This window comes from Ammospiza caudacuta, chromosome 3 (genome assembly GCF_027887145.1).
Source record: "Ammospiza caudacuta isolate bAmmCau1 chromosome 3, bAmmCau1.pri, whole genome shotgun sequence".
Classification (NCBI taxonomy): Eukaryota; Metazoa; Chordata; class Aves; order Passeriformes; family Passerellidae; genus Ammospiza; species Ammospiza caudacuta.
Window position 1 is genome coordinate 53,500,664 of NC_080595.1, and position 144,179 is coordinate 53,644,842.

Sequence of the window (144,179 nt, forward strand, 5' to 3'; positions counted from 1 at the left end):
GAACTGCTTTTCTGACAATGGCAGAGACTTGGGCTTCAACTGTGGTCATATTTTCTTATACAAAAGTGGCCCTTGGGAGCACCTCCAATGGAAGGAAACCTTCGTGCTGGGTACCAAATTTGTGGGCATTACTACAGCTGTGCCTCAGCATTTGCAGCTGCTGCTTTAACGCCATGGATTGAATCCCCTCTTACACACCTCAGAGAGGGGACAGCCTTTCAAACAGGCTGAGTCCCTGATTTTCCTTTTCCCACTGGTAGCTTAGACCCACCAGTGAAGCATCAAGCAATTAAGGATCACTCTAGGATACCTTGCTTCTGGCAACAAATGCTCTAAGCCACTGGTCTTTCTTTAGTCTTTCAGTTCAACTTTGGGTGACTTCCATCATATTCCTATGAAATCTTGTTGGCTCCTCCTGTGCTGTTGCTCTTCATTTTTTGAGGCTTTTTTTCTCTTTTCTTTCTCCAGCTCATCTGTTTTGATGGTTGTGTTGTTCTTGGTGAAAAACAGTCCCTCAAACACATGGCTAAGTATAACATAAAAATAAAAATGGTCGTACTCAGAGCAAATGTCCATTCAGCATCATGTTCAGTGTTCTTCACAAGCAGAGTGTTGGGGCTGTACTTTCTGGTACATCTCCAGCTCCAGGAAAGTCAGCACTGGCCATGCAGGAATGCAAGGGAGTGCACCAAGTGGTAAACAGGGGGACTGAGCCAAAGCTGGAGATCATAAGTTACACAGAGAAAGGAGTACACTTTAGCCAACTTATTACTTACTCATCATCTTAGCAACAATTTAAACAAATGAGTATGCTTGTTAAAAATTAAGCGATCCTTAAAGTTTTTCTCTGTGCAGATTCTTTTTGACTCAAGCTCACCAGACCAAATAATGAGGAAGAGAAGAAAGAGCAGGAGGAGGATGAGGAGGAGGAGGATGATGAATGAGAAGGAGAGGTACAGAGGAGCCCTTACAGCTCAGCTGCCTTTCTCATGGTGGGTTGCTGGAACTTGGGTGTCGCAGGGCGTGAAGTCAGGTTAGTGAAACCCTCTGACTTGAGTGGTGCTGGTGGGAATGTGGGGAGGAGCACAGAGGTGATTTCCTGTTCAAGTCATAGCAGCACTCGAGAGCTAACCACAAAGCACGCTCTGCTCTCCCACAAGAGGAGCCCACCACTCCCACCACAGCCTGCTCAGAGGGGGCACAGGGGAGAAAGACAGGGACAGAAAGGCAAACATAAGGCTGCATGAAAACCAGGTGGTGGGGCAGATGAAAAAACTTGAGGGAAGAGGTGGGGAAATATGGGAAAAGGATGAGACTGGGGCACATGGGGTTTGTTTTTCAAGAAATGGGCAGGCTGCCACTGGAAACAGGTGAGCCTGAGGTAATTTCGTCACAGTGTGAGTGGAAATACAGCCAGAAGAACTGCAGATACAGAAGTGGGACTGAAGCTGTGGCTTGCCCTGACAGGCTCTCCTCCTCCATGGGAAGCCTTGCCGTTATTTATCCAAACCCTGCCCTAACTTACCAAAACACTTCTAAAGAGAATATTGGCCAAAGGACATTTCAGACTCAGTCCAGAAACACCCAGCCTCAGAAAGGAGGAGAAATTCTTTGCAGTCCACTGAAGGTTTGTTAGGAGAGAGGTGGAGAGGACCATGGCAGCTGACACCCATTCCTTTTTGCTACCATGTATGAAATACAATAAACTGAACCTTCTTTCCACTGTGTTGAAAGTTTGCAAATACAAGAGCAGAGCTCCCACCACCTTCCCCATGCCCTGCTGCAAACACCTTTGCTTGATGCACTCTAGCAGGCGAAAGTTATTGCAGGTATGTTTTCTATTAATTCTGTGTGACCAATACTAGCCTAAAACAAGCAAACAAGGTGAGTAAAATTCAAGGTGGGTTTTTATTAAATTAGCCACAGCCTTTTCAAGGCTTTCAGAGTTGTAATCTGAGATGCTGACTGAGGTGTTTTGTGCTTGATGGTTTGATTTGGTTCCAGTGTGGTTCTTTTTGTTTTGTTTTTAATTTAAAATGGAAAGAGGTTTTGTTAAGTTTGGCATACAAAACCATTTCTTGTCAAAAAGAACTACACTAATTTTAAAAACCCTGTGGTGGCACAATGCCATGATGTGGTAGCTGTTTTTTGAAACACATGCTTTGAAATTATTTGAAATACTGAAAATTGCCTGTTTAGTGTTTAGTGTTGAGGTTTTTCTTTTCTACCTTGAACATGTTTAGCACTACCAAATTATTACTGCTTAGATCAATCACATTGAACAGCCAAGAAAATGCAAGCTTAGTTAGAATACCTCTGAAATCTTATATTTGTTTTTGAAAGTATCCAAGAGTTAAGCTTTCTATTTGAAATATTGTAAAAATTATGCTCTGTGACAGTTATCAGCCAAATTGCCATACACAACATTTTGGTACACTCCTAATCCATCTTTACATAAAATATCTATCTTTTACATATAAACTGAACCAAAATGATTTTTGGCTTTCATCATTCAGCACTGACTAACTGCTACTAGGTAACAACAATCCAATTACAACTAACAATATTATATTTATTGCCTAATAGATGTTGCTCCTTGCTCTGTGACCTACTGATGGCTTTTCTAGAAAAGAGATTTTGCTTTTCTTGGGAGTCAAAAAAATTTTAATTAGTGAAATCCACAATTCTGAATCCACATTTTGCCTTGGACAGGAGATTGAATGCAAGATTGATGGGGGGTGAGCACTTGCCTTCCTTTATGAGGGAAAGGCAATCCTAAGAAGATGAAAGTTGAACACCTTCTGCGCCTGAGATCTGAGAGGAAGGACCAACAATCCCTGAAAGCTTGTAATGCCTCACCTCCCTCAGGGAATGCCTCTGGGAAGGAACTGTTTGCAGAGAACTCCTGGGGCACCTCTCCATTGGTGAAAGACTGAACAGAAATGTGGTGCCTCCAAGCAATATCCCAAGTTACTGGCACACCAAGTACAAAGAAAAGGGCTGTATGTTATTTTAAATTCTATCTAGGAATAGTCCTGAGCTCCAAAATTCAGGCTCTTACAAAGTTAAGCTTCTTAAAATATGGGAGCTCTTGTTGGTCTCATAAAAGATCGCTTTTCTCTCCCTTACTTGCAGATAATCAGTAAAACTTCTCAGGGAGAACTCAATCAGAAGAAATCTTTACAAGCCAAAACTACAAAACCAAACATAAACAGGAACTACACACACACACAAATGACTTATCCTAACCACTTGTTTCTCTTGGAATTAAGACTATAAAGGTCACTAGACAACAAGAGCCACGGAAAGGAATGGTTCTCAGCTACAGTGGTGAAACTGAGTGTTTGCACAGGGAACTGCAATACACATCTAATTTTGGGCTTTAATCACAAATCCCAACAGTGTTGGAAGTGCCTCTGAGGAATGAACTACCTCCTTTAACCATTTCCATCCATAATTATCAGGCAATAAGAGTTTGAGGAATCACACACAAAGCCAAGAACTAGGGCTAGGTCTCAGTGTTGTCTAGAATAGCCTGGCATGAGATTGGAAGCTGGAGATGAGAAGGTAAGGATGAGCCTTTAAGCTATATCAACTCCTTCATGTACTGCACTTCTTCTTAAGCCAATATTCATTTTTATTTATTTCTATGTTACATTTACTCCTCTTTCCTTCATAGTAGCAGAGAGCAAGGAAATATTGTGCAAAAACACCAAGCTCAACCCCTCCATCTACTTCCACTTTTATTACTGAAGGCTTATGCTCTCTCTGGTAAGCACACAAATTACCACCAACACACATGTATTTCAATCCTGCAAAGTATATAGACATGTACTGGGTTATACAAAATACTATGTGCACAAAATTTTCAAGCCAAGAGTTCAAAAAATCATTAAAAAAATTTTACAATTTTCCCCCCACTGCTTTTCCTATATCTAGCCTTTTATTCTGTATTTCCCAGAACAAGTTCAAAAGAGATGTTTTGTACATTCCAGTACAGTTCTAGTAACTGTGAAAGAAAACACATAGAAATTTGCTTAAAGGGAGGCCTGAAGCTGCTTTTTAAACTACTATTTATTAGTAAAAATATGACAAAGTGGAATATGAAGATGATTGGAAATTAAATCAGGTGTGTCAATGCAGAACAAGCAACTTACATTGCTATTAGAAAACATTAAAAAGGGGAAACATTCAAGGTTGTATCATATGAAATGTAGTTGATATAGCCACATATCAGCTCCAGGGGGATGTAAGGCTGGATGTATGCTAGCAAGGACTGCTACCCAGCATAAGCAGGTCTGTTACATTAAAATGTACTGAGAAAACCTTGTCTGCATTATATACATTTCAGGTTTTTGCATTTTAACATTGGACCAGCTGTACTTGCACTCGACACATTGATGAAGCACATCTTCAATGGCAGCTTCATCCACAAGAAATCGAATTCCAAGACAGTAACAGAAATTATTGAGATTTGCTTCAAAATCACATACCTTACCTGAATGAAAATAGTAAAATATGCCTTAAATAAATCAAAATGCTTCTAGTTTTGCAGTACAGCATTAAGGTTCATTTCCCTTTCCTCAGGATAAGGATACACTGTAGTAGCAAGTGCATTCTTTCTTCTGTATGGATCTACAAGAGAGAGACAGGACTCTACGGGCCAAGGATTTCAAGGTTTCTCTAACTGCAGAAGAATGTGGTTAGGGAAACCTCCCATAAAAGCAAGCAGAAGGATTTAAGATGAAGCTTGGTAAGTTAATAGACTAGTATTCTACCACTTAGAAAATTCAGGCTGTTCCTTCATATCCTTATCAGTTCCTCACAAAAATTGCTAAAGACTTCCCTGTGGTAAAGAGGAACATGCTTGAACATGCTTGAACATTCTTGATCCCACTGATTTAAAAAAATTTCCATTTTATTTCACATTTTCTGCGCTTTTTTATTTGTTCTACAGTACAGATTTTTAAATGGTTGAGTGAAACCAATTAATAGAAAACCCCAATTGCAATGACAAGTGAAATCTTTATCCTTGCTCAGATAGTCTGTTAGGTACAGTTCATAGACAGCAGGGCCTGAAAACAGTTAGAGACTGCTGGAACAGTAGGTGTAATCCACAAAGGGTAAAATCGTACCCACTAACACCTCACAGTGAAAACAAAAGTTGTTTTGCAAAGGTCAAGCTATAATTTAGTGTTTAAATGCTGCTGCTGAGGAGTTCAGAAAGTTACTTGACAAGAGATCCCAAGGAGACAGGCACAGGACAGATCCCATAAGATGTAAGAATCTGAGTCTGCAAAGTCCTGCTGTAAAACTGCTTTTCGTGGCACTTGTGTCCTGGTTTCTTCTGTTAGAACAAAGAATCCAAAGGGGACTCCTCTACCCTATCACTTCACTTCAGAGAAAGCACACAAGCACTGCTGTGACAGTTCTATGCTTCATATAATTTCTTACATTATTAGCAAAATACTGCCAACATTTACTGACATTCATGGTCTCACACTGAAAAATGTGTGAGATGAAAATGGAAGCTCAAAGCCTTCAGTGACAGGCGCAGCTCTCCCTTCCCTGCTAGTATTGCTGACTGTCAACAAATCCCTGAAATCACGTCCACGTAAAACCTCAGGAATGTGCAAAGAGATTCCCTTCTGCCTTGAGCAACCACTAGACAAAGGCAGCATAACCCCCTGGACATTTTTCTAAACTTTCTTTGGAATCAAAACCAGTAGCAAACACATTTTAAAGGTTTTTTAAATGGTAACTGAATGCCAGTTGTACAGATTTTCCACAACACTCTGCACTGATGACCATCAGACTTAAATAAGATGAAAATTATGTGGTCAGTTACTTAAAAAGAAGCTGGCATTGATCCCTCTGAAAGCAAATAAAAATCACTGATGCATAGTGGAGTAGTTTATCAAAAGAGTTAGCTGGGACACAGTAGTCGTGCTTGAAGGCATTCAGGTTGTGGAGAACTCTCCTCACTACCTTCCAGCTCTCACAGGATCAGAAAGTTTTGCTGTAGAGTTAAACGGGAGCAGACTCTGCATTTATGCATTGAGTTTTGGAGGCAACACTCGCAGCAGAGAACAAAAGCATTAAAGCAGAGTAGGTTTCTTAGAAGATCAGCTAATGCTTCCAATGCCTCACTCCATTTTTTAACTGGAGATACACAAAAAAAGAGAAATAACACGTGATTTTAACAGCAGCAGGTGACTCCCCCTGCACACACGATCCAGGCTACAGTTTATGAGCTCATTCCCGCTGGGTAACATCCTTGACCATGCCGAGACAGTTCGCTCTTTGAGCTGCTCCCACAGCCCCCTCCAGCTGCCACCTTTTTTGCTCCCTCTGTCTCTCGTGCTTTGATGCCCCCATATGATAGAGTCAGCAGGTGAGAGATGGGACTGGGAGCCACTCAGGACTGTAACCCACCAGCTGAGTATCTCTGCCAAAACCCCATCCTGACTTTTGTGTTAATCTGGCTCTTGACTGCTCAGTTAGACTCCTGAGGGTGGTGCCTGTCAAACAGAAAAGAACCTACAAACACCAAAGGTATTTGGGGAATTACCCAAACGCGTATAATAAGAACTATCTCAAGAGCACGCTATCAACTTAAGAGCTGACAGCAAAATCAGTGCAGAGCTTCCTAAAACCTAATTCCAGCGAAAAGGAAAAGATGAAGCGACATTACAGAAATAGCCAGCTCTCCTCCTCCAGCCAAACCACGAGCACCGAAGGCCCAGCTGTCTGGGGCGGAGGGGAGCTGCGGGAGCAGAGTCCCGGCTCTCAGCCAGGCAGGGATGCTGTCCCGGGCACCCACCTGTCCCGGCTCCCGCTCCCAGCCGGGCAGGGATGGTGTCCCGGGCACCCACCTGTCCCTGCTCCCGCTCCCGGCCGGGCAGGGATGCTGTCCCCGGCACCCACCTGTCCCTGCTCCCGCTCCCGGCCGGGCAGGGATGCTGTCCCCGGCACCCACCTGTCCCGGCTCCCGCTCCCGGCCGGGCAGGGATGCTGTTCCCGGGCACCCACCTGTGCGCGCCGCGGGGCTCGGACGCAGCAGCAGCGGCAGCAGCGACAGCGCCAGCAGCCCGGCGCCCATCGGGGCCGCATCTCCCGGTCCGGGTGCCCCTTCGCGCCGCGCAGGGGCCGGCAGGACCGGGCAGGTGGGAGGAGGGAGGAGGAGCCGGGCGGTGCCGCTCCCGCGGGGCCCTGCGGACGGGACGGGACGGGACGGGACGGGCGGGGAGGAGCTGCGGGACGCGGGGAGCGCCCGATGCCGCCCCGACACCGCCTCCAAGCTGCGGGGTGGTTTCTCCTGCATCCCTCAGCGCTTTCACTGATGAATAACTCTCCCTCGAAACCACCGTGAGACATGAGTGGGATGCTCTTGCACACCTCATTTTTTTCTTTTTTTTTTTTTTTTCTTAGAGGAAAATGAAGGCTAACGTGGTATATCTCTGAGTGTTCAAAGATACGATTTTCCCCACTACTTCGCATTTAATTGTGTATTTGAAGATGGAAAGAGGCTATGGAGTCTCCATGCTTGGAGACGCTCAAAATCCACCTGACAGAGCTGAGCATCCTGTTCCACCTGGCCCCGGTTGGAGTAGGGGGGCTGCAGAGGCACATTCCCACCTCAGCATCTCTGGACTCGTGAGAAATAACATGTTTTTGCTGCTAACAGAGCTCTCGCTGAGGGTGGAGCTGCTCAGTGCAGCCCTCACTGAGAGCAGGAGGTGAGGGGACCTGAAAGTGTGCCCACACTGAATACTTGGGGAGGCGCTGGCAGCTGAAGGTGCTGAGACATCAGCCCTTCTTCCCTTAGACGGATCCCTGCCAGCTCCTTTCCTGCCAAATGACCTGATTTGCTGTCCTCCCACTTGTTACGTTCCCTTCACGTTTACCTTCTCCATCTTGGCAAACTTTTGCCAGTTTTTGTTCTCTTAATCCTTTCATCACTAGCCATTTCCCTCAGGCCTTTCTGTATAAAAGGAGTATTATGCAAACAAGAGCCGGGTGTCAACAAAACTGCTACAGATCAATCCACTGAAGTGATGGGTTGACTGGTAAAACAAGAGGCTGTCTTTGGAAATTATTGTCTTGCTTGTTTATCTAATTCTAATTTGCAGAAGATGAGGAACTGTACATGGTGCATATATATAGTAATATATATTGTAAGTATATATATCCATATAGACATTTACACTATAGTGAAGCTCCTGATGGACCTCTCTCCCCAGTAGCTGTTTCTGTCTGTTCTACTTTTTTTTTTTTTTTTGTCTAAAATAAACGATATACATAAGAAATTAATGATAGAAGAATCTCATTTTAGCAGGACAGGATCTCTCTCACTTATGTTACAGCAAATTTGCATATAGCCCTTAACTTCTGCAGATTTGCTCCAGCTTGATTGTACGCAAGAGTGGCTAGGAGTAGAATTTAACTGTTCTACAAGGTGACTAAAAGATTGACTAGGGTGAAGAATTTATTGTTTATTATAAAAAAATAGTTTAATAAGTTAATTCAGATATACAATGGAAAAATTCAGAAGAACATTTAGGATTATGTATCATAAATGTTTTAAAAAAAAATCCAATCCTTGACATTTTGATTTATTCCCCTTTTTACCTGCGTGTTGAAATGGTGTTTGGATAAGCTTCTGCCTTTGTCAAATGAGTGTGAAAAAGAGATGATAATCTTTCCTGATAAGATTCTATGTTACAGGTGTTCAGGAGCAGTTTACCTCTCCAAGGAACCTTGCTGGTAGGCTTGAGGGGTTTTTCTCACCTGACATCCTTAGTCTCAGAAGCCCAGCAGGAGGGAGGAAATTCTGGGTTTGCTAGGGTGAGGAGTGTTAACCAGTGTAAGACCAGCTTGATTGCATCAATCTGGGACTGCAAGTGCCCTTTTTGATTTTCTTTCTCTCTCCCTGATCACAGAAGCTGCAGCTTGAATCAAGTCATAGCTGTGCTTTTCAACAATCTCCCTCTCATTCTCAGTACCATTCAAATTTCTGAGAAGTATGTTTATTTTGCAGAACAGTGTACACACAGCTTTTGGCTCCTACACTACCTGTAATCCCAGACTCCTTTCTCAGTCTCAGTTGCTGTTGGTAATTTCATTGGAAATTTGCCTGAGTGGGGCTGGCAGTGTCTGGTCTTGCGTTTCTGCCAATTGATGGTGATATGTTGGCTGTGCTTGGGTGGTGACTGAGCTGGGTGCGTTGGCAGGTGAAGAGTGAGGTAGATGGACTGCACAGATATTTCTACAGACCGTATTTCTTTTCTGCAAGCAATAAGAAAAGCCCTGTTTGAACAAAATAGAGTTGCAGTCAAGATCATCACATCCTAGATGCATCCCACTGGATCTGGGCCTGCTATCAGTGAAGACAAGAACTTTTCTGAGACTTTTCCTCCTGACAGCAAATAGAGAGATGGTCTCAGAAAATTGAGGGCCCATGCTTTACTCTGTAAATAGTTTAGCTCAAGAGTGTAAATGAAAGAATCATTTCAATGCATACAGCATCAGACATTGCCAAATGTATTCAATAAGAACAACATAAGAACTAGAAGGACCTGAAAGCTTCAGACATGTGCCCACAATCCAATCTAGCCTTGCACAACTGATCTTTCTATGGAAATTTTTAAATTTTTGCAATTTAAGATGCAGGTAGGCTGCTTTGAACAATTTTTCTATTATATGTGGAAAAGATAAATGCTCTTGCTCAGTGTTGTTATTATATAGCAAGAGTTCTATTATCAAGACATTGCAAGGCTTCCATATTGCTAGAGTTTCATACCTGCTTAATATTTCTTATAGGATCTCCTCCAGGCACTGACTCTTCCTTATCCTTGCAGGAACCAACTGATTCCAGTTCCTCCTCAGCCAACCAATCCATTCTTCTATAACACTCTTCTTATTAGTTGCAGCTGTGGCCTGTTAAAATCAGGCCTGCTCCTAATCCTTAATAATTGGCTCAGCTTCAACTCTTTAGGGGGGGAAGGTTACATTTTATACCACCTTCATTTACTTATATTCTATCCCCCTACAGCTCAGAAAATGTTTCAGAAAGTTTTTGCCTTTGCATTCTTTCAACAGAACAGTAGCAGTGTACTATTCTTCAGAGGAACTTAAAGTGCTTGAAAGCACTAAAAGGTGCTATCAGACTTATGTTTTGAAATCCAGATGTAGAACTGAGAAAGGTGCAGTTTGTGTGTTTTGTGCTCACTGCAGGAACAAATCTGTGTCTTGTGTAACCTGACCAACCACTTTGCAAGTCGTAAGAGGGATTTTTAGGTATAACCAATTGGTTTAGGGTTAGATTGGGGTGCTTTTTTTCTGATACGGTACAGTTTTGTGTCTCTCATATTTGTAACATGCTTTTGCCTACTCATCAGTTCTCTGTTGTTGAATCTGTATTCTGCCAGCCAGGTTAAAACTCAGGTGCAGGCCACTAGGTTTTTCCACTAGGTGCAATCAAGAGGCACTGGTCTTGCTGTTCAGCTCAGCAGAGGATTGATGGCAAGGTGTCTCTTTTGCTAATCCTGATACTTGTTGTTTTGCCAGCTAGTGCCTCTGACACTGTTCACATTGATGAGAAGACTGCCTGGCTGCTGGCTTTGCTGCCCTCTGTGCTGTTATTTAAAAACTTCTAGGGAAGTCTCCAAAGGAAAATAAAGCAGAGCTCATTTATTTGTGATACTTCCTTTCTGATTATGAAATTCACTCACATTTTGAAGATAAATGTATACTTAGGCAACAATAAGTTAAATAACATTTTCCCTTTTCTGATGTATGAATTTATCAGAGTTCTCTTTCAAAGAGAAAACTGAGAGTGAATTGATATTGTTCTGAGTGTTATGGAAGAGAGTTTTGAGTGATGATTCATGTTCCTCCTGACAGAGTTTATAGTTTATTCCTCATGCTGCAGTAGTTTCAGTGTAACAACAGTTACTCATCTTCCCCCATTAAGTACCTCTTGTGAAAGTGATTCTTCATACTCATTTACTAAAATATTTGTCATTTACCCTAAAAGATTTATATAAAAGTTCACAATTTTCAAGGTATGCAAAACAGTACAGTTATTTTCAGTCATAGGCTGAAAGAAAGGGATCAGACATTTATATTTCTTTAAGACCTTGGATAAAGAGTTTAATAGATCTCATTTAAACAAATTTCTTTTTCAGAACTTTGGAAAAATAAACAGCCCAGAAAGTCCTGCTTTTGCTCACAGTGAACTGAAGCACCTTAAAAATTGCTTCTTTTCTCTTTGTAATTTGATTGACTAAACAAAATAAGTAGTCTTCACTCAAAAGTAAAACAATCAACATCAATAAAAAAACCCCATTCTTATACACAGCTGTGATTAGGAACATACCCACACAGCTGTACAGGGAACTACCTAAACTTCAAGCACAAATGAATGAGAGTAGTACATATTCTAAACTCGGATTCAGTTGGATCTTTTGCAAATGCTTTGCCTTTTATCTCTTACAAAGTGCTTCTGATAAATGCAAACATGACCAAGGATAAAGTTCTCATATACAAAGAGCCAACATGTGTAGAGACACTTTGCGTATAGGTTACCTGCAGTGACAAAGTTGAATGTGGACATATACATGCTTCTGTGTTCCTGTTCCCTTCCAAAGAAGCCAGAATAAGGGAGTCTATTCAAGAGACTCCCTCCAGTGTCCCTGGAGCTCTAGGCTTTGTGGCATTTGGAACCCTAACCCAAAGTGGAGCAGTAAAAGCAGATGTTTGCTGAGGCTGAGGTTCCTAGCACATGGATTTTGCTACACATACACTTTTCCTTGATCTTTTTGACAGTGACATCACAAAATAAAGGTCTCCTCAGAAAAGAAAACCCATATTCTTCTGAATACTCCATGTTTCCTTCCTTTGACAGTCCCTCTAAAATTGAAGTGCACATTATAAGGCTTACACTCCAGGAAATCAATGTAAGCCTTCCAGTGATCACACTCGATAACACCTTCAACAGAACTTTTCCTTGTCTCTAATTCAAGGAGTAGTTATGATTTTCCATCATATTACATGTAGGAGGATGTGGCACGTGTTCTTGATCTGACTCAGTCTACTGATACTACCAGAATCAGTAAAGTTAAATCATTGCAAACATGGAAGTCATTCTTCCACCCTCCTAAGTCACAGGGGCAGAACTATTCTGAGTGGTGTATTCACAAATCCTGATTTGAATAGAGCCCAGAAGAGCTGACCAAACCACTGAGTGCAGCAAAGACCACCCTTGACTTGTAAAACCAAATCCAAAGTGAGTTCACTGAGATGGAAAAGAACTAACTGTGACTGAGAAGTAATAGTCATAATAATCAACACCTTGACTGAGCTTGACCCAGGACACTCACTGAAGCAGAAAGTGCTTGGGAAATGTTTGAGCTCAACAGCCTGCAAGAGGAAGTTTGCCTCTGAGTTAAGGACAGACTAAGTGTAACTCCCAAGAGGTCTCTCATGAACCTTCAGAAAGTCATGACGGTGATGATATGCTAAAAAACGTGCCTGTCCTGCTTATCAGAAACATTAATAACCTTAAGGTACAGCCTTGCAGGACAGAAATTAGTCTAGCAAACACCTGGAACAGGGTGGAAACCTATTCCTGTCTGGGTTCTAAGGGTCCAACCTGTCCTTCATACTATGGCACCTAGAAACCACAGACAGGTGTCTCAGCTGCCTCCCCTGCTGCTATATGCATCTTTCCTGACCTGAGAAGTAGGGGAATGACACAATCTCATCTGGGTTTAGATCAGACATCTGAATTTGTGGGCTTACTCTACGTTCGCAAACGATTTTTGAACACCTGCTGGTTTTTAATGCTTGATGTTTGTGGTGCTACCACATCTGCATGGCTAACATGCCTGAGCTTCAAAAGGTCTGATTTTCAGTCATCTGTTCACGACTTTGCATTTCGAAAACAGCACCTGTTTTAGGTGTCTTCCTAAAACAGAGGACTGCAATTCAGTTTGGAAGATCTTTCTGTGATTAATGCTGCAGACAGCAAGAAAGTCAGGCATAATTATTAACTTAAGTGCCCAACATCAGTCATGTCTTTGAAATCAGATAAGCCTGGATCCAGGTAACTCATATTGTCAGGACTCTTTCTCACACGGGCAGTAAGGCTGGGGCAGCCACAGACAGGGCAGGGTTCCCTGCAGGCAGGTGGATGCAATGGCCATAACACAGGTAGGTGTGACATGTCCCAAATTGTACTCATGGTGTGCTTGCTGTGGGGATCACCCTTCAGACTGTGGCCCAACAGAGTCTGCTGAGCCCAGGCAGTACTGCCACCTAGAAATTAGATGTGCAAAATATGGTCATACTCAAAAAACTGTGAATAAAGAAGTCAAGCATTCAAAAGTTTTGCTGTTGCAGTGCTCTGTTACCTCCCCTTGGGAACAGAGTGAAAGTGTCCTTTTCGAAGTGCTGCTACCATCCTGTTATGATAATGTAACAAAGACAAGGAGAAACATTGCAAATGGTTAATAAATCATAAGAGGCAGCTGAAACAGTTACTCAAATGGATGGAGAAGGCTTTTTCCATATAAATAATGAATGGCTTCTCCTGTGAAAATGGCAGATATGGCATGTATGTAAGGGGGAGAGATGTCACTCCAGCAGTGTTTTGTTAAGGAAGGAGAGATCCCTAAAAGCAGGATTTTGTCCTAACAGTAGAAAAAAGTGCTTCCAAGTGGAGCAGGGGCATGCACAGGTGATATGGCATGGCGCTTCCAACATCTTGGGAATGGTGCTGTGCAGGGCAGGGAGTTGGGACTCAATGAGCCTGGTGGGTCCCTTCCAACTCAGCTTATTCCCTGATTCTGTGAATAGTTGTTACTGTGATGCACACAAGCCCCTTGAAGCCCATGGAAGTGGATGGCGATTCTAAAGCTCACGGAAGCAGGAGCACGGTGTGTGAATGTGTGAGTAGGGTGAAGCTTACACAGCAAAAATTTAATGAGGCTACCAACTAGAAATTATCTATAGGAATCACCGCCCTGTCTTTCAGAGGCTGGAGGATAAGTTTGCAATAACAGCAACAACCTAAACAGAAATTTTGCTTCCATTATAGTTGTACAGAAAATAAGCAAATCCCAAATCCCATCACTTCTGAATGAATTTTCTGTTACTTTCATCTTTCCTGCTTAACTCCAGTATCAGACTATTAAGCCTTGAAATCAAGTTTTTACAAGTATTTTGTTGCTAGACAAAATGGAATGAAGAAACAAATAGCCTATAAAGAAGCCATAATGGTATAATTTTGAAAGCATTAGCTATAACTCATACTGTTAACTTCTGAAAGAAGAAAGCATTGATGCTATTTGTTTTGTATGCAATGGTAAAGAAATCAATATGACCACATAAATGCTTGATAGCATTAATACTTGAGCCACTATAAATTCTATTAAATCTATTTCCTAAAATGTCAACAATTCATCTCTGTAGAAAAATACAAAACACATTGGAGCATCTTAGCCTTAGGAAAATAAGTACTAAGTTTATATTTGCTGCAAGAATCTCAAAGAATTTAAGGATAATTTTTATTTGTGTTTTCTTACTATACTAGTTCTAATTTAGAAAACCCTAATGAAAGAATACCTTTCTTTTTGACTTAGAGCAGTGTTATTTAGAAAAGTTGACTCAAGGCATCAACTTATATTTAAAATTAGGTACTAAAAAAGAGAAAATATACAGTCAAAGCTGAAGTTTCAGGTCTGAGTAAGATTAGTCTAAAAATTAATGTCCAGTTAGCGAATTGATGAGGATGTGCAAGCCCTTTGCAGGTCTCAGCAGTGGCCTGCCAAATAGATGGTAGTATTCATCTCTCTGAAAAAGCAAGAATAACTTAAATATAGAGAATAGATATGTGTTCTAAGTTGGCCTCTCTTCTTTGCTGTTATGATGTGAAGAACTATCCATTAATTTGTTTTTCTTTTTTGCTTTTCCACATAGAAGATGCTTTCATTTTTGACTAATAAGTTTCCTTCTCTTAAGAGTTTAAATGTCAATTTGAGAGTTATTCTTGATTTCTGCTGGATTTGCTGAAAGCCAGTGTATGTGTTGATTTCACATCTGCCTTCCTATGTGCCTTTGTCTCTATGACAAAGTGTTGTTTTCCTGTTATGCACTCTATGACCACAGGTTATTTCTAAGCTTCTCCAGCTGTTTACTACTGATAGAGAGTTCATTCACCTGGCTCTTTCTGGGTGCAAGTGTTGCAATAAACCAGCCCACAAAGATGTGTTGAAACTCCTTCTGATGATCCCACATGATGCCATTTTATCAATTACTTTCATCTCATAAAATATTTATTCAAATGGTAGTGGATATGTAGTTAAAAATCATTATAAGAACACAGCAGAACTCCATCATTTATTTTTCCTTTAGAAGGCTCATGTCATGATGCTTCATACTTTTTTCTGGGATGGAACAATATTCTCAGTCAGAAGGAGTGTTAGAGTAAAGGTTAGAGATTCTTACTTTGCTTAGACAGGTAAATGTTCCCAGGATGGATTTCCAATATGAAAGATTTTTTTCCTCTATCAATGCTCTTGCTCCTTTCCCTCTTTTTCCAAAATGTCCAAATGAATTTAAAAATTTACTAAAATAGCAACTGGATGTCATAATTTCCTTTCAATATTTACTGCACATTATAGTGCAACATTGCAACTTTTGTGGATGGCCTATGAACCCAGGCTTGAAGTCAAGGCAGATCAAGATAGTGCATCCCTACCAATAAGGTCCTTGGGGGACTCACTTTGAAATTAAACTAAAGTCATTTTCAATATGGAAACATTTTATTGTATGTGTGCATCTGCGCATGAAGTTTACATTGGGCTCTGAGCAGCATATAAAGGTTTGTGAGAGAAATTAGGCTAAGTAAAGCACTCATCATTAATCAGAGTACTAAACAAGCATGAGCACTAGAGAATGACCACAGCTGCAACCTCATTTATCTTGCTGTCAGAAGGCAACTCTCCTACAGAGAGAAGCTCAGAAGTGGTGGCTTAGATTCTTTTGTGTCTCTCAGCTTGCAGAGAATATATATGTTCATATATCCTAAATGCACATCTACATTACATACATAAATGTCTTTATATTCAAAAATATACCATATATAAGCACATTTTTCTACTGCTATATGTACACTGATGTTTGTGTTCTCAGTAGTCCTAAGCTCTGCTTTGGAGCTTAAAAGTGAGAGATACACCAGTTTATTTAAATATTTATAATTGATTTTTATATAGTCTGGGTTTCTGACTTAATAACAGAAATCTTTTCTACAGTCTCACTGCTGAGTTACCTTCTGTGATAACCTTCATCAGTTCACCCCTCATGGAGATGTGATGTGTAAGTAGCTGATACGGAAAATCAGAGTATCTTAGCTTCCATTTCAGAGTGAACATGTGATGCTGGAAGCTGATATAATATATTTTCTCATTTTCTTTGGGAAAAAAACCCAGAAAAGTGAATTACAAGTTACTGAAAGTCTCCAAGTTATTTTTATGGTGGCTGTTTGTCAAAGGATGTTCTGAAGACAAACTAACAGACAGCTTGTCATATACTAAGTTTATAGGGCAACTGGGTGTCTGTCTTCCTTAGTCTGACCTTTTGCATAACAGCAATAAATCAGTAGCCTTCCATGTCTCTTGTATTTTCCCAAGCTCTCAGGAAAAGGATGATTGAATGGGAAGAATTAGTGCTGCTGCATAGGATTTAGCATAATGGATAGATCATTAACCTTTTAAGTCTGGTATCCTGGCTTCCAAACTGGCCTACCATGGCTGCTTCAAGGAAGCAAAAATGTCCATACAATAGTAGGGGTGGTTTGTGCAGGCAAGGGGGAAGATTTCTGCAACCAGAGTCATGAGAATGGGTTGCTGTGAGGCCGGGTGGCACTGCAGCCACAGTGGGACAGTGCTGAGTGTTACACAGACCTCAGGAACATACACAGGGACAGTCACATGTATGGCTGTCTCCACACAGCACAGCCAGAGCTAGGCACCCACTGTGACAGGGTTATACTGTCCTGTGGTGTCATCTAGGCCTGTATCTGAGGTAGCTGAGATGCATATAACAATGTGTCTGCTATAGGGAATAGAAACTCTGTGTGGGCTGCAAGTAGTCAGGTGGTTTGCTTTTTGGGGCATTTTCATTGCTACCTTGCTAAGAGCATCCAAATTAGCTAGTTTCAAGTCAGCCAAGAAGTGGACACCTAACCACTGATGCAGGAGCTGCACTCATTTGATGGCAGTTTTTAGTTTATGTGAAAGAGCGTGTGCGATTTGCTGCTCCTCAGCCAAGGACTTTCAGGAGAAAAATACATCACCACCTAAAAGGACAGAGATACCCATACACAGCACTCTGATAGCTGATAATATCAGATACTCCAGTACCATTTCCTTGAGTATCCAGGACACCTGCAAGAACAGGTATAGGAAAACCTATGTGTTACAGGGAGACCTGAAATCTCTTTTGCAGTGGCACATGAAGACCAGGCATGATACCCTCACTACCTAAAATGTACCTGCTTCCCTGATTTAAGCAACTACATCCTGTCCTGGATGTATGATTACAATGGAGTCCTATTAAAGTTGGAATTCAATGTTGATAATAAATAAAGTTTCTCATCTCATGTTGGATATTTGGTCTGAAAGATCCTGCTCAAATTTACAGTTTCAATTCCATTTGATTCGAAGTTACTTCAGCATGTGCTGCATGACTTGAAAATGTATGTCAGAGGACTCATCTTGACAGGGCTTTCCATGAGAGAAAAGAGCTAGATGTAGAGAAAGCTAGATGGGTGACACATAATCAGATTAACCTCAAAAGTACCAGCTAAGCATGTTCTTAATTTCTGGTAATTTTGATGAGCCCACACTGAAAATGTGTATCCATAATGCACAATCAAAATTATAAAATCTATTTTAAAAAAAGATTTTATGCTCCAGGATCTTTAATTCATGCCTTAACAAGACTCCACACTGGTCATTATAATGCTTTGTGTGTTGTCTTGCCATCTGCCTACAGAGAGAAGTCACAGTCCTATTACATTATACTGCTGGTACCGTGCTAAATAGGTAAATATCTGAGAAGTTTTCAGCTTGGTTGATGCTGTGATATTTTCTAAAATAATGTCAAAGGTAGCAAGTGTGCCAGTCTGAGCTGACTTACGCCTCACATTAACAATGACATGGAAATCTAATTGTGATATTTTGTACTTGCTCATCTCTTACAGTGTGTTATTGACAAATGGCAGTAGCACAAGAGGTCAGGGCAACAATCTGACTTTAAAGAACAGAGAAAAGCCATAAACTTTACTATGACCGTTACCATGACTGATTCCAGTCATAGTAACACCTCCTTCCAGCAAATCACATGGGAAAGTGGGGAATTTACAGGTGGACCAAAGCTGGACTCTGACTGCTGAGGCTGCCTGCTGACTGAGATGATCGAGTATGTAGCCACTTGCTTGGCTGCCTGCATTGTGTGTACGTTCATGAAACTCTGTACAAAACCTCTGAGCATATATTAGGTAAAGATTTCTCTTTTAAGAATTGGTATTCATGTTTAACCCTGACCACCAGGTGTTTTACTGTTATTGCCTTTATATGGTCCCCTGGGCTTTGCTGTCATTCCCGAGAGGGTATGCTGCCACTTGCCCACTGCCTGACTAATCTCACCTCAGGAAACCTTCTATTTCTGTACTCTTCTCAAGTCATGTCTGTACTGGTCTGGTTTTCTTGCTGTGCAAAAGTTTTTATTAGTTTTAACAGAGTAAAAGCAAATTGTTTAAGTAGCAGCAAGCATCACAAACATCTGTGTTTCTACCAGTTATCTTCTGCCACTGGCATATGTACTCACATACACTTGTAATAGGCTTCACCCTTGGGAAATCAGATTTTCAGCTTCTAGATTTGTTTTGTGCTCTGCTCATTTCAGCAGATCAGGTGAGGAGTGGGGAGCTAAGCTCGTCCTGTAAACACAAGTGAAAAAAAAAATCAGAGTGTAGAGCTAGCTGTATGGTGTTGCAGTTCGTTTGAGGGCTCCTGGGGAGTCCCTGGGGGCCCCTAAGCTGTGTGTTCACTGTGGCAGCAGCAGGCAAGGAGACTCCACACGGCTTCTGAGGGTGCTCATTAGACGAGGGTTTATTGGGGTCCCACCCCCAGGAGCAGCATGGTTCCTGAGGGAAAAGGGGGAAAGGGGAGTGTCCTGGGTTGACTATATGATGCTTTTATCCCCAATTCGTCTCATTCTGTTTATGTTGAATATTAAGTTTTGTACCTTTAAGAGTGTTCCAGAGAGTGAAGGGGGGGGAGAAGAAGCAGCAGTTTGTTTTCAGACACTGCACTCACTCCTCCACATTCCTGCTCCTGGACTGTGTTGGCTGCGGATGGACAGACAGCAGGACAGAGCTCTTCTTTTGCTTTTTAGTTAGTTTTAGCTAGCTGAGGCAAAGAAGTTCCCTGGACTGTTTTTTTTTTTCCTTTTTCTTTGGACCTCTTGAAACTGCTCTGGACTGAACACCAGGGGAGCACCGGCAGCTCACACTTGGGCCCACCAGGCCGGGCCTGGGCCGCGGCATTTCCAGCACCAGAGGGATTGATCAGAGACTGAGTGAGCTGAGCTTCAACCCAGGGTTTTCTCAGTTTGTCATCTCTTTTATAGTGGCAAGGGGTCTCATTGTTTGATATTGTTTTTGTTTTATTGTTTAATAAACAGTTTTTTTCCACCTTTCTCCAAGGAGGTATTTTTTCCTCCCAGACCAGATGGGGGGAGGGGCCGATTGGATCTGCTTTTCCCACCAGAGCTCCTGTGGGGGATTCTTCCCCAAATTTGCTCTAAACCTGGACAGGGAGAGAGGGAGAGCTAGGGAGAAAAGGGCCAAGAGAGGCTGTGGTCTCCCTCACACAGCCTAACAGGGAGGTTCAAAGTGGGTGCGGAATAAACCTTGGGCCAATGGGATTACAGATCCATGGTACTGCAGGGGAGGATCACAGGCTTGGAATAAACCGTACCTTCTCAAGGGGTGAGACAGAGCGTATCATTTCAATAAAATGTAACTCCACAAAGGCTGACCACTCGTGGTTCCACCGTGCCATCAGATCACCACCTGGAGAGGACTTCTGCAGAGTGACTTGGTGCACCTTCTTTCTAGGCCATGATAAATGTCTGAAACATGAAACAACTTTGCTGGACCATGCAGACCACAGTCATTGAAACAGCAAGGCAGTTAGAAGAGTTCATCCTTCCAAGGCAAGAACAAACACATTCCTGCGGGGAACATGTAATTCAAAAACTGTTGACTTCAGTGGGAGTTAATCTTCTAAATATCCCTACTTTCAGAGTGTCTTAAATACTTTCATGTACTTATGCTTGTAGTATCCATGTGAAACAGGGAAGGGCACTAATCCAGTCTGTAAAGGTATTCAGAGATGTACAAGCAATCCTCTTTGAACTAAATGATTGCTAGGATTACACAGAAAGCTTGTGGGCAATTCAGGGAACTGGATTTTGTTTTCTGTGATTTCAGGACCTCAAATACTAGACTGCTGTGATACTGCCTATCACACAAAAATAATTGTCAAAGTAATACATTGGTGCCAAATTTGAACATAAGTCTTCCTTTGCAAGAAAGATAATGGCACAGTTTATATCACAGTCAACAAGTTCAGTGGTTAAAGATCAGCTGAGGCTTTAAGTGCCAAGTTATTTTAAGTAGTTGGTTATCCTAACCAACTACTCACTGGTTAGGATGAGTTGGAGCTCTCTGGCACTAAGACTAATTCTTGGGACTCCATAGATGGAAAGGCTTTATAATTCCATGCTTGAGGAGCTTATTCACTGCCACAGTTCTACAGTTCTGTTAATTCTTTTCTCTGCATGCCCCTTTTTCTCTGAAAATGTCATGCTTCAGGACACAGCCTGAACCTTTTTTTTTCCCAAAGTATCAGTGATATAGGAAACATTATTCAACTGAATCATTCATGGATTCTTGGTTTTGGCTGTTTTTTTTTTTTTTTTTTTTTAGCAGAGAGCTTTCCAACTGGCTGAAAGCTCAGAGGTTGATGGCCTCCAAATGCATATCTGCAGCTGTGTGGGATGAGGGTTTCCAGCTCTGCTTTCAGACAGGGAAGCATCTCTCCATGCTAAGATGTGTAAATGACTTCACAGCTCCACATACTGTGGTTGGAAATATTGGAAGGATCCAGTGATGATATCTTGCTTGTATATTTTCTCAGTTTCCTTGTCCCTGGTCTGGGGCTGAGGACCCCAGACTTCTCTCTGCTCCTCAAGCAGAGGAAAGAGCACAGCATAGCAGCTGGTGGTCACAGCTGTGATTAAGGTATTGCATTACTCCTGTCTTGCCACAACATGTCAGTGTAATCCCATATATGGTTCAGCAATGCTTCTTTTTATAGTTCCTTGGTTTGTTTAGAAAACATTGCCTTGGGATTTGGGATTTAGCTGTTTTCTTTTCAGCTTAAATTTGTTTTCCAACCTGTGAAGTAACAGCTGCATGCACTGACTAGAAATGTATATCTTCTGAGAAAAGTAATACAGACTTGTTTCAGGAATAAATCCCTCCCTTTTTATACTTTTCTTTTAAAAAGGAGAGTTCAAGTATTCATCAAAGGCTCAGTTCTGAAATGTACTTTTCCATTGGCTTGGCTCCGGCCAAGCTAGGTACATTTATCAATGAAAAATGAAATTGCACCCTATGAATGTGGTTTTTTTTTTTTTAACTTGGAGTTTTTAAATTGGGATTTTCTTTACAAAGTAATTCTGATTTTTCTGTAGTAGTGAAATGTTCACATCTGGTGTTCACATTGCCTGAAATAAAAAAATTAATAACAATTTTCCTGATGTCCTTTTGTGGGTATAACAATTAGCACAATGGCTCTTCATTGTCATCCTGTTTGTGTGTTTACAAGTAAGTATTTCTGAGGAGTCTGGTCTTCAGACCATGGCTAAAATGCTGTCCCTAATCAAGTGAACAGATGACCTGTATCATTGTGTGAAGTTAGCCTTTGGACTGTGAAAGCTGGCTCTGATTTTGGCACAGCCTGTAGCAAGCAGGGAGTCTGTCCCTGCTTCTGCTTCACAGCCTCTCCAAATAGCTGTGATACCACCCCAGACCCATTATGTCCGGTACTACTCACCGGTATCTGCCCAGAGCTTGCCTAAAACCATGAGTGATTTGCTTTGTGAGGGTTAAATACACAGCCTCCTGATCCATGACAGTAAATGCAAAATAGCCAAGAGAGAATAGTAAACCTCTCACTTTTTTCTCCAACTTTGCCACTAGGAAAGTGAAAGTAGTTTGGGGGAATTCTGTCTTCTCCAAATCCCAAGGATGCCCTGGGACTTGAACCCACTGGACCAGCCTCCTTCTCTTGTTGAGTTTGTCCATGCTGCTCTCCAGATAAATGTTTGAAGGCTGGAAGGACATAATCTGCAAAGGTGTATGTAGGTGCCTCAAAACTTGCTTCTACTTACATTAGGAATATTACATTATGTTTAATAATGTAAGCAGCCAGTTTCACTGTTCTGTTGTGCCTGCTTGTAGTTGCTATGTTCATAACGTGGGTGTAATGTCTTCCAGTGTCCTCTTTTGGCCTGCTGTTTGTGTCACTTCAGTCTTCAGCTTGCTCAAGTCTTGAAATTCATTAGAAATACTAGCACTGGTGTTTGGATAGTAAACATGAAACAGATGTTTTTAATCTTGACTGTTTGTGGGAGTACACTGTGTTCTGCACTGCTCACCAGCTGAAATGAAGTGCAGGGTGGGAGTTAATACTCAGTTTGCTGCCCCTAAACCTCAGTGAGCTCTTTGGACCCTCATGCTTACACAGCAGAAATTTGTTGGGTGTTTCTTTTCTTTTCTAGCCAGCACAGCAAGGAAACATGATGTTGTGAAGTGTAGCTTGTGAAACTTGCACATTGTGAGCAGGAGCAGAGCCCCTAGAGCAGGGAAGAAGCCTAATCCAAGGCAGAGGAGGGAGACTCCTTGTTCTCTTGTCACTGTAATGCTGGTCTGTCAGTCTCTGTTGGTGAAATCACAGGGCCTCTTGTCATTTATAAGAAGCTGAGAGTGACTGGAACAACCTCAGCTCCTGAAGTAAGGCTGGTGAGTGTGCAGAGCAATGTCCTCTTTTTGCCTCCTGCCTCGGATTACGTGGGTATGCTGCACTCCAGGCAGGACTGTTGAATATTGCGTATTGAATTATACTGCCTTCAGAGAAATAGCACCTCACTAAAAGCACTCCCAAAGGTCACTGATTGCAGTATGAGCTCTGACTGGATGTGTTAGATAAAGATTGATCAGAGCTGTCAAGGACAATTTTCATTCCTGTCCTACTCCAGGAAATTTAAACATGTCATTGGAAATCTCACAGTCTGGAAAATTAAGGACACAAGGGTTTTTTTCCCACAGAGAAGAGAGTATTATTTTATTTTTTTCACTCAAAAACCAAAATACTGTCAATGATATTTTAATAAGTGGTATTTTTTCCTCTCAGCAAAATTCCAGTTTTTCATTAGAAATATTTTTCTGGAAGGGTTTCTGTTGATACTCTCCACATGCAGGGCAGAGGCTTATAGAAAATCAGCTGAAGCTTCTATGCTATTCAGTTTGCCCTCCCCTGATTGGCTTATTTCCCCACCTTACACCATAACATAACTGGCTATCCTTGGACCTTGAGAGGTTGTGTTTCTTGCCACAGGTCATCAGGTGTTGGTAACACCAATACGTGGCTCTTCTGTTTGGACAGATTGATGGCTTCACTCTGAAATGTTCTTTTTCCTACTTTATCTGGAAGTAGTAGAATCTTTTTTTGTTGTAATGGTCAGTCATGGTAAAAAACACGAACAACATAATGTTCTTTTGGATGACTGATGGTAACTTGAGTTGGTTCTTTCAGCTGTCTTTAATATACAGCAGGTATAATAATTAGGGAAAGTCCTAGCAGGCTTTCCTCCAAGGCATGACAAACACTGTGTTTGCACTGAAAGGATCACACAGCTGCAGTAGCCCTTGCTTTTTTGTGCCTCTGGTTCTTTTTTGAGGTCATGGCACCGCTGGTAGAGTAAGGAGGCCTATGACTGGAACATTCAGAGTAACTCATCTCACTACATCTCCCAGATGGATTTCCTAGTTCTGGGCATGAACTGCTCAGCTCTTCCCACTGCTTGGGCTTGACCCCAGCCTCTTGTGGTTTAAAGTCTTAGGCACTCAAAGTACATTGCACTTTATATTACTGTGTCTCCTGTTGTTCAGGGAATCTGTTTTTCTGTGGCAAACACCAGTGAGGAACAAATTGGCAAGAAATAATGTCCTTGTGTGCTCAGGGATGGCACAGTGATACGTCTTGTGCAGCTGAGAGGATTTTACTACTTATTTAGTAAGTTTCTGCACTTTAGGCATAAATTTTCATGAATGGAGAAATATTTCATTGAGCTTCAAGAAAGTATTCAGAATGAATGTAATAAAAAGAAGTACCAAACTGGGAACTCAGTCAGTTTCTGGAGTCTCCTCGTGTTCATTTTCCAGAGTTTCACTCATCTTAGTCCATTTTCCACAAGATAATCCAGTTCAAATTTAAAAGTGATCATTCAAATATAAATGTAATTATTTAAAGGCAAAGAGAAGGTCCTTGGCACTAGAAAGGCTACTGTGCCCAAGGTACCCTGCAACTCCAGTGTACATATCAGCATCATCTCATCTGTATTTCATCCCCATAACCAGGTTTTCTCCTCAGATTTCTTAATGTAACCCTACAAATCAAATACACATGACTTCAGGGTCCAGCTTATACCTGGTAAATATCCCATTAGTACATTACAGCAGTATTTCAGTGACTGGAGTAGAGCTTCAGTCACCCAGGCACAGATGTTGTGTGCGTGACTTCAGCTGCCCCACCCCCAGGACATGGGGATCTCATGCAGATCCCTCACTGTATCTGCCAACCACACAGGAATTCCTCTCTCTGGCTTTAGAAATCTTCTCTCTAGTGGCTTTTCTCCCTCCAAGGTTGCTGCTGAAACAGCTGAAGTGGTCTCTCTGATCAGAACACATCTATGTTGTATCCTTACAGGTATATCTTCTCCTTGACTATGGACACACATGAAAGAGTTTTGCTCCATAGAAGTACAGGTCTCCTTTTCAAAGGCAAAAACTGCTTAATGTCTGTGTAATTCATCAAATTACTTTGCTCCTATTTTATATGCTTATTGAAATACACATTTCTGCTCTAATGCTGCTTTCCAGCCCCTGCCTAGGTGCACTTTGTCTTCTTTCCTTTTCTGTCTTTTCCAGCAGTTTCTTCTCCAGGTTTGTGTCTCTGAGTCTCATTCCACCCAGGACATGATTTCACAGACCCTCTGGAAGTGTTTAGGTTTGATTTAACACAGACAATGCTATTGTTTTTCTTTTTGCTGATATCTTTTAGGAGCTTTATTCTTCCAAATATAAGAATTTATATTAAGAAGTTAGCCTAGAAATAAGACCTTAGCCCTGTAAAAATCATGTTCTTGTCAGCTATTCAACAAATCCAGTGTCACCTAACAAGCAATGTTAAAAATACTCCCCTGTTGTAAAAAATGAAAAACAAGATCTTTCTTGGAAAATGGTATGATTTGTGATTTCATACACCCAAAAAAGAAAAAAAAAGTATTAGAAAGACATTGCCTGAAATAAATAAATTAAATCAACAACAATTTTCCTGGTGCTCTTTTGTAGATATAACAATTAGCACAATGGCTCTTCATTGTCATCCTGTTCCTGTGTTTAAAAGTAAGGACATTTCTGAAGAGTCTGGTCCTCAGTGTGATACTTCTGGGTTGCATTTTTTCATTATTAAGGATCAGGGCCCTGATCCTTCGAAAAGATCAAACTGTTTAAAAATTTAAAATTGTCTTCAGTATTTACCTCAGATCATGGAACTTTTCCAGATATTTCTTTCCTTGTAAGCATCAGGGCTCAAGCTTCCTATTTTTCCACCTCCTAAGCCAAAATTCTGGTAGCAATGACTCCTTTAACTGGGTTTTCAGTGGAATAAACACATAACACAATAAAACAACCAGTGACTTCATAATTTGGGGAATTACATTTAAAAGGGATTTTTTTTCCTTTGGAAACCTTTTACAAAAGATTCTGAAAACAAGTTGCAAAGGAGACTGTAACTTTCCTGATCGTGAACATCAGTGTCATTTGTTTCCCTTCCCTTCTCTCCAGAAAGTACCCTTGTTTTGTGTCCTGTGTCCTTTGTCACAAACTACTTTTCAGGAGTTTGAGATTTCTTTTTTTTTTATTTTATTTTTACAGACAGGTTTTACAGATGAGTATCCTTGTAGCAAACATTGGAATCCAGAAAACAGAGAAATCCCCACCTATTTGTGATTAATTCCCTGCAGTCTGGAATAGTTCCTAATGTCTAACAGATCTGTGGCAAAAGCCATATGTCATTTCACAACAGAGCCCCACCCTGGGCCACAAAGTGGTTCTCAGCTAGATCAATGTGTAAGCCCCAGGTCCACATCTGATTAAAGCAGATACATGGGAGGTGTGAATGGGACTGGCCAGATGCTGCACCATATGATAAACACCAAGGGCCATGGCACCCTATAAAACTGGCCATTTATATGGTACAGCTGGCTGTGCATAATCTTCTCCTAATTTATAAGGCTAGAGCATCTGGTTCATTGCTGTTGCTCTGTCACCTTTTCTGGAGGCCTATTCTTGAATTTCTGGTGGCTGAATATTGCTCTTCTGAGTGCCAGTGGAATGGGAAGTTAAATCCATTTATAGCAGGAGATCAGCTCTTATTCTCTCTGGCAAATCAGATATGTTCAAACAAAGTCATGAAAGACAGAAGGGTAGGCCCTTGTGGGATGGGTTCCACTTCACAACAAAATCCTCAACTGCAAACTCTAAAAGAATAATATCTATTTCTCATTGGAGGACCTTCAGATGAGGCCTGTGACAGGCTGTGGTCATCTCTGCAGACATCCCTCAGCAATGTGGCCGGTGAGAGTTCACAGAATTGGTCTCAAGTCCTGCTTTTGTTACTGCTTGATCTTTCCCTCCCAGTGCCATGGCCCTAGAAGTCAGCATTTCTCTCTTTTCTGAAACAGAAGTTGGCACTTGGCACTTGGTTAGAAAATACCTATTGTGCAAGTGACTAAAAAAACAAGAGACAAGTGTTCTCAGCTGGGTCTTGAAAACTTTTTGCAAGGAGGAGCCAAACCAACATTGTGAAAGCATCCTGAACTGAATGGTGTGCACACGCACAGCCCCCTGTGCTGCTGTGTGCCAGCCTGGGCAGTTCCAGAGGCATGGACCCACAGCAGATGATTTGCTTGTGCCAGGAGGAGAAAGAGAAAGGAGGGCTAGAACTCATTCTTCCAGGTGTTCCCAAACTGATCTTTCAGCAGGGAAGTCCCAGTTACAGTTAAGAGAACTCTTTCTCCATTCCACCCTTGTGGAGTTGTAAACAGCAGTGGAGCATGCAGTCTAAGGCACAATAAATTGGTTTTTGAAGTTACAGGATTACCAAGTCTATCTAGAAGCTGTGAGTGCAGATCACTCAGCCTTAGGGGAGAAAAAAATACAGCACCAGTCATTCTATCAAACCCTTCTCCAGTGAAATTACATATCAGAGCAGCGCTGAAAGAAAATTTGCATTTCAAATGGAAAGGGAAAATATGTCTTTGCAGAACATCATGGGGTTGGCAGTAATAAATCATGGTACTGTCAGAATGGAAGTGGGTTCCTGCAACTCTTGCACTGCTTTCTGTAACCTCTGTTGTTGCTGAGGAAGTGAAATCTGGTTAGCCCACAACTTAGCACACAACTGTGTGCAAGACTTCTTCAGATCTTTTATTGCTTTTCCCAGCATTCATGCTTCACATTTTTCATAATTTTATCAAATTGAGAAAATTTCAGGTTTCAAATGTCTTCACAGACCCTTAACATGGCAGCTGCTCTATTTCTAGTTAGGTCTGAATTCTTCAGGTACACCTATGGCTCTGCCTCTTCTTTTCTCTCTCTCTCTCTCTCTCTTTTTTTTTTTATAATGTTCTCTATAAAACAAACAACTTCTCTATAAAAGCTTTATCCTCTGCATCTGACATAGGTACAGTATCTGGAATTGCCAGAATCAGTTCTCTGATAAAGCTTTATCTTTGTTTAATGATGGCAACATGAGCTGCCTGCCCTAAGGAAGTAAATGAATTTCAGAAAGAACTTCAATTACTACAGATACTATTTTCAGGCTGTGATTACCCACTGCTGAAATGCCAGATAGACTATTTCTTAATTGTTTGCCTGAACAGTTTTTCTGGCCAATGCAAGGCAGCAGGATCTCACACTTGTCTTGGCACCAGGTGTTGCACAGAGATTTAAAGGCTTGCCTCTCCAAAAAGTCTTACCTAATAAAGAAACTGTGGGATATGAGTGGGCAAAGCAACTGGAAGAACTGAGAGAGGAGCAAAAAGGGAAATGTGGTCAAAGAAACCCGTGGTTTTATGGAATAGATGTGGGGATATGGCTGGATGTCTGCAAATCTAGTTGTTCAAAGATATCATGTATTATAATCAGGTGTGGAAGTATTTATTATGTAACAAGCTCTTTCATTCTGTTAAATGCAAGAGTGACCAGCATTAACTTCCTTAAACACAGCCTCTTCCCAAATGCCTACTGCCAGCATCCTGAAGCAGCTCTCAGCTCTGATGCCACCAGGGGAGGTGCTAGTGACAGACCATGAAAAATGCTTTGAATTTGGCTTCAGAGAACTCAATGTCTGTTACTTAAACTGAATTGATCCACCTTTGTGTACTTGAATTAAGGGAAAAGTGGATAATAATAATGTAGCTGGGACCTCCATTTTCCCCATGGCTTTCTTTGCCCTTTTGTGTCTGTGCCACTCTCACCTCCTCTAATTTAGTCTGCAATTACAGAACATAGTTAAGTACCAAGATTCTCATTACTTACAGACCTTGCAGATCTGCAAAAGCTATTTCACCTCTCCCTCCTGGCGTGGCTTAGTGAGTCGCTACCCAGACCTTGCCCAAGCAATTTTTTCCCTTGTATGATTAAGGGCTAAAATAATCAGAAATCCCATGTAATGGTCAGCATTCAGTCACCATTTATTATGAAATGGCTTAAATAGAGGTCACAGAATACAGAATTAGGTCTGAAGGAGACCTCTGGAAATCATGAAGTCCATCCCCCCTGTCCCACCAGGGCTACCTAGAGGTGACACAGGAACGTGTCCAAGTGGGTTAGAATGTCTCCAGAGAGGAAAACTCCATTACCTCCTTGGGCAGCCTGTTCCAGTGCTCTGCCACCCTCAATGTAAGGAAGCTTTCCCTCCTGCTGAGGTGAAAGTTCTTGTGTTTTAGCCTATGGCCTTTGCTCTTCATACTGTCACTGGGCACCACTGACAACAGTCTGGCACCATCCTCTGGGCACCCACCTTTGAGATATTTACATGCATTAATGAGATCCCTTCTGTCTTCTCTCCTCTAAACTATCAGACTCAACCCCCACAGATACTTCTTACAAAAGAGATGCTCCAGAGCCCCCATCATCTTTGTGGTTCCCCACTGGGCCCTCTCCGGTCACATCTTGTCTTTCTGGTACTGAGGAGCCCAGAAGTGGACACAGCACTCCAGATGTGCCTTCCCTAGGTCAGGACCTTCTCCCTTGACCTGCTGGCCACACTATTCCCAATGCACCCCGGGATCCACTGGCCCTGCTGGGATCCACAAGGGCAGTGCCAGCTCATGGGCATCCACCAACATTCCCAGGTTCTTCTCGGCCAAGCTGCTCTCCAGGAGGTCAGTCCCCAGCCTGTGCTGGCACTTGGGGTTATTCCTCCCCATCTGCAGGGCCCTACACTTGGCCTTGCTGAACTTCATTCAGTTTCTCTCCACCCAATTTTCCAGCCTATCAAGGTCCCACTGAATGACAGCACAGCCTTCTGGTTTATCAGCCACTCCCCACAGTTCTGTTTCAAACTTGCTGAGGGTCTCTTTCCTTTAACTGCCTTTCACTGAATGGAAGAGAGGATCTTTCCTGTTTTAGTTCACGTTAATCCCTAACTAATCACATACTGGTTTCACTGTCAGAAATATTGTGTTGAGGGCCCTACAAAGACACTCTGAGCATGGAATTACTCCTGCATTGTACATTTCTTATTTTAAAGGAAGGACACCTTTTTAATTTTCAGTTGTGATCATGTAGAAAACATAAAATATCTGAAACTTCTATTTTATAGATAGTATTTTAATTTCAAGATGTAAAATACAAAACCCCTAGAAGCAATCTTAAGGATATTTCCACAAAGACTTTTTTAATGGTTTCATTTTTATATTGCAAGTTTGTTACCTTGGAAAATGCAAATATATACCATCATGAATTGTAATATGGGACATACAAAGACTCCTTCATGTAGCATAAAAGGATTGTGATCAAATAATCAAATAATTTAATGCAGCAAAGGTTAGTTTAAAAAGTATCCAAGTATGTATTCCAGACATAGACAGCAGATGTTGATTTACAGCTGGACCTGTGATGGAAGGCATCTTCTGCCATTATCCCTGTAATGAGGAAGAGAAAGAGAATTGCTGCCGGCATGTGCATTTAAGCTTGGTGGTATTAAACTGAACTGACATTCAACACATGCCCTTCACCTGCATCTGTCCTGTCCCTCTGCAAGTTGTTTGGAAGTCCAGCTCTAACCAGCTCTTTACAGTACAGGGCAGGCAAGGAAAAAATGCAGGAAAGTCCCCTAGGAAGTGACTCCCTCCTTAGCCTAAACCCACTGACCAAAACTCGAGAGACACCAATGATATGCATCATATTATGCAGAAGAAAGGAGAACTTCTATGGTTTTAGGGTACAGAACTGAGAACAGAAGCCCAAGTTAAAACTGACACTTTTCCAGTTTTCCTCTGTTTCCCCAAATCTGAGCTTGGTAAGGCCAATTCCAATGAAGTCAAGTTTGGGTTAGGTCTTTGTACTCTCTGTGCCTTTGTACCTGCAAGGCAGGATTGATAGCAAATCTTTTGGCTAGGGATATGACATGTGACAATAGCCTCGTGATTGATGTAAGTAAAAAAACCAGATTTTTCATATCAGCTAGTGGAGATAATTCTTGCATTTTGGCCCGTGGGAACTCATGACATTTGATAACTGATTTCTTTTTAAAAACACTACACTGAAGAGTGTCCATGAAAAGGGGACAGGCTCATTTTAGTTATTCCATCAGATCAATTCCTGAGCAGAAAAGGCTGGCAGAGCTTGCAGGAGAATTGCATGTTAATAAAGTTGGAGGTCACTCATTTTTCTAGTTAATTATTACTTGACAGAAATGCATTTATGAAAGCCATGCTACGTATAACTATTTAACTATACTATGTACAGCTGTTTAAAGAAAGGGAAGAAGCAGATATTTCTGAGGCCAGTGCCAGCATGCAAATAATTATCTATCCCATTCCTATAATCATCTTGGCCTTATCATTCTTACCTGGTGTGCATCTGAGATTGTGTAAGTATTCCAGGTAATACTGTCATGTGGGATGGCAGTTTCTATGCCACACTTTTTCTCTACTTTTGGAGAGTATCTGTCTTTGGTGAGGGGAAAGATCTTGACTTCCAGAGTCATCTCCAGTTTCAGACAGTGACTTACCTGTCTCAGAGGTGCAGCCCTGTCACTGCAGCACGGTACATTGCCTGCTGCTGTAGGCGCTGCTGTGGTCCAGCATTGGCATGTACATTTTAGCCACAATGCAGTAGCTGACTCCAGGCCTCAAATCTTCTATTTTAATTACCTTGTCTTTCCCTTCATACACCAGGACCCTGTGTTGCTTCATACAGAGTGGAGAAAGAAGAGCCAATCAAGCATGTTTCCCTAGCAAGTGTGTCTGAGAGTAAAGTTCAATGAGAACAGAGGATGCAGAACAGCACATGAACTTACACAAACTCAACAGCATTAATAACTTATTTATGTTTTTAAAAGAAAATTCCCTTCCCCCTCCCCCCCCCAGATTCCTCTCCAGTACCAATTTTTTAAACTAGGTAATGGATTATGAAGTATTAAGTTGATGGAAAATAATACAGGGAGGAATTACAAATCAGTTCAATCAAATTCAATTCCTGAAAGATAAGCCTACTTGTTTTCAAACACTTGCACAGTCATTGCTGCTCTCACAATCCCAGAAGACTCTTTCAACAGCAAAACAAATAGGGTGTGCCCACACTTTTCTGGCTATTCAATGGTAAAGGGTTCATATCTGAATATGCTCTTACCTCATCTAGCAAGTTGTTAATTATGAAGACTTGATACAGCAGATCATAATAGTTTGTCATTGGTATTTTGCTGCCTCTCTTCCTTCTATAAGGAGAACGCGGAGCCTGGAGCTTTACTGTTATGGATTTGTTGCTATGAACCACAGTGACCATTGGAGGTCCTATCATAGCTATGGAAAAAAAACCCAAAGCTATAAACACAATTATAGGTTATGAATAATATTTGCAAGAATGCAATTTGAATCCTTTCAACAAATGCTCATGGTACCAACAGTATATTATGGTGTACTTACTCCTCAAGTGACACTTTGTAAATTCTTGCTTCTTGGTGTTTATTTGGTTTGGTTATTGTTATTTTGGAGGTGACATTTCCTGTGTTTGTAAATCTATCTTTGAGCCAAGCTTTTTGAAATTCCTTAGAGCCGATGTTGCTATGTGCTGACTGGTCAAGAAAAATTCCAAAATTGCCCTGATTTTCTTTTTCCCTCGTATTTGTCTTTGTGCTTTCTGCACAAAACATCCAGTTAAACCATTTCAGCTGTGCCAAGGATGCAGTTTATGTCATCACTTTCAAATATTTTGGAATCAGCTTGGTTAAACACAGCTAAGGCTTGAAGCCTATGCCTGCGTATATGTGTGTGCAGCACCAGCAGTGTGGGGACACGGGACAGCAGCTGCCACACAAATCCCTCCAAGAGGAGGAGGAGGTGGCACAGGGCAAGATGTTCTGGTTTTGCTACAAGGCACTTTATGTCAAAGCTTGTGGTTTCATCTGTGCAGGAGGCTCAAGGTAATTTGCACTTCGGGGCTGTGGAGTGACCCACGCTGGCAATTTGATTTGGCATTGGCCAGTGAGGGAAAACAGGTTAATTCATGGTGAACTTGCTGGTAGGTAGACTGCTATTGTTCATTGTGGGCAGTCCTCCATTTCTAACATACTGTGGCACTATAATGACAGTGCTAGCCAAAAGCTTTGCACATGTCCTTTCTGTGTCCTTTCCTGCAGTCGGAATAACACATAAATGTGACAAGAATAGTGGCCACACACCACACAGCTCTGTTCTCTCTTCTCCCCACAAGGAAAAAATGCTTCCTTTTTTATTGTCTTGAGTCCTGTCTTTCCAGAAGCTCCAAAAATGCCTAAAAATTATTTGTGTACTTCCATGCCCAGAGGAAGAGCTCGAATTAAAGGGATTTTTTGATCTTCTAATTACTGGTAAATGGCTGTTTAGCCATAATCGCTTGGCTTTCAAGTGTGTGGAGAACTACTCTGGCACAACAGTTCACTGGAGAGCTATTACTCACTTCTTTACACACAGCTTTGTGGCTAGAAAAGGATAACTCATGTTTGCAAGTTGTGAGCAGAAATGATGTGTTTCATGCCATGGAAGACCAAACTCCTTCCAGGAAAGTGTTTGCACTTACTTTCTCTCCAAGGAGTGAATCTGCAGCTGAGGCTCCAGCTGGAGTAGACACCAGCCAGGGCTGCCCTCACTCTGCTGTAGTAAGGCTCCTGGATGTCAGAGGTCTCATGTGTTAGGTCACAGACATGGCTTGAAATCCCCCAGCACTCATCTTTGTTTTGCCACGTGCTCTGCCCATACCTGTGGAGAAGGAGGAGGAAGGATGTAAACTTTAGGGATCACTGCCTGTGTCCATGCAGATTCTCAGCCATCTGTTTTACTCTTGTGGCACTGACAAGTATCCTGCCATGGAAATTAACTGCCTTCAGTTTGATAACAAGGAAGGTTGATTTCATGGGTGCTTGGGAGCTACTGGTTTCTGTCTTTTCTGAAAGAAATCTAAAGCAGAGACAGGGTCACCAGCACTGTCAGAAGCTGTCTCTTAGCTGCCCCATGGGAGAGGTGGGCAAGCTGTGGCTCAGCCAGTGTGCTCACTGGTGGGCAGAATGCTGGCTTTCACTAAACTGTTCCTCAAGGGCAATAATCATTTCAGGCAATCACCAGTGTGCCAAGGATGGGAGCAGACCCTGGAGACCAGCCCCTAATGTTGCCTCAATCTTTCCAAGCAAGGCACCCTGAGACAGTGCTGTGGGCAAGGTAGGCCACTGATATGCATTTAATGTACTATTATAGAATAACTTGACCTACCCAGACCTGCTTGAGGCAGGTGGCTGGACCCAGTGGCTTTCAGAGGTCCCCTGCAAACTACATTTTCCTTCAAATCCTTGGTGCAATGAGGGTGCAGAGCATGGTGCTTACTCCTTGCCTGCCTTGTGCTGCTTGACTGCTCCTTATGGGATTGGTAAGTGCAGAAACAACTGAGAGCTGGCAGCCAAGCAGGACATGGCTGCTGCCCTGGAATGAGAACCTCCTGCCACCTGAGAAATCATTTTATGCCCAGCAGGGCTGAGCCCCAGCCCAGTGGGAGGCGCTGGTACTTACACTTTGTACTGCACAAAGTAGAGCGCATCTCTGGCCTCTCTGGCCCACCCAGGCTGCCAATGCAAAGTGGTGTTGAAATTTAACGAATGGAACTCTACCTTCTGTGGCTTAATCGAATCTTGCAGGTCTTGGTTTCCCAAAACTAAAAGCGCTGCAGATAAGAAGGAATAATAACATAAGGGGTTTGTCACAGACACGCTCCTCCATGCTGGAATCAGAGGGTATTGCTACAGACCATGTTGCTTCATGACTAGCAGACCACAGGGAAATTAAATCTCCTGGATCTCACATTCTAAACTTTCCAAGTCACGAAGTCGAGCAGTTGCAAAAGAAACACAGTTAGAACTATGAAAGGAATACTTTTATGTGGTCTGAGTGTTTGAGGTGGGAGTTTTTGCTGTTTGTTTTGGGTTTGTTTGTTCATTCATTGTTATTTTGTTTTCCTTTTTTCCTTTTATGTTGGTTTATTGGTATATTTTTCCTTAGTGAGTTTGCTGCTGTGAAAGATGCCCGATGATCATCCCAGGAAACAAACCCTTCAAATCTCTTCACAGAATCTGCAGTGAGCATCCCCATCAATACTTAAAAGTCAAGTGCTCTTTCTTGCTTTACTCCACAGCTCAGCTTTAACCTGAAGAGATTATAGCTCTTTTAACTGTTACCACAGTCGTGTTTACCAGCTCCTGCCTAATAAACAACCACCTGAAATTCACTTCTTTTCTTGTCTGTAGCACTGGAAAAGCTGTCTGACAATTTTCAAGATCATCTATTTTCAAGATGATCTTACTTACTATATTACTTATAACAGGTTCAGTTAACAACCTCTCTGAATCATTCAAACCCTAATATTTTTGTGGGTTTTGCAACCCAGATAACAGCAGCTTTTAACCTGGCAGAGCACAGAATCAGATAAGACTTGTACTGGCTGAACTAAAACTGGTAATACAGCCATGAAAAAATCTAACAGCTAACACGATCATTTTATCTCCATTTCAGAACCTGGAATGATAAAATAACAAACTAATTTGAAAGTGACTAGCTTTTGAAACCCACCAAAAGATACAGAGATTTCTTAACTCATCCAAAAAATTCAATAACAAGCCCTGTCCTTCCACTCCCCCTTGCCTTCCCACATAGGAAAATAGCAAAAAGCCCTTACTTACAAGTTGTCTCATCCTGAAGCAGGTGCATCAGTAAGCAGAGGAAGGAAAGCATGATCCTCCTCATGCTTAGGAGTGCAGCTCCATGACTGAAAAGCACCTCTCTTCCTCTTGGGCATGTCCTATGAGGAAGTAATTGTTAAGCACTCCAGAGTTCCCCTTATTTTCAGTGGTTTCCAAATTCCCCGGTTTGGCTTTGGTTTAATTTAACTGCAAAACATATGAGTAGCTCTAAATTAAACATGAGCAATTGTTCTTTCTTGGCAGCTGTGGTCATGCAGAGTTTGGAACTAATTATGAACCAAGCCATTATGAAAAAGGTCCTTTTTTTAACACACTAATTCCCAGATGATGTCTGCCAAAATTGCTTTACCCCATAAATTTATCACAGAAGTTTTCTTGCTTGCCATGTTAAGATTTTTAATATTTTATTTATTTATTTATTTTTATTTATTTATTTACTTTCAGCTCACTAGTTGCTCAGAGCTGAAGAACACAAGAAATTTTGCTCTGAAGATATAAAAGACCTACCCATGGGATGCGCTTTGGGTTTGATGGACTGCCTCTGGGCCAAAAGCAAGAGCTGGAGTTTGCAGATGTGCTGGTGGCAGGACATCATCTAGGGGGCTGTCACTGGAGGAATGAGGGGCTGTGAAATCACTTCTGGCTGTTGAACAGCATGTTCATCCCATGCTGGCTGCCGGGGAGATGCTGGGATGCTGGGGAAATTGCAGGACAGACAGCCTCCAGACTGGAATTAGGAAGATAAGCCCAGCCCACAGGGCAAAGTGCCACTCTGGGTTGGACTTTCAGACTGCTGGGAATCGTATGCCCCAACTGGTGCAGGTGTGCTGCACACTGCCTGCACAAATATTGGCATTTGTCGGTGTTATCCTCTGCATCCTGCCTGCCCAACGTGTCCAACCCTACAAGCTTGACCCCAGGGCTGGGGATGCTGGGGCTCTCCGTTGAAAAAAATCTCACTTTGTTCTTGCAAATGCTTTAATGCAGTCTGCCAGGTGGGAGAGGAGTTTTGTGCTCCTGGGATGTGTGGAAAGCTCAGACAATTCTGTTGCTGGTGGGGAACGCCGTGCTGCTGCCTAGGCTTGCCCCTCTCTCTTCCGTCCCCAAAAGCTCCCCGATGCTGACACCCACTGGTACTTCACTGCTCATGCACTAGTGCAACTAAGCACAAGTCAGGACGCTTTCTCTTTCTGCAAACTCATGATGATAAGCAGGAGGAGAAAAATGCTAATTTTGTAAGACTTAGCGCAGCCCTGTGTAACAGCTTTCACAAAAGGAGTAATGGATGTGAAGACTACCTGTCTACTAACAAATAATTGTCATGAAATCATCTTTACTTGGGAAAATGTGGAAACAGAAGACTTGTCAGGTCAAAAAAAGTGCAAGTTCTGGTTCGAATGAACTTATTTGAAGGCCACCAGTTATATTGAACAAACTGAGCAACATCTAGTCAAGAAGCTGATTTTGGTCAGATAGATGGGCACAGGGTCTCAGTGCAGCTGATCACCTATATCTCATTATACTAGCACCAAACCTGCCCCATATATAGTAGAATGCTAACTGTGTAGCTTTGAATAATGAATTAGTCAAACCAATTAAGGGAATTAAAGAACTGAGAAAAAATGAAGAAGAAAAACCCCACCAAATTGCAGGCAGGAGTCAGAAATTCTATCTCCAGCTGCAGATTTTTTTTAAAAATTAATAGTTTATTTACTTTAAATAGTTCCCCACGCCAAATTCAATTAGTATTTCATCATGTTATATGAGCTCAAGTACGGGAATAGGGAACTTTTACAAACCAATCACTAGACTGAAAAGTCATCAGCGTTTAGTCACAGGTCATGTATTTATTTACTCGAATTGTACACACCTTCCCATATCCCAAGAAGCAGCCCATTGCCAGGAGCTGAAGTGTGGACCTTTGTCAAAGTTCCTTTTGATGGTGGTTCCTCCTAGGAAAGCAGAGCTGAGGGCCAGACTGCCAGCACCAGCGGGTTTTGCTCGGAAAGGGCTGCTGTGTGCTGTGGTGAGAGAAATGCCTGTCACATGGGTGCTGGAAAACACCCAGCGTTTCCTGCGCACGGCACTGCGATAGCGCTTTATCTGCAGCTGGGCTGTGCTCTGCGCTGACTCCTCACACACTTTCTGCTGTCATTGAAACAGCCGCTATGGCAATAGCCGCCTATTGGCACCTGTGCTACTCATCGGCCTCGGTCCCACTGCTTCAGGGCTTTGTGGGGTACAAATCAGCACAGCCACAAGGAGCAGCTGCACGCACACACGTGTGCAGACATGTACACGTATGTCTGGAGTCTCACAGAATACCTATATAGTGTATATACAATGTATTTGCAGTGTATATAGCACATTTCAAAAAGTACACTATCAAGGAGCACAGGATGATGCAGGCTGCAATGCTGTTTAAAAATGAGAACTGCTATAAACAATATTAAAGCTACTCTGAACAGTGCTTTATGAAGAAATGGAAAGTTGAAGTGTATTACTTAGCCCAGGAGAATCCACATAAGTAGTTATGCTACTAGCTCATCCTAGCTTACACTACAGCATGTTTCTGATCCAAACCATTGTGAAACAGCAGAATTGATATTTTTGTGACCCAACATAAAAAAAACATGGGTATGAGATTTTTTTCCATTGCTGGAATAGAAACCTATCTGAATGCTGTGTAAACAGCTTGCTTTCTTTTGAGGATACATTATTGCTACACAGAGGTAAAAGTCAAGTATTTTTGCTGAAAGCTGCTTGACCCATTTCATTTGAAAGGACCACCTCCTTGTTACTCTTTTTTATTCTTGTGCCCTTGAAAGAGTTGTTTCCCATACATAAGAGGGGGACATGCAACCCTGAAAATGCTACTGCAGCACAACCTTTGGGTTTTCAGATGTGAGTCTGACATTTGCAGTGGATGTCAGGGTGGGTTTTGCTTACATGCCTGAGGATGTGGGAGGATGAAGAAAGCATACCCAAAGCATGCAGGGAATACTTCTAGCAACTGCCAGAGGCAAGGCAATTCTCTCTCATGTGTGGCATTTCACACAAAAATAAAAAAATGTGAGTGGTTCGTGTTACTCTAAAGACTATTTGCAATTGGAGCCACAGTTTTCAGTCTTTTCTAAAGAGCCAGTGTGGACTCAGAGGAAAACCTGTCTTGGGAGGGGACTCTGGAGGTCATCTTGTCCAGCCTCAGCGCAGGGATAGTGACAATTTCATTCCACAGTTAGCCACCTTTAACATGAATTTCCTCCTGCAAATCCTAGTGGGATTCCTCTGCTGCAATTTATGACATGCTTTTTGTGCTTTTACTGTGCTTTTACTTCAGATAAAAGTCTGCCATTTCTGCAGATGCTACAGTTTGCTGTAGTTGGCAATGAGATTTCTCCCGAGTGCCACCCCTCCTGGCTGAAGGGATCCAGCTCCCTCAGCTTCTTCTGGTATGTCACATGCAACAGGACAGCCCTTTGCCAGCTCAGTGGGGACTGGAAAGTGAATCACTACACTGCATACAAAAATAAAAATGAAAGCAAAGAAAACCCCCACAGGCAGGCAGGAGGGACTTTTTGGATCTTTCTTCCCTGCTCTGTAGGGAAGAGACATTGCATCACACGAGTTCTTACAGAGAAGTTTCTGAGGAAGCAACGCAGACTTTCACTGCACAGTGTGTGCCTTCCCTGCTTCCTGCACACAAACCTGATCCTCACTGTTAAACAGCTTGGGCCAACATTTTAAAGATTTTTAACTGCATTAAAAATTCCAATGTTGTAGCTGCATCTACCTAGGGAGACTTTTGACCATAATAAAGATGAAGATCTTCTGAAGGCTCAAAAGTAGTGAGTCATCATTTGCACATGAAGTATTTATTTAACCATGGGCAACACACTGAACTGACCGGGAAGTTAGTAACCAGCACTAACATTCATTAAGAACTGAAATTAATACAGACCTCAAGATAGCTCCAAGTCTTTCATTTAAATGACAAGTTCCCTTAAAATTCTCTGGTTTTCTCCCTTGAAAAGCCATAGAATTATATTTTTTCCACCACTAAGGAGTGCTGTAGCTTGTTTAAGCCCATTAAGACACACATTTTAGGTGGTGGATCCCTCACCAAATCATCTGCAGACAAAATCTACCAACTTGGAGACATGTGAAATTAATATTCCAGAATTTTTTGGTTTTTCTTAGGTAATCTTCATAGCACAGTAAAGGTGCCAAGTGCTCACTCAGCCAACAGAACCCACAGATAAAACTGGAGAGGTACAGCACAAGCATTGCTCATGCTTTCTTGGTCCACCTACTAAAGTAAAGAAAGGCTTAGTTCTGGTAGTGCCAATGCTCTCTGACACACTGCCACCAGAGGCAACTACTATATTGGTAGAATATGACCCACACGCTGATTTTTTTTTTTTTTTTTTTTTTTTTTTTTTTTTTTTTTTTTTTTTGCAGGGAGTGGTTTGAAGCCTCTGCATCTAATCACCAAGTCCAGACCACACTGGGCTGACTCAGCACATGGCACAAGAAGGGCAAGGGGTTGGCAGGCCTGCACTTGGGAAAAGACACGCAGAACTGGGATGTCTGCCCTCATATTCGTCATCAAAAATTGCGCTGCACAAGGAGCAAACGCTTCTGGTAACTACTTTGGACAATAAAATCTGGAAAGATGCAAGTTCCAAAGGTTTCCCTGGCCAATGGAAAAAAAAATACAAGGAAGAAAAAAGAGAATCTGCCTTTCACTCATCTCTTTTGCAAGGAGAAATTTGCAAGTATCACACTTTCTAGCCTGTGGCTTAGTTCTGAGATTGTTTTTTGAATTCTCAGTATCATTCTCCATCATCCAAGAAATGCAAACTCTAGACCAAGAAGTCCATTCTTACAATGATCTTCACCACCACGGTCTCCAAATACCTACTGTATTTGTATGTACACTGTTTTACAAGCCTTTTTTGTTTTCCTGAATAAATAGTGTTGCAGATCTTGTGTGGATAGTCCCTAAGCATTCAGGAATCAGTGTTCTGAGCTTTTCAGGACAGGACCCTTCACACCTAACTGGTTTTCACACTTTTCAGAGGTGTTAGTTTCGAGTCTACTGCAACATGACTGTTTAACCAATAAGATCACTCTGTGATTCTTGAAGACAAAAAAGGTTTGTTCCATATTAGTCTTAAATGAAGTTTGGTGTATCTCTCTGTTTGGTAGTTTTGCTGCACACCCTGAAGCAATTGAAAAATTAATTCTTTGTAATTTGCCATCCAAATTCACAGTCGTTTATTCCAATTTCTAGTCAGATTTGGGGGGGTGAGTATGAATTAGTACTGTATTAAAAGCTGATACAAGGCCAGACTGATACTTGAGATGAAGCCACATGGCATAGATGCTCTCTACCTCCTTGCTACCACTGCCCTCTAGCCATTCAGACAAGCTTTTGCAACCCTTCCTTCCTTGCTATAATTTATCTCACACTTGATCACATTTGCAGGAGGAGGTTAGCAGAGGCCTCAACTCTCCCAAACCTGGTAGCAGAAAGCACACAACAGTACATACAGTTCCTGTCTTCTGGAATGGAACTGCACATGCCCTCCACCCTTCCTGCTATTAACTGAGCTGCTATAAACTTAGATGTGCCACAAAACATAACACAACACAGTTGTGTCCAGAAAGAAAACAAAGTGTATTTATTTTTGTTCTTTTCGCTCTGTATTTTCAGTCTGAAAGGATTGTATTCACTCTTTTTTGAAAAGGCATTTTTGAAGGGATGTTGAGTCTGAGTTTTTCAAGTGATGTTGGCATAGAAAAAAAAGCTGTATCAAAGTCAATACTCATACTGCTGTACTGTGAACATTGCAAGGATGTGACAACTGCAGGATTAATTTTGCAGGACACATAGCAAGCTGGCAGGCAGAACCTCTTGGTTTGCCTGCTCATTGTTTGCTCTGCTTGTAATGCTTTTCCTCCTTCAAGCTGTGGCTAGACAGCAGAAATTAAAACATCACACAAATAAGACTTCTATGATCTTTAAACTTCTAATGAACAGCAGTAAGTTCCAAGGAAGATCAGCTTTCCTCTCTGTAGCAATTAATCCATTCAAATGGTTTGACCATTTAATCCTTTTCCATAATTTTTAAATAGAACAGAAGGAAACAGCCCCAGGAGGGCTGGACTTAAGTTACTGCAGGCTGCATCAACAACATCAAAGGGCAAAAGAGAAACTTCAATGCTGAGGATGATGATGGTCAGTAGGATCCAGGAACTGCTGCACGCATCCACACACACAGATGGGCCACACACATCTCCCCCAAACAGTATTTTGGTTCTCAATAAAGCTCAAGCATACACCATGTAAGTAACACGAACTGAGAGAGCTTCAAAAGCACATTTAGGCTTCAAAACAAAAGCTAACAGTCATAAAGAGGCAAGGACACACATTTTTCTTCTTAGATTTTTTTTTATTTACATATAAAAATGGTTCAACTGTACACTATTTACAGGACTTTCATTACAGATTTCAGCCCAATGATGGCATCCATTTAGAGAATCTAGACAGAGTATTAATAAACAAGAACTTCATAGTTAAGGGACTGAACTACAAAAAAACACACTAAAGGAATCTACACAGGTCACCTTTTCCTAAGATAAAAGGTGCTTTGTATTTGGTTTGTCATTTTGGTTGTATGTTTTTAATATGTGCTGAAACTATTAATGTGAGCCAAGTACAACATCTCTTACTTACTCAACTGCTTACATGGAACCACTTCAGAGCAACTGGCTATTCTTAATAACCTGAGAAAAACAGGTTTTCTCATACAAGTTTCTTTTTTTGCAATCTTCTATGAAGGATAAAAAAAAAATAAAAGTATGTGCATCTGTTCCAGGCAACTGTCTTGTTTGCACAGATGTCAGTATATTTGACAATTTTTTTTTAAACTAATTATTGACTTATGTGGAAAACCACACAAAAGCAGATTTGATGTTTCTGTGCCAGTGCACAATACTGCCATAATACCTCATTGTTAACTGCACATCTAGTAATAAAAATTACAATGTCCACTCAAGAACAAGAACTAAAGAAGTTCTTAAACATGTTGGCAGGTATGAGGCCAAAGTTTTGGAAGTTCTCTTTCACAGGGGAGTCTTACCTCATCACCCAAATCACCTTGAAGTGAGAGAAAGGGAGGAGTGCTAAGGAGCCAGGACAAGAGTAAAAATCAGCTGAAAAAGTTTGAAGTAGCAAAACCTTCTAAGTGTGTCACACTGGATAGCTGATAGCCCTATAAAAGGCATGAATATTAAATTATTTTCAATGTATAAATGTTAGGCACTTTCATATTCTGGATCAAGGTGCAATGTATGAATATTCAGAAGCTCAAGCAAACCACTTAATCACAAGATTATTAATCAATTAAGCTAACTCAATTAGGTGAAAATGTATAGATAAATACTACCTGACAGGTTACAAATGACATGGCAATATTTGGCATTACAGAACTTGCAAAAGCAAAGCTAACCAGCTGTAGCTGAAAAGGCATTTCCATTCCCAAGAAATCGTCACATTCCAAGCTGCTGGATTGTATCCAGATTAGCACCATGACTTGCCCTACTCTTAGGCTTTCAATACCACTACTGGCAACTGCTAAAAACAGGACTGGCGGTAACAGAGCTTACTGACCCAGAAACACATCTTGTCTCACTGTGGCCTCACATTTTCAGCTAGTCAAAGCAAGTAAAAGAATCCTGTGCTTTGTGCACTCTCAAAATTCTTTATTTCACAATCAGAAAAGCTCTAAGCTGGCCTGGGCAATTTAAACATCTAAACTATCCCTGCGCCACTAGGTAAGTATGAAGCACACAGAACACAGATTGCACAGATGGTGCTAGTTCAGTGGCTTCTATATTTACAGCTCAGAAATTTTGATTTAAAAGTATATTTAACCTTGTTTTATTTCAAGAGCAGGTCTGTTGGATATATATGTGATATAGTACAAAGCACTCACACTGCTGTTATTGATTCTCAGCTTCTAAAATAACACCACCTTTCCAATACATGTGACTATCTGCCATGACAATTTTTCCCCCTATGTTATGATATATTTTTGAGTCATTTCTTATTCATCTTAACATTGATGTTCTTAATGATAGCCTAGCTCCTGGCTGGGTCCTTTTACTCACACATGACTCCATGTGATTTGAAAGATTCAGAAGAATGTACAATGTAGTTGCATTGCAGGGGCAAGAGACAAGAACCTGAGATAGTGACTTGGTTTTAAGATGTGTCTATCTGCACTCCTCTTCCATTGTGTCAGCAAAGGAAAATCTTCCAGAACAATGAAACACTTAGCTCACACAAAACTGAGATGCTAAGTCTTAGTTCTAACAGCAACAGGGTTTCCTGATGAACTGCTAAGAATGTAAACATAGTTTTAAAAAAAATAACATGCTTCTGACAGAATCTTGGTTTTGTGGCAGATACATCAAATCCAACAACTGCCAGAGCTAATTCCTGACCTCTTTTTTTTTGACAAAACTGACAGAAGGAAAACAAGCTACCAAGTGCAAGGTTAAATACTCTGAGCAGTTGCAAAGAAAATACTCAGCAAACTGTCTGGTCAGAAACTTGTTCCCAAAAACAAGACTAACTTTACAGTTTCTAATGTTCTCTTTATCCCTTCAGAGCCAAGTTTAACTTAAGCACTTCTCTGACATTTATAAATTCCTGAGGTATTTACTGCAATTCATATTCATCAATAAACCTCCAAACTCAGAAAGAAATTACATCAACTCCCATCTCTGCACAAGACACAGCTGCTCATCTACTTTGTAGACAGCCTTCTAGGAGCTTCAGCGATGAACAGCATCACTACCTGGAAAGTCAGTTTAACTGAAGTTTCAAGTGCAATTAATGCTGATTTTCAAAAAGCCTTCTCGTAACACCAAAAGTGTTATTTTCTGTACTTCTGCCATGGGGGTACACACTAGTGCATCTGAGCAGTAAGTCACTAAGCACTGCCTTCTAGGAACACAACCCAGAACATGACATTGAGAAAGTTGCTAAAGGGTCTCATTATGTTTGAATATAATGCAGGAACAAATTACAGCCAGCTAACAATTACTAACTGGGCTTTCCATTACATCATAATTACAAAATTCACCTGCTTGATTTGGCTTTTCCTAAAATTATCAAAACCGTGGTAACCTATCTGTTATCCTTCCTGTGAGTAGTGATGGGAAAAATAGCTATTGTCTTTAAATCTTTTGTACCATTGTGGTCAATATCTGATATAGACAAGAACAGAGGCACTCCTGAAACAGCTGTATAAACTAACTTCACCTTAAGAATACTCATGTCACTGAGAAACATAAGGACAGAAGTACTGTGACACTGGTTTCCCTTTAAAATTGTTAAATTTAGCCTGCTGTAACAGGCTAACAATTCTGATCATCCTATAGAAATGTCTTTTAAAACAAACCCACAATTTTGTTTAAATGGACCAACTTGTACCCGTGAAGTGTTCTTTTTTCCTGAACTAAACTTCATTAAAATTGCTATAAATATTTCCTACAAATAGAAAATACATATTGAATCTTGATTAAAGGGAAATAAATGGATTGCATGGATTTCAATATGAAAAAATATATATAAAGTTCTTATTCCTCAGTTTTCAAAACTACAACTCTATGATACAAAATTCAGAAGGCTGTCAGATGAAAATAAAACTTATGAAGTACAACTTAATCACACTACTTTTCTGTCGTATTGAGACATATTTTTAGAGGGTGATTTTACGTAGTTCCTGAGTTATGTTATTGAAACAGGGGAAATGGCAGTGATTTTCATCCTGCTAGAAAACATGCTTGAAAGAAGTTCTATTCATTTCTATTTAGAGAACATATTGTTCTAAAAATTAGGATGGAAGTGTCCCAGAAGAAACCAGGCTTTTGAATTTTGAGGACATTTTCTAAAGAATTTGTGCAACCACTCATTATACCTTTTTTTCTCAGTGATGATCAGTCAGCTTGCTAATACATTCTGCCAGAATGTGACATGGTTATTCACACCACTACGTGATCCAAATGGGTGCTGCTGTACTCAAGTCAACAGCAAAGACTACAAATTCACAGAATTGTTAGAGTTGGAAGGAACCTCTGGAAATCATGCAGTCCACCCTCCTGGCAAGGCAGGGTCACCTAGAGCAGCTGACACAGGAATGAGTTCAGGTGGGTGTTGAATGTCCTCAGAAAGGGAGACTCCATGATCTCCTTGGGTAGCCCCTTCCAGTGCTTTGGCACCCACCCTCAATGCAAAGAAGTTCTTCCTCATGTTGAGGTGAACTTCTTGTGTTCTTAGTTTATGGCCATTACTTCTTACTTCTTTGACATGGAATCAAATTCTTAAGATACACAGGAAGAGCTTATAGGTATAATCTTATTTAAAAGAAGTAAGAGCACTTAATATAAAAATACTCTTCAAAAGAAGAAGATAAGCAAGAGGATACCTCCAGTAATAGTAAAAACTCTCAAATACTTTTTGCACGTCTATCATAATCAAGTGAAGTATTTCTTAAGCATTATGTTCATTGAACTAATTTTGAACAAGATTTGAAGCAGAAGTGAATAATAGTAGAGCTGCTGTTTTATAGTTGATGGTATGTTTTCTATAGAGTATTGTTAAAAACCACAGCCCTATTCCAAATAAGAAATAATGAGTTATATTATATATAAAAGCATTTTAAAAAGTGGTTATTATGAAATTTCCCCACACTTCTTATGCCATTTTCAGGTACTATTTTCAATTGTGCACTGATCAGAACAAGTACAACTTGCAGATGCTCACAATTTAACCCAGACTTTCCACAAGCTTTAGTAATGCTGTTCTTTCTGAGTTGTGGTTAAGCACTTGAGCACTTCATCCTGGCTACTCAGTTGGCCTGTAAGCATTCACAGGCTGCTCTTCACCAACATCTATCATCAGCATATCCAATGGAACATGAGGCTTGTCATAGCCAGAAAACTTGAAGCGGCTGCTTGGAACCACTGTTTGCTGTGTTTCTGTGGTAGCAATCTCTGACCCTGAAGACTTACTGCAAATATCCATTTGGCTACTGTTAGAAATGAAGTAACTCTCTTTTCCTTCGCAATTCTGTTCATCAGCATCACAAGACACCTCCTCTGTGCTTTCCTGCACAGGCACCTCTTCTGCTTTGGCTGGTGCCTCTGGGGAAGGGACAGAAGATTCTCCATCACAGGAACTGACAGGACTAACAGTTTGTTCTTTTGGCTCTATCACCAGCAAGGTTACTTCACCATTCACTGGCAACTCCGAGTGGGCTGATATCACAGACATATACTTCCCCTCTGATCTTGGTCCCATTAGGGCACCCGTGTTCAGGTTTCTCATCACACTGACCTAAATGGGAAAAAAAAAAAACCAAACAACTATGAGTTTGAAAGTTGGAAAAATATGTAAGTTGATAATAACAAATTTAACATCATTATTACCAATTCTAAAACAAAACTGCAAAATTAAAATCTGGCACAGTCACTGGCCTATGTCCATGAGTTCAACTGTTCCAGTAACACTTGTATGCAAGATCTCAAAAATGCTTACTTTGGGCAAGCATATTTGCAAGGATCAAATCCATTTCATGTCACCCACTACCTTGTGAAGTTTCCAACATAGAGGAAAGCAGCAAAACAATACCACAATGTAATACTCTTCAGCTGGGGAAACCTTTCATACTCTATAGCTAATGAGTGCAACTCAGTGTCTGTGATAATTTCTGGCACCTGCCCCAACCAGGAGGGAAGTGAACAACACACCCAGTAGCCGCTTCTATGCTGAAGTCTCTCAGCTTACTTCACAGAGCCACTAAGCAGTCCCTCAATGCTGCAACAAACTTTCATGTTTCTCTTTGAAATCTCTCCACGAGTTGATTGTATGAATTCTTTCAATGGCCAGGCCCCAGCTTGTTTTAAACAATTACAGTAGGCCTTCAGGCTGCTTAGATTCTTTAGACTTTTTTTTAATGTCTTTTCAAGAGTGCATACAAATGAAAAACAAAGTAGGGTAAATTTTTAGCTATTTGATGGTGTTCCCTAAAGATAGCAGAACACCTAGGGAGAAAGAGTTAATAGTGTCCTTTCACAAATTTTTTAATTCACTATGTATGTGTATCACACAATATCAAGTAGTACAGATCCATGGATTTCTTAATGCAATACACAATCATTGTTTTTTTCAGATACTTTGTAAAAAATAATCTGCCTGAAAATTCCGATGGAGTCAAATTTGGAAGAAAGAGATGTGTACAGGAGAAGGAAAGACGAAGTAAAATAACATTAAGAAAAATTACAAACAGACACAAAGAACCTCCCAGTCTGTACAAGTGTAAGAACTGAGAGGGCCATCAAAACCAGATGATCCAATCTGACTCTGCTTTTCAAGAATCTTCTCTGATTAAAAGGTTGTGAGACTGTAGCTTTACATTCCTACCTTCAGAGCACGCTGACTTCAACAGAAACTGCTTTCATCTCTCACTTCAGTCTGATTACCTTACCCCTCAGCAGCCCTGATACCTGTTGATGTTACTCTGTGGCTAAGGCTGGATCATAAAAGCATCACAAGTTAGGAAAACCAACCAGCCAAACATCACCACAAGTCAAGCAAACACTCCCTGAAGAGCAGTTACTGGTCATCTAAGTTAGCCTTACAAACAGCTGTGTGAACATCACTAAGGTGAGGCAATCCCCCAGGGAATAAAGGGTTGCCACTGGAAAGTGCATTCAGGTGGCTCCTGACACACTACAACTAGCTGCCACTCAACCATCAGTGTCTCTGGATCTTCATTTTCTGTTATGGAAATAGAATACTACATAAAGAATATTCAGAGTAAATTTCCATGAGAATTCATGGAAACCACTCATTCATAAGAAGCAGATACTTAAAAGTTAGTTGCAAGTAACAGATTACAATCAATATTGAGTAGATACTGAAAATGTTAAGAACACCATAAAGGATTAATACACTTTTTGAGAATCTCTTTATACAAGTATATTGGGTATATACCCAGAATATTGGGTACTCATGCTATACAACACTGATCTTGAAGGAACCAGCATCTATAGTTTTTTTGGGGTGGGAGTCAGCAAACATCTGACTCTAATAACCACACAGCAAGTGACAAGGGAAGGTAATTCTCTGTGTAAGGTGGAATACTTGAGGAATGTGAATTACAAGAAAGTAATACAGAAACCATAGTCAAAAGCTGCATTTTCCGCTTTCCATCTCTCCCCATACCAGTGCAGGCTAAACAGAAGTTAAAAACAAAATCCAGTGAGTTCTTGTTTCTGTCCTTTTAGGATTTTCACACAGCTCTAAAAAAATCACAATCCTAAAATGTGTTAAGGGATCACCTTGCATTCCACACAGGTCCAGCATTTCACAGTGAGCACTGGCAAAACTTTGAGACTGGGGATAAAACACATATTCTCTGAACAAGAACATCCAAGACTTCTCAAAAAGGAAACCCATTTTTCTCTTGACAAGTTTCTGACCAAGGCAAGATGGTGCAAAGACACTCCTATTCCCATTCATGAAAGAAGGAAGCGATCAGAAGAAAAAAGTCCCATGTGCTTCCTGGTATCAAAGGTTTTCTAAAAGCCACTGAGTCATAACTACAAGACAATTTAGCAAATCATGCAGTTGTTTCTAGATTCAAAGATAAGAATCAGTTTATTACAGGAACTGAATGCTTATTACAGTAACACTCAAAAGATCTTATGCAACAAGGGTAATTATGATACAGTTGCCATTTGAAGAAAATTATTTACTATAGGTGAGTTAATATTTTTCTTTTATTCACATTACATAGCAAACTGACAGCCAGTGATGGGTATCAGCAGCATTTCCTGGCATGTGCAGGTACTCACATAACTTCCCATCTCCAATAACAGGACCTGAGCTTTCAGGGCTTTCACCATCTCAACAGACTAGTGAGACACACTGCTGAAAGGCAGGCTCAAGGACACAGATAAATAACACATCCCAAGGAACCCATAACAGCTAAGATAATTACTAATTCTTTCTTTAATTCCTTGTCTAACGATGTGTACACCTATGAGTTCCAAGTAATTTTCAGGCGGACATTTAATGAAGGAGAGTTTGAGAACTCCATTCCAAATCTTATTAGGATGATGGCAAAAATCTTTGTGGTCTTTGCATGGTTCCACAAAACATGAATGCTATGTAACTTTATAAAGAGAAGACTATGTTACTGCCCCCTATAAATGCTCACAGGGGAAAAAAAAGTTTTCACAAAAGCAATGAAGCAGCTTCTGTCTTCTAACATGACAATTATTTGTGGCAAGAGTCAGTCAATATTTACAGGAACAATTAGTTTCTCCACATCAAAAATATATGTTGTATAACCAAAGAGCAAAGCCTTGTCATTCCTGTCAGAACCAGAAAAACCACCAGCAGAAAACAGAAAAGCAGGCTTAAGTAAGACTCAACTTTCACTTTTCTCTTGAGAGTAAATGTATTCTACTCCCAAAAATATCTGCCACCATTCAAATACAAAAGACACTGAAGAAAAAGACAGGGAAGTTAAAGCAGAGAGAGATGCCCACAGCACATCAGAAAATTATGGTCAGGTTCCTTTAAAAGTAGGTATGCCCTTATCATAAATCTTAGAACAAAAAGCTAGTACAGGAACAGTCACAGGACAAATTGCAACGACTGAAGGCAATGGGTGGAACGAGACAGCTTCCTGCAATACTTTTTATGAGATAAAAGGGAGTTTTAACTACAGCTGAACTGCTGAAAGATCAGATTCCTTTGATCCAGGCAGAAGACTAACATGATGTCTTGTAAAGGAATCTGTCCCACTTCACATATGCATAGCCCTGGTAGGATCCTACTGTTTATCATGATGTTTAAGCATTTAAACAAACGTGTTTTCTGATGAAGACAATCATTCATTGCCTGTATCAAATGACAGCTGCACTGTGGAAGTAGGACCAAGACACGACTGATAAGCAATTCCTGGGAGTCACAAACAGCATAGAAAATACAGTATAAAAGCTCTGGAGCTCTAACTGGCAATGGAATTTTTTTCTATTCTCTGACTATGTAAGACACGCAAAGGTAGCTGCTCGATGGTTACTCTTTTTCATTTTCCCAATTTGGAGTTGGAAAACTCCAAATTGCTGGAAGTCACTCAAATGATGTTTTAGCATCTACTTAAACGTGCCAGGAAGGAGATCACAGAAAATTAGCAGTCCTAAAGTAGGAAATCTTGCCCAGCCTTTTAACAGATGGAAGAACTCCCTAGATGTTTTATTTTCACACAAGCTCAGAAATGGCACAATTATGATAACCTGTACAGAAAGAAATGCCTCGCACATATTCAAAGGTCAGTGACAGGCTCCAAGTGCCATTAAGTCTATAAAGATAATGTCATATAATTAAACTTATCATTGATATTAATTAAATTGTTTGCTCATTACTTCAAATGATTAACCGTAAAATAATTATGCTTGTTATTAATTGCTCATTTTACATTCCCACAGTATTCACATCACCTATATTGAAACTACGTCTATGAGCTCTACAACTTATATTTGTCATTAGAGTCTTCATTGGAAATGGACAGAAATACAGAATACCCTGTTTTGGAAGGAACGAACAAGAATTGGTGGCTACTTCCTGACTCCAGCCAGGGCAACCTAAGAGTTAAACCGCACATCTCAGAGCATGGGCCAAATGCTTCTTGAATAGGATTTGGGCAGTGACCACTTCCCAGGGGAGCTGTCAGTGCCTGATCACCTAGCTAACAATATTTATAAACAGTTAGAGGCTTTATTCAGCTCCTTAGCAATAAAATATGATGTAGCATATGAATCATACTGTGGTACTGGAACCTAGGAACCACAAAGTAACATCTAGCCCAGTAAAATGAGAATATGGGCACACACAAGTTTCTACAAGGCGAGCTCAAGTGTGAAGTTGGACCACGCATCAGGAGGCTCACAGGTGTTAAGGAGCACACATTCTATTTGTGATATTATGCTTCCTAATCCTTTAAATCAGATATCACAGTGCTACTGGAAACCCAAAATAAGTATGGATCCATTGAGTACAGCACTGGATCCATTGATCACAGCACTGTAATCCTGCATGAGCCACCTTTTGCTCTTGAATGGTCTTCACAGAAATTACTGTTCCATGTACATAGGACACAAAGTTACATATTCAGAGAAGAACACCCTGGTGTGAACATGACAAAAAAAGTCTCCAGTGTCTGCTTTGATATTGGGGCCTAGCTGGAGATGTCAGAGAGGTTTCTCTCATCTGGATTTTTAAAGCCTACAGTGTGAATGGCTACCTCCAAATGAGTCCCCTGGCTTCATCACAGTCAGTGCAAACAGGAATTTTAGAAAGCATTTTGTCTGACCAGAAGTGCGTATAATTTCAGAACAAGATGAATCATCTTGTGCTGCAGAAGCTGGTGGACTAGATCACCGCTTTACTACAAAGGAACCACCTCTGACTTGGCATCTCCACTTAGTCAGAGCAATCTCGCCTCCTGATATTCTATTCCAAAGAACAGAAATTCCAGAGGAATCTTGGGCATTCACTGTGGAGAGGTCATTTTAAAGGGTTTTGAAACTGAACGCCAGACAATGGAATCGAACATTATTGTCTACTCTCTATAAATGAGACTTCCTCCATCCATTGAGAAGATACACTTACTGTGATTTCTGTTTACTACTGTCTCAGGTGGCAGCTCTTTGAAGCTGTGGTAGTCCATTTGTGACTAACACAACACCAGGAGAACATTACAACAGTAGTTCTTAGATAGTCCACTCTGGTCTGACATGAAACCAAGGAGTGCTGCTGCTCTTTAAGTAACATCCACTCTGTTTCCTAAGGATGGCTACAGGAAGGTTTTTAAATAGAGCAGCTGTTGACTTCTCTTCCCTGTGGCTGCTCAGCGTGAGAACAGACTTCCCCATGTCCTTCTTCCCTCTTCCTACAGAGCTATTACTCCCTCCCCTTACTCTGCACATTACTAAGAATATTGTAGCAATTAGCAGAATTGCCAATACTACCGTTTAATGAAGGAATCTCACAGCTCCTGCGACAGGACAAAGGGAAATGGGCACAAACTGAAGCACACAGAATTTTTTCTGAATGTAAGAAAAACTGTGAGGGTGGTTTAACATTGGAATAGATTTCCCACAGGAGCTGTGGAGTCCCCTTCTTTGCAGGTATTCAAAAGCCATCTGGATATGCTCATGGCTAACTTGCTGTTGCGCTTGAGCAAAAGGCTCTGGGTAGATGACCTCAAAAAGCGTCTTCTCAAATCAGTGATTCTGTGGCTTTGTGTCTCTGCTACTAGAGTGAACACAAACCTGCCTAGGTATGCACACATGGAGTTTTTAAGAACCAAGTTTTGAAACTAGACCAACTACTGCTACTTCAGTTAAAGAGAGACTGAAGTCTAGCCCTAAAAAACTAAGAGGCATCTGGTTGCAAAGGCTATCAGAATATTAGACTGGCATAAATTCTAAATATCTATGAGACCATGGTAAAAAAGCCAAAAAAACCCCAATCAAAGAAACCCAAGAGATTGGCATAAATGTACAGTAGTTACAGAACTTACCAAAGACTTAGGCAGCTGTATGTTGTTTTTCCTTAGTTTCTTGCAGCCACAATACACTGTCGGTATTACCGTCAAGATCCCAATAACAACACACAGAATGATGATATCATGTGTACCTGAGAAGGTAAAGCAAAATCTACTAAGAATTTTGGAAAAACAAGCCCCTGCTGTATTATTTAGAATAATTTCAGAAATTTTAATAGCTCAGAGTGCTTAGCTGTAATGTGTGAACTTTTAAATCTACTATCTTTTTTCACTCAGAAAAACTTAATCCATAAGACTTTTATGGAGTAAATAAAAATTAGAATGACAGCTTTTCAGGTTACATAAACATAATCACATTTTTATAGAAATAAATGAATTTTGCAATTAATTTTTTGTTCCTTAGAGATGACGGATGGAGATAATGAGATTTGTACACCTCCTATGTGACAGCATATTAACTGACATAACTACACAGTGTTTATGTACAATAAAAGGAAAATATTTATCCTCCAAAACACAGAATTGTTAATGACTACAGTAGGACTTCACTAGCCTGACTCTCCTTAATGCCCTCCCTCATCCAGCTGCTCCTGTATGTTTAAGAAAACTGCTTCTATCTATTTTATCTCTCTGCTGAAATTACAGGCCGCGATGAAGTACAACCAAAATATTTGTAAGATGTTTAGAGATAAAAATTTGGGGCACTATTTGCCTTTTGTTCTCTTTAATTAAGAAAAAGACAGTAATATCTTAATTTCATGACCATAAGTTTATAGTTGCTTCCAGTTAAAAGTATATATGCATTACCCTCAGTGATGAGGCTGAGCAAAAAGCCAGCTGCTAGAACAGACAATGCCTATGAAAACCATATAGCTCAGTGAATGATCCATTTGTGAATTTTTAATTACACCAGTGTTCATGTGCAATAGAAGTAGGCTTTGTAGTATCAACACAGGAAAAACACCCCCCAAAAAATTCAGGGTTAGTTGAAAATAATACATGATTTGTAAAGGGCAGAACTGCCAAAGTGCATTTGGAAAAGATTGACTAGGCTTTCCCTATTTTTTCTATTCTCCCAAAGGCACCTCAAGCATCAAATACTTGCTAGATCAGATCTGTCTTCAGATTCAGTATGTTCTTAATATCGCATTTGAATCCTCTTACTCAGTGTCTGCCTGAGAGGAACAGGAGTGCAAATTTCCTCTGATGGAGTGCCAAATATCAGAAAATCAAAATTTGCTTTTGCTGAAATACAGTAAGTGGAACTTTCAGGAAGGATTGGAATTTTGAGGCTACATTTATGCATTGTACAGTTGTCGTCTTCGAACTCTTCAGTCTGAAAAAAAGAATGGAAGACATGTTATATCATTTGACTCACTAGAACAATGTTACAGCACCTTCCACTACTTCCAAAAATGTTACAACACTATTAGATATGTTTCCCACATCAATCATATACCTTGCAAAAGCTGCGTGACCAGTACTGGCTACCTTAAGATGTTATATTTGATCAGAGCATAGTATTTTCCAGCTAAAATTTCTGCTGTTTATAGTAGAGATTCACAGTCATAAAACTTTCACTGGATGCATATGAAAAGCTAACTGTAAGTAAATACACCTGTTGTAATCTTCCTCGCCTTCACCCTCCATGATTGCTAAATAAACTGGTATAAATACCTTGAAAGGCAATTTTCTTAAATGAAATGTCTCTTTAGACAAATGAGAGGGACACAAGTTAAGTTACTAAAATTTGCATGCATGCAGACACAGCAGCATGTGATCCAGTAACACCTATCCTGTGTACAGTTAATGCAATAATCTAATTTTTGTAGTAAGCACTCATTTGGACAACTAAAATACAGACCTTTGGCTCACATATCTCACTGTAATGGGCTCAGCATTTTAGGTGTTCAACTACCTATTAGTTCCATGTGTCATAGGTGTAAATCCCTTGTATAGGCATTTAAGGTAAACAAGTGTTTTGAATTTTAACTGTTATTTCTGGAACCTACCTCATTTTTACTATTCCGAACAGTCACCAAGTAGCCAAGAGACGAATAAATGTCAATACAAGAAAGAGGGAATACAGGATGGTGAATATCAACCATGATTTCATCACCATGTCTTGAGATGTTCAGTTTTGGCGGTCCTATTTTTCCTGCAACACATTGCACCATTGCTATTAGGCCAAAACTTTTAACATAAAATACAGTATTTATTGTTAGCTTTCCAAAATTCATCAGAGATTTGAAAAGAATTACAACTTTATTTCCATGCTGTGAATATTGCATAGCTGTGGTAAGACCTCTCTGTTGCTTAGAAGTAATGGACGCATTTGGATACATAAACTAATCAGCTTCTAAAATGGAAACAGATTGTGCATGATGAATTTCACTGTTAAGCAATTTCACTTTCCAACACACATAAGATCATAAAAATTCAGCTTACAACAGAAAAAACTTACAGCAATTAAACATATACATGAATGAGAACCAAACACAAGATCCTGCTGACTAGATCCCACCATCAATCACCTCAGTTAAAAAAAATACTGCACTGAAACAAAGGCTATATGTAAAGCTTAACAAATCTCACCATGAGCATCCAAAGTCTCCAAACTTTAGACTTCCCATGGCAATGGCCTATGTGAATTTTTTGTGTCTAATGGTCTGACTGAACACAAGTTTCTTGTTCAATGGGAAAAGGATTTTGTCTCTTTTCTCCATACATGGCTACCAGTTTTCTGGAAACTGTCACACTGAGCATTACTACCATGACTTGTGTCCTTTTGTCAAACTATAGAAACCAGACACTATTTCAAGTAATAGGACTCGAGTGCAAGCGGAATCATAGCAGAAAGCAAAGAGGGACTCCACTCCTTCAGCTCCAGCAATGCAGAAATCCAGCTCCAGTTAAAGCATAGCCCAAGTCAGATAGAACTTCATGGGCCAGCTTCTCCCTGGAAGCTGTATGTTGGGAACAAGCATGGTAAGAAGTCTCTTGGTCTTTCCTGACTCTGTTGCATTTCCTTTGCACTGCACATGCAATGCCAGGGCCTGCCACATTGGACTGTAGACAAAAAATTTACTTTTACAGTACTAATGTTAAAGTCTGATTTTTTCCAAAGCAGCCTGAAGGATTTACATGACAAACTAGTTACTTAGTTATCCAGTTACAGCTTTTAGTATTTCCTAGACACCTAAAGCTATCAGTTCATGGCATTCTAGTGTCAAGCAATAAATGGCTACTTCAGTGATTCCTAAAGATCCATGTTGTCTGGTGACAGTTTCCCACCCTAAATGGTGTCTGGAACATGGGAAGGATTCAGAGTGCACCATCAGCATCATCTTCTTGCCTTCAGACATTTTGAAACCAACTCAGACACTCAGTAAGAGCTAGTAAGCACCATGAAGTTCCTACTAAGCAATCATCATGCTTCCTTTCATCCCGAACTCCTGGCTTTAAGATATTCCCAAATGCAATGCAGTAACAGAGCAAAATAAATAATTACTAACTCTCTAAATTTTTGGAAAAAATTACAAGGTTTAGTTTAGATACAACTTACCATGCTTTTGCAAAATAAACTCATTTGTCTCAACATATTCAGACTGTTCTGACCCAACAACAGCTTTAACTTTAAGCCAATGAGATGAATAAGGTTCACATATTTCCTCTGAGACATCACAAAAATGAGTTGAAGTGTTCACACAGGTTGAGACCTCCTTATATTCACCTAAACTGTAAAACAGATCAAGTAATAATTAATACAATTTCAACAATTCTGTAAAATACACTGCCTGTAACAAAAAACTGTGAGGGTGGCCAGGACCTGTGAGGGCAGGGAGGTTGTGGAGTCTCCTCCCCTAGGGATATTCAAAAGCCAACTGGACATAATCATGGATGACCTGCTCAAGCAAGGGCTTTGGACCAGATGACCTCCAGAGATGCCTGCCAACCTCAACCATTCTATAACTTGACAAATTTTGCCTTAATTTACACTTGAGCAACCTTTACCCTACATGACTTTGCCACATAGAAACAAGAGAATTTACCATGGACTGACTACTTTTATGTGCTTCTAGAGAATATCAGGTATAGGAAATAATGAAATAGTAAGAACTTACTCGTAAGGCTTGATTTCCACAATAAAATGAGGAGTTTCAGAAATAGGTGGGTACTGCCAATGCAAAACGGTTTTGAAATTTTCAGATGTTACTACAACCCCCGTTGGTGAAGGCACTAGAATGAAGAGAACAATTGCACTTTGATAAACAGACCTTTCAAACACAAGAATGTACTTATAAATTATTTGGAAAAAGCAACATGCTAGACATAAATCTCATAAATACTTCCCCCAAATGAGCTCATCTGTCAGCAGTAAAAACACCTATGAGCCCTGTGAGCTAATTTATTACTCACCTCTCCTGCAGAGACAGCTTTTGTCCTCCTTGCAACATCAGATAACACATGCCCACTGAAAGCAAGTCCCTCAGACAGCCTGTATCAGGTCCATAAGCAGTGATGATTATACCCCTGGGTTGGTCTTTTACAGATATAACAGCAAGACGGGTTCTAAGACTTTACTCAAGTTAGAGATTAGCCCAGTTCCTGCAGATTTCTCTTGCTGTTCAGAAATTGAATTGGAATGGATGGGCTGGGAGATAGTACCAGAGCTGGAGTATCAAGGCCAAAATACAACAGGCCTCCTAGGGTAAGCCTGGATTCCCTATGACTTTCTAACAGTGATAGCTCTATCACTCCAGCAGTCTTTCCAGTAAGCTGTGATGCCCAAAATAAACGACAAACATTTGTAAGGAATTTGAACACTGAAGCTATAAAGTAGTTCCATTTGAAGGAATGCATCTGAAGCGTACTTAGCAAACAACATCAGAGGTAATGTAGTAAAGCAATCCAAAAATAAAAAGCAACACTGACAGTTTCCCATATGCAGCAAGTATCTGTTTCAAGCAGCAACCTCAAGAGGGCCATCAAGGGAGCAGCTGCAGGGGAAGGAATATTACAGGATCCTGTAAATGTTGAAGGCTGCCACATGACACTCAGGAAGAGAAGAGAAATTAAGGTCACCCAACTGAATTTAACTGTTTCAACTCAGCTTCTCAGTGTCTGGTTTGGCACCCCTCGTATTCTCAATGTGGCTTTTACAAAATGCTGAGGGAACTCATATTAGACCTGCTCTTGTTCACAAAGCAAGTACTACAACTTCACTCTGTGATATATATTTAGGGAAAGTAAACAATTTTCACATCCTGAGAACAAGACCACAAATATAACACATTACTGAAAGCGATACGTAGAAGCTGAGATATGCCATTGACAACCACAAAGGTTTGATTTAATATAGGTCATTCTGCAAGCAATACTGTGGTTAGTTTTAATAAGAGTGGTGTTTCAGCTATTGGAAGAAGAGGAACATAATCATCAAATTCACAACCACAAGAAAAAAAAAGGTGACAAGTTGACAGAAGAGGTGTCAAGCACACAGGCAAAAGCACATAAACGTTACTTCAAATATGCACTTTTAAGCCAGTGTAGCTAGCCTTACAAAATTTTAACTTTTGTGCACTATTACACAAAATAAACTGCTTAACATAAGGAGTTGATCCCAGAGCACTGAAGGATGTAGCAGATGTTACCAAGTAGGACCCCTCCATGATCTGCCTAAGGCTTGGGGAGGTCCCTGGTGACTAGTAGCTAGCAATGCACTGCCTAAAGCAAAACTTAATTCAATGAACTGGACCTTTCCAAGATGTAAAAATGAGACAGCCTTCAAAGCCTGATGCTTGCATCTTGTGCAAGACTGAAATTCCTTCCCTCATTCTGGCATTACTGTACAGACAGAGGGATTTGTCACCACTGCTTACACAAGCAGTGCAATAATGCTTACACAAGCACTGCAATAACACACTTCACTGCTTACACAGCTGAAGTGCAATAATGCACGTAACAAAACAGGGCCTGATGAAACCACAACACAGAGTTTATGGTACAGCTATCTGAGACAACAGCAGTCCTAACAGCCATAATAGTTCATTCAAGTCATATGTGACTTTTAAACATCATTTATGCACTGAAATACAGACTGAAAGCACAAACTGAAAGCTTGAAAAGACAAACTGTGGAAAAAATAACAAGTAAAAGTGTATTTTCAAAGTTTGCTCCTTTTGTTTGTTTCTAACAGAAATCCAAAAATCTTTATATTCCTAAAGTGACACATCATAGGCTTATAAGCCACTTTAACAGGCCAAGAAGGACAACAGTTTGAACTTTGCCACAGTCATGGTTAACTCATCATTTAAAGACCTACAACTGCAATAGTACCCAGTCAGTCCCTTCTGGGCCCCTGACTGGGAGAAGCGTGCCTTCCCAGTGCCAGCCCTGTACTCTACCTACAGTGGAGTGTCAGCTCACAGATTCACAGAATATTCTGAGTTGGAAGGGACCCACAAGGACCACTGAATCCAAGTCTTATGTAAGTGGCCCATAGGGGGACCTGAGCTCACATATCCACTTAAACTGCAGCCAGAAAGGGTAGGAGCTCTGATGACTTTCACAAATCCAAAAAAGTCACTCTCCATAGCTTTTGCCACCCATGAAAATTAAGAAAATGGAAAAAAGATCAGATACACTTGCATTACCTTTGAATGCTTCTGCAGTACTCTGCAGCCATATGCATTATTAAAAAAACCAAACAGAAAAAAAGGTGGCAAAAAGGCAACCAATACTCTGAAAGATGGATTCAGAAGGCAGCAAGTCAATGCTAAGGATGAAAATAATACATAAAAAGAATTTAATCTGTTCCTGAAAGCTGCATTTCCTTGTTTTTCTTTTTTTTTTTTTTTGTGCTCAACTTGGGATTCAAAGGGTTTGAGATAACAGACTTGACTGGGATGTACTAGACTGAATTTGCAACTGTTAAGTGCTGTTTAGCTCCTGTGGGTTGCCCTAAGGCTCGCCTTCCTGACTGTATATTCCTTTCCTGACTCTATATTTGAGTCCAGTGCTCCTTGCTCACTGCTTGCAGCACCACTTATCACCTCCTGGTAGTGTGTCTGGGAACATTCCAGCAACAGCCACGGTGATACACAGGGGCTGGCAAGAGGCCGGGGTATTGCTGCTTTCTTTGTTTTATCACACCCAGTAGATAAAGTGGGGGGAAGAAGAAGGAAGCATGGGACATTTGGAGAGATGGTGTTTGTCTTCCCAAGTAACCCTTAACCGTGATGGGGCCCTGCTCTCCTGGAGACAGCTGAGCACCTGCCTATGGGAAGCTGTGGATGAATTCCTTGCTTTGCTTATGTGCACAGCTTTTGCTTTCCCTATTAAACTGTCTTTATATCAATCCATGAGTTCTCCAGCTTTTACCCTTCTGATTCTCTCCCCAGTCCTGCTGGTAATAGAGCCAACAAGCAGCTACCTAGAATTTGGTTAAACCTTGACAAAACGGTCTTAATTATTTATATCCTCACTTCAATCTGTTCTAAATAAAAAAAAAAAAATGGCGTGCACTAAAAGCAGAGTCCAGCCATCTCCATGTGGGGGCTAGAGGAGAGTTAGGAGCACTGCCCAGCACTACAGCACCAAAACTGAGCAGGAAGAGGTCAGTGCTCACCACAGGCTGCAGGAGCACCAAGCACGTGCCTTGGGGAGGAACGGGAAATGTCTGTCAGAGCAGTGGCTCTGCCATCTGCCACGCTCCCCTTCAAGGCAGCACACCTGGGTTAGCATGGCCCCTCTCTGTGCCCTCTGCCAGGCCAGGCACTGAACAGGTCCTGCTCCTGTCAGACCGCTGGAGGGAACCTGCCTGTTGGCTGTGCTTGGTTGGGAGCCTGGCAGACTGGCAAGCACACAGGAGCAAGGTAATGAAGAAATTTTGTACCTGCTAGCTGACTCTGGCTTTCTTTTAAGAGGCAGCAGCCACGAGGTGTATGTGAAAATGCTTGCATGTGCTTGCCTTGGCCAACTTTCCTTTATTCCTCCAAAAGAAACCCAGAACATGCATTTCTCTTGTAATGACACTGGAAGGTACTTCCTTAAAAAATTTACTGAAAACAAGCTTAAATTAATGTTTGTAAAACAATTTATGCAGAAGGTTCTACCAGAAGTTCTCGAAAGACCTCAAAGCCACAAAGGAATTGGTTTACAAATTAAATGAGTACCATGATGTGTAAAATTCAAAGCTAATGATTTTTAAAATATTTACTAGAATGAACTTAAGTATCAGGGATAAACATTATACATAGTAGACAGAGCATTTTGACAGCTTCTATTTACAACAGAATTTTATTTTCTAAGGGCTCAGAGGTTTGACACTGTTCTATGGAGTTTTTAAAAGAATTGTTTATGATAAAAATATCCACAACGTTGTAAGCTGTACTAAGAGGAGAGGCAGACTGAGATCATCATCTTGAGAAAAACCACAGCAAGTTGCACAAGATGGACACTTAAAAAACCAGATGTAATAATACAAGCTAAATATTGTTTTATCTATTTTATGAGTGTCCATCCCTTTTGCTATAGCTGTAAAGTGTTATAATAGATGATATCTAAATACAGGACTTTCTACCATCTAATTTGCTTTTGTTTACAGTTTGACAGTAAATTGCTATGAATGTCAGTAATCTGAATCATAAAAAACAACAAGGCCACCATGATTATCACACACAACAGGAAGTCAGCTGCCTGAATGAACGACACACATTCTTGGAAATGTGGCTTACAATGTGCAGGAAGCACCTGAACTGCTGCCATAGCCTCTAAATCTTCTTCACCTTGACCACGGACCTTGTCTTCCAGGATACTAAAATGCAGACTGAGAGTACCCATCAACAAGTGCCCAGCTCCAGCGTGGAGTCAGAGGCCTATCAATGCAGGCACACTGGGCACCCAGCTGCAGGAAATGCAGGTGTTCCAACTGCTGCTGGGTTAGCTGGCTTTGTTCCTTTTTTGAGGAAAACAGTGTCCTACCACGGAAAGTGAAGATGACTGAACATTTCCTCATTACACACTCAGCCTTAATATATGTATTACACTACTGGCACTTTGAAAGCCCCGTAAGATTTAAGGGGAAATAATAATCATACAACTGTTGCCATGGAAATTCTGGGCTCCTCAGTACAAGAGACATGGAGCTCGTGGAGTAGGTCCAGCAGAGAGCTACAAAACTGATCAAGGAATTGGGGCACCTCCATTATGAGGAAAGGCTGAGGGAGCTGGGCCTGTTTCATTAAGAGATGAACAAGAGGGGACTTCATCAATATCCACAAGTATCTGAAGCAGGAGTGAAAGGAGAGAGTGTTGTCTCACTGGTGCCAAGCAACAGAACAAGAGGCAACGGGCAGAAACTAATGCACAGAAAGCTCCACCTGAATATGAAGAAGAACTTCCTTACTATGTGAGTGACTAAGCACTGGAATAGATTGCCCAGAAAGGCTGTGGAGTCTCCCTCACTGGAAATACTCAAGAGGGAGATGCTATCCTGGATGCTATCCTATGCCATGTGCCCTAGGATGACCATAATGGAGCAGGAAAAGGCTGGACCACATGACCCACTGTGCTCACTTCCAACCTGACCCATTCTGCTATCCTATATGTGACAGCATCATAAACATGGTTCAGACTTCCCTTTCCACCTTAATTCTTCCCCTGTAGTTCAGCACATCTGCTTGCATCAATATTATAACAAAGTTATTAGTCATTACAAATAAAACCATGCTACATCATAGCACTACTCTGTGTGTTTACAGAGATAACTGTTGTGCTGGACTAGGCTGGATTATTGCAGGTTTGTTCGACAAGTGATTTACTGCTTTTTACCCTAAAAATTCTTAATACAATGTAGAAGTGGCATATTTTATTAGCAATTAAAGCATGCCCTTAAAAAGAGACTAAGTCAGAGCAAACAAGACAGTATTTAACATATCGAGCTATCTTACTGATCCAATGGGAGAAAAAGATAGTATACCTGCAAAGTTCACCAGTCATAATCAGACACCAAGTCAAATGAACTGGATATTCAAAATGCAAACTATTAAGGGACAATAATGAAGGCAGATTATTATTTTTAGCACCACCAGTCCATATCAGACAAAGGTAAGCAGACTTCCAAAGCATGGTGTGGCCCATGCTCAGGGGCAACCAAGTTCAGTCACTTCACCTGGGCATGGATCTGAACTCCAAGAAATCTCCATTTGCACAATCCAAGGAGCCTGTGCACACAGCCAGATTTCAGCAGTCTCAATAAAAACTAAATGCATGTTCCCTTTTGACTATTAGACAGCAATCTCTGTTTTTAATGAACTTTTACCGTTTAAAATGAAACTAGTAAGCCTATTTTTTTCGTAATTTACTTGCCGGGCAAACAGAGAGCATGCTGCTCTCCTCTGGCAAGCCATCCCTCCCCAGGAGTGCTTGGCCAGATTGTGCGTGTCCCAGGCCGCGATCCCGATACTCCCCAGTCCTGTGCTCCCCATTTCCGACCCGAATTTCCCAGTTTCTCTACTCCTTTGTACACGTGAAGCCATAAAGTACAGCGGAGCAGGCCGGTCCGACGCACACGCCGCTCCAGCTGTGCGAGCCAAAATGCACGAACAGCCGAGACAAGGCTGATGTCGCCAGCGCGCCGCCAGACGGCCTCCGGGGCCAGCCTGAGCCGCGCACCCACCGAGCTCGGCCGGGCCCCTCGGCGGGAGCACGGCACAGCCCCGGGCAGCGGGGCCTCCTCCCGCCGCCGCCCGCTCGCTCGCACCGCCCCGACGGCTCCCTGCGCCCGCAGCGGCCGGGGCAGCGACGCGGGGCCCGCGGCTCCACCGGCGGCGCTCGGTCACGGAGGGTGCCGGGGCACAGCCGGTGCCGGTGCCGCCGCCCCGCAGGTGACACGTGCTGCCCATCAGCCGGTCGGCCTGCCCGGGCCGCCCCATCCCCCCGTCCCGCCCCGCCCGTTACCTGCGGGCGGCTGCTCCCCTTGGGAAGCCGTGCTCCGGCGGGGCGCCAGCAGCGCCGCCACAGCCAGGAGGGACAGCGGCACCCGCATGGCGCCCGGCGGGGACCGAGCGGAGGCCGCCGCCCCGCACACAGAGCCCCGCGGCGCTCCCACGCCTGCTCCCGCCCCGCTCCGCTGCGGCGCCTGCGCCGGGCAGGAAGGGGCGGGATGCCCGGCAGTGATAGTGCGGGGGCGGGCGGCGGCCTGGAGGTCACAGCCGGGCAGCGCCTGGGGGGCGCCGGGGGAAGGGGAGGAGGGGACCCGGGGGAGCCACGGAAGGTGCGTTGGCGGCTGCGGTGGTCCCGGGCCCGGCAATGAGGAAGATGTTGTGCTCCGATATGCCTTTGCTGGGTTTGTCAATGTTCTGTTTAAAGTGCTGCTGCTGGGCTATACCTGCCAGCCCCAGCCGCCTGGAAAGCACCGTCCAGCTCGACATGTTGCGACTTGTGCTCGCTCCCCATTTCTTAAAAAACACGAGGTGTTCACTCTGCAGAGTGTTCCAGAAAAAGCACACTGAGCTCATACACGTAGAGGAATCCTAACTTACACTGGCAGGCTTTATTCTTTCTTGGAAATAACCTAAATGTATGTGCAAAAAATTGAAGTTTGCTGAGCGAGATGGAGGCTGCAGTTTTTGCCATCTTGCTGTTCCTGTGTATCCCATCCAGTGTCCCAATGCCAGGTGATTGTGTGCCTTAACCTTTCAAAGTCAAGGCCACCCTGGGCCAGATGAGTAGAAGGACACAGAAGAACCCTCCTCTGTTACATGCCTCTGCAGCTGTGATGAGGATGTAGCAGCTATATAAGCTCCTGTCAGTGATTTTGCAAATTGTGCTTTTTTCAGACCTAAAATGGAGGCACCTTGGTGGATCCTTGGCATCCACACGTTTTCTCAGGCTTTCAAGGAGACAGGAAGAAGGAAACAGAGCTACTTGTCAGAGCCATTATGCTTCCCCTTTCCTGTACCTCTCTTTGAAACAGTTCAGCTGCTCTCTCATCTTTATTTCCTGTCCCAAGCATTAGTTCACTCCCTAGGGAAAGGTGTGGAGAAATTGATTTTCTTGCCATGTAATATCCACACTGGAAAAACTCAGAAGACAGCACAATTTGCTTTGTGGGAGGGAATGAGTAGCAAGGAGAGAGGAGGTCACAAGCTAGCAATGGAGGCTGAGGAAAGCGCCTCACTGTTACAGCCTCAGAAATCAGGTGTTCCCAGAGATGATGAAGTGGTGCTGTGGAGTGTAGGATCAGTGTGGGGTACAGAGCTATCTCCTCCCAGCTGTGCTAAGGTTAAAGAAAATTGATTATGAAACTACACTGACTGTGTAGCAAACAATTCTCATTGACTGACTTTTGTGCTTAATGCAACAGCAAGCTTTTTACAACCAGCAAGCACTGAACTGCCTTTACTCAAGTACTGAGCACTCACTGGCACATGGATTTCAACTGCCTGAATTAGGTCATGCTTGCATGGTATTTTCTGGCACAAAATGACAGGATGAGAAGAAAACGGCCTCACATTGTGGCACAGGAAGTTTGGATTAGATATTAGGAAAGAATTCTACATCATTGCAGTTGCCAAACATTAGAACACGGCTTCCCAGGGAAGTGGTTGAGTCACTATCCCTGGATAAAAGAAGCGCATATGTCACATTTAGAGACAGGGTTTAGTGATGGACTTAGCAATATTTCAATAACAGCTGGATTTGGTGATGGTAACAGTTTTTTCCAACCTACATGATTTTGTGATTGAAATTATATTTTACACAAAACTAAGTAAGAACAAGGCATCACCAGCCCTGGATAGAGTTCAGGTGTTCTGACACTTGTATCAAAGGCTGCCAGTGTACCTAAGGCGGCTGTCACATAAACAGAGCTTGATAAGGTTGTGGGTGTTTTATGAAAATACTTCAGAGACTGGATAAAACATGAAAAGGGAAATCAATGAGTAAAAATTAAGCCAGCTGTGTATGGAGAAAGTAAATATGATTCCACTTATGAGAGCTGTTCTTGGTGTACCCACTGCCTGTGCCCCCAGAACCATGTACACAGCTCCTGGCAGTGGGTGTTCTTAACTGTGCAGTCAATGTAGTCTATCACCACCAAAACATTGCCAACTTGCTCAAATTTATCCTTGTCTTGAACTGTTACACATTGGGGAAAAAAGAAAATTGGCTAATATGTAAACTATCTTGTAACTTCCTCCTTTGCTCTTCACACTCTCAGCCCAAGTGTTTGTCATGTGCCTCTCTGCCAGTAAAGGTCCTGACAAGATAAACAAGTTCACACATCATGGGACAGATTTTCACAGCCTTTTTGCATGCTTGTTTGTTTGCTTATTTGTTTTCTTAGCTATCCCTTAGTTGTGTCACAGGGTTACTGTGCCTTCACTTGCACGTGCAGTAGTAGCCCTCCATGAAGTTTTGCCGTCCTTGAAGAAGTAGGTACAGGATTTTCACCTCACTTAGACTGAAATGCCTGCTGCTTTGATTCAATATCAAAGTCATAGCACCGCATTTTCTTTAAATGCTATCTTAAAGAGAAATCACAGACACAGAGAACTTCCCGTAGTAATTAAAAGCACTAGCTGTGCTCGCCCTCCAAAGGTAAAAGCAATTAAACACATACACAGCCCCAAAAGAAATAAAATTTAAAAGTGCTCATCTGTGATCATTTCCCTTCTAATCATCCCATTAATCTGTTGGGAAGTTTAGTAATCTTCTCATGTATGCTTACAGTAAAAATACTGTGTACATGTGTACGTGTGTATTTTTACAATACAGTAAAAATACACATTTGATCTGCCAGGAGCATTGTCCCTAACTCTTCAGCAGTCATTTCAAATGCATGCCCAGTTTTATTTTCCTTGGCTATCCATTCTTTCTAAATTCACAGTTCCAGGAAACAGAAAACTCCATTGGAGCTCCCTTTATTTTAATTTTAAAGTATTTTTTAAAAGATTTTCCAGTTAGACAAAGGAATGCAATACATTCTCCTTGGCAACCACCATAAGACCTTGATATCTGACTAACTGTGCAACGGCTGTAGAGTGCTGAGCCAAACAGGAGGTATCTGACTCACACTGGCCACTTCAAGTGCTGGTTTTGCATAGTGAAGGTATCCTGGAGCACACAGTGTGAGCATGGAGCTTGGGAATCAGCAACATCAATCCCTAGGAAAGCAGGCTTCATTCATTCTGCTGTTCATGGAAAGTTTTGTTATGTGAATAGGTGTTTGTTGAAGCAAGCTCTGTGATCTGGAAAGGGAGGAGGCCAAATAAGCAGTAACTGGAATGAGTCACAGAGGTAGGAGGTGAAGTCAAATAGATGAAGCAATAAATTAAAGTGCCATTGTGTGTACTGATACCAGCCAAGCTTTCATTCTTTTCCACAAGCACCCAAAGAGAATTAGGCAACCATTGCAATAGGTGTCCTGCAGTTGAATAGGAACAGGAAGAGGAAAATAAGGATCTTCAGTTACTCATTTGAGCACAATGTTAAGCTGTTACCCTTGGGTGAAGTTGAGATGGAGTAGGGATCAGTTCAGGATCCCGCAGGGAAAGGGATTATTCCTAATCAGGGCATGGTTGGGCTTTTCCAGGAACATAAGAGATCGTCTTGGAGAAAACTCAGATGGCAGAGACTTACAAAGACGCCTACCTTTCCAAATTTATCAACATTTTTTTTTTTGTTACCTTGGCCATTTATTAGATGTAATTTGTTTGGCTTATGCTTCTGTTGTTTAAAAATAACAAAAGGATATTTGATAAATTAGTGGTGGGTCAGCAAACTGTCACTTCAGCTGAAGCCAGAACAGACACCTGGTCTTTATTCTATCCAATGATTTATTGTGTTGGGAGACTTGCTGCAGTTGAACTGTGAGATAATTAATAGACTATGAAAAATGTTATCAGATACTGTTTATTTATTAGCAGCAGGCTAATAAATTATAAATGTGTTGAATCCAGTAGAGAGGGAAACAGCAACTCCGGCACTTGAGGAAGTAGATATTTTCTGCAGCAGTGCACTGGACTGTCCATGTCTGTGCCAAAAGGATGTTGCAGTCAGGAAAAGGGACTGAAAGGAGCTATTCTGATCAACAGTTGAAAATGGGTATTCTGACGAGAGGCTAAAAGTGCTTATTTTGTCTAGTCCAGTAAAAGAAAGAGCTAAAACAGAAACATCTCCTCTCTGCAAATATGTTCATAGTTTTTAAACTAAAAAGTAAAGTTTAAACATAATCATGAAATACAGAATGTTCCTGACTGAATTAAGGCTAAAAATTACAAGAAAGTTTCTGATTTTCATGAGATTAGACCTTGGAACAGCTTCAGACTAAAATTAATGGGAATAAAAATCTAGTTAGGTGTAATAAAGTTTGTTTATATTATAAATAATTATTAAAGAATAGTTATTAAAGACTATTTTGCCAGAAAAGGGTTCTGGTAATCTCTGTAGATTACTAGTGAACTGAAGAATGTGTGTAAATATTAGCTGCTAAGAGTATTGTATTTTAGAGCTTGTTTTTCTTGTAAAGTGTATTATTGACAGCCTCCAAGCCTTTCATTTTTAAAGTTGTAGACAAAAAGCAAACTACATCGCCATAAAAGAAAAAAGTTCTTCTGACGATACTTTGAAATAGTGCCAAAAGAGAAATAAAACCTGGTAAAGAAAAAAAAGAAGAGCACTTGATTTAATGAGAAATCTTTCTGATTTCTACTGGACATGTGTAAGCATACTGAAACAAAATGCCCTGCAGAGCTGCACACAGACTGGCACAATTCTGACATAGTAAGATCAATAAAGGGATGGCATGTCTCATTACATCAAATAAGAAGTCACTTGTTAAAAGGAAAATTGTCAAGAATGGTTTGGATTGTGGAATTGTGCCTGAGACTGATCTGTAACAAACTTACACAGGGCACTGTAGAACATAAGTAGAATGTAATTGCTACTCAACAAACAGGCAGCTAACCAAGCCGTTAGTAGTATTTGTGATTTTGTTTTTCTGATTTTTCCTGAGAAAAAGACTTTCCTAAACTTTTCTACAGTTGTTTTTGGCTTTGCTGAAGAACAGCACAAAATTTGTAGTGGTTTTCTGTTATTGGGAGGAGAGCCATATAAGGAGGAGTTAAACATCATGCACGTGTCAGGAAATGGAATGGTGTCTAGGTTTTTGAAAGATAAATTGCTTGTTGGTAGAATTGTTTCATTAAAGTTTAGGGCTTGACATGCTTCAGTGATCTCAGTCCTAGGCGGAGAGTAACAAAGCTTGGGAAGAAGGATATACAACTGATACTGGACACAAGGAATACAGATTTACAGGCCACAGAGACATTTGGCAGAACTCCTAAGGGTGGGTCGTTACAATCTCACAAAACAAGGAATAAACTAACAGAGCCAACTTGGCAACTGTGCTGACTCCTCTCCAGCTGGGTAAAAAGCAGTTCTGGCAGGGAGACATCATGACCACCAACTCATGAACCGCTGACCAAAGAAACCCACCGACTCAGAAGAAGAGAAGGACTGACTATATCCACTAATTAGCATAAGAAGCAAAGAAATCATTCAACCAATTAAGATAGAATATTAATTAATAAGAGAACTAGGTAACTTGTAGCCAATGAACATTAATGTCTTTGTTTGCTAAAATGCAATAAATAGTGAAAATTTTTGAAAGTCAGTGTGCTGATTTTGTGGATTTGCCACCCAGCACCGCTCTCTGTGCAGAGCTGTAAATATATCAAACACCTCAGCCTGTGTGGGGATCAGCCTCTTGCAACCAGGTGAAAGAACCCATTTTGAAACAACAAGAGCATCTCTGAAATGATGTGCAAAGATAAAATCTCTCCTCTAAAATGTGTAAAGCTGGCAGGGCCATGCAGGTATGTTTTGTACAGACTACACAGGTGCAGTTTTTTTATTGATTTTTCTCTAAACTATTGATGTTCAGTCACAGAGTTAATAATCAGTTTTACAGGAGAGAGAATAGGAACCAGACACCACAGAGGTGTGTGTGCATACTGTAGCTATAATACCACAAGGATGTGTTAGGTTAAACTGCAACTTTTGCATTCCAATGTGTTTTATTTGGGAGAAAAAGCTTTCTATAAATTGAACAACAGCCTTGAACCATGTTGGAGAGCTGCTGACCGCAGCAGTTTGTTCAGAAACATGGACCATTTCACAATTCGGTTCCCTGACCATCCTCTTCCCGAAGGAAAACTGGACACTGACATTTTGGCAAATTTGAACCTACACAGTGAATGAGTAAGAAAAAACTATCCACAACCACATCAGAAAATCATACGCAGGTCTTTGTTCTCATCAAAGGCATTTTTTTGTGGAAGTCTACCAGGAAAAAAAATACTTTTCTGGTGTCTTTGATAAGAAATGCACCTTTCTTGTTCCAGTAGAAATGTTCAGTATGCAGGTACATGCTTTTGCAGACACACATGAAGGTTCACAAGCATACAGAATAGGTTGTAGAAAAGCAATTATTCTTGGCCTGATGATCCTAATTGGAGTAATTTACTGTCTCTTATAATCATCTGCAGAGTAAAAAGGGAAGAGGAGCATGGAAAAAAACACAAGTCAGATGCACAAATCAGTAATTCCTTCAGCTGTCTAGAACAGAAGCAAGGTGTCAAGTGATGTTGAGTGGCCACCTCCTCCAGGTAAGGTACTGCCTTCAACAGCTGACATGGAACAGAGACAGTTGAGTCCCCTCTGCTTGGACTGGCAGAGGCAGAAAGTCACTGGTGCAGGCGTACACATCACACTCCCCGATGCATAAGCACACATGCATTCAGGGATCCCCTAGGCACCAGCATGACCCCTCTGATGGTCACTTGCCTGCATCCAACCCTCCCTTGCCTCCCCCACAGGTGTCCCAGTTGCTGGTTAGTTCGGATGGAGGCTCACTGCAAACACCCATGCACTCACATCTCATTCCACAGCCACCCCTTGTTCACAAGGCATTCAGGCATGGCAGCACTGACTCCCTGACAGCGTGATGCCCCAGCCTGAGGCCCCCTTACTCACTGGCTGGTCCAGCTTGAAGTTTGTTGGCAAGCACGCACACACCCTCCCCTGACTCTTTGGGGAAGATACAGACACTCGCCCCCAGCAGCTGGCACAGGCTGTGACCCACAGCCCTGCTGCAGCCCCTGGTGCAGAGCCCCTCACTCAGCTCACTCACCCTGGGAGGGACAGACTGCTCATGCACAGGGCTCAGACAGACAAACACGCTCATTGGACCTGTTTACATTTAACAGGACTCTTCATAGCCTTTTCTGCCTACCGCCCTCTTTGTTCCTCCATGCACCCGTTTGCCTGTGTTTCCACAGGGGTTTGCACACCTTATCCCATTCCTATAGCTATCCTTGTCCAGGTCTCCCCTGGCCTACAGTCCCAGCTGTTGCAAAACCCAGGGTCTTGGAAGTAGATCCTATTTGTTGGCAGCTTATAGACAGACACAAACAGGATGGACAACTGGAATCAGCGTCGAGAGCGGTTTATTTCAACATCAGTCTCATTACATTGTTATGACAATGGAGACAGAAGATGTGATTAGCTCGCTGGCTTACACAGCATGCTAAGGAAACTTAATGTTACAACATTCTATAAGACAGTCTCAGTTTAAGTTTCAGCCAATCACATAGGGCAAAAGTATATTGATAGTAGTTTTGTCTAACTGTATGAAGCACATGTAGCTGTGGTTAAAACAATAGCAGTTTATTTTCTCATACAATGGTTCGTTTATAAAAGACAAAGCACAGAGCTCTATTCATAATTAACTTTCTAAAATATACACTAAATAAACTTGTTGCAACTTAGAAAGCTCATCTACATAGCTCTTATTGTTCTATTTCTTATGTCTTCACTACAGCTTAGAAAACTTTTCTGCTGCCTTAACACTATTCACAAATCTGCTGTCTGAAACCTGTGTTTTTTACTACCTTCTTAAAACTTTCTGATTTTTATAGATTCCTACAGATCCCCTCCAACCCAAACAAAACAAAGGTGAGCCAATTTTCCGACACTTACGTAATAAAAAAATTTTTAGCACAGGTAAAATTAATTTGATTTCTCTGTGAGGTTTGTTCAGCTCAACTAGACTACATGGTGCAAATAAACATCAGTGAAAATGAATAGAAAATTTCAAGCTCTTAGCTGGAGAGATTCAGGAGAATCTAAATGCAGGAAAGTATCTTACTAATTCCTTCAGCTGGGACATCCCTCTCTCTATCCTTACTATCCTTCAGTTTGGGATAAGACTTTAATAGGAACCAGAAATTATTCTGATAGAGAAAAATTAGAGGCATATATTGAAGTCTGATTGATCTGTAGAGAATTTTGCTTTCCTGAGATATCAGATAAAAATAAAGACATTGAGATTGGATGGGGAAGAAATGAAATTATGTGGGCATGCAGCTACCTTTGGTCAGGTGCATTTTGGTCTGTTGAAGGAGGCTGACAATGTATGCACAGGCTCAGGATTGTGTAGCAAAGAGTGAAGATCAAGAAAATTTGAAGAGTGTCCATGGGAAGATGCTGTTTCCAGATATTTTCAAGGACAAAAGGCACAGCATTGATGCTTGCTGGCCAAAAGGGGGGGCCAGCTGGGTTGCTGCCACACTGTCACCTGGTATGCTAACAAGTACATAAAAAGTGTAATATTGCTACCAGTAAGGACCAGAGTCCAGAACTCCCCTTCTACTGAAGGCCTCTGATCACTGGCCTTCACAGCCAGGCTTCCTCTCTCCCTGGCCAGGTGCATCTCCAGCTTGGGGAACAGGCAGTGGGGAGTGCCACCCTCTGGAATCCTGCATAGATGCCTTCATTGGAGCCCCTGGGGCAACAGCAAAGGTTTTGCTCAGCAAAAATGTATAATGAAGGCTATGTGTGGCTGGGTGTTTGTACATGAATGCTCTTCAGAGTTTTGGCTTCTCGATGATAGTTATATCTTTGCTACTTGCAATCTGTGGTTATCTCTTTTTCCTTCACTTTCTTTGGTCCATACAGAATGTCATGCCTCTGAACTTCACTGGGAAGATGGGCAGAACTGAGGGAGAGGGGATTTGAATTGCTGAGGCTGCAAAGCTTCCCTGCAGCTGGCAGACACAACTGCAGTTGTGCACCAAGAGCACACACACCTTTTGGGGTGGAAACAGCCGGAGCTGATGCTCCAACAGAGGCCTCTGTGCAAATCAGATGTACTTTGTGAACACAGTGGTAAGGGACATGTGGCAGAAAACAATACTCAGAAGGGTGTGAAGAACAGGAAGGAAAAGTAGAAAACTCCCCAAATCTATGTACAGAGGAAATAATTAATAGGGAATTAAACAAAGAACAGGAACATTTTAGGAAGAACAGTGCTTCAGAGGGAGCTTGACTGTATTAGAAAACACATTTCTTCTTGTTGTTTGCTTCTTACCATTTTCAGGTTCTGATGGAAATGATGCCCAATCTTAACTTTTTGCTTATAAAGGAAACCAAAATCCCTGAAAGTTTCTGTAGGTTAGACTCAAAAGAAGTAACAGTGTGTTCACTAAATAATAGCAGATACGAGATAAACAATGAAGATCCAAGACAGCATTTCATACACTGTGAATCTTGTTAATATAAAGTAAATATGAACTTTACTTTCACTTTACAGATCGAGGATAAAATCTTAATTTTCATATTAGTCTCAAAATAGCAATAATATGCTATGAAGGAAAAAAAAGAGTTTTTAAAAATTTTCATCCTTTTTCTCCTAATGCTATGCATTTTGAACAAAATTTAATAAATGTTAAAATATGCAATGAAACTCTACTCAGCTGTTAAGCCATGACATGAAAGTACTGCTTTTCACAGGATTGTCTGTGTCAGTGATGTTGGGCTAAGTCTGAAGTTTGCCAGCAATTTTGGGCTGCAGAACAGTCCCTGTGCTTTCGATTAACTTTTTTGGTTTCTGGGTGGAAGCCAAAAGTGCTTCTGTCATTTTTGATTTTTTTTTTTCCCATGCCAGCCGACCACATCTGAGATATTTCACCACATCTTGTGCTGCAATCTGAACCTTGGTATATTAGCAATGCACTGCATGCCCCAGAGTTCTGAGGAGAGACCATGAGGCCTTTGTGCAGTTTCATGCTTCACTGTCGTGACTATTTATACTGCCTGGATGGCTTAAAAATTTAAGTGCGTCCAGGAAAAAGTAATTTGAGATCTGGAAATTGCTCCTTGTGAAAAGAAAGTAAACAAGTTGGTTAGTACAGTTTATCTGACCAAGGGCAAATTGTGGTCTCCCTAGACATGAAAAGTTTTCTGATAGAAGATAGATCTTCAGTCTAGGGAAAATGTTGTAAACAGATGCAATTCATAAAAGGTATTTATGTTTTTATTAACAGTACATCCTGTCAGAACAAATTATGCAGAAAACAGACAGGATCTTATGCACTTAATATTAAATCAAGATCAAGGATCTTTCTTAATTGAAAATATGCCATAGCCTAACAGAAGTTCTAGGATTAGTCCAGAAACTAAGAAGTGTAATGCAGTAATTAAGAAGAGGTCACACTGTACAAAGGTGGACTAGGTGATCCTTATTGTCTCTTCAATTCAATTATACAAGAGTACATGAGAATCTGCAAAAATTACCATCTGTGGTTAGTAAAGAGTTGTGCAAGAATGTTACATGATAAGGAACATTTCAACTACCACTTCCCTTAAGAAGTTTTGAAATCCTTTTTCTGTGTTGTCTGCAGAACTGTAAAAAAAATTAGAAGAGAGCCTCAGTTCCTAAATAAACTGAGATTACACACCACAGAGCATGCAGAAAACACGAGAACCCTTAGAGATTTCCAGGCTTCTTATAGGAAGGAGAACTGATGACAGAGCATGTTATTTTTCTGACAAAAACATGTTTATTTGCAATAATGTCTCATAACTTCTTTATTTTGGTTTGGTTTGGTTTGATTTTCACTTGCTGGTGTGGGGAGATTGGTAGTCCTCAGATGAAGTTTATTAGAGAAGCCCTCTGGTTGAGTCATGAGGTGCAGAAATTCCCTTGCTTTCCAAATGCCTTCTCAGAGAAAATTCTAGGTGCAGCTACATCCAGTCTTAGCCTTAGACTTTGTCAATGGTTTAAGGAATTAGAGAGGCGCGATCTTTGTACAGCTTTGTCCCACCATCTTAATGATGGCAAATCAGATATATTTCTATGAAAATTAATTATTTCTTATAATAAATGATTAGGCAAAAAGATCTTAGTCAGAATTATTTGCTAGTAAAAGTTGAAGTTACTCATAGTGGATAGGATAGTGCACTATATCAAAGTAGTTCTATTAAAGCTAGCAAAAAGAAACAATAATTGTGGAGAGGTTGATGTAACTCACCCATACTAACAACCAAGGGCTTAATCTCAGTCAGCCTTGAGGGGTCTCCTTGGGGGATGTCCCCTACCCAAGGGAGGAATCCCTACCCACTCCAAGGAGGAATATTTAGAACTGAGTCATATGAGAGTAGACTGGACTTCCATCGTATAAAGTGATTGACTTCCAGTCGCAGGTCTCCAGTTGCCTCATTATCAGTATGTTGATTTGGGGTCGGAGACCCAGACTGGTTTTAGCATAATCCAACACCAAAAGCAGCACATGATTCCCCCTCTCAATCCTTGCAAACAGGGAATTGTCCCTGACCACATTCCAGGCCAAAGAGTCCTCCTAGACTTGTATATAAATAAAGGGCTGGAGAAAATATTCCTGTTTGTTCTTGGGGTCTTGTGTGTGCTTGTGGCAATTTTTCTGAATTCTTAAAACCATTGCAGTTGTCTCTTGAGACAAGAGGGGTGCTATGGTGATGGCAAAGTGCTTGATGATGGTATTTATACAGTACCAAAGGGTTTCAGTTACTGCTCTAATGCAACTTACTTTCATGCAGTGTAAATATAGCTTTTGTACTTTTTTCTGCTGGGAGCTGTGCCTCATTGGCAGGACTGTGGCAATGTAGCTTGGGACACCTAGTCCTCACGCTAGCTTTGCAGAAACAGGGGAGATATCTTTAACCACAGATCACTAAAATCTCTATATCTTGTGTTGGCCCTCAGCTTCTCAAAGCCTGACTGACCTCCTCCATCCCTTTCCTTACCACTGGCTTCTATCCCACAGAACTGAAAGGGGGTTTTGCTCGCTCAGGATTAGGCAGACATGAGCTGGCGCTGGAGTCTGGTCAGAAGTGGCTTCAGAAAGCAGGTTTGGCAGGAACAGGTTGTGTATAATGTGCTCACCACAGCCATGCACAAGGGTTTCACTGCTCACTGCCCTGCCTGCACATCTCTAATGGACTCTAGGGTCTGGTGCTGCAGTGCTCTGTCCAACAGAGAGAGAGAAGCATCTCACACACACGAGACAGGTAATTTCATCTCTGCATACCTCTTTCCCATGTATATTTAACCTCTGTCTTCTTTTCTCTCCAAGGCTGATCATGTTGTCTTGAAGATCTTCTCTACTTCCAAGTGGCAAGAGCATTTCAAATGAGCATTATTCCAGGATATCCACTTGTTTGAAGTAGTTTATCCTTCTGAATTAAACATTCCATGTGGAAACACTTCTAAGTCAAGATTTATCTGGTTTTAGAAACTAGTTTCTACGCCTTAATTTCTTATTAAAAGTGTTTGCATTTACTAGTATAAAAGACAAATCTTTTCCCCCTTCTCACTGATCAGGCATCCATCACAGATGCCTTCCTTAGGAAACCCTGGCACAGCCCTTGACAACAGCACACCTTGTTTTCTATGGCATGATTTCCATTCTGGTGCCAGCTATCCATGGCAACAAGAAACTTAGTCTGCCTGTATAGGCCTTGGTGTTTTAGATACAGCTATTGCTTAAACTTTTCCCATCATCTTGTGCTTCTCCTTCTGGCTTAAGGAAATGAAAATACAAATGCCCCAGTCACCTTTGAAAATTCTCAACCTCACAAACATGTGATAGGCCTTTAGAATTTTTTTTTTTTTTGAGGAAGAACAGCAGAGTTAATATTAGCAGAATAAAATTCAACAGTAGGAAAATATGGAAATTAAATTGATACAGGCTCCCAACACATTTAGCATCAGAATGGCATCACTAAAAGGCATAGGCTGCCAAGTTCATCTGCTCTGGCAACTGTGATTTGTTTTTAATCATTGCAGTACAAATGAGGCATTTCCAGACATCAACATATCCTTTGTGAAGACCTACAGGATAATAACATGATTCATATTGAACAGGCACTGTTGTGCCTGTTTTACACCTTCTTTCTTGAAAGAAGCAGATATTTCTGTTCTTGCAGAGACATTGTTACATAATTGTTTGAGAGCCAGCAGAAGCATTTGAAAAAATTGCCAGCTGTTCATTACAACTTTTCATCTGAATATTGCTCCCCACACAGCTGAGCTGCTGGAACAGATCTGAAGGGTGTTCCCTACATTAAAAACTGGACATATTAGTGCAAGTTTCAACAGTGGTTTTGGCTAAGTAAGACTAATTTTTCCAGGAGCAGACTGGGGGTGCTCGTACCATCAGTGCTCAGCTTCTAGAACTGGATGTTACAGCTGAGCGGGGGGCAATAAAGCAACTGACCTTTAAAGTTCATTTAAAGTGTGGGTGTTGGGATTGTAGCTTTTGCATCCTTTGTCATGAGTGGGGGGATTAAATTTAAAAGCTGTTTGGTTCTGGCCCTTCTGTGGCTGAGAACAGCTAGAGACTTCATTAACCAACAAAAAAACCCTGAGGATGCAGAGAACAACTGGTGTTTATGCATAAGCTTTGATCTCTTCCCAGTCCTTCTATTCTACACCCAGTCCTGTTTTTAATGTCTTTGTTGATGATCTGGGTGAGGGGATCAAGTGTACTCCCAGTAAGTTCACAGATGACACTAAGTTCTGTAGGAGTGTTGATCTGCGGAAGGGCAGCAAGGTTCTGCAGAGGGATCTGGAGAGGCTGGATCAATGGGCCAAAGCCAACCATGTGAGATTCAACAAGGCCCTGCCCTTGGGTCACAACAAACCCTTGCAGTGCTACAGGCTGGGGGCAGAGCAGCTGCCCAGCAGAAAAGGACCTGGGGATGCTGATTGAAAGTGTCTGAACATGAGCCAGAGTGTGCCCAGGTGGCCAAGAAGGCCAATGGCATCCTGGCTTGTAGCAGGAATATTGTGGTCACCAAGATCAGGGCAGTGATTGTCCCCCTGTACTGGCCACTGGTGAGGCCCCACCTTGAATCCCGTGTCCACTCTTGTGCCCCTCACTGTCATAAAAGACATTGAGGTCCTGGAGCAAGTCCAGAGCCGGTGAAGGGTCTGGAGTACAAGTGATATGAGGAGCAGCTGAGGGAGTTGGAGGTGTATAACCTGGAGAAAAGGAGGCTGAGGGAGACCTGATCATTATCTTCAAGTCCTGCAAAGGAGGCTGTAGCCAAGTGGGGTTTGACCTCTTTTCCCAAGCAACCAGCAACAGGACAAGAGAACACAGCCTCAAGTTGCACTAGAGGAGGTTTAGGTTAGACATCAGGGAGAATTTGTGATGGAACAACTCTGGAAAGGATTGTTAAACATTGGAACAGACTTGCCAGGAAAGTGGTAGAGTCAATGTTCAAGAAATGGCTGGATGTCATGATCTAGTTGACAAGGTGGTGATCTGTTAAAGGTTAGACTTAATCTTAGAGGTCTTTTCCAACATAAATGGTGCTGTGATTCTCTGACATGCCCATGGTCTGAGGAACAGCACAATAGGGCCATTGTTTAGCCATGGATCTGCATCTCCTCTGGTGTCTAATAAGGTCTTTCCTGCAACTGGAAGAGTCCCAATGTGTATATGTGTATATGTGCACATCTCTCCCTTTTATCAAATTCCTGCTGCATAGCAAGGGGAGAGCTTGCATTGCTTCTTTCCTTCCAGCGCAAGCTAGAATCTCTTTCTTCCTTCTATCTCTGTGTTGTTTTGGTTTTTTTTTAATTTCATTATATTTATAAGAATTCACATGGTATTTAACGAAAGTCGTCCAGTTAACTTGCAAGCTTTTGGAAGAGAGGATGACCACTTGTGCAGAAGTACACATGGCAGGGGCGGGGGGACTGTCCCTCCTGTGTGCACATACACAAGCACTCCTCCTCATGGAAATGAGGCTATAAACATTTTTTGCTTTATCTATAAACTGTGTTTGCAGCTATTGCAATATTTTTAAGACTAAAAAAACCAACAACCAACCAAACACAAACATATGGGCAGAGATACACCAGTTTGGTTTTTTTGCTGATTCCAGGTTAAGTGGGAAAACTAGAAATCAGCACTAATACAAAAAATAAACATCCATTTAACCTTTTGTTTTTGTTGTTGCTGTTCTGCTTATCTGGCATAAATTTGAAAAATAGTAATAAATCTTTTGGGGGCTGTGATTGTTTCAACCTGCCAGTAACCCCCTTGAGTTCATCAGAGCAAAAGACAGCGAAAGCCTGTTTATTGTCCAGCAGGCACCTACACATGTTGTAAGTGAAGTTCCATCTGGTCACAACATCGTGGATCATCTGGGTAACAGCCAGGCTTCATTTGCTTCATGTCCTGGACAGCATGAAGGCAGCCGAACAGGAATATTTAAATGACTGACCAACCGCAACCAAGTTTGCCCCTGAGAATTCATTTAATAATGACTGCTCACTATGGAGCAGTGGCAGCTCTGTGAGTTGTTTTCTGTTTTAAATGAGCCAAGCTGGGCTCCATGGAATGATTGAGCCTTTTCATTAGGTGCCAGCAATTTACTGGAGGCACACTCTTGCTCTTACCTATGAAGATCGGGAGATGGATATTGACTGTTCCTAAAATTCTTCATGAAACTTGTTTATAAGAAAAACCTGAAGAAACTTGGACTGCATAGTGCAGCTGACAGAGCAGTTCTATGGAGTGTATTTTAGATCTGAGCAGAGGGCACTTAAAGCTCTCCCAAATCAGATTTTTCCAGACCTTTGAAATTATTCATACCTATTTCACACAAGGGTAAGAGACAGAATACAGATGCACCACTTTTTTGTGTTTTTTTGTAATCCATGACCTGAGCACCCCTCAGTGAGACTTTTGGTGGCCAGCACTGCCATCCTGATGGCAGTGGTGGATGGGTAAGGACCCCCAGGGGCATATTGCCTCTGCCTCCAGAGGTTTCCCAGCTGGGCAGGGGTAGCTCACAGCTGGCTGTGATGTCCTGCTACCAGATGTATGTTCCCCTTGGAAGACTCTGGTCTGCAGATCTGGATTGGGGTAGGGTAGCAGACAGCTGCCTAGCACAAACACCTGCAGCTTCAATTACAAATGTTGATGGGGCAGTGCTTGCTAGGTGAGTATTACCTTTCACCTGGGGCTAGGAGGACACGCAAATCCCAGCACGCTACCTGGACGCTAATGAATGCTTCCAAAAATTCATTCTCTCTACTTGGTTGGCAGTGCCCAAAGAAGCCTTTTAAAGCACAGTGAATCTTGTGAAGTTCTGTAGTTTTCTCACTGCTTGTTTATCATAACAGACTTATTCATAAATTATATGGAGAAGTGCCTGAGTTTACCTCCAGAGGTGGCTGTGAAAGGTATTCCTTTCTGCTCTAAAATGTGGGCATTTTCTATAAAGATATCATTCCTGTAAGATCTTGGAGTGAAAAATATGAAAGAAAAAATGGCCTGGACAGCACCTTGACATCTATGAGGATGGTGAGTGGGCCATTCCTTTCAGAAAATTTCAAGAAGTAATGAATGAAGGTTACAGGGGCAAATTCATGACAAGTGGGTTGCTGTAGAGGCCATGGAGTATTTAGGGGGTATCAGGCGGCCCACAGCTGGGCATACCTGCGCCTGCCAACTCCCACAGCCAGTCCTGGTGCACAATCTCAACAGACAAAGATGTGCTTAAGAGTATACAAAATTAGATTTCAGAACCTCTTTGTGTCTGTATCTCTGACTACATATAACCTGAATGTAAGGACTCAGAGGCAGGCCTGCACGTAAACATAAACTTCAGATCAGTGGGGCCAAACGCCGGTGCTGGATAAAGCCGTGCAGGAGCTTAAGGAGGCACCAAAGTGGAGTTTGGCTCGACTCAAACTGCCCCAAGTATCCTTTCCTGTCTCGGGCACGGCAGTATCTCCCCGAATCCGCTTGGAGTCACTGTAACACAGCGGCCGGGCTCCATCCCTGCATCCCCCCCGGGCAGCGGCGCCGACCGCCCGGGTCCGAGCTGCCCACAAACATCGCACCCCGCCACATACACAGCCTTACGGGATGTGCTTGAGTTTATGGTTATGGAAGCAGATACTGGCCAAGTGCCTTTTCCTGCATGATTGAGCGATATCCTTATGCTTTGCAAAGAAGTGTAAAAGAAAAGCATTAATTTGTTAGAAAAAGCAGTTATTTCATTACTGCTTGTGCACTGAGGAATGTGCTCATATGAGGTGCACAGTGCCGTGGAGGGGATGGGGTTGATCATACCATCCTGTTTCTGCAGACGCGTGCTTCTGCGGAGCTGGAAGCTTTGGGAGAGAAGGAGACGTGACTGGGGAAGAACCCATCTCTCTTCTCAAATGAAGATTGCAAAAATGGACAGAGATTGACAGAGCACAACTACTGAGAAGAGCATTGTCTTCGGGTTGTGAGCTGTACACAGTGAGCAGTGTATTTTACCTAAGAATTTTAATTTAAACCTTCCTTCATTTTTTCTGCTACTGTTATACAGTAAATCTCACAAATGCGGAAAAGGTTAAAACACTGCACAACATTCTAAATTGATACATTGCATTTTTAGCATTCCCTTTAACAAGAAAACATGCTATATAACAAAAGAACATTAAAATAAATGATCTTCAATAGTTTAGTTGGCAGAGAGGTAAGAAAGCATAATAGCTGTAAGGAACAGTATTAAAAGTCTATTAAATTATTACATTACTGTTTCAGTGACTAAAAATTACTTGAATGGACAGGAATCCATTTCAGTTTTATAAAGAAATCTAGGTGTATTTCAGAGATGGGATGATTTTCCCTGGGCAGGAGCAGCATAGTCATGTTTCTCATGAAATACTCTGCTATCCTCTGTCCCTTCTCCACATGACCATTTGCAATCCAGATATTTAGACCATGCCAAAGTATCGAATGAGACATTTACAGTAGCTCTGCTGCTATGTGTGTTTTTGTCTCGAGCCTCATAATTTCAAAGGTATCTTCTGAAAAATATCCCAAGCCACCAGACAAATACATATTGAGTTAGTTTAGCAAAGGATCAACCAGAATCCTGAACTGATGCTGAGCAGACTGTGGGCACAGGCTGCAATTCTCTGGGCAGTCCCAGAGAGGCTGTGGCAATTGGTATTTAACAGCATTCCTCAGAAGGGTAAATGTGGTGTAAAATGCTGAATAGGAAGGAAGCTACTGACTTTAGCCTATTAAAAACAAGACATATTTTGAATCTAACTTAAAAAATACACATCAACCCTTGTTATTCTGAATAAAGAATATATTCTATTTCTGCCTGAGTGATGAAATAATAGTAGTTAAAAAGTCATTTCACTCACCAAAAACCAAAAAGCTGTTTAACAATAATAATCACATAATTATATCCTCACATATATTTACTTCATTTTGATGAACATTACAATGTTTAGGAATGATTCATTTATTTGAAGTAGTTTTCAACACTAAAGTTTAAATGATTGTTATAACATTGATCTTGTCAGCAGAATATGCTCAAAGAAATCAGAGTATTCCATCATGAATACTTCTATAAATTTGCTTACTTACCACAGAATAGAACAGCAGTGTTCCAAGGACAGAACAGCCTGCAGTGTTGTGCAGGAGGACATCAAAATGGAGACTTCCACAGTATCTGGAGGAATCTGAATTCGTTTTCCATATAACTAGTAGATCTGAGTCTTAAGGATGCAAATGGCAATATATAATTATATAATTTTTTTTCCTTCAACTATGTGCTTGACCTGAATTTTGCTTTCCATCCGAAGCCTAATTTGTCTCTGCTGATTGGCATAATTTCCACTATTGGTATAATTAAAAATGAACAAATGCATACTATAGATTTTCCAGTGTGGCAAATAACATATTTAATTTGGTTTCTTTATCTTCATTCTGTATGCTCAATCCAGCTCCAGTTTGCATGCAATCCATTTCTACAGCAAACCCTCTTTCTATATATTACATATATGTAGGGGTTATACAGTACCTGTGACTTAGACTTCCATAAAGAAGCTGGAAGCAGAGGAATTGACAAATCTGAAATATTCCCAAGAAATACAAGTCCAAGCAAATGCAGACATTTTCAGTGTGAGCATTTTCAAAATGAAGATAAACTCTTCAAAAAACTTCCATAAATGTGCAGTCTCTTTTCTAAGAAGTGCTGTTTCAGAAACTGTATTAGCTGCAATGTAGGATTGTATATACTATAAACGTGGTCATTTGGCTCTTTTTAGTAAGTGGTGACAGCTTAAAATTTTCCAAATGAACTGCACCACAGCATTTTTCAAGGTAATTGTTGCACTAATTTTTTATTTGCTAGATGGAAAGTACTCAGTGTTCAATAAAACACAACTTAATGAATTGTTGGGTACATTAAGTACATAAAAACTTCCCTTTAACTTAATTAAATAGTATATTCTTTCTGACATGGAAGGTGAAGAGGGAGGGCAGGTGCATTTTACTGTATGCTGCTGATACCTATTGAGCCATGAAGGATTTTTCAGTGCACAGCCTGGAGTTTAGTAATTGGCAGAGAAATTGCTTCAAATTCCAGTTAAATATGTTTAACTCATGCATCTGTGATACTTTCTGGGTTGAACTGCTGACATTAATTTGACCTGAAAAATGCACAGGATTTTAGGGGACATTTGAGATGTTAATAATCTTTATAAAGGGAAACCAATTTCCATTTGCAGTCTTAAGTCTGGACCAGAAACTTTCTGGAGCTTTTAAAGCTAAATATGCAACTCCTGCCTAGGACACTGCCCTGGGGCGCCTCTGGGGTGATCCCTGAGCTGCTCTGTAGTAATGGGCTGCTCCCTCCTCTCTGCAAGGGGAAAACTACCTCAGGTGAATCCTTCCTGGAAGCAGAAAGAGGATTAGTTAATTAAGAATTAGGAAGTGTCCCCAAAGGTTGAGGACTCTGTTTTTAGCTTCTCGTGGTCATATGAAAATGAAGGAGATTGAAATGCAGCTCAGGGATCCCTAGGAAAGGGCAGGTCTGGGATGCTCCTGGAGATATGGCATGGTACAACACATGGCTGCCCTCAAAACCAGTTTGTAAAATGTTGTGGATAAAACTCATTTATATGTGAAATCTCATGGTGCTTCTCAGTGTTGAACCGCTCAGAAAGAACAGGCTTTAGGATGATGGAATGAAAGCCACCTGAGCCCATTGAGGTGCAGGGCATCCCCCATTTTGCTAGAGAATGTGCCCTTGTGCCTTAGGCTTTCAACATCAATGTTATATCACTTGCTTTGGACCAAGAGTCCAGTTTTGCACTATGCCAAAAGCCCTTCAGAAAGCAGGTTGTCTGTCAAAAAGACAGCTACATCTTCCCAAGACTACTGTAAGGTAAGGGTTCAATTTAAGGGTGTGATCTGACATTAAATGGACCGAGGGACAAAAATCCCACTCACCTCAGTAAGACTGGACTGAGCTTACCAAGTGAAGACTTGGAGGCTGATATCCCAGGGACTAAGTCACCACCATAACCTGCAAGTGGTGAGAACAGTCACACTTCCCACCATCTCCCTGATGTTGCACTTTCTCCCAAAAGGCATATATTTAGCTTTCAAGTTCTTAACTTTAAAAAATGTTTCCTCATAGATTGGAGGCCCTTGTGGAAAAAAAAAAAAAGAAGGAAAATGAGAAGAATGAGAAAAAAAATTTAAAATTACTTATAACAGACAAATTGAAATTTTTAAGTGGTAGGAAAGTATTTACAATTTCCTGATGAAAACTAACTTGCTGGATGTTGGAGTTTTTAGCATCTTCTTTATTTGCTTTTCAGGTTTTCTTAAATTATAATAATGATCTTGATAGTCTTATGTGAAAAGATGACTCCTGCAGCGATTTTCACTTAAACAAAACCAGCAAAATGAATGTTCTACTCATCTATCTGAAGCAATTGAAGCAACAATATAGATAGCTTACTTGTGGTAGCTCAAGTTGTTTTAAAGTGCTTAAAACTCTGGACTTGTTATCTTTACATAAAAATAATTAAGGGGTCGATAGTGTCATTTCTTTTGCCATGTGACAAAACCAAAACTCATCACACCAAGGCCCACTCATGCTAGCTCTAGCATGAGAGTGTTGCTCTGACCTTATGTGCATATTGACCTGCATTGCAGAGACCAGGCTGCCATACAGAGTCACAAACTGACGTAGTGACCATGAAGTCTGTGTCCCTCTTTGGTCTCCAGCAGCCTTTCCCCTTGGCCTTCCCCAGCCAGCTGCCACTCCCTTGTCCCACAGCCCTCCTTCCCAGCCCCTGGGATGTCACTGCCTCCCTTCCCATCCCTCACTCTGCCACCATGTGAGCACGGAAAAGCCTCAGCTTCAAAATAAGACATGATTTTCTTATCCACAAAGTGGTGCAGAGAAGGTGGAAAAGTTGGCTCCAAAGCTCTGCCCACCAAAAGAACTTTCAGATTTTTCATAGGTGTTAAGTTAAGCTCAAAATGTTGTTCATTTTTTAGGCATTTAAAAACACTTATTATGATTTGTTTTGGTTTATTTTGTGGTCTGGGGTTTTGTTTTTGAACAGTTAGTGGCCCAGGGTTCTTCGTCATTATTTCTCTAAGAAACTGACAACTCAAATGTTTGCTAATGAGCTATTGCTATTTTTGCTTGAGATCAGTCCCACAGTTTTGTTCACATCTGCCTGATCCCATTAACTCTTTCATTGCTTTCAGTGCTTTTCACCAGTTTGAGAGATGAGGCAGATCTTTTTAGTTCTGTGTTTATTCATAGGTATCTGATGGGCTAGCTCCTGCCTTTTTACCTGTAAGTCTCAAAAATGTTTTATGGAATCTAAACTCTAACTTGTCATAGATATAAATGAATAGAAATCTCATGTTGTGGGAGGAGGGAGGAGGAAAAAAACCCAACAGTGAAATCACCAGAGAATGGAGATTAAAAGCTCTGCAGACAACTTTTTTTGTTAGCACTGTGAGCATGACTACAGTACTACATGAGTACAGTACTACAGTAACTCGCTGACCTCCTTATTTTATATATCTTCCTGTAAGTCCTTGCATTCAAACCTGGCAGACACCTGCTGGCAAAGCAGTTGGTTTCAATCTGGTCTTTTGGGCAGGCTGGGCAAAGGCATCTGCCTGGGAAAGCACCCTTGGGAAGGTTTTTAATCAGTCTGTAACTGCATAAAGAGAAAGCACAATTCTGATCATGATAACAAACTGTAGTGCCACCACTAAACAATGATAGAATTGATGTCAGCAGCTCTGGTGTTGAATGGCACCAAAGGCATGGAAAGGCATTTTTCAATACCTCCTCCATCCTAGTGATCTGAAAAGGTAGCAGAAAGAGAAGAGATGAGCACCAGGATGGATGATTATCCTGCAGGAAAAGGAAAAACCTTTACTTTCCATCAAAATTCCATAAGCTTGGGCTTTTTCTTCTTAATGCCATTTAAAATACTTTTGCTACAGGGTAGGTTGAGCACTCTTCCCATTTCATTGCCTGGGATACGAGTTTTTAAGTATCATGACCCACACAGTTATGCAGCAAGTCTTCACACTGAGCTGGGAGCAGATCCCATGGTGAGGGGATGACATCTCCAGGGGCTGGGAGAAAGTGAGGGCAGGCTGAGTCAATCCCTGTCTCCTTACCCTCCCTAGTGGTGTCTCTGATTTGGGTTCCTTTCAGCCCTATTCATGAGCAGATAACTGAGAGAAGGGCATGGGGAAAGTTATTTGCATTCCAACATTGCATTTAAAAGCAATAAATTACTGGCAACTATAAACAATCTCCCTGCTGACAGCACAGCCCATAAAAATCTGGGTTTGCGTATTTGTTGCATTCGCATGTGTGTGTGCATATTCAGCCTTGTGGGATTTCTCCCCTAGTATTTATTTTTCTGAATGCAGTGCACGATGGAATGAAGATTTTTGCTTCTTTCTATCATTTGATGTGGGTCTGGCTGAAAAGTATGGCATTTACCACCGCCTTAAGTTTCAGCTTTAAACAGGGAGAAAAGGTTGTGAAGACCTGGGTTAAACCTAGACAAATGTCCAGAATGCTTTCATTCCTGTGATTTTTACTGTAGCCAGAAGGCTGCAGTAAGACTTCAAATTGCTGCTGAAGAGGAAAGAGTCTTAGGGAGAAAAAGGAGGAGAAGGGCAAAGTCAGCATTTGCTATGTGTCCACAATCTGACTACTCAGTGCTTGGGAATGGGGTTTGCAAATGAGGGGAAATCTACTCTATTTCTGTTACTAAAGATGACCCCAGCCTAAAGATGTGAATGTGAGAGTAAACTGAGAGTGGTGATGATGTGAGGTCTGTGTCTGCTCTGCAAAATCTGTCGGGTGTCACAGCAATGCAGTGATCCTTCAGCCTGGTGCATTCCCGGCATCCAAGTACACTTTTCAAAGCATTCTCAGTTAGATGCACAGTGGAAAGAATGAAACTCTGCTGGAAAAAAAAATCAGTGGGTTTCATAGAAACATTCTCTTAGGTAAACGTACAAAAGTAAACTGCCAGATTTTTCCCTTATGGGATTTAATTCCTAGCATTGCTACAACTTGTACTTGTAATGCTGTCCTCAAGCCAGCATGGTCCTCAGTCTTTGTGCTTGGGAGGTATGAAGGTTTTGATTGTCACCATCTGTTTCTGCACGAAGGAAGCAAAAAAACAGCAAAAAAGAAGAGATAATTCCATTGCTGCTGCAATGGACTGAATGTCATCTGTGTACATCAAGATGGGGCTGCTTTGGCTGAAGTGGCCTGACTGGTGATTAGGGAAGCAGGAATGTTGCAGCCCACCATTTCATAACCAGGTGGGGAAAGGCAAGAGTGCTGTAGTACAGTGGAGGCATTCATAGCTAGAACCACAGTCTAGAGTTCTTGGCTCAGGAAAAGCTGTGGTCTAAGAAAGATTCTCATGTGGTTTCAGATGAGTGTGGCTAAAACTATCTGTAGAACCACATTTAAAACCCCGTCAGGATGAGGTCACAGGGTAAGGATGAAATTCTGCTATGAGTAGCACAATTTCCAAGCTGGGCTAGTATTTTCAATCTCTAAATAAGATGCTTTCTGGATCCAGCCAGTGTTAGGTCCAGTGTTACAACTCCTCTGTTTCAGTGGCATGTCCTGCATGAGAAGACCAAGTATGTGTGTCCCAATTGCTATTGAAAAGCCATTAGTTAGTGCTGATAAGGGGCTGGCTGAGAATGAGTGTCCTCACCATGCCTCTGGAGCACTGCAGAGAGAAGTTGAGCACAGGCACAGAGATGGGAAAAAATGAGGTGGGGACAAAGGGTGAAGAAGGCAGGGAAAGCATGTGCTGTCAGGAAGGTGCTGGAAAAAAAGGTTTTCTTTGTACTTGGTCACTCTAAAGGCAGGGCATCACTCTTCCCTGTGCCCTGGTCCCCTCTATGGATGAGCAGGAACTGCAAATGTCATCACACAGGCTGCTTGGAGTGGTGGTTTTTTCTCTGGCTCTTGCTCTCATGGGTCCCAGCAGCAACCTTTTTCAAGGCACTTTCCAGATTTGTATTGGACAATTGGAGCAGGAGGCATGGTGGGATCACGGCTGCCTTTCACAGGGCTGGTGCTGTGTGCTGGACACCCACCAGCTTCTCTCCAGAGAAGGAGGTATTGGCTGGCTTGGCCCTCACCCTGACAAAGGCAGGGCTTTCCTTAACACACAGGCTATGCTGAGGCCCAGCTGACTCATTGAGAGCTGAAATTTGGTCTGGATCAGCTCAGGGCAGTTTCATGGCTAGTAACACTGGCAAAAAAAATCTCACTTTGGTTTTGTGATGGTTTGGGATAGCAGCATGACAGGAGCGTGGGCCTGGACACTGGGCACCTCTAGCTGGATGCTGCAGTTCACAGAGGATTTCCCCTTCATTTCCCTTCAGCCCTACAGGCTTTTGCTGGAGGAAAGCAGCAAAATGCAAGTCAAGAAAAAGTGAGCCAGGCTTTTACTCAGGTGTCTGTCTTTTGCATGGCTTTTTGATTTTTCCTGAGCTCCTCCATTGCTGTGCTGCTGCTCTTCCCATCTACCCACAAGATTGGGTAGACTGAGATTCCAGTGTGGGCTATCAAGGTCTGATCTCCCACGCTGTGGATTAAAGAATGCGGTGCTGTGGGCATTGGCAGATAAATGTACCTACACTGATCTGTGGCCGAAGGGAGTCCTGGCAAGGAGTGTATGATGCTCTGGTGGCTCCTCTGCTGGGTGGAAGGGACAGGTTTAAAACCTAAAAAAATCAGAAGCAGGTCCTGGGCAGCCCTTTGTGGGCACTGAGGGGGAGAGAGCAGGCCCTATAGATCTCCATGAGAAGCGCCGCTCGCTCGGCAGGGAGAGCGGAGCAGGCTATGCCTGTGGTTCACATCTCTTTGTCAATGGCATCCAGCCCCTGGCCTTGGGAACTGACTGGCGGCAGTTTGCAAATGTATGTGCTTGGCTGGGAGCCTGCCGTTCCCTTTGTCCCGGCGGCACAGGGGGGCTAATAGGGAAGCCGGAGCGTGTCATCCCTGACTGCCAGAGCCTCCAAGCAGTAACATGACGGGCAACTTTTCAGACAATATCCAACATGAACATTCAAGGCTGAGCCTATTCTTCTTCTAGACATTGGTACTGACTGATTCCACATGCTGTTTTCCAGACTCTGTTGCAGTAACAAGCTCCAGTCCTGAATATGGACCATCCTCCCTGTGAAAAGTCCCATTAAATCTGAAATAGTAGGATCTGTTTGGGATAATAAAAAGTTGAATGTCTCTGAACATGGTGTATAATGCTGTAGATGTAAACAAGTAAAGTATTTGTAGAGAGTCTCACATAATGTACACAAAATAATTTGTGTTTGCTTGACTCTGCTTTGCACACTTTGCTCCTGATTCTTATATGTCATTTGCATGAATGTGTGTGCAATTAAATTGTGCTGTGCTGGACCCTTCCTTAAGATAAAGTAATTACAAGTCAGAGAGTGTTTGAGATGGGAGTGATAATGGAGGAAATACGCTCTTCCTTTTCACTCCTGGGAAAATCTGAATCAGGTGGCTGTAGGTAAAAATCCCTTGGAGCTTCCATTGACCTTCCAGCTTAAGGTAAGAAATTTTGTTTTCCTGGAAGGCTAATTCTTTTGGGATTTGCTAATGGGCAAACCACAGGCTGGTGGATTTCGTGGCAAGAAAGTAAGGGAAATGGAAACATCCATAAAGACACAGGCGGGCTGTGTACCTAATGGATGAGCTGTATGTAGACTTACATTTAATCTCCCGAAGACTGGCGCAATGGCCATGGCTGACCTGATTCAGGGCCAGTGATGGTCCTGCTTTGAGCATGGGACTGGACAACATGACCTCCAGGGATCCCTTGCAGCCAGCTTTCCTCCACTCCACATGTGAGGTGCCTACATTTGCAATACCATGCAATTCCCTTAAACCAGCTACTACTTGTAAATAGCTTGGAAGTCCTGCTGAGTTTGATGCTTTCTTGCTGCTTGTTTCCTTATTGATAAAAGCTAAACATAAAAGCATCCCAAACAATTTATAACTGAAAGATTCATTCATCTGAAAGACCAGCCTGAATTTCTTCATTGCATCCCTGGAAGCAATGCTGCAGTCTCATATCCCTGTCTGCGAATACTGTCAGGTGGCTGTGAAAGACAGACGTTTTCCAGTACTGCAGTTACAGCTCCGCTTTCTTCTGCCAGAAATAGAGTAGCAGTGGCATGTGATTTGCAAATCTGGCATACAGGCATCAGCCTGGTTGAAAACAATCAACAGAAGCCATTTCCTCAGTGCAAGTAAATATATTGACATGTGTTGACAATAAACTGATTTTGTGCACTTTTGGAATGGCAGACAGCAGCTCACATTTTAACTGCTTAGTTCCTCTAAAGCAGTATGCAGAAAAATATCTTTCATAAGCTTTATTAGGCAGTTCATCTTCCACATCTCTGGAGCAGTCATGGTATCATCTAATTTTAAAAATATGATTTTTACAGACTATTCATGCTGCACTGATCATGACAATAATATGTTAAAAAGTACGTGTAAAGCATATGTTTTATGATATGTGATGGAGTTAGGGTTGTTAAATAATAATTTTTATCCTGTTACTTCCACATAAAGTATTAGCAAAGGCTTAGAAACCATTTGCTATCTTTGTTGTGTCTTTAATGCATTTGTTCCTTGCTGAATAATCAGTGATGGTACAAATATCCTTCCGCCATTGTCAATAATCAAGAAATATGGGACTTTGTAATAACTGAGGCCCCAGTCCAGCAAGGCACTAAATCTCGTGTTTAATTATACTGCTCTTGCTTTGAGACAAGCTGGCAGGCAGGCAGGCTCCACAGCATGGCACGGAATTCAGCTGGCAGCCCAGAATGGTGGCAAGTGCCCATTGCACCCGGCCCTGCCGGCAGCAGCCAAGCCCTGGCAGCGCAGCTGGGCTGAGCCACTTGCCCTCGGGAGCCAGACACCCAAACCCTGGCTCCTGGGACAGCACCTGAACTGCTATGCACTCACACACCTCCCAGAACAGGATAGCCCCTGTGTGAGCACACCCACAGCCCCAGGAGAGACCAGCAGTGCCCTGGCTTTGTATGATGCCAGTGAGAGGTGAGCAAGGCTGGACACCAAAATGCTCCCCCTTTCCACAGGGGTGTTTTCAGACTGCAACCTGGCAGCAGCCTGCTGAAGGGGAAGCTGCCTCGTTACAATCATGGGATGACCAGAAAAAAAATAAAATCCAGTCTAGTACATCTCATCACTAGATCTCAAACTGAGTCTGTCCAACCAAATGGTCACCTCCATGAAGGATTGTCTGGTTTCCTTGGGAATCAAAGATTTAGTGACCCATCATGCAGATTAAAGAAGCAAATGCTAAGAGAGTGGCTTGTGCTTGGATTTTGTGCTAGATATCCAACAAAAAAAAAAGTCTGCTGGATCCTACCCAGATCTCTGCTGGAGTCACAGAGGCACCTGCAGCCCTCCCAGGGGAAGCAGAACTTTGCTGCTCTAATTGCAAGCTTTTCCACCAGTATTCACCTGTCAGCACGAGATTGGGCCAGCACATCTATATTAAGTGGAAATTGGAACAAGTGCCTAAAATGGCACTTCTCTTCTGTAGGGATGCTGTGCCTGCAAGCCTTTTGGGTTCCCAGCTGCTAAGCTGGAGGGACCATAACAGTGATGATCTTTTTGAGGTGAAACTTCTGTTCTTTATGGACACAGAATTATTCTTAAAACCAGCTGAAATCTGGAAGAAAGTTGGCTTGAAGGAATCTTGATGTGGGTAAAATGACCTCCCATGACAATGGAGAGGAGTCCTGGGTCTGAGACGCAGACTTAAAATGGTCCAGGATTTGGCTGCATCCCTCAGGCTCTGTGGATGTGAACATGTAGTAAACTGATGAGAAGAATTCTAAAGCTGCAACCAAAGTGTCCCAGCTCTGGGTTTGGACAGTGTTTGAAGATAAAGGGAGCAGACTGGGTATGTAGTCGTGTATTATCTGAGACAGGGAGTCTCTCTGCAAACAGGCTGTGATCTTCTCTTATAATAATCATGGCACGGTTTGCTTATTAGCAGATATTCCAGTAAATCACATTTTCTCCCTCCAGCTCCTACCAGGGTTCAAAGCTTTGAATCTGCAAGATACTTTTTTTTTTTATGATAGCCTGGGAGGTTCTTCCCTCTTCTCTGCTCCAAAGAATGCAAAAATTTCTTCACCAGGGTAAAACAGATTTGTTTGGTCCACTTTCACATCTCTGTTTTAAAACTTTCTTTTTAGCATGGACATTATGAACCTCTCAGTGAAATTCTCATTTGCAAAAAGAAGTGATCCTATGGCAGTCCTGTGCTGCAGCTGTTCCTGTCCAGGCACAGGGCTCCCCACGCAGTGGCTGCTGCACTTGAATGCACTTGCTGAGACAAAGACCTAATGTCAGCCTCCACTTTGGAAGCCAGGGATTTGGTGGCTGCTGTGTCAGAGAGACGTGTATTTAAATAAAACAGCACCTCAAACACAAGCTTTTCACTCCTGCATAAGCCCGATGTAATGACAGCTTATAGCACTACCGCACAGAAGGGGAGCTTAATGCTGCCCTCATCGACACCTTTAAAGGTTTTTACCTCATCACCTCAATCAGTACTGCCACGGGCAGTCAAATCTGCACCCTTTGTAATTGTATTTACTCCTCTAGCTGTTAATATTGCCTGGAGAGATCTGTGAAGGAAACAGACCCTGAGTGTGCAGACAGGCTATTTGCTAAAGGCATTAATTTAGTAATTAATGAAGTGTCAATGCAGCTATTTAGCATTACATTTAGGCTTTATTTAGCTTTGCGCTTGTGCTTCAGCCATTTGATGTCAAGGATGCTGCTAATGCCGAGCTCCCACCTAAAACTGGAGTAAGCAGCTCTGCATTGGGTTTTTAGGCTACTCTGCACAGGCTACTGCCCTTTGAACACAAAGAAGCATTTTCAAAAAACTTGTTCAAATTTTGACCAAAAATATCTTTGGCTGTGTTTCACAAATGAGTTAAGATAGATATTTTTCAGCAGAGCTGAGAGGAATATGCCAGCTATTTTTCTTTGTGGTTTTTTTTTTTTCCCTTTTCTCATTTCTGGCAAAATTTACAGTGTTTTAGGCTTCTGTTGTCATTATAGAACTAAAACTAAAACAGTAAATGACTAATTTTTCAAAAAAGCAGCTTCAGATAAACATTTTTACTCTAGATAAAAAACCAAATAAGTTGACCAAAAAAGGAAAATCTTACAGACATTATTTAAGTTTGCATTTTCTTCCATTAAAAACAAAGTGAATAAAAAATTTTTGTGCAGTAACTTTATGACTAAGACTCAGTCCTCATTTGAATTACTCTTTGCAAAAGGAAAAATTCAGCCAGCTTTCATTTCAAGCTGCCTGAGAACAAGTTGCTCACAGAAGGGAAAAGAAGAAAAAAAAGTGCCTTTGAAGCACCAAGCTGAGGGGAATAATGGCACTTCCAGTCATCTCTAAAGGTCTTCCCCAGAGATTACGCTTTAATTTAGCAGAATTTCACAGGGTGTACTCACTCTCATCTCTAAGGCCTCTCCTTAAAACTACCCAGTTTATCTCATCTAACTGCACTCTGAAAATCGTAATATCCTCACTGATGGCATCTTTTCATCAGTACAGCCCTGACCTGCCCTGATGCACAGAGAAGTGCATGGCAGCCTGTTTAAAGATAGGGCTGGGCTGTAGCAAGCAGTTTAAAAATGATGAACTGTACACATTCTGCTCACATTTAACAGAAAATAATTGTGGAAATACTTTATTTGCCTGCACATATCCAAAGCATTTTTGCATTGTTTTAGCTTAGATCTGCCATTAAAATAATCAGTTTAAGTGTTGTAAAAAGCCTTAAAATATCTTTTTAAAACTCACAAAAAAACTCCCAGCTAGAAACATTTAAAATATGTCACTGTGACTCTGCTTTTCTGTGGAACTAAGGGACAAAATTCCATCCAAGGTGCATGAAACTGGGCTGAACAGCCCAAGAGCTCAACAGTCGTTGCAGACAAATAGAAATCCCAGTATTTTTTCCTATGTATTCTTATGGCCATGCGGTTTCATATAAATTAATCTCTGTTATCATTTTCTCAGGACTTACACTAAGTCAAGAAAAAATGACAACAACATTAGACTGAGTCAGAATTTAGCATGAACTTGTTTTTATAAACAAAAGGGAGAAAAAAAGTCCCAAATTTTTATTTTTTGTAAGCCCTTAACTCTCCTACATTACAGGGGTAGCTGTTTTCTTTCAGTTCCATTGGCAGACACATTTAGCATTATGCACACTCCAGCTCAAATTATGCAAGAGACTTTCCCCAGCTATTTGCAAAGTGCACCAAACATTGCGAGCGATGTGGTTTTTACTATCAGCATGATTGAATTCTTTTGCAGCACAAGAAAGCAACTAGTTATTTTACCGTGCCAGAAGATTGGTAACTATTTATTTACACATTTATTATCTGCTCCACTCTGAGAATAAAGAATGAGCCTGAACTACAAAAGCTGAGCCTGCATGAAGGCCCATCAGTCTCTCCACACTTCTGCTGTCAACCCTATTATGGAGGAAACATTATTCAAACTGCAGGCTCCAAACTCCCAGGTAACTAGAGACAGCAGGAAGCTCTGTTTGATATCAAGTATATTCTTTATCAACCTTTTTGTTGTGATGGGAAGAAATGATCGAACTTTACTTTCATCTTGCTCTGTCCTCACATCACCCAGTAGGTGAATTGCTTTATTGGTGAGCCTTGGCCAAAAGCTCTTTGATATACGCTGCCCTTTGCAGCCATAAATTTTCCATCTTTCAGACAAGGTTTGAGACTTTCCCTGTCCTGCTATTCTGCCCCTAAGTGATTAGATGCTCTTTTCAAAATGAAAGATGAGCTTTCAGGGAAACTCTTGGCCCTCTCCTAGGTACCATAAAATAGCCATAATTTGATTTTCCTAGCACTGAGGAAAGTTGCGGGTTTCAGACCAAGGCCCATCATGTGGATGCTGAGCCTCACGCCAGCACAGCTGCAACATGGAGGGACACTGAGCTCCTCCCCTGAGGCATGTCCAAGCTGAGAGCCTGGAGCGTGCTGAACATGGCCCTGTGCTGAGCACAGTGTCCTCAGGCCACTGGCCAGCCCCCAGCTCTTGCAGTGCCCCTGTCCCATGCCAGCAGCTCGGCTCTCTAACGCACCCCCTCAGGCAGAACTGATCAGAAGCCTGTATAACAACCATGCTGCATATTTGGTTGCTTTTGGAGTGACACGGGGCAGAGAACTACACCCAGCCCAAAGAAAACAGATGGAGGAGGGTCAGTGGTCCCCGCCATGGGGAACAGAAAGCAACCAAGACAAGGCTTCAAAGAGAAGGTCACCTGTCCTGGCACAGAGACGTGCCATGCTGCCTTGAGCAAGTCTCTTAAAAACCTTCATGATCCAGCAGCAGATCTTCAGAGGTGTGAGCTCTGTGAGTCTGGACACTTCACACTCTGCTCTAATATACCTTTGTGACACAGGGAATATGGCAACTGACTGCTCCCTCTTCTACTGTCTGGAGGGGTCAGCTATGTGGGCAGTGTCTGTACAGGAGCAGCCCCTGCTTGTAGCAGGTTCTGAGCACCAGAGACAGTTATTTCCCAGGGACATCAAGAGGAGAGCTAGTGAAGAGCTGACAGCATCCTGCCTTCACAATTTAACAATCAGGGAACCTTTATTTCTCCCTTAGAAAACACTAATGAAAGCAATTTTTCTCTGCCTTGCCAAAATATTTGACAGCTTTTGAATTTTCATTGAAAATGAAAACATAAGATATTTCATGAAAACTAATCATAACAGTCTTTCAGATGACAATAGTACTAATGTGTGAACATTTCTGCTTAGGCAGGAGGTTTTAAAGAAAGCAGAAGCTCAAGCACCAACAGCATTATGCCCCAGACTGTCTGAGAAGAGCTGTCACAGCCAAGCCTGTCCCCCAGGCTGCCATGTTCTATCTCTGTGGTTTCACCCTTGCTGTGACTCAGATGTTTGGTGGTGGCTGGGCACTATAGGCAAGTGAGGCAGTCCCAAGTTAGGTTGTGTACTCCTCTGCTCAGGGCTGGCTGTGCACTGTGTGGATCTCTTCTAGAGAAGCCCAAAATCTCCTCCCAATTGTGGTGCCTGCCAGTCCTCCTTGGGACTGTAAAAATGATACAGAAATAAATGTGTTCACACATCTTTCAGCAATGACATCAGAGAACTGGGTGATCTGCCTGTCTCTGTGGTGCTGAAATAGCTGCCTGGTATCGGGGACTGTGGAACTGAGTCACCAGCTGTTACCTGGTGGTGGTGAGGATCCTAGGCCTTTACTACAGAATGCATTCTTAAGCAGTAGAATTCAGTGATCTAAAATGGTATTAATTCAGTGAAATATAAACACTACATGCTCAGGGAAGGTCAGTTATTTGGCTGACTACACTTGAGATGAATATTCTTTTAATAAAGGGGGGCAGATTTTTTTCCCTGCACGGCCTCTGACAGCAAACAACTGAAATACCTGCACAACTTGCTCAGCTAGCACCCTGTCTCCCACAAGGTGCCACTTCAGCCCCTTCTTTCCCCAGTTCCTGAGCACTGTTTCAGCTTCCATGAAAATGTGGTCCCTGCCCTCTGTCCCCATGAGATGCCAGTGTCCTGTCAAAATTAACCTATTAGTTGATTATTCACTTTTGAATGGGCAAGGAGTAGGACTGTCATTCAGTGTTTCCAAGCCAGAGTGGCAGAAAGGGTGCTTTCCAGATGAATGGAGATCATTGTGCATGATCTCTGGCATGAGGCTGAGCATACACCTTGGGAACCATAAACTGATGTCCTTTGCTGTAAGAATGAGGGCCAGCCCCCTTGCTCAGGGGTGCTGATGGAGACTATCACACTTACAGCTTCTGCTTTTCCTAGAAGATGTCGCTTTGATCTTGGTTCTGGCAATTTGATGCTTAGGTCCAGCTGAGTCTGGTGTTGGTGCTGGAGTAGAACAGGGTGGAGGGGACCAGAGTGAGCCTGTGCAAAACCCAGCCTTTTTGGCAAATAAGCTGCTGCTCAGAGGATGGTGGTTGTCATCTGGCTGTGCTCAGCCGGGATGGCCGAGCTGACCCTGGGCATGCTGCGAGGACTGGGGACCAGAAGGCTACCCAGTGCCAGTGGCAACCGAGCTCAGAGCTCTGGCCAGAGCCCTCAAGAATGGAGTGGGTCCTTCAAAAGGCAGCCAACCTTCGACCTGCAGTCATCATTTTGGCCATCAGGTCAACAGTTGTTCCACAGAACATCGGCAATTGTCTTTCTCCTTGTGTCAGGAGGCTCTTGAAACATTATACGAGGATAATTAAGTGGTGAATAAGGGTCAGCATGGACAAATAAATCAAACTGATAGTTTGAACACAGACTGATTGAGCAAAAACAAGGAATTGTGCCATGCCTGTTAGTGCTGCTCTTGATGTTAACTGACTTTGTTAACATTACATCCAAAGGCAGCAAGTGGGAAAGCTTTGTGAGGAATCAAAAGCTGAGCAAAGAGACATGGGCTTTAATTGTTCAGCTTTATTTTTGAAATAAAGACATGCAGTGCATCAATTTAGCTGACTTTAATGGACCACAAAACTGAACCTATTCTTTAAAATGCTAATTGAGTTTGAAGATTCTCGCCTCTCGCAGAAGAGGGATGCAAGAAATGCCAGTGCCGGGCATTCAGACGTGTCGGGAGCTGTTGTACAGTTCCATTCAAAGCAAGTGGGTGAAGCGCATACCATTGGGCAAGAAGAATGTGTGCACATAACAGGAGAATCTATCCACAGAGAAGAGAGCATCCAGGCAAATAACACGTCTGTAAATACAGACTCACAGAGAGGAATATGATTTATATGTACTGTAATGCACAATTTATTTGTGGGTCTTCAATTTGCTGTATGTCAAAACCTCCAAGGTGCATTAAAACTTTCACTCTCAAATTCACAAAAATAAAAGTCATTAACATATTTTAAGAAGTAAAAAGGACCAGTCAGTACTTAAAAACTTTGTTAAGGGAAACAATGTGTTCACAAGTTCATGTGTTTCTAAGGAAAAAATGCAGTTATACATGGGGATACAGAATTCGCATTTTACTCTGTCCTTCCTAAAAAGAGTGCTGAGTACAAACCATACTGGTTTTGACTCCCAGGATCAAGGTGATACATTTAAAGAAGGAAGTTCATCTTTTCATACATGCTTGTAATATTCTTATAGAAACTAGTCAGTGTCTTTCCACACTGCTATATTTCCTTATTGGCACACCTAGCTATTATTTCTATGAATTATTAATACTGGTTAAAAATAAATTCTGAAATTAAAAATGAAGATTTAAATAATATGCTTTTCTCTTTTATACAACCTTAATCCTGTCTAAAGCGGAGCTGACAGCCAACATTAATAATGCCATTATTATGTTCTTTCCTACTCATATGGTACTGTGCATGGCACACTGCAAATGCATAAAATGTGTCTGCCCTAAATACTTCACAGTCTAGCTCAGACAAATTTAAAATATGGACCTCGTGTAATAAAGTTCACACCTTTCATGTGTTTGGGGTCTCTTATTTTTCCACTGCAGGTCATTATATAGCATCTTTGCATGTATTTATTTCTGTGCTGCAGAAACTTTCCTTCTGACTGGGTTCCCACAAATTTATTCTTGCTGGGTTTTTACGCTGCAAGACGCAGAATTACTTCTTAGGCAGGATGCTGTGAATGCTTCTACATGGGGAACTGACACTTCACATCACAACTGGACCATACAAAGGCAAGTAAGTTATAAGAGATAAATTTAATGATAAGCATGTAAAAAAATTCTATGGGAAATGTATCTGCACAGCTACATGAATTACGAGGGTTTGCCAAGAAAGGTGTAATGGATTATGGTGGAAGATGAAGGGGAGCTCCCACCATATCCAATCAGCCTTTTACTTAAAGGTCAGGACATTCTGTCTGGGTCCACTTGAGTTTTTGATTCTGCCGTTTCACTATTCAGTGGCACAATGTAACTGTCAGTCTCAACAACGGTTCCTCGAGCCACTGGCTCCACTGCTCACAGGGCAACACACAATATTTCACAGCCACAAAACAATTCACTGTCTGCATAGGCAAACCATATGATTTCCATGGGGAGCAATATTGACACACCCTACTGAGCGCTCTTAAGGGGACTCTTAAAAGAGTTACATCTTTAAAAAAAAAAGAAAAAGGCCCTATGGCTCTACTATTCTTCTCTATGACTAAGTTACCAAATAGCATTTTAATGTCCTGTCTCCATGAGACAAAGTTAAATGCAAATATTCCCTATGCCTTCTACACCCTTTCTCATTTTACCAAAGGGAGACAGTTTTACTGCTCTGCAAAATCTTTCTGGACAGTAAGTAGTTTTATGATAGATACTAGGACAAAATGTAGCGCATTAATGATATTCTGTTTGGATTTTCCCTAGTGAGTATTTACTGTGTTGTATTTCTCATTTCCAGGTCTAAGATAAATCCAGAGACTGGTACAAATTTATGAAGACAGAGGATCCTGCTGATGACATGTGAAGTACTGTGATGCTGGGGCTCAGCTCTGGTCCTTGCCTTCTTTTGAGGAAGTTACCTGCAGGAAGATTTGTGAGCACTGGGGGGATTTACTGTGATGCAGCAGAAGGATTGCCCTCAAAGTTGAGAGAGAGGAACAAAACATGGAAGTAAAGAGGAGAGGCATGGAGAGATAAAGAATCACTGCAGAAATCTATAGGATCAGCTGCTCTTTGGGAACTTAAGCAGGCAATGTTTGAAACTCCTGTACCTTGCTTATTAAAAGTAAGATGTGTTAGGTAGGGTGTAGTGCCACCTGTCCCCACCCACCAGCAGACCACTACCTAGGCTGGTTTTCCGCCTGACACTCCTGACACTGCCAGATCTTTTTATAAATGAATTTTGTCTCATTGTCCCTGTAGCACTCTCAGCTCTATTCAGATCATGCAGCCAACTGCAAAATGAAAACAGCATCAGACTATTGTCAATGTCTCACTCTGGCCCCTGATTTCAGGGAAAGCAACATCCCGGTGCTGCAGAGAAAAGAGAGGGGCGAGGGCTGCCTCACTGAGACAGAGGAGCAGAGTGCTGCATTGCCACAGGGTGAGGTTCTGGGCACTGTGCAGGCTGCAGACACTTGGCTGCCAAAGCGGTTCAAAGGGGGCAGCCTCGCCTGATGCCAGGTGTGCTACCCTTGGTGGGCCACCGCTGCGGTGTCTGTGTGGGCTGCCATGCTTGTGAGCACTACAAAGGGACATTTCTTGGAAGAATTGCACTTGGGTGGTAACCCTGACTTGGCAAGCACCTTTCCAAGCCTTGCACCAGGGTGTCTGTGCCAGCACAAGGCATAGCTCAGCAGAAGCTGGCTGCCATGGTGGGGAGTGAGGCTGGAGCCCAGCGATGGCCTGGGCTGCCAGGCCCCTGTTAGCTGAGCACATCACCAGTGGCCCTGAGAGCCTCCCCTAGGGCGCTTCACTCGGAGCTGGGGAGTCACCTTGCCAAAAGGACAGGTAACCTGGCTGACCTGGAGCTTCTTGGGGCCCCAGTCCTGGATGGGTTCCCCCTGCCAGCTGCGTCCCTGACAGCTTAAACACCAGCTCAGCCACCTGGAGAGGCACATTGTGCCACACAGCTCCATGAGCAGTGGCAACCCACGGCTCCTCTGAGGACACACAGCTTTGAAGCAGCATGGTTTGAGCCTTCAGCAAAACCCTGACCCACTTGAGTACCCCCCACCAACAGCACTGAGCTGTCCTATGGCTGAAAAGCTTCCCACTGTTTAAAGGGGGTATGAATCAGTGTGGCAGCTGCCAAGACCCCAAGGGACCCTGATTTGTTTTTAAAACACCATGTTCTGATGCTTCCAAAGGAAAATACTGCAGGGTTAGATTTTCATTTTCTCTTGCTGGTAAAGCTCTGTATGGAGTTTTAGGATTTCCTGGGTTTTAGTAGCTTTTTTTTTTTTTTTTTTTTTTTTTTTTTTATTTTTTTTTATTTTTACTCTGGAATATTATTATAAAGCAGAATTTTTTTTCATTATGAGCTTCACTTCAATGTCAGCCATCTGTTGCCTGGGCAGTCTCAGCCAGGGCTGGTGACGGCGTGATATAAAGGTCCCTTCTGGCCTTCAAAGCTCTGAAACCGATGTGGCAGAGTTTTGCTCAGCAGTGAGAGCAGGACAAACATATGGACCAAGCTCTGCTGCTGCTTCTTTGGTCATGCTGGACTGCTGATGGCCAGCACACACTGACCTTCCTTGGCATCTCAGTTCAAGCTATATAATATGATCATTTTGCTTCAAGCAGCAACTTGATCCCAAATGATTGCACCAAAAATGGGACTGCAGACACTACTGCAACAAATATGATTTAATCATCTGCAGGCATTTCTTTTAATGTTCCTCCCACTCACAGGGGGACACTGAAGTGCACCACAGTACTTCCTGTCCCTCACATTGGAAAGGGTTTGGCATGAAGGGAGTTCTACGCTTGCTTTGCACTGGTTTTCAGGTGAGATGTACTCAGTTTTTAAGAAAAAGAAAATGCTTACTTTCCTTTGCAATCTATGGAGGAATGTGAAAGGCTGACTTCACAGTCACCCACAGATTTCCACCAGTACCACAAAAAATTCCCTCCAAGCCTCTCTTGCTAAACAGCTCTCTTTGATGCACAGAATTCCTCCTCTCCTCCCTGGGCTGCGCTAGTTCTGCACTGTGAATGGGGGTCAAGCAGAGATCTTTCTATTCAGTAAAGTCAAGAGTGTTTGCTGTTTAAAAGTCGTACTTGGTACTCTTATGCTACTGTTAGATGTGGAACATACAGTCTGTGGCTGAATATGGCCCATGATTCATCTCATGCAGCCCATCATCAGCTGGAAGAACCCCTCTGGTGACCATTGCCAGAACAGGGTAAATTAGATTAATCCACAGGCTGCACTAAATTCAGCTGGGAGCCGAGACTCAGCAAGTCTTGGGGATGAGCAAAAGCATCTGAGATCTGGCAGTAACTCCTAACACCTGCCCTTTTCCACTGTGTGTAGTTCTATCAGAACAAAAAAAATTTCACTTTCTGTGCAGTCACCCAGGATTACAGTGTTTGCTATCAGGCAGTCACATGCTGCTATTGTCAGAGAAGAGATGTAATTCAATAGGCATCGAGGTCTGAGTCCTTATAAAACTTCTTACAGCAGTTACAATAAACTTAGAAGTTCCCTGTGCCACTTCTGCAGTGGTAGGAAAAGGAAAAAAAAAAAGGATAATAAATAGCACTAGAAGCCAAATACACATGTGTGTGCACTGTAGCAAGGGCTAGGTTATTTATGAAAAGAAGATAGCTGTAAATAGACTTGTTTCTTGTCAGGAAGGGTATGGTCAAAATATCTCCTACAAGATGGGAAAACTTGCATGTGCAGCAGTCCATGACAGGCACATGTTGTGCTAGACAGCTCCGTGCTGGAACAGTGCTTGCCTGATGGACATCCAACGCTGGAGTGATTTGTGATGGTAATGGCTCTGTCTGCTGCCTTCAAGGCCAGGCAGCAAGAGACAGATAGTGTCTCCAAGTGCTGTAACTTATTTCTTGTCAGCTGCTGGGAGCTGCTCAGCCATGCTGCCTTGGCCTCAGGGCTCTCCTCCCACTCAGGTGGGTCCCACGGTTTTGCCTGGCAGAGGAGGAAGGTGATACGTGTAAATCTAGATTAAAAATTGCCCCAACAGATCTGAGAGGCTACAATAACACAGATGCTGTGAGATTTGCTTCAAATAGCAACTACCTAAGCTTTCCTTGATTAGTAGGCAGCCATCAGACCAAAAAGGGCATCAAGCCCTCCATGTATTTTTGGAGTGAATATTGCCCCATGGCCACAGTTCTACAGGCACCTCACAACCTGATGTATATTTCCAATTGCAGCTACCCTGCAGTTGTGTAGGACTTTTCTTTCTGGCTCACAAGCAAGGAAACCAGGGCTATGCCTACACTACCAGCTAGACCCAGGGCTGAGCCCCAGGTTGCCCCATTGCTGGGATCTCTGGAAGAGAGGCTCAGAGTTGTTTTGTTATCCTGAGAGCAGAACTGAAGACAAAATGCACATATATCTGTTTTCACAATAATTTTTAAATGCATGGTGATGCTGTATGCTACCATCTGTAGGATACAGTTGTATCCTACAATCCTTTCTGTAGCTGTTGGCTAGGGATTTCCTCAGCACATTTGGCCTTCAGAGTGTCAGAGATACACAGGAATGGTGGAAAAGAATAAGTTAGACACATGGCAATGCTCTTTCTAAAGATCTATCCATGTTAGTTCTTGTGACGCCTTCTTCCAGCAAAAAGACAGAAGCAAGCATGCACTGGACAGTTTATTTCACTCTTTATGTGCCTGTTCATTAAAACCAGCCAAGCCTTTAAAAATTCTCTAAGACTTATAAATGGCAGAGGTAAGAGGAGGAGAAGAGGAAGGGTAGGAAACTCTCTGGGAGAAAAGCACCAGTTCTTCACTGCTTCACATGTTCAGCCTCACTGGCACATTAAACTCTTTCATTTATACTTCCAAGCCAGGTAAGTGAGGAGCTGCCGTGCAGCAGTCTAGTCACTGGGCAGCACTTCAGATGGTACTGTAACTCCAGTATTGGCTCTGGGAAGGCTAGAATGACAAATAATATCCTATTTCAAAAAGTGTTTTATCTCTCACACCTGTATTCCCCTCCCCAGAACACACTTAACACCTCTATGAAAGTAAAATGTGGTGATGAAGTATGTTGATCTGGAAAAACTGTAAGCTCTGATTTGCATTATCAGACGTATTAATTTGGTTTTTATTATTTCTGTGCTGAATTAGATATATGTTCTCTCTGTCCTTTTGATTTAAACATATGATTTTTATATACACTAAGGACACATTAGATCCCTCTGAAAACACAGAGGGGCCTTAATATGAGAGTAAATTATATTTTATACCCACTTTAAGGTCTATTTATTCAAATTGAGCAAAATCCTAACTCTACTGTGAATGAGTGGGAATTCTGCCATTGATTTCAGAGTCTCCAGGATTTTGCCCAAGCACAGTATAAAATGATTTATACAGAAGAGGCCAGCAGTCTTTTTTCTGGAAATTGTGATCTAAAAGGGCAAAAATCCCCCAAGACTTGCACTTAATTCTTTTTATGCAGTACTGGAGCATTCACTGTTTCCTGCTCAAAAAAAAAAAAAAAATCAATTAAATTTCAGAGTATTAGCACATTTTCCTTTTGCCCAGGGGGACATGGGGATGGGTGGGAGGTGAGAGAATCTTGTTTGCTGCTTGTATCAGTAGGTATTCAGGGTACAAAACTGCACAGGAGAGAATTTTAAAACAGAAGAAGTCAAATCTACCCCATAACATGGTAGAGAAGACAATGTCTCCCTGGGGTACCTCTCTGCCAGGCTGCAGAGTGCCATCCCTGGGCTCTAACAGATGCCCAGCAGAGAAGTTCCAGGCCCTAAACCTTACCCTAGTCTCTTGTGTTAATGAGGACTCTTGATGCAGTTTAAGGTACACTGGTGAGCGGCCCTAAATCAGAGCTCATCCTGCTCGGGAGCAGCCCGGCGGCGGCAGAGGCGGCTCTGTTTGCATTCCAGATGTGGTGCCTCCAGCCTGCCTCTGACCAGCATTCATTTCTGCACTCCACAGCTGGTCCATGTAAATGTGCCATATTGCAGCCCATCTGCTCAGAGAGTGCACAGTGGCACATCTCTCTCTGACAGTGGACCATTTTATTGAACGCTATAAATATTGAAATTCATAGGCATGAAGCAGCAGATTTTTAATGTTACTTAGAGAGACATTTGAGCCACAACCTTTGGCAGCAGCACACGCTGCTAGTATCTCAGTACACTGCACGCCATTTGGTTCAGACTCATGAACAACTTTTCCAGAGATTTCATGGCTCTCCAATCCCAGGTAAAATGGAGTACAGACCCTGTGGGATGATATTTAGTGTGAATGTCACCCTGCATACAATGTGCATTTGGGATATGGACTTTCCAGCCCTGTGCTGTGTTAAACCATATGTTAATGTTTTCATACTCAGAAAAGATTAGATCAGGGACCAATAAAGTTTCAAAACTACAAATAATAGGCTAACCAAAATGAAATGTGAGGTATTCCTAAGCCTGAGTGTTGGTTTTTTTTTCTCCCAAAGTCTCCACAGTTTTTGTTTCCAAATGGAAATGCTGTTTTTTGCAGTAAGAAATGGGCACATTCATATTTTATAACCTAATACATGTAAATTTAGTATTAGAGAGTAAACATCTCTATTAATTTTAAATTCATGGCATCTGATCTGGAGCAGAAGCAAAACACCACTCTGCAGTTTTCTATTTGTCAAGTAGTCCCTAGTAAGTGTTCAGTGAGTTGTAAAGAGCCAAACCCCAAACTAAGATAAACATTTTTTTTTTTTGGATGGATTTTTTTTCTTCTTGCCAAGCCATCCGTCCATCCGTTTCTGCAGAGCATCAGGAACCAGCCTTTTCCCCTTTGGAACCAAAACAAATTTTTTCATCTACATCAATTAGGGAAGGATCAGGACCTTAATGAAAGAAACTGCATTAAAAATGGAGAACATATTTAAAATTCTCCAAAATGCTTTGAAAAAAAATGTTCATTTTTATGTGAGGTATTTAGCCTGCCATGGCATCCACAATGTTTTCCTCTCCTGGAGCTGTTTGGGCAGTAAATAACATTGTGCTGGCTGAGCAGTGGCTCAGGGAGTGAAACAGGGCATTTGCTTTAGTTAGAGGTGTGGATCCCAGATCCTGTGACAAGCAGGCTAAAAAGTTTTCTGAGCATGTGGAATAAGTGGGGGCTAGGGGAAAAATAAGCAAAGCAGAAAAGACATGCTGAGGATATTAACTTGGCACGTACATATCTCAAAACCACACTGCTTTTTAAGTTTGCTTCAGTATCTTTTTTGCAGTTGCTCTACTGTCTTCATTATAATTTAAAAAGAGGCAGGGAAGGCAGCATCTTTAATAGTGAAGTCGTACTGTTTGGACAATGAGCTGTGTCACTGCTCAAGCCAGTCCCCCAGTTCCCAATCAGCAGTGTTATGTAAGGTGGCAGGTTAATAAATGCGACACACTGAAATCATTTGTACCAGATTATCTCTCCTTCCAAACTCTGACAGATGCTAAGTCCAGCTGGTAAAAAAAGTTTATAGGCGAGTTGGATCTGGGGCCTTCATACACTCCACAATGTTGGCTACCAATGCTTGTTTTAATGAGTCACGAATTGCCTGTTTATCTTCTGCTCCCTGCTGTTTCTGCATTTTCTCTTCCAGAACAATCCTAGAAACACATGCTGCTACAGACGCTGGAGCAATGTGTGTAGACATTTGAGCCAAATTACTATAAAGAACTCTTTCTTCTTGGATATGAAAAAAAAAGGCGAGAATTGCACATTGCCTAGCAAATCGTTATCTCAGATGTTCGCTGTGACATGCTCAATATGGCCTACCAGAGAAAGTTGGAGACATTTGAAACCCTAACAACTACACAAAATGACACTGTAATTGGCGGGTTTTGTTGTTCATGTTCTGGCTCTGTGAAAACTGCTCTAAACACTTTGTTTAATGATGTTACATTATGACAACACATGGCTTCTATAGAGCAAGTCATCACGTGGAACATGCAACATCACAGGAAGGGGAGTGGGGGGCCAGTGGGGCTCAGCGTCCCCTCAGAAGGGGAGGGTGCCCAGGCATGCCAGCACACAGCTGTGTACAGGGGGAGGCCTAGGGAGGATGCACTCCCACAGACAGGCTCCTCAGCACACCCAGGAGAAATGCTGGCTGTGGGGTGCGGGGGGCACCGACCCCTTGTGATGCAGCAGCCTCCATCACCCTCTGACACTTCTGCTGTTGCAGACATAGCCCTCGTGTTTGGACAGGGCAGGCTGGCTTGACAGAGCACTGCCCTGATACACAGCTGGGCTGGGAGCAGCCATGCTCCAGAGATTACTGTCTCCCAGAGATAGCCAGGCTTCAGAGCAAGAGATCACAGGGCATTTCTATGTGGGTTGTGTTGCCCTGCAATGTAACCTGTCACTAGATATCTAGTTGTGATGATCCTGTTTAAAAGGGATTCCTCTTGTTCTCTCTGAAACAATGAGCATGCATGGTGCAGGTGCAAGACATCCCCACATCCACAGAGATGCCCTGTGTAACTATATGGAGAGGCCCAGGATTACTGGCCTGAGCCCCTCAGCAAGGGCACTGCTCCTCTCATGCAGTGTGGTGAGATCTTGTATCCCTTTTATCCTGAAGGACACCTTCTGTCCAAAGGCATTCAGTGGCAGGGGGTATGTGCAGGAGGTAATGGCACAGAGTATGCCCAGGAGGGCTATCTGGATTTCAGGTACATTCTTGTGGTGCAGAAATGGACAGGTAGTGATCATTCATCACACTCTACAAGCCCAGTTCTGTAGCACATCCATTTTGTCTGTGTGTGCTGAGCCCTCAGGGCAAACCACCACATCTGATGTCTTTGCTGAAGGGGGGCCCAATGCTGTGAACCTTGACACAGCCTCAGCTTGTTTGGGAGTGCTGGAAACACCTGGTTGGAGCATCTCCTCATTGGCACAGGCAACTGTGATTAGCTCTGCCTGTCGCATTTAGCCTTGCTTTGCAAGGGGTGCAGCAGTGGCTCCTCCATTTGCAGGTTTTCCAAGGTTTCTTTGTGTGTCAGCTGCCTGGCTGAATGGCCTCCCTAACACCTGCAGAAAGAAAACAGCAAGGAACCCATTTTTTGCTAGTACTTCTAGAATGTTTCAAATTTGTCTATTCTTTGCACATGGGAAACTGTATAGTCATTTGACAGATGTTGAAACTCACTGATTTTATACCCAGCAGCTAAGAAAAACAATGAATGTCATACTCTGTTTGACAAAACGTATGCTGGGCAGAGTCCATCCTCTGTGCTAGCAAAGTGAATCTTACTCCTCCCAATGGCTCACTGTCACCAAAGGAACCACTGTAATGCCCTTAGATGATTTGTTTGCAGCAGTAGCTTTCACCTCAAATGGTCCAGCTCTCCTGTATAGCCAAGATGCAGTTATTGCCAATGCTGCCTTACATCTGCCTTCTCTTTCTATCTAGCTGCTTTAGGAATATGCTAATGACAGGAAGAAAACATACATATAAAATATTGCAAGCATCAAGACATGGAAGGAGAAGGTAAATTTGGCTCCCAACCATGAAATCTTATTCTGCAGTTGCCTTCTTAATGGCATCTCTTGAGGTCAGTGGCTTTGAATTCTCCCAATTGTATAGGGTCACTCTGGCAGCATTGACCAAGTAGAAAAGATTCAGCCAGGGGAAACAATGGCAGAAGTCACCCTTTAAATGTCCTGCCTTCTATATCATGCAATTGATTCCAAGGCTCCCCACCACGATGTCACTGTTTGACCAGTTTGCTTTAAAACAGCTTAATTAGCTGAAAGAAAAGCTATGTCTGAGCATGTTTGTGAGAAAAAAACAAAAAGCTCTCGCCTTTCAGAAAGCTCATGCTCTGTCTTGTCGGAAATCTCTGGTTCTGAAATGAAACAACATTCCTTTCATACAGAGTTAAGTCCCTGACAACAAATTTTCCCGGATCAGGGAAACAACCGATCGTGCCACATGCTGATGTTGGTAGATCTGGTTTGGTTTGGTTTCAGGGGCCTGAGAGCTCTGCACCTCTGTTAACTTGAGAGACACTGCGGGAGGAGATCGTGAGAGGCATACACAGCTCAATGGCTCCTGCTCTGAGAGGCAGTCGAGGCTGACTGCTTCAGTATATCAGTGCCACTTGTGTGTAAACATCCAGGCTACCAGGTGGAGACGGTGTGAAAACACAGGAAGGAACAACAGAAGCCTTGCAGTGCTTGAAACCAGATTTTCTTATGGAGTTCTTTGTTTTCCCAAATCTCAGGTGCAAGCAAGTGAGTGGGAAGAGAACTGATAAGAGGGAAGCAAGGCTTCTGGTGTCTGTTGGGAAGCAAACGAAACCAGAGGTCCCAGTCCTGCTTCCCTTAACACAATCCATAAAAAGTGATGCTGCCTCAGGATCTAGCAGCATTAAAATACCAGTGCAACAAGTGATGCAGCTTCTGAAATAAAACACACAGAGAGATTGTCCTGCATTGCCTTTGGTTTCATCTGCTCTCTAAGGTATAGCATTTTTTGGGAGAACATCAAAACACAGCCTTTGTCCCACTCCATGTTCTCTCCAGCAAATGAATCTCTCCTGAAGGAAAGAACATTAGCACTGAGGGTCTTTGTTTTGTGGCAGCTTGTCAGCATTACCAGGCTGCTCTGTAAGAACTGCTGCCCCTCCTGAAGGGTAGAGAGAGGTTTGAGTAATTTGCACATGGCTTTAGGAAGAATCAGTTTCAGAGCTGGATCTACTATGCAAAAAACAAAGGCACATTCTTTTGGTTCAGCCTGTTAATCCGCAGTTCTTTATCAGGCATTTTTGTGAGTGTATTTATATGGTGTTCCTAGCACCAGAACTGATGAAAAATAGGGGAACCCAACATCAGGAGTGCATGGGGCAACGAGGCTCATAATGCCAGTGAAATAATGTGCTAAGGTATTCATGAACAGGAGTAAAACTTTGCAGAACCAAGCTCTTAGTGTTATTTTGACATTTGTGTTACTACATTTTGACAGCCTCTCATCCATATAATCTATTTTCCTGGGCATTTATAAAAAAATTCAGTCTATTGTGGCTCATTTCTTCATGTCCAGAACAGGAAAAGTATTTTTAAATAATTTTGCTTTCATTTCATGAAGGATTCTGACTGTAAAGGAAGTAATGTGATGTAAGTATGATGAATCATAAGTTTAAATTAAAATATTTTCTATGTAACTGTTTTTTCAAAAAAAACCAAACCCCAAACATCTTTCAATTCATGTGCTTATATTTGAAACAATATCCTGCTGAAGATGAGGTGTTTATCGGGGTTTTTTTTCCCCTTCTCATCTTTGCAGAAAGGTGAACGAAAGGATGATTAAACCAGAAACAAAGTCAGTAATTAGCAGTATAAATCTCTCAGTGATTTCAGTAGGTCACGAAATTAACTGGTACAGGCTTCGGACACATCTGCTCTTTTGGCAAGAGGTGCCCTCCATGAGGCTGCTCATTGGCTCTCACTAACCACACGATGGGTCTCGGGGAACTTATTTGCACTCCCCAAGCTAAACACAGCGCAGCGATGAAACCCGGCTGTTTCTGCACTGCTGCAGCACGCACCAGGGCTGAGCTAACCGTGAGGCAGTCTCACAGGGTTTGGCAGTGCTGTGCCATCCTGGCATCCCTGGAGGGAGGGAGGACAGGAGAGTTTGTTCTGTGTGGCCAAATGCTGCTTTGCAAGGCTCAAATTGAGGAAATTATTTGGAAGGTTACGGAAGAGGGACGTGGCTGCTGTGCCACAGGCTATCAGGAAGGTGGCTGTATGAGGAGAGCCTCAGCACCAGAGTTACTGCTTGGTTTTCATCTCGACCACAGCTTCACTCTTCTGATGGCAGAACAGCAGAGGAGTAGAAGCTAAGTGCCAGAAAGAGGGAAATGGAGGGCAGGGAAGGGGAGGAAACAACATTTCTGTGTCCCTTCAGCCCCAAAATGTAAGGGAGCAATGCAGAGTCGTATTGCATCAAGTCTAGCTGGCCATAGAGTCAGGCCAGAGGCCAGAGGTCAAGTGCCCACTGCAGGGCTTCTCTGGGCTGCTTGTCTCGAGCAAAGCCTTCGCCCCTCTGGCTGTGGGCAGGCAGGTAAATACAGCAGCGAAAGCTCTCAGTGTGCTTGCCTTTCTGTAGCTATCCTTGCTGAATGAATTCTTCGTTTCTGAGTTGACTACTCAGCCCATTTTGGAGGATGGACATTGACCTGCTTTTCCAAGGCACTATGTCCCTTTTTTCATTATTTCATTTCAACTTCGAATTATGACTGGGCTGTGTCACAGTACCCACAAACAGCAGAAGGGGCTGGTTCTGTCTGGGCTGCCTCCTAATTCATAAAGCAAATTCATCTGGAAGCTTGGACATTATCACATTAGTGTAGAAAACCCAGAATTACATAAATTATGGAATTTGTAGCTGTGTCTCCAAATACATGTGCTTTATATGCAGCAACCTTAGCTTTAGCAGTCTTCTAGAAAAGACACCGTAGCAGTAAGGGAGCACATGAGACTCTTGGAAAATCAGCAGTGTTTATTCCACTGCAAACCTCTAAGTGCTAAGGCACTTAGCAATGTAAAGGCTGTGTGAGGGAAGCCTACAGAGCCATTAGGCCAACATTGACCAACATTAACCTATTCCAGAAGGAAAAGAAAATGAGAACAGAATCACAAAAATCTCTTTTTGAAAGCTCTCCTCATATTTTACCATTTGGTTTGAGCTCACTTTCTTTTCCTCCATTTCTTTCTCTCTTTCTTTCATAGCTGGAATAATGCTGTGTCCTGCTACCATTTCTTCTGCTTTAGAGTTTAGGGCATAAAAGCTGTCAATGTTACAGAACTTGATGCTATTTATACCTCAGCATCCACATCATATGTAAGTAGTGTTTTATTTCATGCATATTTAAAACACGTTTTTGACACTGCTCTTATAAGCTTTTTGTATTCAAAATGTAGTTTCTTGGAACTTGACAACATATTATAGCCAAAGAAGGGGAAATTATTATCCTGAGCCAAATATATTCCTCTATAACAGAAAACCTGGGCCTCCAGATCTGCTTTGTGTATTTTTTACATGTAAATATTTCATATTTTTGTATTTCTCTTTGAACTGTATCAATACAAAATAGCTGGTGATAACCTTTTAATTCCTGGTTAGCATTTTATTCCACTGGATGGAGGCACTGGATGATGTACTGTATGCCATGACAATAGCACAGAGTCCATGTGGTCACCAGGCCCATCATTTTCCTAACAGTTCTGGTTGTTACTGCACCAGTGAAAGGTAGTTGACTGATGCCGGTGAAGTTTATTGAATTACAGCTTTCCCCAGCATAGGGCAGCCAAGCCACAGTGATTTGGAAGGATTAGTAAGATGGAGAAGGTGAGAGCTTTCATCAGCACTGTGGTGAGGAGTTGTGAATGCAGTATTTTGGCTCAAAGTACACTGAGATTTTCAGTTATGTTTGGGGATTGTAGGATTGTATTGCACCATGCAGCATCACTGCTTTAACAATCCCACACTGACTCAGCAATAGGCTGCTAGATGGAGTTTCATCCAGTTCCCTTTTATGGCCCTGCAATACTTTTAAGGCTCCTCCAAGGGCTTTAAAAAAGTAAGAAAGTCCCAGGAAATCCTGTTCTGCTGACAAGCTATATGGCTGTATTCTTTTGGCCATGCCAGCAAGTCTCAAAAATCACTTGATCACTAAAAAGACACAAGTAGATCTACTGGAAGATGGTTAGAGAGCTCTGTAATAACATGTATTTGGGTTGTTTTTCTGTCTTGGAGCTCTGGTAAATGAGATCTTAATGGAGCCATTATACCAAAGCAAAGCATTTGTTTCCCAAGGCTATTAGGCACTTTACAGATTCCATCCCCTGGGGAGCAGAGCTGGCTACTTAGCCATCTGCAGAGCTGCCAAGACACCCGCCCCTGCTTCTGCTGGCCTTGGCATTGGAGGCCGGAGGGCTGTGAGCTATCACTCAGGTGCCCTCTCACCAAGCTGCTCTTGACAGTGAATGTGAGTCCCTGACTGACTCTGGGAACACAGCTGTAGAGACACAGACTGCAAACTTCATCTTGCTGCTGTGCCCCTGCGAGGTTTGCACCCTCTGCTCCAGCCAGGCCCCGGCTCATGCTGGTGGAGGAGTAGGAGGCAGACTGTGTTTCACAGCACCTTGCAGTGCCACAGCCCCCCTGGGCTCCCACAGGGGTGCCAGGTGCCCTGTCCCACTCTGCCTTTTGGTTCTCAAGACCTGGATGTGAAGTTGGCGAGGGGCTGGGCCCGTCTTGGGCGGTTCAAAGGGAGGCAGTTCGCAGGGGAGCCCCTTGGCTTTCCCCGGCACCGCAGCCATTGTGCAAGTGTCACAGGAGCGTCCCTCTCATCTCTCAGATTGATGGCATCGTCTAGGACTGCCAGCATAGACAAGATAAACTAAAGGCTTCTGCAGACAGGTATGTAACTGTGGAGACAGCAGCGCTGCAGAAGAGGCCTCCGATCAGGGGAGGGTTTGTCCCACAGTCAACTCTCTGGCATAGCGGTCACCTTTGACATGACTTGCTGAATAGGAGTTTGTTTTCTAATTTCCATGGTTCAGCCACAGGCCATGCAAAGTAAATACAAGTAAACGAGCAACAGTGGGTTCAAAGGAACATAAGACAAGTATTTGCCCCCTTGGAAGACAGTTTGGGTAGTGTTCACATGTGAATCAATCTGGTTTGGGTCTTTGAAGTGATTTTGTTTAAGAGTGGGGCAGAGTACTGAAAACTGATGGGGTCAACAAAAGATTGCCTATCTTTTGGAGCATTCTCTGGAGGGGAACTGCTGGCATGCCAGTGCAGGGCTGCCAGGGCTGCCAGTGATACTGCTATACAGATGCAAACTCCTGAATCATTTAATAAGAGAGGCAAGAGGCCTCTCCTGGCACCAGCACTGTGCCCGGACAGCCCAGGAAGGGGATGCTGTCAGGTCACTGCTTGCTGTCATGTTCTTGTCAGGCCTTTTCCCTTATGCTGACTGGCCTTGCAGGCACATCTCTGAACGTGGCAGTGCTGTGTCATCAGGCGTAGGTCAGATCAGTGGGTTTAAGTGACTTCAAGCTGTTCCTTAATACCTAAAGAGATTCACTCCCTGCTTGAATGTGCTGCTACAAGTTGTCAATCTCCCACACAATTCAGGATCAAAATAAACTTACCAGGTAGATACTGAGACTCATGGTTTTGGAAGGTGCCCTTTTTCAGGTTGCTTGAGTTGCAAAGGGAAGCCTTGGCCGGCACCTTATTCCAGCTCCACACAGCCCCCTGACTGGCTGTCCTCTGAAGAAGGGCTCTTTTTCTTTATTTGCTTGCTGTTGCCCTGGTTTTACTATTATATACAACTTTCTTCCTCCTAGTGCACAGCATATCCCCTTCAGGGAGCTATCTGATAAGCAAAATGTGTTGTGATTGATTTGGTCACTGAAATTAGGAGTGTGTTAAACCCATAGTAAAGACTATTAGTCAGAAGGAGTGACATGTTTGAGATGAGACAAGATGTGGGTCCCAAGAGTGACTGGTTAGTTATCATTCCACAAAAGATGTCACAGAGCAACATGTTGAGTGACTTCAGCAAAGAGAACAAGTAAACTCATTTCTAACTTGTTTGTCTGTAGTAGTTCTTCATTTCCTGTGTTCAGCAGCAATAGCTAAGTGGAGACTGTGCATATAATTTCAGATTTTTAAAGGGTTTCACTATCTCTTAGAATAAAATCAATTGCCTGAATATCACGAATCCTTGCTTTAAAATAGGAAAGCTCTTCTGAAAAGCTGCAGGGGAGAAAAATTTCCATAGCTGTCCATCATTGTGCCTTGAAGGCTCATATGGAAAAAGTAGAGGCTGGTAAAGGTGAGGATGTGCTGGTTTTGCAATGCAAGGAAACTCATTGTGCAAATGAGCAGGCAAGTGCAGGCAATTTCATAGTGGAGCCCCTGAAATCTTGCTGGAAAAGCCTCAATGTAGCCATTCAGTTGTTCATAGTCAGCCTCACTACTGAAAAGCTGCTTCTGAGGTGAGGGAAATGCACTTGGTTGATTTTGATTTTTTTTCATTTATCCATTTTAAAGATGAACATAAAGCTGGTGATGCCAATCCTGAAACCCAGATGCCATCTGAAATTGGGGTAGTGCCTGACTGCACCTGAAGAAACAGGGCAGGGGCTGGCATAGGCTGCCCTGTAGCTGCTGAGACCAGAGCCCTGATCTCCCCATGAATGAGCATGACCTTCACTGTATGAGCAGAAAACCAGGTAGGGATAAGCCAGGGGGATAAGTAAGCATCCATGTGTTTTAGCCCAGTGAAAATACAGAGCTTTCTCCAAGAGTCTGAGCTCTGCAAAACCCCCAGGAAGGCTGACTCCCAAGTCTGGCCTTAGCAGACCTGCTCACATATGCCCACACGTGCAGACACACCTGCACAGCACACACTCCTCCCCAGGGCTCCTCTCACTGCCCAGCAAGTGTGAGTGTGGGATAATGTACTGACAAAGGCAGCTCCAGCCAGAGGAAAAAGACAAGCAGGAACAAACCAAGCCCCTTGTGCTGGCTTCTCAGTGGCCTGGGCACAGATGTTCTCTGTCTGCTGTCTCATCCTTTGTTAGCTCCATCTCCCACCCCTTTGAACCTCATTAATTGGCTACAGAAGAGAGGGCACCAATTATTGCCCCAAGTGATAATCCAATTTCTCGAGAAAATAAAGTGCCTGTGTCTTTCTGCAGCAGAGTTTGGAGCAACTATTGCTGGTTGGAAAAGTGAAAGAAGTGGAAAAAATTGCAAAAACACCCCCAAGAATTTTTCCCCTTCCCTGATCCACAGGATTGGTTTCCAGCCAGTCCTAACCCCTGCTCATAGTGCCCATCTTAGACAAGCTCCTCTGAAGCCCATCCCCTCTCCCAGCACAGACCCCTGACATTCCTGACTGACATCAGAAAGGGCCCAGGAGAGGAAAACAATGGTGAGAGAGAGACTGAGCACGCAGACTTGGGGGAGAGGACATCAGGAGAGACCCTGCAGTTACTGCTGAGGTGAGCCTCTTGCCATGTGCTCATTCCTGCAGTGTTTTGTCTCCAGAGACTGCAGACCCCCTCGGGGTGCCCAAAGCTGAATTTACTGGGTGCAGACTATAAATGCTGTAAATGGAATTTATTCTCCAACATGGACAAGACCAATTTTAATTCAGAATGGTGAGGGAACTTATCCCATGGCTAATTGCACTGCCCACAGGCCCAGGGATTGAAGGTGCCCCTGGAAGAGCCCTTGCCTCTTCTCATAAAAACAAGTACTGATGTGCTGTTATGTAAGATGCCATTTCAGATACCAATGTTCTGGCACCAAATCAGGACATCAGACTGGTTTGTCTTATAAAGCAGTAATTTTTTTGCCTGCCTTTGGAAAGTTTTTTTGCATGTCGTCATATGAGGATGCAGAAAAAAAAGCAAAGTGAGATGATTTATCCATTCCAAAACAGCTTTGCAGATACATTGCTGTGATGCTGCTGTACAGAAAAAAAAAAAAAGTCTGTATAAAGTCGCAGGCTTTCCCAGTTGAAGGAGTCCAGTTTCTAAGAAAGATGAGCGGCGTTTACTTATTTTGCTTTTTGCTTTCTCCGGAGGATGGAAAATTGTGAGGAGGGTGTAAGTTTGGTGGAAGCCGGGGTTGCAGGAGTGATGGGAGAGCACAAAGGGTTTATTGTTGGGCTAGCAATCTGTCATGGGAAGGGCTGTCACAGGAGTCTCCAAGGGGCTGGCAGTGAAACGCCATTGCTGAGCAGAGGGAGGCTTTGCCTCACCTTGGGCTGCCCAGCTCCCCTCCCCAGGCCAGACCACCTGCCAGCAGTGCTGGGGCAGGTTGACCCAGAGCCCTAAATCACAGGCAGAGGCACAGCAGCATGCAGGGGGAGAGATTAGATTTATAACTATACAGTGGTTCTCTCTTTTGAAAATGAAATGGCATGTTTGAGAAAATAAAAGAGCGTTGATGGGAGGGGCTGAGCCCATGCACGGCCAGTTCAGCCTTTGGGGCTGATCGTACACTGCTTTAAGTACAGCAATAAGTCACTGTTGTGGAGGGGAAGAGCTACACCATGAAGGGCAATCTTGATTTCTGTGGGTCTCTGGTGAATTTTCTGTCCAGAAGATTCTGTCCTGACATGGTCACTTATGGAGCAGGGTGCCAGTTGTATCAGTGACCCCTCTGTCTCCTGCTACCCACGGCACAACATGGACAGGGATAACAGCTGGCATCCACCAATGCTCTGGCCCTTGGAGCAGCTTTCCCAGCTGCCTGTGGGGACACAGCCCTTGGGCTTCATACATGAAGAGGCTGAGCCAGGTTTTGTGTCTGCAAAAACAGTGAAAGCTTTGAGGTTTCATCAATACCTGTGCAACTGGCTTTTTGGTTGCTTGTAAGGAAGCATTTTGTAGTGATTTAATTTGGTAAAACACTCTTCATCCCTGGGATGGGAAATGGATATATAGCCTAAAACGAAGGCAAGAAGGCCATGCTGAACCTTGGAGCCCTGCCTAAATTTTGAGGCACTGTCAGTTGATGTAAAGCAGCTTGAATTTGTGGAAGGCAATCCTGAAGTGACCGATTTACATCAGCTGAGGATCCAGGCTTTCGTATCATTAAAGACATAGTAGAAAAAAATGTGTTGTAAATGAAGGAAGCTTTGGCTAAAAAGTGCCAACTAGTTCGCTCTTTATTCTTTATCAGTGAAGTCTGCACACAATGAAAACATGGACAAGGGAAATTTGCACAGCATTTAACTTAGGTCAAAAAAACAAGTAATTTGTTAAGTGGCAAGGGCACCAACGCGTGCCATGTCACGCTGGATTTTCTTTAAAAATAAAAAAAAAATAACAAAGTTAAACTTTCAGTCAACCTGAAAATATCTGCTTTTTATGGGGGCAGTGCGGAACGAATGGGACAGCAAATCTTTCTTTGGTCGCTCCTTTACAGAGACTGAAAAGCTCTATAGAGACAGTGGGAAAAGAAGGAAAAAGGAGGGGTTGTAGAGAGGGAGGGAAGGAGAGAAAAGGGAAAGAAAGAAAGAAAGAAAGAAAGAAAGAAAGAAAGAAAGAAAGAAAGAAAGAAAGAAAGAAAGAAAGAAAGAAAGAAAGAAAGAAAGAAAGAAAGAAAGAAAGAAAGAAAGAAAGAAAGAAAGAAAGAAAGAAAGAAAGAAAGAAAGAAAGAAAGAAAGAAAGAAAGAAAGAAAGAAAGAAAGAAAGAAAGAAAGAAAGAAAGAAAGAAAGAAAGAAAGAAAGAAAGAGAAAGAGAGAAAAAGAAAAAGAAAAAGAAAAAGAAAAAGAAAAAGAAAAAGAAAAAGAAAAAGAAAAAGAAAAAGAAGAGAAGAGAAGAGAAGAGAAGAGAAGAGAAGAGAAGAGAAGAGAAGAGAAGAGAAGAGAAGAGAAGAGAAGAGAAGAGAAGAGAAGAGAAGAGAAGAGAAGAGAAGAGAAGAGAAGAGAAGAGAAGAGAAGAGAAGAGAAGGAGAGTGGAAAGAAGGGAGGAAGGGTGGAAAGAAGGGAGGAAGAGTGGAAGGATATATTCTGAGGTTGTTAATAGAGTATTATGAAAGGTAGTTAGAAAATATGCCAGACTGAGAAAACAAAGCCCTTGGACTTCCTGATGCATTTCTTGATGACTAGACAGGAATCTCTTACTGCAGGAAAAGACTCTGATCAGGAGATCAGATAGAAGATGAAACATGAAATTTTCCCAGGAAGGAAAGCAGGAGCTGACTGGAGAGAGAAGAGGGAAACCCTGATGCCCATGAAGCAACATACAGGTACAAATTCAAGCTCTGAAGTGCCAGGAATTCTTCCTAATTATGTCAGTTTAGCTGATTGACTCCTGTTTGAAAAATATTACAGATGATCAATGAATGAACTCTCAGAGGGATTGATGACTGGTCATTGCAAATGTGTTGTTATATTAAACTCATCTGACCTCATATATAAGGTAGAACCATGAAAACATATACTCTTGTATTTTGCTGTTCTTTTTCCCCCTTCTGGTATCCCAGAGACATGAAAAAATTCTCTTCCCCTTTCAAATATGCATACCCTCATCTTTGTAATTAAAAATCTTGTTTCTGAGCTTTGAATTTCTTCTGTACTTTTTCAGAATTTTTTAATTGCATCTCCCTCACTAACAACAGATTCACCCAGGAGAGATTTCTGTTTATTTACATTTTTTTAATTCATTGTTCCCCTTCATTTCTGAACACAAATTCAGAAAGCCAAACAGCTCTTACTGCCTACCTATTGGCATGTGAAATCCCATTTTATCTGTACTTTAAGATAGCAAGGGTGTATCTCTGTTTCCATGTCTGCTTCCATCCTCATCATCTCTGTTTCTGTATAAAACATACATATGTATTTTTCCAGTGCTTTTGAAATTTGTTTCATATTGTGAATTACTGTGCAAAATGAGGAAGTAAAACAGTGTGGTGTAGTCCTGTACTGCCTTCTTGTTCACCCTGTGGCATGCACAGGAGCACACACAGAGAACTGTGTAGGGAAGGCAGGAATGCAGGCAAGTTTTGACCTTCGGTGTCCACACAATGAGCCGCGGACGATGCAGAAGGTTGGCTGCTTCTATACAGACCTGCTTTTGTGCTCTTGTCCAGGGCTTGATCCTTGGAGCCCTGTGTGCTCAGTAGATGCCAGAGAGATAGATGTGATCTGTTAGCCTCATCCAGTGCCGGCAGCTGAGCCATTTTCACACAGGCAGGCAGGTATGGCAAAGCCTGGGTAACAGATGAGAACCCATGGGGAGCTCTTGACTATGGAGAATGAAAAATCAAAAGAAACCATATTGGACACAGATACAAAAGGAGTCCCCTGTTCCTTTTCTATCCCTCCTCGTTTCTTTTCTCCTCTTCCTTACCAGGCTGTAATGAATGTGGAAAAACAGCTTCCCCCCTCAAAGTATTTGAGTATGTGTAGATTCCAGATGCTATTCTATGCTAATACTTCCACCCTTCCCTGCCCACAGCATCCTGAGTTAACCCTTCTGTCTAGCTCTTTGCTGCCTGTCACTTTCCATGCTGCAATAGGAAAGAAAAATATACTTGTAAGAAAACCCTTAATCATTATTCTCAAAGGAGAGATTTACACCCTAAGTAGTGTATTTGGGCTCAGCACAGCTGGAGGCACAAAGCAGCAGTTAACACATTTCTGGCACTAAAGTTAGTTTGATGTTTTAATCATGTAACATCTTGAAAAAAAGAGGTTAATTCCTAATAGCATTGAGTTCTTTCTTGAAATCACTGTTTCTAGCCTGCCCAGAGTCAGACATTTGTCTCAATGAAAACAGGCTGTAGAAGACTTTTAGCATAAATGCATGCAATTTAGAGGAAATTAAAAGAGCATACTTAAAACACAGGAACCCTAAGGATCTGTTCCTTGGACATCTGTGAGTCTTTTGTCTCCCACAGGCAGATTTGCTTCACACCAGCCATAATGCAAAATGTTAGGATATTAGGAATTAGGATACTCCTAGTTCTGCTGCTTGTGTATGAGCCTTATGGAAAACATTTCCATACCCAAAAAGAAAAGAGATGTGGAGAGCAACAGGAAAAGCTAATCTAACTGAATTACTTTTCTTCCAAAGGAAAAGAAAAACCTCTCATGAGATTTTATCTCCTGAGATTCTTCTACCATCTAAATTGCTTTCGTGGGCTTCCTCTCTGTAATCCCTGAACTCATGGGCAGGTCTGGCACACACCCCAGGATCACCCTAATAGCAGCAGTGAGGCTTTAGGGTTTTAGATCAGTACGAACTGCAATTTGATTTAGTTCCTCCCTGAAGTTAAAAATGGATCACTTACTTCTGTTTTGACAGATTGATGGTAAGATTTGAGAGATTATGGTAAGAGAGAGAGAGGTCTCAGGTGTGAGCAAAGAAGGCTCAAACATTCAGACATTTATTGATAGAAAGACAGATACAGTCTCTTCCACAAAATAAATATGCTTTTTGTATGGCTCTCACACACTGTGCTTCCCATCAGTAACCCTCTGCATCTGGTCGTGTGGGAACGAGACACTTATGAGGATGTTTTGTTAGCATTTCATCAGGCTTCTCAGGGTTTCCTTAAGTTGCAGGACATATTCTGCTCCATTAAATATGCTCTATCTAATTTGCATTTGAGATCCTACATAGAGATGATGTGGACTATCTGCACTGATTTGCACTAGATGTCAAGACCACACAACACTTCTTTATGAACTTCATTTTGATCATACAATTTAAAAGCATCTTAAAATTTGGCAGGGGGGTTACCTCTTTGGTTGAAACTCTTCCCTTTCCCTTTGCCTTGCCCTGCCCCTTGCTTTGCCCTTTGCCTTTTGCCTTTTGCCTCTGCCTTTCCCTTTCTTCTAAAACCCCATGCACTTGAGGGTGGGGTGGGTGGCTGTTCATGTGGCTTTGCCTCTGGCTGCAGTAATATGTGCCAGAGCTTGCTAGCATTTAAATTTCCTCTAGGAACTGTGTTTTAACAGAGAGGAGTTACTTCTCTGTGTACCATTTCTCATCTCAACTTTGAATGCTACACTGAGAGCTTATTATTTTACCTGGAAATCTCTGACTGCCATGCTAAATCTCCTGTAACCGTCTCCATAGGCTTTCCATGCCTCCATTTGCTGTCCAGGCTCCCTGCCTTGGGAGATATAAGTCCTTCCAGGCTGCAGCTTCTTTCCCTCCAGAGTGCCTCTGTTGTGTTCTTTCTATATGGTTTTGGGATTTATCTTATGATGGTTCTTGAACTTCTGAAAATCTCCTAAACTTCGAAGTTATTCAGCCCCTAATGACTGCCTTGATTACCCAAACTGGTAGGAAAGCTGTCCTTCCAACAAGCTTCACTGCAGAGGTTATCACAGCAAGATCTTTCCTGGGTGTGATACTTTCTAGCAACAAACCTCAGACACTGACCTTGGAACTTGGCAGGTCACTAAATCACTAAAATTCACAATTAAAAGGTCACCCACCAGACTCAGTTGATGAACAAGGGGACCCCAAAATCACATGGCATGTGGGCTCTGTGTTTCAGATGCTGCTACAGCAAAGATGAGTGAGTCAATAAGTAAAGTGGGATGTCAGAAAGATGAATGAAAAATACTGAAAATAGCCATGTGAGAAATTTTCTATTCTCTTTGGAAAGATGTGCAGTTTCATAATAAAAACCAGAGCTTTGCAGCTTTTCCAAACTGCATGAACTAGAGAGTCCCCAGCCTGAGAGTGGGCCAGCGCACAGATATTCAGTGTGCCTAACAGACAGTGTTGTGCCACCGAAAAAAAATCCATTGGCCATAAATTCAAAGTAGTACACATAAGAGGCAGGCTTTACTGAAAGTCTGTTTAAGGAAGAAGCTTGTTGAAATCTATTTTTCAAAGTGCTTCAGTTTTTAAGACTTAGCCATTCAAAGATACAAAAACGTCCAGTATTAACCATATTTGAATGTGTCAACATCATAAAAGGTAATGGAGAGTTCCTTGATCTAATATAGTCAGATTTTCCATATGGCTTGACATAAAATGCTATGAAAGAATCTGAGAATTAGGAATCAAAAATACTGTGAGACAGGAAACAAAGAATAAATTTCATTTTTTCATTCAAGCTAATGATGGTGTCTCCCAAGGTTACTCACATTATGTTTCATGTTGCAAAGCTACTTAGAAAAACACCGTATGGGGAACTAAACAGCTCCCCAAAAAGTAACATATCTCACAAGATCTGATCAATTAAATTTGGAAAAAATCTGAGAAAGATAAATTCTGTCAATATTCCATGTGAATGATTTGGAAATGTAATATCCATCTTGCATTTGAAAATATTTTCTTTAAAAAAATAAAGATCTGTCTTCTAATACTATATTGTTATATAGTATAATATAAAATATTATAATAATAAACAATATAAAATATTATAATAATAAACAATATAAAATTATATTGTTTTATATTATGCCTTATCAGTAGGAAAAAAATGTGAAATTGAAACATAGATTGTATAGATAAAGTGTTTCAGGTAAGGCAAATGATTCTTCTTCTTTCCTTTGTAGACAATTTCAAAATAAAAGCCCATGCATGACAATATATAGCATGTTGGCAAAAGAACTGTGGTGGCAAGAATTGAAAAGTTTGTGAAAGGAAGAATATTATATATATTAGCAGAAAAATAACCATGTGTTACTACAGTCAAATAAACAATATTAAGGTGCAATGAAAAATTATAATATATAATTATATACAATACTATAATACTGAGACCAGTGTTGGATCCCATTTTTATAGCAAAAGAGATAATAAGCAGCTAAAAAAGTCTGGATTACCTGATTTAGGAAGGTAATTGTTCCCAATCACCCATAATAGACTAGACAGAGCTGGTGTGCCATCTGATAAGGTATTTCTGGAATGGGAGAGCCAAAGGAAGCATCTCTAGTGAAACCTGCCTTAGAGAGAACCTGCCTTAGACAGATAGCATGCCATGACTTTGAACAGTGGCTTTGATTTGAGGATTTGTGTATTAGAAACCCCTGGTGCTATTTTGCAAACTGCTGGGATGGGGCAGGTCTGATGGAGGGAAAAACTGGTTTATGAAGAAGTGAGATTGATTCACTAAGGAAAAGCAAACCAGGCAATGGAACAGGATGTTGCCAATTTGTTCAGACGCTAGGATGCTTGCCCATGTGACCCAGCATTCTGATCCTCACTTGTTCTCTGGGGCCATCTCAGACCAGCTCTGCCAGTGCTGCCATCCTGATGGCTTTGATAAGTGTTAAGTGCACTCCAAAACAAAATGCAGCACTGGTAGACTTAAAACACAAGGTTGGTTTACTTAAATATTTTACTATTGACAGCTCATTTCTTTTTTCCCTTTCCTGTCTATAATTTCTCTGCAGAATTATTTGATTATATATTGTTGCATCAACCTTTATATATCAAGTACAGCAAATGTCTCCCTTCATGGAGATCTGGTGGCTGAAAAGAGCTGCAACTTCATGTTGGATTCACCCGCTGAGCAAATTCCCTTTCTAAATCTGCACAACAGCAGCAACAAAAAGGTCTTGGAACTCCTCAGCATAGGAGGCAGTTTAATTACAGGCTTGGGATTAATTATAAGTAAGAAAAAAAAATTTAAATGTTCCATTTAGGAAACAGGAGGCCTCCCTTTGTGCTTTACAGGAGTGTTTAGAAAGGCTTCTGATTAAACACCCAAACAAGAAGGAGTCATTGTTAGTGTTGTGCTGTCACATAAAGAGTCACTTCCTTCATTAGTCTAGCAATAGCCCAAACTGTACGTAACCAAAGCACATTCAGAGCTCAATATAAGCTTTGTGTAAGATTAGTCAAGTTTTCCTGGTTTTCCATATTTTATGTCTAGTTCAGAGCAAGCTGGACTCCCATGCATGCAGGCTGACTTGTCCCACAAGTAAAAGAAGAAAACAATTATGGGAGATTGTTGTTCCCAGCTCTGCAAGGTACACATGGAAAATCATGTCCAGAGCAGTGCAACCATGTCCTGCATGGCATCATCTGTGGGCTGGGCAAAATAATTTAATTTCTCTCAGACCCCATACATTGCAGTTACTATTTATGGCATTTTGATCTGCACTTCTCCACCAATCTATCAGCATTAAAGAAATTATTCTCATCATTATGGTGCCTTGTGACAAAAAGGATGGTGCTGAAGTGGCTGACATCACCTCTCCTTGCTCTGCAACATATGAGGTCATTTACTCATCATAGTCATTCTCCTGGAAAGCATATAACCAGCAGCTCCCATTACAGCCTGTTTTGGGAGTTCTTCCTTACGCAGGTTGTATTCTGACCATGAACTGGATAAACCCAATCAATGCAAAAAAGGCTCATTGGTGTCAAACTGGCAGTTCCTAGTCCCCGATGTGTCATGCTCAGTTAGTGAATTACAGAGTGTCAAATAAAGCAATAAATCTTCTTTCTTGCTGACTGCTATGCAGGGCTGTCATGAGAACACACTCACATGCTCAGTAATTCTGTGTGATGAGTGACCCTGGCTGCATCCCCATAATTTCCAGAGGCCAGCAGAGAGGTGCAAACATATTGAGATCGGATGAGCACTGGATCAGTATCCCTTTCTCAGCACCTTGAGGCCGCAGCTGGAAATTTGACAGCAGTATGCCATGGAAACACTGTCAATTTTGAGCTGAATTTCAGCAAGGCTGTTCATGGTGCAAGATAGTGCCTAGAGCAAGAAGGAATTGTACAGATGGGCTGTATGTTTCCTAAATAATTTACATTGTTCTCACTTCCTAGCAAATATTCTTATTAGTAAATATTCATTCTGGAGTTCTCTGGGAAAAGGGTGGTGACAGACAGGGCTCAGAGAAGAACTCCAGTATGGACCATGCTGAGTCCCTTAATCATGTCTGGATGAACCCTACTGAAAGAAAAGGGAGCTCAATATATGGGGCCTACCAGAGTTTGAGGATTGTGTTGAATCCCTGGATAAGAAAGCTGAGCCTACAGGACTGTTAGGCAAAAGCCACTGATTTACAGCAGGCAAAAGGCTGCCAAAGAAGTCCCTGAGTAAAAGCATGAGAGCAAAGAGTCTTAAGTTCCTTAGGGACATTTCAGTAGGAAAGCAAAACCCCAACAGGTTGCTGCACATTTGGTATCACATGGCGATGACTCCCAGCTGACAGTGACTGCCTGATCCTGATTGATGTCTATTTCTGCTATTCAAACTCCAAAATGGGTTGTGTTAGGACTGACAATTGAGAGACTTCGACAAACTCTTACAACATGCAAGAACAGTGGGCATCACAGCTGGAATCCATCAAAAATGAGGCCATAACTTTTTCTAGTGTAATGTGTAGGCAGACATTCATGTAGATAAATCAATGTGAACATCATCAAGACGCAAAAGTTGAGTTTTAATAATTGCTGGCTTTTTAAGCCCCTAACTGCAGTGTGTTTTGCCTGTGTCCATGGCTTGTGTGGTAGCTGGGCTATGCTCTATGTACTTCAGTGAAGAATGTCAGACTTGTCCCATATTATACTTTGCCCCTCTGCTCAGTTTGGGTAAATTATGCTGCAGATTCACCATCTCCTTTTCATCTCCTTTTTTCTGTTCCCTAAGGCCTGAGTCAATTTAACACTGTACTTGAGAAAAGAAGCAATGATGGAGGCAGAGGAAAAACATAGTTTTTAAGTTCCCTGGAGCTGGTCAATACTTAATGTCTCTGAGGACATCCAGAATTACCACCATGAAGTGTCACTGCTTGAAAGTAAATACTAACAATTAACAAGACAAAATCAGGCTGCACAAGGTTTTTGCTTTCAAACAGTTACTGTAGCTTCCACTCACAAAAACACTGGATTCTATGCCTCATTTTAAAGCTTCATTTTAAAAATTAATCTAACAGGATGTTGGTAGATACACTCAAGCTGGAACAGAAGTGGGAACCCTGCTGGGCAGGGCTGGGCACAACTGCACCCTGTGGCCAGCACCAGTGGGGTTGGAGGGCTTGGGCAGCCTGATGCGCTCTTATGATGGGCCTGGTACATTGTGGGGGGGTTCTGCTGTTAATGACATCACAGGAAGAAGAGAGAAAACAATGCAACCCTGAAAGGCTTAGGTTTGTCCCTGGAAGTATTTACAACTTGGCTATCTCTCCTAACTGAAATATTTTGTCACTTTAAAGGAGGTGAAGGGGGAAAATAGAGGGAAAAAATGAGGAAATGCAGCAAAGGCTTTGATTTGTCAGTGGCATAAAACTGGATTATAATGTCATTTGCTAACTGACAGATCATTTAGTGTCCTGGAAGAGTCTGTTTTCACACTGCTGAAGCTCTCACAGGGGAATTCTGTGTGGGCTCCTTATTGTCAGAGCTATTTTTCACCCAATTTGTTTCCAAATGATGTCTAACCTGAGGTCTTCCCACTGAGAGGGCTTTAAGCAATGATTAATGAGAAGTGTTTTGCCAGACCCACCTGGGGAATGGCCCATCTGCGAACTCAGGTAAGATGGAGCTGCCTACGAGGCACTGGCTTGTGAATGGCAGGCAGCTTCCCACGGCTCGAGGCACAGCTCACAGCAAAGGCAAGGTGTGCTCTGTTTGTGTCTCAGTGATTCATAAAGGGACTGGAGATAAATGTCACTCACTCTACCATTAACATCTCTTTTGAAGAAACAATCTCCCTCTCTGGGGACTGATCCCCTTTCTGCCCCATATTCAATTATATTATGCATTCAGCATATGCACAGCACACCTGGGATACACTTGAAATGGCCTGAGACCTTCAGACATGCTAAGTCTATTTAGAGACGGCAAGTTAAAGCAGGCACAGCTTCACATGAGTACCTGGCTTTCAAATACTTTTCTTAATTGAGCAGCAAGCTCTTGTCCCTTCCTTTCAGTGGTGGCTCTGCATATAACTACCCATTCACCCCTATCTACCCTATGCAGCGTGGTAAAGCAAGTGGGGAAATAGTGATTTTTAGTCTGCATTCATCTTGTCAATTGGACAGTTCTGTTCTGCCAGAAAATCCAATTATCCCTGACCTCCAAAACAGAGATCTTTTCACACTTCAGCCTCTTAGTTAGACGTAGATGAGACAACCTTATCTTTTACTTTCCTGAGAGACTTCTCTTGTGCGTAACATTACTAATAGTGAACGTGAATTTCTTGGTAGCTGCCTAAAATGATCATTAAAATGCTCACATAAAAGTGAAGAAGCCCCGAAAATTTGGTCTCTCTCTGTATTTATGAGGCTGAAATCTGAACATATTTCTTACAGAATAATTTCCCTCCCCTGATTTATGTGGAAGCTCCAGGCTCAGTTATCATCTGGAAATACATTCCTATACAGTCTGTGTCATTTAAATGCAGCATCCTACTGTCCCGTCTGTCAAGACCAAAACATAATGGGTCCAACTGTCTATGAATAAAACAGATTGTTTGTAGGGAATATTTATAGCTGATAAAGAGCAAGAGTTTATATTGGCAAAAGCCGTCCTTCTTGCAAATAGCTAGAGGCTCCCAACATCCTCTGACTTTCAGCAACATTTATTCTGTTGAATGTGGATCAAAAACATTCCTCACTCATGGCTTGGCAAGATGAGTTTGACAACGGTTTTCTAACCAACTGTTGTGACACCAGCAGTGCATTTTGCCTGAAATTTCACCTGCAAAGCAATGTCCCACTTTCTTTAACTACTTCTCATGCCAACAACATGTTTACCATGATTTAGATGTCTATTATACGCATGAACGACTTGTCTACATAATTTCATCAAAAAAATGAACCCTCATAAGTGGCACAGATGCTGGTATGATGGTAATCAAATTAGTTTTTGGACAGGTTTATGGCCACTTGCTGTCAGTTAAGCTCTCTTTGGCTATCTTCACTCCTAATACAGTTTTGATGGTGATTAATGGCTCCATTAATACACTGTTTGTGCTGTGATAGACACCACATTATGGTCTTGTTTGCTGACCACAGCTGAGCATGTATTTTTGTAAACTCAGTTCTGAAGAAAATATTAATCATATTTAATATGTCACTGTTATGTATTGCCAGGCAGAGGTCACACTGGGAGACCTTGTCCTTCTACTTTCCTCACCACAGATGAGCTTCTGGGCTGCTAAGAGAGGCAGAAGACCCATGAAGAATGTGGTTGGATTAAATGTTCATCAAGTTTCCTTATGCTGGGAAGATGCCAAGGGTCACACTACAATGTTTTTTCTTGTCTGTGCTGCCACGCTGCTCATCCTCCTTTTCTCTCTTGCATCCCCCCAGCTTAATTTCTTTGTCTTGAGATCCAGGAAGGATGGCTTGGCTTTTTCAGATGGTTGGTTTGTTGGGGCTTTTTTTTGGTGGTTTACTTTTTCACCTTTTCTAGATCTGATCTGTACTCATTTTAACATTCTCTTCTCAATTCTTTCCCTTTCACCAGCTTTTCTGAGCCATGTACAATCAACAAGTGAGTCTGGTCAAACCATTTTTAACTCATTTTGATCAATTTCCACTCTGCCACTAACTCTGCGGAAACAGAGTAAAAACTGATAATTCATTTGGAGTGTATAACATAGTAAGTTGTTTGTCCCAGGAGTGCTGGGCAAGTTATACCCAGAAAGTGACTGTGAAAGGTAGAAACTGCTACTGGATTTCCTTTCATACATTCTAGGACTCAGTGCAAGAGCAATGTCTGGGTGAAGTTCTGCTATTAAAAAAGCTGTAGCTATCTTTTAACCTGAGTGTCATTGTGGAGCAGACATTATCTGGAAGCAGTCCTGTAGACTGGCATTTTGCCATTCACCCTCAGATCCCTGCATACCCACAGAAGCACACATGCATACTCTCAAACTATTTGCTTGCAAATGAAATAGTGTGTAGCTCTGGAACAAACCCACAGGCTTTCTATTTTCTGTCAATGAGGAACAGAAAGAAATCTATGACCCTGGAAAGAGGCAAATGAACTAATTAGAATATTTGCATGAATTATTTTAAGTAATTGAAGAAATATGTGTGTCTGTGCGTGCATGCTTTGGTTGTTGGTGGATTTTTTGTTTCCTGCTGTAATTAAACCCAGTTTCTTTCCAGCTATATTTGATTTTTATGTTCATCTGTGCACTCGCCTAAACCCCACCCACTTGCTCCTCTGCAAATATTTATTATGCAAATGGTTTGTTTTGAATTGAGTGATCTGAGCAGCTGCCCAATTCTGCATAACTGTTCTTTAGGAAAATTGCAGACTAGCTGTAATATATTATTGAACTAGTTAAATAGTTATGATTGGTGTTGAATTGCTATAAATGCTCCTTGTAGAGTTCTGTTTTCCAGCAGCGATGTTTAGAATTTTTTCTGCCTACAGTTACCTCAAACTGTATCCCACTCCTGGGCCAGCACCTGTGATTCTCCAGCTCTTTTCCTGGAAGTAATGGCTGTGCCCACTTTCTTTAAATCCAATAGGTTTTCTGGAATATCCTTTTGCAGAGTCAACCAGGATCCCATTGGCCACTGAAATGTTTTGAACTTATATTGACATTAATTCTGATAATGAAAATCTTTATTAAAATCTGTTGCCAAATGTCCCTTCCTCTACAAAGTTTAAATCCTGTCTGGCCCCCATTAATTTCCTGATGAGTCTAGGAGAAAAAAACATGGAAAAACAAAGAACTTCTCTGCTTGGAAGAGGCAGAATAGAGGGCTGTGATGGGACAGTTTTCACAGCACATTAAACTCATGTTTGCTGATGACTTTTGTCACCCCCATGTAGACAGACTGGCTGATGGGATGAAATATTCCAGTATAACGCAATATTTAAGATTTTTCTGATTCTTAAAATTCAGCTAAAACTACATATAAATATATAGCCATGTTTAAAGGTACGTATACACATACCTAAAGGAAAAAAGTCAGATTGTTTCTTGCCCCACATGCATATAACATGAAATGGGGAAGAATCTGTAACCCCTTTCTACTTTGGATGTCCAAGGAGACAGTATAAAGAATCCCTGGCACTGTTATCTTTGATGAACGCTGTTGAAATACTTTACATGAAAGAGTTCAGAATCTGCCTGATGTCTCCACAGCTTTCTGTTTTACCTATGCACATAGACATACACAAGATAGCTTTGTGGAAAGGAGTTTTTTAGTGTTATTCTAGGAGGGTTGAGATAAGAAACCAGAAAAACGGTCAACAATTCACACCAGACCAGAACTGACCGTGGGTATTTTGAGTCTCAGAGAAAATGTGTTTCTCCCCAGTGACACCAAAATCCAGTGGTCTCCCTGTGTGTGGCTGTGCTGGAAACAGGCATTGCTGGTGGTGCACAGCCACCCCAGTGCTGGTTTTCCTGCTGAGCTCTGCAGTCCTGCATTCTGAACCCGCAAGGAGCACTTCCACCTGCTGCACCATGTGCATCTGTGCTCTCGCCAAAACAGGCTCCCAGGTTCGTGCAATAGAATATGGAATAGAGCCATTAGATGCTTCAGTTTGACCTCTGCTCCCAGGCCCTCATATGTCACCCAGTGATTCTTCTGTTCAACCAACTGACTGTGTCTGGGTTGAGCCCAGGTCTTGTTTGGCTACAGCTTAATCGTTATCCAATGTCATGGAGCATCACTTAAAATTTAAGAGACAAAAATCGTCTTGTCTAGGATACAGATTTAGCAGTACATGGAGAAACAAGCATCCAAATTACCACTGTAGCTGTCCCTTTAAAATCTGGCCTTCCTGAGCACACAAATAAAGGGCCAATAAAGACATACAGATAAAAACTCACAGGATCCTTGAAGGGTGTATTTCAGTTCTGAGGGAAAGGGATATAACAGGTGAGCACACCATGAACTTGTTACCAAACTTCATTTAAAGACTGGTCAATTTTTCTCACAAAAAAGGCTTTTGAATGGAAGACCGCTGGTTTTGACTAAACATTTGTAAAAATGTTTTAGTTTCCTATAATACGTCTAGTTTTTAATAAAACCTTTTGCATGAACACAGACTAATTTTTAGGCCTTAAAACTCAGTTTCCCAGAGGAAAAGAAATCAAAATGAATTCTGTAAGATTCAATCAATAAATTATTTATGCTATGTTATTTTATTAAGACTGATCTGTCCTCTACATTGAACTATGTGAACTACATGGAGTCCATTTAAAAGCAGAATAATTCAATAATCCTTTTAACATCCCATTGCCTTTGCTGTTATTCTGACACACCGTTTCATCGCCTTTTTGTAGAATGGAAGAGAGAGAAAATACTGTGGTATAAGTCTGTTTTTCTCCCTTCTCACATACAGACTCCAGTGTTTGCCAGAGCCTGTTCCAGTACATTGATATAATTTTAGCCCCTGAGATGCACTACTGTGCTGTGTTATTTTCTCAGTTTACTCATGCTCATTGTGCAGGAAATCCTTCATCTGACTGAAGTTTCTAGCTGATCAGGTCAGTGTGAGATCAGCAGGCTTCATGGAACAGCAGAGCTCACCAGATTTCACAAGAGGGAGTGGGGACACATTTACCCTGTTTGCCATTAACTGTGCTGTGACCGAACCCAGAGGAGCGGTGCAGCCTTACTATGGACTTCAATGCAGGCTGGAAATAGCACACGTAGCACAGGGCACCAACTTGGCTTCTTAGAGAACAAGGCATGGCCAGTCTATGGCTATGAATGTTATGGAAAATATAGGTCTGCAGCCCTCTTTGCTTCAATTTGCACATTCATGGGCTGTGGCAGGTTGTGGTTCTTCTCCGCAGCACTAAACAAATTTTCTTGTTCAAATCATTATTACAAGTCTTTGGAAGACAAGAATGATCTTCAGAGTTAAAGCAACATCATACCTACTGATAAGGGTGGTGATATTGTTTGCCTGGCCATTTCAAACCATTTTTTCAGATTGTGTCAAAGTAAAATAGTTTTCTATGACGAAACGCATTGTAAATGGATGGTGGGGCTGGGGGGGAGCTGGAAGAACGAGGAATCAAATTACATCTGGAAACAAAAGCTTTAACTTCTGGCAACTAGACAATTAGTTTTTCTTTCTGTTGTTGGTCCTCGTGGTTTCATCTGTAATATGTATGGTGATTGTTTGCAGCCTGGCAACAGTGTGAAGTTGTGTGGGGGAGGGAAATCTCTAGCCCTTGTTAGCTGCAATCCAAACTTCAAAGGCTTTGGGGACATTGAGCAGACAGGTTTCAGCCGCCGTTAAGGCAGACATGGGAACAAAAGGCCTCCTTCCATTGCTGTGGAGCAGAGGTGACTTTTTGGCCCATTTTTGTTGTTGTTTTAATTTTGTCAGGAGCGAGGGGGAGGAGAGCCCCTGGCACCAGGGACGATGCTTTCTGCCCATGACTGCGTGCCCTTCTCCTTTCCACGTCAGAAGCAGATATGGGCATTTATGGCCCCATAAATCACAGGCTAAACCATACATGAGCAGCTGGTACATGTGCTAATAACTATAATTATTAATCATGTCGATTTCACACCCTTCAAATTTCCGCGCGGGGCTTTCTGCCGGAGAGGCAGCCCCGGCGCCTTGAGCTGCTTATGGTATGAAAATATGATGAGCTGATGGGCTTTGATGATTGTCCTATGACAGTATTGATCTCCCTACAATTGGGTTTGTGGGGTATCGCTACCCAACAAAAGTGGCTCTCCTCGCCTCCTGGTATATATCATTGTCACACATGCCCCATTGTTATCGAGGGGAGTGAATTACTTTCAGTATTCGTCCCAGTCTTTAGCTACTAGGTCACCATTATTCTAGCCTTATGTCAGTGTGGGGACATTTACTTTGATGTTTTCTTTTGTATCTTTCTTAGGGTGAAAGCATTTGGCTATATAGAGCTGCTCAAAAAAAAAAAAAAAAAAAAAAAAAAAAAAAAAAAAAAAAGAAGGAAGAAAAAAAAAAAGTCAGCAGTTCAGGTTGGGGTGCCTGGTGGGAGCCAGAGAAATATTCCTCACAAGCACAGCCATCTGACCTCCCTGGTCCTTGGTGTTGGCTGCCTTTGCCACTGAGAACTCCACCCCAGCAGCAGCATAAGCACTATATCCAGCCCCAGCTAGGGCCCTGGCTGGTGACTCTTCAGCCACCAAGGAGGACAGAAAGTGAAGCAATCTCCTCCCAGCCTCACTCCAATGGCAAACTCTTCCCACTGTAGGGCTTTGCCCTCACTCGTGCTTGGCTCTTTGGCAGAAGCACAGACAGTGAAATGTGGCAATGCACCAGAATCAGCTTTTTGGGTGACATTGCTGTAGGACTGAAAATAGTAGGGACAACAATAACCTCCCTTGAAGCCAAAAACTCTTTCAAGGTGGTGGGAGCACACCTCGGGCTAATCTGCTTGATAACGTGACACTGTGGTGGCCAATCATCTCCCACTGGCCTGAACAAGGGCATGGGACTCTCCCCACTTGTTCCAAAATCTGCATGGCCCCCATCAGGCAGCTTCTAAATTGCTCCTGCTGTCTTTACAGCTGCTCCGTTCCACTGACCCCCAGAAGGGCCCAGGGATTGTCAGGAAAAATTTCTATTAATCAGGCCCAAACAGACTGTTACAATTTCACACTTTTTCTCCTGTCATCTCACACATTTAATGAATTTTAGGGTCTGCTACTTTCAGAAGAGTTACTCTCAAGGCCACAACAAAAAAATTAATTAAACTTATGTACAAAAATAATATGCTGAGGAAAACAAACACACTCACACACGCACACGAGACTGACAGCACCAGGACAGGGAGCACTGCTTCCAAAGCATTGCTTAAACAGACCTGGAAAAGTGCTGAAGAGGAATATGGTGCAATCCAGGCAGCAGATTCCTGCCTCTTCTGGGCCGGATCTTGCCCTGTTTTTAACAAGAGGATTTTTGCATTTCACATCAGTGTGAATTAAACAGGCTGGGAGTCAGTTATAGACAAAACACACAAACCTTGTTTGCTTCAGGGCTGACACCCACTTGCAATTACCCAGGATTAAATGACAGCCCACTGTGTCAAAGGGTTGCATGATCCCACAGCTGGGATGTAAGGCCTTTTGCTCTTTTTCCTGGGGGCATAAACACATCAGAGTGATCAGGGTGCCCAGACTGCATGGCAAGTGTCACCTCCTGGACCATCACTTTCACTCCATATGGTGGTGCTGGAGTCTGCTGGGAAAGGGTGACTGGGAAGAAGGAAAGCAATGTGAGCCTTCACAGACATGGAGGCTGAATTTCACTATCCTTATGTTCAGCCTTGTGTGCGCCAGAAACTTCCATCTTCATGTCTCTAAAGTTACTCTAAGAGTTTATCTTTGCAAAGGTCATCAGAGAGGCCAAGAAAATTTCTTGAGTTCTCATCCCTCTGGGCTGAGGCTAGAAGAAGCACCTCCCCTGACTTTGACATCTTCTCTAGCCATATGAGACATAATGCTCTTGAGCTTTGCCCATGACATCCTGTACATCTGCTCTTTCCATTTTCCCTCTGCAAGTCCAATGTATTGCGGGAAACAAGCAGCAGAAAGGAGTATAAGCACTTAACCCCAAGAACAGTCATCAAGTATAGAGAGCAGTGTAAATCAGTCAAACCTCCAACAAATAAGATTACAATGGTTGGACATCCATTAGCAACTGCAGCCCTCCAACATCCCCTTTTCTGTGCCCATGTGTTCCCCCCCATGGTCTCTGCCTGCTGCTCTCCCCTTATTAGCAGCACCACAAGGCAGGCATACACTGCTCAGTGCACGCCAGACACTACAGGAGGAACAAGCACAAGGGTGAGTGCACTGAGTGTGGGACACGATATCCCTAAGCCTCCACTGAGTCCTGCAGGTTGTTGAATTTACCCTGTTATTTAGCAGGCAAATGGAATTGACAGCTAACCAGTGCCACCTACGCAGTGAAATCTCAGCCTGATGTGCTTGGAGGGTATGAGCAGACAGAGGTGCTCAGAGCCCATCTGGAACCACTGCATCCATCTCATCAGTGAGACAGCTGGCAAGGGTATTGCTTAGGTCAAGGAACTCAGACCAGCAATGAGAGGAGACTCTTTGCTTCCCAAGGGTTACCAGAGACTAGTAGGATTTTATTTTGTGTCATGTTGATCAGTGTTGAGTACCTTAGGCTCGACCCAGTACTTCTGGATTTCCTTTGTGGAAATACATGTTTTTTTTGATTTCTCATGTATCTAGCAGGACACCACTTCTGATTCTTCCTTGGAAAAAGTGGGCAACCCTCTAAAACATCCAACACTTCACTATGCAGTGTCCTATCAGGGGCTGGAGTCAACAGAGTCCTAAATCCCTGCTCTGAATCAGCCACACAACTCACACATGGGGTTTATTGCCCAATTTGTGTTCCAGCTCCTCTGTCCTTTGGCAATCTGACCAAGAAACCTGTATGGCCAATCTGACCCTTTCATGACAAGTTTGTCATGTGCTAAATCTGTGGTTTCCCATAATAATTCTGAGCTCACTTGTGGTTTTGCTTAACTGAATTATTTGCTGTCTCCTAATTTTTGGCAAACTGGCCTTACAATCACTGGAAGGAGTCTTTCAAACAAGGCAGATTCATCTATAGATCCATTACATTTCTTTACAATAAGGAAATTTTCTCTTGGTCAGCCTGCCATCATTATCTCTTCATGCGTCTACATGGGCACTCTTTATTTTACTCCTCTGTGTGGTAGCTGTCTCTCTCAGAGGCTGGGTGGCCATGACTAAATTAATAATTATGATCAGAGTGTGGCTCAGGCACACCCCATGGTTACCCTCAGCCCTGGATCACAGCTCTAGCTGCCTCAGCAAAGCTCTGTTTGAGTTAGGCAGCACTCACCCAGGAATGCCTTCCTTCAGAGCACAGTGTGAAGCACAGATTTCCCTGGAGGGTGCTGTGGACGAGGTCCTGGGGAGAAGAGAGTTTAGTCCTAAGGACATGAGCCTCACCTGCCACCTGCAGCCCTCCTGTGAGCTCCTATGCCTGCTGCATGTAAACAACCCAGAGCTCAGTTTCAACCTGGGGAGCCATAGAAATTGTGGAATCATTCTGCCTTGGCTTTACCAAATTAGTCTTGTTTCCTCTCACCTACACTGCCTTCTTATTGCAAATGGATGGCAATATGGATGCTCCCCCTATAGCAATTCCAACCCACCCCCATGTCCTGACTCTCACCAGCTGGACAGAACAAAGGACCCTCTGGAAATCCCCTGGCCGACAAGGAACAAAAGAGGCCCTGGTGATGAGCTGAGAGCACAACCCAAATATCTGCACAGCTCAAGTTACTGGAGATCAGAATCTCCCCTTAAGTGCACATCCTACTCAGCCTGATGGACATCCTTCCTAAAATTCCTGTTGCAGGCCAAGGTGGTGGAGATCTTTTCTTTGTATTTCTTTTCAAATTGCATCACCACATTCAGCCCAGTACCCCCACCCCTGCCCTCCCAAGGTGCTCCCATTAAGAATATCCCAAGTATCCCCTGTGCTTGCTGACTACTGGTTGTGCCATTACAAACACTTAGAAGGATGCTCGGTACCCTTGATTAAACTACTTCTGAGGTGTGACACTGAGGGAAGGAAGAGTTTAACTAAGTTTACAATAGCCTGACATTGAAAGGCATCCTGGTCCCTATCCATTTAGGCAGTACAGAAAGCCAGAGCTCTCTGGAGGGATAGGTAATGATTCTGGGAGTGTCTAAAATTAGAGGTAGTACATTTGGGCACTATTGAACATTTATCCAGTAAATCCCCACTTCCTGAACATAACTTTATTGCCAATGTCTATAGCTAAAATGCCCCACAGTTGGTTTCTTGAATAGAAAAGGCATCTATACATTATCCTTTCATGGATGACAGTACTCTTGGAATGTATTAAAAATTTGCCTAGTGATCATTGTCTCCCAGTCTGCAGTCTGCCTCACACTCACACTACCCCAGATTTCTGATGCTGCTGTCTCTGGGCTACCACACACAGCAAAGTGGGGATTCAGATTTCTCTGGCAGAAAACTGCAAGTACTGCATTTGCACCAGCAGCCTGCCTGGTGCCTTTCCCTGTCAGCTTCCCTTCCAGGCTGAGGGATCAGAGTGGGTTCATTTGCTGTACTTCTGCCACAGTTTCTTGGTGCTGTGTTATGGAGCATTGGAATAACGGTGAGGCACCGGTGTTAATGTGTTACACAGATCAGACCAAGTTTTTGTATCAGGAATCTTTACTTATTGGGGTTTTGCTGCTATTTTTGTTAGGTTCTTTTGTTCTGTTTTGTTTTGCTTTGGTTTTTGGTTGGGTTTTAATTTCAAGAAATCAGACAACCCATTGTCTGAAAAAGGAAATTGTTGCATGTGGTTTTGGTCTGTGTGTGAGAGGGAAGTTTCTGAGTTGCAACTACATTGTTTCAGGACTTTAGTTCTTGGCTATCAGTCCTTTCCTATTCCCACACTGCTTTTTTGCTTTCTCTCTCCTCCATCCTCCTATTTTTTTCTAATACATGTAGTGTTGCAAGGAGAAAAAAAAAAAAAAAAAAAAAAAAAAAAAAAAAAAGAAGGAAATATGGAAAAGAAATAATGGAGAGAGAAATAAAGCCAAGATTTTAAAATGCAATCTTTGTCAGACTTTCTATCTAGACTTTCAAGGAAATTAAATCACCTGACTTTAGAAACTCAGTCTCTTCTTTCATTAGAAGGAAATGCTCTTTGGGGAGGTGGATCAAGATGTTTGTGCATGAGAAGGATGCTTCATTGCCACTCTCCTCCTCCACAGTGACAAACTGTTCCAGTTCCTCCATAGCCCTCCTCTGTGCACTATCCCAGCAGTGACATTCACAGCAGCCACGCTGCTCTCCTCTCACTTCTGCCCTCCTGAATCTCCTTTTTCACTTTCACCACACAAATAAACAGAGAGGGCAATTAGACAGCAATCATTCTCTACTTTTGGAGGTTTTCCACCCTCCCCACTAAGAAATGGACCGGCTCCTCTTGCCTGGGAGCGGGGTTTCAGAAATGCTTGCAAGGGAGCTGAGGCTCACAACCCGGGGCTGTCATTTTTATTTGCCCACCGCTTCCGTGGGGCAGGAAACAACAAAACGCCGGGAGCGGGAGCGGGAGCAGGAGCGGGGCGGGTGAATGGGTTTCCTGGAGGCTGGCTGGCCCCAGGGTGCAGTAGGTGTATAAAATGCCATTCAAGCGATTCAGGCCGAGAGGGTGCGGCGGACGGGCAAGGCTGCTCCCTTTGAAGATGCTTCTGTCGGGCTGGAAATACAGGAGAAAAGCACAGCTTCTTTCAGCTGTCCCCTTTTGTGTGCTTTCCCATACGAAACTATGTTGCCACCGCTGCTCTGCACTTTGTTATTATGACAGGAAAAAATGAATTTCTAATGAGGTATCTGTGCCAGCTGCAAGCACCTTGTGGATCTCCGCGGCCCAGGAGCTTTGTCAGCCGCCCCTCGCTAAATGTGAACCAGCCTGGGGGAGGACGAGACTGTCAAAGCACAGCCCCTGTGAAAAACCCTTTTCTGTACAAATCGGAACAAACGGAAACACCCCGGTTCCCCTAATAAGCTATGCTGTGACATGTCCTCATTTCACAGTGATCGGCTCCAGGGACAGAAGGGGCTCCGGGAGGCTTGAACAATGTGCAGGGAGCCCTGATTTTTAAAGGCAAGGAATGGTACATGTAAAATTGATTAATACCCTCTGATTCCCAGAAGGCTTTTCATATGCAATGCAGAAAATGTTTTGCTCAGCCCCTAAAATGCAGCTGCATTTCCCAAAGCCTGCGTCAGCTCTCAGGAAAGCCGCGGGAGCACAATCACTTTGGAAAACTCTGAAGAGAGGGTACCACATCCACCATCTGCTCCAAGCTGCTGGGCAGGCTGAGGGAGCTCATGGCTGCTTCCAAAGAGGATTTCAGCAGCCAGTTCAGAGACTGAAGTTTTAGAAGTTGTTCAGATGTTAGCACTGGCTTGGCCAAGCAGCACAGAAATGTGTTTGCTTTCTTGTGGGCTGTCCCACACAAGGGGCTCCCCTGTCCCATACAAGAGGCTCTTCAGCGTCCCTTGGGCAGTGCACGGCCACTGGGGCCAGCAGTGCTCTCTCCAGCAGTGGTGGGGCATGTGGGCTTTGCTGGGGATCCCTGCACTTGCTGATCAGGCATGTTCAGCCAGTGGTGTAGTGAGTGATTCACTGCAGGGAGGGGAAACTGAGGAGTTTTGTAGGAGACCTAAGGGTGAGTTTGATCTAGGTCTTCAAAAGAGACCACTGTATTTCCCTTTGATGATGACTCTCCTGAAATACAGCTTTTCTGTCTTTCTCCAGTCAAAGGCACTGCATTTTGCATTGCTTAATCAGTAGTAGCCTTGGGCATTTGCACCGTGAGTACAGCATTGTACCTGCCCTCCTAAGGGCTTCTTTGTGCTTAAATTAATCTCAAAGTCCAACTTGCCTAAGTCATCAAATGGCCTTCAGTACCTCCACTGCCCTAAGCAAACCTCAAGAATCTTACCAGTTCTGATAGTGACTACTGACATCCTCTCCTTCTGCTCATGTTGATGGACAGAAATGAACGACCAAGTGAGTGAGTGACTGAGGGTAATGCCTCTGCAGGTGGTGATGACATTGATGGAGTATGATGGATGAGGGTGACAGCGCCCCACCCCACCCACTTGCTCATGTGCATGACAGAAGGTCCTGCAAGCCAGCCCCTGATCTGTGAACAATGCCTCCAAGTACGTATTTGGAAGTGTAAAAACAATGGGTTTGGCTCCAGCAGTGATTGTGCTACAAGTTTGGAACCATTTAATGAGTTGCTAATGTGAAAATAATTTTCTTTTCTGACTTCAGAATGGAAGGAGTAAAGACAGATGGCCCCAAATGCAGGGAAATGCAGCCATAGAATTGGTAATGGCTCTGCCAAGACTTGAAAGGCAGCTCATCAGGAAAAGGGGATGTTTCTGCCACTGTCAAAAGTTGACAGAAACCCTCTGACTTTTTCCCTTCTCACCTCTCTGGTTAGGGCATTCCTGCCATTCTTCACCAGACATCATCAGGCTGGTGATGGCAATTGCAAAGGCTAAGCTGCTGTTTCAAGTTGAAATGCATCCTGTAGAGGGGAGGGGAAGATGTTCCGGGCACATGCCGGAGAACACAACTGATTGCTAATCCAGATACAGGGGGAAGTATTTGGTGATTGATCACTGGATCTCAAGTCCCAAAAGAAAAAAATGCAGCTCTTGGGGGACCACAGGAATAGCAAAAATGTCTGCAAGGAATGTCTGTGTCTTGAATAGTTTTTTTTTTTAGATGCAGATTGGAGTTAGGAAGAGACATTTGGCATTTAAATGGGAGCTGTCAGTTCTGTCACATGATCTAAGCTCTCTCATACAAAAAACCCCCAAAAAAACTGCCAAAAAAGTTCCCAGACAAAAAGAAATTTCACATTTTTTATAAATAAACACCATTGAAATTGTCATCCGGGGAAGAAAAGTCAGTGTAATTTAGTGTTAAAGGTGACGGTAAAAGGTTGACACATTCTTGGGGAGCAGTGAGTTGTGTATCCAGATTCATCTGCAATAACAAATCTGATAACATCTGATTTCCATGAGATTTCAAGTCCTTGCCAGCTATGAATGAGCAGAAACACACCACAAGTAATTTTTACAGTCAATGTCCCTTTCTGGAGAGCTCTTTTTGGGCTGTCATTCCTCTTAAAATCCAGGGACTGGATTTCAAAAGTAATGAATCATTTCCAGTTCCCAGTCTGACCTGACACAAGCAAAATGTGAAGTTGTCTTTATTATCAGAGATGAAGTGCTTAATGTTTCACCTGGGTTGTCAAGATTTCAAGGTGAAATTGAGGTATCCAGAACACCTGAAGGACTGGCAAACCCTATGCATGCCAAGGACTAAAGAAACAAGCTCTGAAACCCCACTTGGAAGGATAGGAGCATTAACAGTTTGCCATTTACCCTCAAAAGCTCCAAGCTTTATTCTCTCACTCTTACTTACACAAGATCCCAGAGAAGGGATGACAGGTCCTTTCTGCAGGCATGGGACAGTGGTGCCTCCACTGTCTCCAGCCACACTGAAGCCCACTCAAGCCCAAAAGCACAGTAGTCACACTCTCCCTGAGCACAAAAATGTGTTGATGTCTACTGAACCACACAGTATATATTTTGTTTGAAAATATCTAAGATTATTCCTACAGTTCTGTTATTGTTATACAATGTGTGAGTGTATGAGTTACCATTATAGATCTTCCTTATCATAGCTTTTTTCTTCTCAGATGAGGAGGACATGAGTAAACAGAGACAGGGCTGCCTGCACCTCTGCTTTTGGACACCTTGGTCAGGATCTATAAGATGCTTTAGCTGAGAAGAAGATTGATATTTGCTCAATATCTTCAGAGGCCATTTGTGTTACAGCCCCTCTGCAGAGATGGGCCTTTGCCCATGAAAAGGCCCAAGTCCTGTGCTGGGAGATGAAGACACCGTTTAGGAGAGACAGCTCCCATCTATCTGAAACTGAAACCACATCAGTCAGCATCTGAAAAGAGAAAGAGCAGAGCTGGTGTGGCAGGGCTGAAAGCAGGGCAGGAGGAGCCCTGTGCTCTGTGGCCAGCTCTGGCAGTGATGGAGCCCACTCTGCAGACATGACTCCCTTAGAACAAGCCACAAGCAGCATGGCTCACAGATATATTCATCTTCTTTTAAGCAGCAGTTATGTTTAATTCTGTGACCATCTATTCTACTTCTGACTTACTTTAGGCAAGGTTCGTGATCCTCTTTGCCCACCCACCAGGCTGATTACCTAGCCAGGTTTGATTCCTGCACAAAACCTAAACCACAGCCACATCATACCTCCGAGCTATGGCACAGCACAGAGTGCTGCAGCTGGCAGCAGAGCTGGTGGCAATGCTCTTAGCTGAGGCTTAGCTGTAAACCCCTGTCTTTTCAAGCAAGCTTATTATAAACAATTAGAGAGGTGTAAGATAATCCTGTAAGGCTAGATCAGGGCCACACCTGGTCTGAGAGCACAACACATAACAGCAAGAGAAGGGTCTGCTTTGCTCCTCCTCTGAATTCCTCCTGTCTGCAGCCCATGGACTCTGGAGAGCAGTTTAAGACTTTCTCTGCAAAGCTCATGGGGGAAAACATTCCCACACCATTCCTTCCTACCCACTTTGCCAGTTAAACCTTTGCAGCTGTAAAATTCTGCAGGGAAATAGTCAGTACTTTGCAGAGCAGCATCCCTATTAAAGATGTGTGTGGAGACAGCCACCAGAGATTTGATCCATTGCATGACTAGCTTTCATTCACTCCTTCATGTCGGAGCAAAATGAAGCGCTGTGACTCTAAGGCATACAAGTCATGGAAATGCTCCTCATGAATGCAGATACTCCTCAAGCTGAGGAAAGGGGCTGCAGCATCACCAGATAGATGTGTGGAAGAGGCACTGACCAGCAAGCCCCCTGTCTTATTAATGGATGAGAGCCATGCTCCTGCTCCTGGGGAGCTGGCTTGGCGGAGCTGGTCTCCAGAGAGCCAGCATCTACAAAGCGCTAACATCTGGTGCCCATTATTTCACCAGCTCT

At 42.3% G+C, this 144,179-nt stretch overlaps 3 protein-coding genes across 6 annotated transcripts in view; all 3 read right to left on the reverse strand.

Moving 5' to 3' along the window:
- The window catches only part of IL20RA (interleukin 20 receptor subunit alpha), a 19,592-nt gene extending 12,441 nt beyond the window's left edge, over positions 1–7,151 (reverse strand). Inside the window, exon 1 of the mRNA XM_058802575.1 lies at positions 7,033–7,151. The gene's annotated coding sequence lies outside the window, so the exon portion shown is untranslated. The remainder of the gene's footprint in view (positions 1–7,032) is intronic.
- Positions 7,152–18,935: 11,784 nt separating this feature from the next.
- On the reverse strand, positions 18,936–37,937 carry IL22RA2 (interleukin 22 receptor subunit alpha 2). Of its 4 annotated transcripts, XR_009274567.1 has the most exons (8): positions 37,804–37,868; positions 35,913–36,031; positions 34,750–34,900; positions 33,770–33,948; positions 32,345–32,514; positions 31,725–31,902; positions 20,049–20,202; positions 18,936–19,006 (listed from the first exon to the last, which is right to left on the reverse strand). XR_009274567.1 is itself a non-coding variant. In XM_058802496.1 (7 exons), exons 2-6 carry the CDS (start codon positions 35,974–35,976, stop codon positions 31,747–31,749), a joined length of 720 nt encoding a protein of 239 aa, XP_058658479.1. In that variant the 5' UTR covers positions 35,977–36,119; positions 37,804–37,937; the 3' UTR covers positions 30,354–30,633; positions 31,725–31,746. The 4 variants fall into 4 exon arrangements, 3 of the variants coding, with proteins under 3 accessions (XP_058658479.1, XP_058658477.1, XP_058658476.1); XM_058802496.1 differs by lacking the exons at positions 18,936–19,006; positions 20,049–20,202 and adding an exon at positions 30,354–30,633 and having other exon boundaries at positions 35,913–36,119; positions 37,804–37,937; XM_058802494.1 differs by lacking the exons at positions 18,936–19,006; positions 20,049–20,202 and adding an exon at positions 30,354–30,633 and having other exon boundaries at positions 32,345–32,505.
- A 4,433-nt stretch (positions 37,938–42,370) lies between these two features.
- On the reverse strand, positions 42,371–64,700 carry IFNGR1 (interferon gamma receptor 1). Its single transcript, XM_058800876.1, has 7 exons — positions 64,553–64,700; positions 57,715–57,829; positions 57,156–57,328; positions 55,603–55,748; positions 54,755–54,926; positions 53,606–53,721; positions 42,371–47,346 (listed from the first exon to the last, which is right to left on the reverse strand). Exons 1-7 carry the CDS (start codon positions 64,638–64,640, stop codon positions 46,855–46,857), a joined length of 1,302 nt encoding a protein of 433 aa, XP_058656859.1. The 5' UTR covers positions 64,641–64,700; the 3' UTR covers positions 42,371–46,854.
- Positions 64,701–144,179: the final 79,479 nt, after the last annotated feature.

Bases quoted from the DNA above. Each gene is read 5' to 3' on its own strand.
- IL22RA2 (XM_058802493.1), bottom strand. The intron at 32,515-33,769 runs GTAAGTGCAAAC...TTTTTTCCATAG, and splicing joins ATTCACTCCTTGGAGAGAAA to CTATGATAGGACCTCCAATG. The intron at 31,903-32,344 runs GTAAGAGCATAT...CTCTGTATGAAG, and splicing joins TTAACAACTTGCTAGATGAG to CAACACAGGGTCCTGGTGTA.
- IFNGR1 (XM_058800876.1), bottom strand. From the start codon at position 64,640: ATGCGGGTGCCGCTGTCCCTCCTGGCTGTGGCGGCGCTGCTGGCGCCC. The intron at 55,749-57,155 runs GTAAGTTGTATC...AATGTGTTGCAG, and splicing joins GTTTATTTTGCAAAAGCATG to GAAAAATAGGACCGCCAAAA. The intron at 53,722-54,754 runs GTAAGAGGATTC...TTACCTTCTCAG, and splicing joins TCCTCTCAGGCAGACACTGA to GTACACATGATATCATCATT.